At 52.3% G+C, this 142,253-nt stretch overlaps 1 protein-coding gene across 1 annotated transcript; it reads left to right on the plus strand.

Annotated features, from left to right (window-relative positions):
• Positions 1-4,388: 4,388 nt before the first annotated feature.
• ST3GAL1 (ST3 beta-galactoside alpha-2,3-sialyltransferase 1) lies at positions 4,389-91,948 on the plus strand. Its single transcript, XM_047723769.1, is given in 10 exon segments — positions 4,389-5,001; positions 20,404-20,557; positions 53,688-53,742; positions 73,609-74,520; positions 82,357-82,438; positions 82,441-82,552; positions 83,464-83,643; positions 84,874-84,919; positions 86,339-86,458; positions 87,665-91,948. Coding segments are annotated over 7 exon segments (1,026 nt in total). The 5' UTR covers positions 4,389-5,001; positions 20,404-20,557; positions 53,688-53,742; positions 73,609-74,208; the 3' UTR covers positions 87,839-91,948.
• The last annotated feature ends 50,305 nt before the right edge of the window (positions 91,949-142,253 follow it).

The following is a 142,253-nucleotide window of genomic DNA, read 5'->3' on the forward strand; positions in this document are numbered from 1 at the left end:
CCGGGAGCCACCAGAAGCTGGGAGAGAGGCACGGATTCTCTCTCAGAGATTTCTCTCTATCTGAGCTCCTAGAAAGAGCCAAGTCTGGAGGCACCTTGATTTCAGACATCTGGCCTCCTGAACTGTGAGCAAACCCATTTCTGCTGTTTTGGGTCCCCCAGTTTGTAGTAATTTGTTATCGCAGTGCTAGGAAATGATCACATCCAAGAAGACTGAACCCAGGGACAAACATGTTTAGGAGCCAGGATCCTCTATGGGTCCCATAGTCCAGAACAAAGAGGCTCAGCTGATATAGTGAGGACGGCTAGGAAGCAGAGACACCAGGCCTTGCATGAGACCCCTAGATCTTTATATACTGCAGGGGCTGGGGAGCCCCATGATGGCTGTTAGTGAAATCTTTAGGGGCCCAGCAAGATGGAGATCCATGTTGATTTCAAGGACATAACAAATGTCATTTAACCAGAACTCCTGGACTGAATCATGTCTGCTACACAGGACTCAAAAAGAGAAATACTGGGAGGAAACGAATGAGAAACCTACACTGGGACCACATCAAGGAGGACCTTCACTGCTAGGCTCAGAAGTTGGATTTGCATCCTCAGCCAATAAGGAGCCATTGAAGTTTTAAGGATTTTGAGCTTGGGAATGCCTTGTGGCTTCAGGAAAAATGAATCTGGCTGTATTCAGATCCTTTGTATCAGTTATCAAGCACCTGGCAGCAAGTAACAGGACCGTGACCCAAAGTGGCTTAAACAAAAGAACTGTACTGACTCATACAACAGAAAGTCTAGAAGTATGCTTCAGGTATGGTGTGATCAGGGCTCTGGATCTACTAAGCTTTGATTGGCTCCCCTCATCAGCACAAGATGTCTTCCAGAGGAACTGAGTTACTGAATTAAAAATACTTTCATGTTCATGTACAGTTGGAAGTAAAGAGAAGATTCCCAGGATTCAAGAGGACTCCTTTCCTAGAAGACACAGTATATTTCTCTCTTTATCTTGTTGATCCAAACAGGGATTAAATCTAGGTCTTCCTGAGCTGAATTCTGGCACAGAGGAGAGGGTGTTCATGATTGGACAAGATTAATCAGCTGCTTTAGCATGGATGCGGGGTATAATATACGTTAGTGTAGAGTGTGATTGTGTGTCTGTTCTGCTGGCTCAAATGCCTCCAAGATTCCCAGGGGTAGAAGGGCCCTGCGTCCTGCATTCCCTGTGATATAAAATGTACAGCTCTCCTTCCACATGCTTATTCTTGAGATGGGCACATGCTGCCTGCGCAGCTTGTTCATGGTTGGGATTGTTGATGACCCAGGACCCAGTGAGCCCTGCCAATCAGACCCCTCTCCTGGAAAAACTAAAACCCAAAATAAATGAACAGTGGGAAGTGAAACTGGAAGGAGTGTTCTGACAGTCATCAGGACTTAGAAGGGCTGCGGCTGCAACCACCAGAAAAATGGTAGGGCAGACCCCAGGGCTTAACATAGAATGACTGTGGGCAGGGAGAGAACAGAGCAGAGAGAGGGCGAGAGGAAGGGGAGAAAGATGAGGGAGAGAAGGTGAGCTACAGAGCCAGAGCTAGAGTGAGAAAGACTGGCTGTCTTTCTCCTTCCAGCTTCCCTCAGTACATCCCTCTGTTACCCCTTTTATCTAAGGAAAGAGGGGCCCCCAAAACCATGGTAAGGAAAACACTGCTCCAAACAAGCCACCAAGTACACAGCAGCTCTGAACTTAACCGCTGACGAACCAGGCGGCCCCTTTCTGCCTAATCACCCAGATGGCATCAGGGCCCATTAGGATCCTTCCATCTGATGCGTGAAGAAAGGGGGTGGGGGGAGGACGAGATCAATTTCTTTCGCCATTATTACTGAGAGATTTGCAGTTGCTCAGAGTATGTAGGGGAGGGTGTGTGTGTGTGTGTGAGCATTAAATCAATGTCGGGGCTCCCTGGGGGCACTCACTGTGCAGACACTCCCAGCAATGACTACGACGGCTGTTCTTGGGCAGGGCATGTCGGGAGACACACTCAGGGTGACAACGGGGAATGCTGTGACACACAGTCCCGGATGTGGGCTCCCGGAAAGGTCCAGAGGCCTTGGAGGTGCTGTCCCCGTGGCCTATCACAACCCTAGAGTAAACAGGAGGGTGGGGGAGCCTTCTCTCCTACTTCCCAAGAACTATATTACAACAGAAAGGATGTGGGCCAGAAAAAAAGCCTTGCCAGCTTACCCCATCAGAGCCTGGGATGCTCATCTTTACAGATACGGTGATGATTTATGCATGCTTCACCGCAGAGTCATTTAATTAGGAATTCCCATGTCACTGTGGAGTCACCTAGGGGAACTGCCAAGAACCTGGGGCTGAAATTAAGTGCTGATTTTGGTTCTTGGCTGCAAGTGGAAAAAACAGCTGGTTGATCGGGGCCACTTACTTGCCCAATCTGGTCTTTTCTCCAGACTCTGCTAGGATATGATGGTACAGTCCTAACTACTAAGTAGTTAATTTCCTAGTGGTGAATTTCTCCCTCTCTCCTTCCCCTCTTTTTCAATCTGCTCCTTTCTACTTCTTTCTGCTGTGAAGAGCTCCTGTTTCCTTCCCCAAGGCCAAGAGCTCTCCTGGACCAACCTTTACCCATTCCCTGGGGCAGGCCACCTCCCTGCCCAGGGGTGGAGGCCCAGGCAGGAGGCCCACCATCGAAACAGCTAACGTTCACTCGGTACTTATTATATGACTGGCATAGTTTTAAGGTTCAACATGTATAGATTCACTTGATTATTACAATAATCTTATGGGCTAGACAATTATTAGGCCCGTTTTCACAGAAGAGGAAACTGGGGCACAGGGCTACCTTATCTAGTCTATGATCACACATCCGACGAAGGCAAGGCAGGATCAGAGGCAGAAAGTCCCATCCAGCTGGCCCTAGCCTGAAGCACACACTACAGCGTCCCTCTGAAGAACGATGGGCTAGAGAGCTATCCCCCTTCCACCGCAAAAGACTGACCTCTCCAAGGTAAGCAATGGAAGCTGGAAGAATTAAGTGTCCCTGAGACCACACTGTGCCTCTTTCCTCTTAGCACTGCTCAAAAAAAGTTGTAAAAGAGGTACAATTCCTGTGAGGGGATAAAAGCTGTACAGCCGCATTTTTTTAATGCCTCTTAAACCTTGTGTCCAGCATTTAAACTCTAAGCCTGGCATTCTGCCATTGAGCAAGATGTCTCCAATGCCCCCACTTCCCTCTAAGGGAGAAAGGGCAAACCTGAGCCAGAAAAGGGGTCCAGTCTCAGGAACCCCAGCCCCAGGCCTCCCCGGGTCCGGCCCCTGCCTGCAGTCCCGCTACCAGGCGTTCGCCCTCCTCTGGACCGCGGCGGTGCAGCCTCCGCATCTAGGAGGAAAAACCCGCGGCGGGCAGGCGAGCCAGGGCGGGGGCCGCTCTGCGGCTCGGAACGGGGCCAGGGCTCTGCCCTTACCCGGGCCCCAGCCCCGCCGCGCTCCTCCCCTCCCCGAATCCCACCTCGAGTCCCGCGCCCTTAGAGGAAGTCGGCGGCTTTGCCCGGTCGCCAGCGGGGATCGGCCTCTTCTTGCTACGGTGCGCGCCCATCTCGGGCTCTTCGGGGGCACCGCCACGTCCTCTCGGTGGGCGCCCGTCGCCTCCTCCCCGGGGCTGACCCCACAGGTCCCCCGGCGGTTCTTCCCTCGTCTCGCCAGCCTGTGGGCGGCGGCCTCGCCGCGGAGAGTGGCAGAGCTGTCCCTGCAGAGCCCTCTCTGGGCGGCGATCCTGTCCCCGCGCCGCCTCCGGCGTCTCCCCAGCCTGGCCTCCGCTAGCCGGCTGCGGTCCACGTGGCTCCGGAGCTCGCTGGAAGCCCAGAGCGAGCGGAAAGCCAAGCCGAGAGCGGGCGGAGGGGGCGCGGGGGGAGCGGGGGCCCGAGGGGCGGGCGCTGGGCGGAGGAAGGGGAGGGCCGCGCGCCGCCGAGGCGCCCGCCCCCCTCCGGCGCGCCCGGCTCCCGGCCCCGGCGGGCCAGGGAAGCGGCCCCTCCCCGGCCGCCCGCCCGCCCCTCCCGTTACACCCGGGGGAAGGTGTTCCCGAGACCGCTCCCATCCTCACCCCGCCTCCCCGCTTCCCCGGCTCCAGCCTCTGCCGGCGGAGCTCCACTATGCCAGACAGTTTCGACACTTTGCAAAGACAAAGACCAGAGGGAGGAGGAAGAGGAGGACGAGGAGGGAGAGGAGGACCGAGCGCTGTGAGCTGGAAGTGGGGGCGGGTGTTCGGGCCACCCCCCCTTATTCTCCTCGGAGCCCCTCATCCCCAAAGCCGCGGAAACTCCAGCGTGTCTCCAGCTGCGGTGAGTGAGCGCGCCGAGCCCAACGCTGTCGGAGTGCGCGGGGGGCTGCGTCCGCCGGAGTTGGGGCTCGGGCAGTTTCGAGTGTGTTCTCCGAGTGGAGGGGTGATTGCCCGGAGCCGGGAACAGAAGTGGTCGGGAGGGGTCTAGGAGGGTATGACAGTGCAAGTGGGACTGAAGACCCCCGGCGCCTGGAGGGAGACAGACGTAGGGAGACCCCTTCCCCAGCCACGGCGTCACTGGGGTCTTTGGGAGAGGGAGGAGGTGCAGGAGGAGACTGGGGCTCTGGGATCTTCAGCCGTTATTAGAAGAGCTGCTGGGACCTCAGCGGGGAGCCTGCTCCGGGTCCGGGGCAGCGGTCCCCGGGGTGGCCCTAGTGACACTGCACCGGCGCCAGGCTGGAATCTCCCGGGTCGGGGCCGCCAGAGGGCGAAGCGGCCAGCGGGGCCGCGGCTGGGATAGGTCCCTTCTGGGCGGCTCGCTCCGGCGCCTCGGAGTGGGAGCGAGGGGCGCGGGGGCGCGAGGAGGCTGCGGGTGATCCCGTCCAGCGGCGGCGGGACGGTGTTGCGATCGAGCCTCCAAATCCGCTGCGAGCAGGAGCACATCCGGGAGGTGGCCATCGCCCCCGGGGACGCCGCCGGCCCACGTTGCTCCGGAGACGGTGAAGTTGGCGCGGTAGCTGGACGTGGCGCGCTGGGCAGGGAGGGGTTGGGTGGGCGCAGGGCAGCGGGGCGGGGGTGGTGCTGGTGGCACCTCGAAACTCTTGAGTCCGCCCCAACCCCGTTAGGCGCCGCAGCTGCAGCGAATAGTCTGACAAAAGTTAGCAACTTGTCTGCGTTTCTCGGGTGTGTGGCCCGCGTGGGGCAGGGGCCGCTCTTTGCCAAAGCGCGGGGGCGGGCGGCCGCTACTCTGGGGCAGAGCGCCCGGATGGGGCCACCGCTAGATTCGGAATTGGGACCGTGGCGCAACTTTGAGCTCCTCCTTTTGCCCAGCGTGAGTGTGTTTGAGCGTGACCTTGCGGGAGGAAGTGCGGCTGAACTTGAGATGGGGGTTGAGACTGCGCCCGGTCTGCCTTCTCCTTGCCCCGAGGCCCGGTCTCTGGGGAAGGGCGTCTGCAGAGTCTGGGTTCTGCGCGGCGGCGGGGGCCGGGAGTCGCTCCAGCCGGCCGCCCGAAGGTCCTGGCCAGCGCCGGCCACTCGCGGGGCTTGCTGGGGGCGCTTGGAGGGTGGACACGTGCGCGCCCAGAAGTGAGCGGGTGGTGGGGGCTGGGCGGGTCACTGCGTCTCGCGGGCTCTGCGTGTCCCGCAGCCGGAGACAGCCCCGTCTCTGAGGGCAGTGACCCCCTTGCCGCGGGGCCGCCTCAGGCATCCACTTGGCTTTCACGTGCCCACCTCTGGGGACTCCTCGCCGGGCCCGCAGATTTGGGCTGAGATGGTCCCCCAGGGAGACAGCGAGCGCCCACCCCTGCTCTGAGGCCGAGTGTGTGTGTTGGGGCGGGGAGGGGGGAGTGCGGGGAGAACGAGATTAGCAGGGAATTAGGCTGTCCAGGAGTCGTCGCCGCCGTGCCTGACACACAGTAGGGAAAGGCTGTTGGCAAAGGCCTGTGGATGAAATGCGCTGGCAGGGGCCGGACGGCCTCTTCTCTCCTTGTCCTCCCTATTTCCTCTACGGAATTCATGTTCATCCACCTAATCCAGCCCTTCAGGTTTTAGACGTGCCTTGAGCACCTACTACGTGCCAGGTTCAAAGCTGGGCTTTCTTAGAAGCTGAGGGCGGAGTCGCCTGGTGGTCTTGCCCCCGGGAGCGGCGTTAGGGCGCCCGGGACTTTCGCAAAAGACAAGGTGCACTGCCCCCTGCCGGCTGTTTTGGAAACTGCCGCTTGGCTCGGAGGTGGGGAGGGGGCCTCAGAGGCAGGGTGTCTGGGCTCCCTCAAGATCCCTTCCTGCACCTTCCCCTCCTGCCCCAGACACCACGGCGGGGCCATGTTCTGAAATCCCGTGGTGGGCTAAAAATACCCACCAGAGTTCACCATTCCAGCCTCCCCCGCCCTTACCCAGATCTCAGTCTCTCACCATCTCCCTCTCTGATGTTCCCGCAGCAGACTCCAACTCTCTGAATCTCAGTTTCTGTGTCTGTAAAACGGGGTCCTTATTGTTACCTTCCAGATGTGTGGCACACAGTGTTACATATAATTGTGTGAATGTGTGTGCACGTAAGGATATGCATGTTTACACATTCACACTCCACGTGCATGTCCGCGTGACCTTTGACTTCAAACCTGGGAAAGGGAATCTCATCTTACAAAGAATTTGTTTTTGCTGAATAAATAAATAACAGAATGAGTAGGGGGCTCCCTCCTCTGTCTTTGGACAACCCCACGAGCCTGGAAATGTGCCGCCTCTGCCTTCTCCTAGTCCCACATTTGCCATCCAGGCTTTACCCCTGGGACAGGGCGAGGGCTGGGACAGAAGCAGGCTCTTCCCCTCACCTTACTGGGTTGGCAGGCCGCAGGGTGCCTCTTGAATGCTGCGCTGAGAATGGAAACAGGAAGTGTTGCCAGCAGTGAGGGCCAAGGGCTCTCTCGGGGCGTGGATTCTGTTGCTCCAGGCTCTGCCTCAGCAGTGGAGGCTGACTTCTGACCAGCCTTCTTGCTGACCTCAGGGCTGGGTTCCCACTTGGAGGCACAGACTGGCCGTTCCCCCAGCTGGGTTTACCAGCACTCTGCTGAAGTTGGGGACCTCCACAGAATTGGTTATCTGGAGCCTTTGGTCCCCGAGGTATGGCGGGGTGGATCCATCTGTGGGTCTGGCCTTGAGGGATCCTTTTGAGTCCTGGAGCTGCAGGGGTCTGTGTGGCTTTGTGCCAGGTGGGTCTCTGTGGCCCTCTGCACCAAGCAGCCCCCCAGGCTCGGATATCTTCTGGAAACAAACTCTCAGCAGCCCTCCCTCCCCAACCCCCAAGAAAGGGCTTCTTTGAATGACCCAGTCAGTTCACCTTGCTTGAGTCCCTTACTTTGTGGTAGGCTGCTGACTCAGAGGAGCTATATTTGGACAGGGCTTTTTGTCTTACGGGAGCTAAACCCTAACCCTCTCCCCAGGCTCCCTCCCACACCATGTAAAGCAACCAAAGTAAAAAAAAAAAAAAAGAAGAAGAAGAAGAAGAAGAAAAGAAAAGAAAGAAAAGAAAAAAATCTACCAGTCATCTCCTTATCCTGCTTCCCAGTAAATCCTATATGCACCAAGGACGGACACCACTGGCCACTAAGAGTAGCTGCTTGGCCCAGTAACAGAAAATTCTGGAATAAGTTTCACAGGCACTTTGTTCAGTTGTGGCGCATGTGTGGAAACTTCATATCCCCCTTGCAGACCCAAGGATCTGAGAGCTCCCTCCTCTAATTTGGGCACACAAGGCCAGCCTTGGGCCCCAGAGGAAGCCCGCTCTAGTCCCCTAGGTCCAGCACTCAATTGCTTTGTAACTTGGCACCCACACTGTTCCAGGCTCTGGTCTCAGTTTCACTCTCTGCAAAATGAGAGGCTTGCAGTTCTGCTGACATGGCATTGGGGCCGTTAAAGCCTTTCTTCATGAAGACAGCCTGCACCCTGCTTTCTTTTGCTTCAGCTCCATCCTCAGAACCTTCCAGACATTCCTGGTGTCACAGAAACAGAGCCATCCGTACGGGGCCTCCTCCCTTCCCTTACAGAGAGTGCTCCAGACTCCAGAGCCCACGCCCAATCAGTGAAGTCATTCACCAGCAATTCTTAGCACTGGACATTGAGCTGACCCAGAAGTTTCAGACTCTGGGTTCTGAACATCGGCAGAGCTGAGGTGACATTTGTGGAGACTCCCAGTGATGCGTGTGGCCAAGAGGAGCTTTGGTGCCCTCACTAGGACCAATTTTGTTCCCACTCTAGGAGCTGAAAATTTTCATAGAAATCATTTCATTCAATCTTTCATATTAATGAAAACAATACTGAGACCCAGAGGGAAAATCATGGGACACTGGGTGACAGAGCTGACCTGGAACGCTCCCTGGTCTCCTAAGCTCCCAACTAGGTGAGCCCTCTCTGTTTCCCCTTCCCCACACCCATATTCTTTTCTGCAGGTTTACGTCTCAGTTTCCTCATTGGAAACCAGCATTCCTTGGGAGGCCTGGGGTTTTATTGTTTCTTGGGTCTTGTTATTGGTTTCTTTGTTTTGATTTCAGTTGAACCAATATTTATTAGGTATTTCTTATGTTCTGGTCATCGTGCAAGATGCTGAAAATACAGGGTTGAAAGAACATGTGATCCCTCCCTCTCCCCTTATGCCCGCCCTGCCTGCCCCCAGACGTCACTGTGTGGTGGGGAGACACCAGGGGCGTGAAGAGTACGTTGCAGTGGTTTGTACAGGGGGGACACGGGCGCGTGCGGTGAGCGGGCTGGGACAGAGAAGAGAACGGATTTCTCTGCCTCATGAGACCCACGGGAGGACTCGCTGAGAAGTTAGAGCCTGAATACCTAGGAGAACCAGACTTTCGAAAGCAAAGGTATTTTCTTCCATGCACTGAAAAGGTATCTAATTAAAGTGGCGTGCGCCCCACGTGCCCCAGAAAAATAAAGTAAAATAAAATAACAGACCAGGCATAGGTCTGTCCATTCTTCATGGTTCTCAGCCAGAGTGCAGGACCTTGAATTGGGATCTTCCCAGGGTCATGGGCATCGCAAGTGATAGCACGTACGATAGAGACTACCTGCTTTGCTTTAAGAAAAATAAGATTCGGTGATTTATCTCTAATCCTTGTCCTTATGCTTGATCTCAGATTTAAATGGCTGTCTCGGGAGATGGGGTTAAAGGCATGGCAGGCAGCATGTGCGGGGACAGTGCCCAAGTTTTCAGGCACAGGACCGCATCTAACTGTGTGAGCTCAGCAAGCCTTGCGCCTCCGGGGCTGGGGCTGAAGTGCTGGTGGGTTATTTTCTCTGGATGCTCAGTGAGGATCAAAGATCCTGCTCTGGAGCCTGCCCCTGGAGGGGCCTCCTCATAGCCCAGCTAAGAACCTGTGCAGGAGGGTTAGCATGGAAAGTGCTCAATGCTCAAGGCACGGTATCCAAACAGAGCATGTGAGAAATAGAGAAGTTGACAGAAGATGGAACGTTCTAGAAAGCTGGTGGAAGAGCACTCGACGTACGAGGCTGGTGTTAATGTTAAATGGTTGTTAATAACCCCCACTGGAAAGAGCCTAATGACGGGATTAGAGTACAGCTTGCTTTTCTCATTGCTGAGGATTGATAAACAAACTCAAAGTTTCTTTATCTCTAGGATATAACACAAGGAATTACTAGGAACAGAGATATCTGGGGTCCAAGGGGAATACACAGGTGAGGGTGCTGCATGCCCCGGGCCTGAGTAACAGGTGTGATCTGTGCCCAAGTTGGAGGCACTAGGAAGGAACTATCTATCATGGTTTACACTGGAAAGAGTGTTAGATAAGACGCTGGGGTCAGGATACTTCCTTCTGAGTCAAGTGGATCCAGGCAGGGCAACCACTGGCCTAGGACTCAGAACTCCTGGCTGCTGGTCCTGTCCCATTCCACCTGCTCCTGGCCGAGGACCTTGGGTGCGTCCCTGAAGTCCCTGAACTTCTCCAGAATCTCCCATTTCCTCAGTTGGTAGATGGCACTGTACAATTCCCACCCTGCCTGGGGGGGCTTGGGAGGGGCCCATAGGATGAGGCCATGAACCTGCCTCATTGGTAATAAATTCAGGAGCTTCTAATTTTTATTAAGCATTTAGGGTATGTCCAGAACAGGGGCAAGTATTTTAAACATCGACTCATTCCAGATTCCGGGAGGAAACAAATGGAGCAGAGATTTTAATAAAGGGAATGTCTCCAGAGCAGCAAGGATTGTAGCAGGACCTGAGCAGCTTCCCACCCCCAACCACCAAAGCCCCCATGAGGCAGATGGAGGGATGGGTGAGGGGAACCTAGAGTGTGGCAATCAGAGCTCATCAAAGTCTCGGAGGAAAGCCTCTGTCCTCAGCCTGGGGGGAACAGCCAGAAGGATAGACTGCCCCCTTGCTGTGTCCTGCCTGCTTTTCACAATCCTCCATCACCAAGAGCTGCGCCTACTCACCCAGCTGCCCGAAGCCAGGGACTTCCTTTGTTGGAGTCTCGCAGCAACTGGACAGGTCTGCACTCACCTTGCACTCACCTGTCATCTCCTTTGATCCTTCAGCAGCCAGGGGCCTGGGTGGTCCCAGGATCCTGGAAGAACAGAGCCGGAGGTGGGAAGGGAGCTCCCTTGCTGAGGGCCATACCACTGGTTGGAGCCTAAGTTTGAACCCTTGTGCTCTGTTCCCCTAGTACGATGCAAGAATGAAGAGGAAGATGTTATTGCTAAGACCTTTATGTTTTCAGCGCACTGGGGTGGCCCCGTCGGTTCCGCTTCTGCCTTTGGCTCAGGTCCTGCTCCTGGATCCTGGAATCATCAGGCTCCCTGCTCAGCGGGGAGTCTCTTTCTCCCTCTGCCTCTGCCCCTCCCCCTGTTAGTGCTTCCTCCACCCCAAATGAATAAAAAAATCTTAAAAAATAAGAAAAAAGACCTTTACGTTTTAGGAAACATCTTTGAGAAGCAGAATAGCTTTAGTATTAAGGTTTTGTGGTCTGAGTCTTATCACTTACTGCTCAGTGATCACATCACCTACCTTTCCTGTCTCTCAGTTTCCTCTTTTGTCATGGGGACGATACTCTGTACAGTTGATGTGAAAAATGAACGAGTCACTCGATAGACGTTAGCTTTTTTTCCCGAGAGGACCAAGGGTTTGACTTGGGGTGTGGAGGCTGGCTGTACTCCCTCTTGTCCTTCTGGCCTATTCTGTAATCAGATAGTACTGTTGGAATATTTTGATCTTAAAAGTTTTTTCCTTCCAAAGACACCTGGGGATGCTTGAACCATTTCTTCTGACTCTGTGTGTGTGTGTGTGTGTGTGTGTGTGTGTGTACATGTGTGTATGTGTGTACTTTTTCTTTGTCCTCTAAAATATGTAAAAGTTATCTAACCAGGTCTGATTCTGGAGCCCTTAAAAGAATATACAATACAAGTTAAAAATCTCAGTAATCCAGAGAAGTCGAGAAGGAAAGAACATACATTCCAAATTATTGGTGAAATTTAAAAAGGGGTTTGAGACCACTTTTGGTAGGTCCCCATGTGTGTCTGCAAAGAAAATCCTTTCTTTGAATTTCACCAGCTACCTTCAAAAGCTTCAAACCCAAATAGATATCATTGTGATAGATTATGCTACATTAAAAGAAAATCCATTTGAGTCCACATTGAACTAACAAACTAGAGTGGCTAAAAATTCCCTTCATGAATATTTACTTAGCAGAGGGCTCTTGAGAAAAACTCAACCAAAAAAAAAAAAAAAAAAGAGAGAGAGAGAGAGAGAGAGAGAAAGAACCACAACGAGAGCAAACCCAGCTTCCTCTCTAAATGAGAGGGTGGAATGACTCCAAAATATTGTTTCATGCTCAAAGAGCCTAAAACAACTCCACATGACAGATGAAAATCCATCTAATTGGGCATTTACCTTTTCAGAGATAAAAGGCTCAGTGGAAAGGAAAGAAAAGGAAAGAAGAAAAGAAAGCCTCTTTCCTTGGAAGGTTCAACTGGAGCCCAAAATAAAGCCCATGAGTTGCTTGGCCTGGTGACGAAGGTCTGTGTCCCCCCCTTCCCTTTCTTGAGTGTCATATCCTCAGAGAGCCGCCCACGGTCTGAGAACGGAAACCCCTGAGCTCGGCGTTCACAGCCATCGGCATCTGCAACCCTGGCTCTGCTTGGACTCCAGCTTGTCTAAGTGCTGGGCTAGGATGAGGGTCTTCCCCATGTTGCAGTGGAAGCGACTGGCCCAAGGTCACACGGTCCCTGCACGCAGATTTTCCTTGTGTGTGCCCAAAATTACGTCTCTGCCGAGTGGGAGGGCATAAGCCCACGCTTCCAACACGTCTTCTTCAGCTCACCCCTCCCAGCCCCCACCTTCTCACCTTGAACTGTCCTGACGGTTTACCGTTCCCCTCGAGTAGGTCCGCCTGAACCGGAAAGAAGCCGACTTGGCCGAGAACCAGCTTTGACATTAGGAAGTTGGAGCGCTCCATCCCCAGGGGAGGCCTGCGGGAGGGGCCCAGGGAAGGTTCTGCTGGTGAAGGGGTGCTGGCCCAGGGAGGCAGATCACCCCAGAACCCCCTGGAAGGAGCTGCCAACAAGTAACTCGGACATGGACATTTGGTTAGTCGACTTCCCAACCCTGTAGTTATTTTGTATGTAAATAATCTTGTTAAGGTGAGGAAGTCAGCAAGCAAGCACGCGTAGTCAAAGGCAAGGAATAAAGGCAGAAACAGAATTTAAAAGAGAAAGGGAGAGACACGACTGGCAGATCCTGGGAACCCGGAGTCTTGCTTCTAAGTCTTTTTGCAGGGTGAACTGGTGAACTGACAGGGAGCTGGGAGGTTGTGTGCATTCTGTCCTTGACATGGAGTTCAAAGAATATCCTTTCCGTTGGTGGATTTCCTAGAAAACCCCAAGAGTTGAACTGTGGAGGCTTCATGATGACTGTCGTGGGTTACCTGTGGCCGGGGTCTACTCTCAGCATCTCCACATGGGGCTGGGCCAGGATGCGTGATTTCCATCAGCAGACTTGACATTTCCTTTAATAGGACTTTCCTAGTCTCCATAACAGCCCTATAAAATTGCTGCTCGTACTTTTTCCCTAATCCCATTTTACAGATGCGGAAACTGAGGCTCAGAGAAGTGAAGCCACTTGCCCCAAGTCACATAGCTAGAAAGTTGGCAGAGCCCGAATTCCTAACGGCCAAATCTCCACCCGTGTAATTCCTGAGATCATCGCATACCTCTACATCAGGGAGACTGGGAAGGGTGAGGCAGCTTCCCTAAGGGGTGCGGATGGAGAACACATCACACCGGGTAGATCTGTCCCAGTGCACGGGTGGGGCTCCAAGCCTCTTCCCAGATTCCCCACTTGTGCTGGTCGGATGGGTTTCTTTAGCTAACCCGTGGCTGTCTGGCGGGAGTTTAAATCTGCACGGAGTCCCAGTGTTGCTGGTTACAAGCACTCATCCTCTGGGTTGTTGTCATACATGGAATTCAGAGAGCCTCACGGTGCCTGGGAGCCAGTCGCAGAGCACAGACAGGACTGTGGGCAGGAAGGCTTAGTCTGTTTGTCACCAGGCGTGTAAACCCACCCAGCTCCCAGGGCCTGCTGAGAGTAAAATGATTAGTAAAAGTTGCTCTGGCAACATTGAAAAATTCCCTTTTAATATAAACATCGTCACAATGGAGAGAAATGGAGCTTGTTGTTCTTCTTTGAAAACAGTTTTTTGGGTTTTGTGGGGCTTTTTTTATTTTAGTTTTTTAGTGTTCCAAGATTCATTGTTTATGCACCACACCCAGTGCTCCATGTGGTACGTGCCCTCCTGAATACCCACCTCCAAGCTCACCCCACCCCTCCCCTCCCTCCAAAACCCTCCGTTTGTTTGTTTTCTACCACCTGGTGGACAGTGATGAAAAAAGACGGTTGCTTGGGAAACACAGGCGCTACCACAAACAAGAATGTCCTTGTTGGGGGGGGGGGGGGGCAGTATTCCTGGTCGTTCTTAAAGCAAAAATCTGAAATTTCAAACCTCAGTCTTTTGGCGAAAAAGGAAATTAAACCAAAAGAGGAGTTGAGAAGCCTGTGAGATCATGCACCACTGCCTAAGAGAAATTGCAAATGAAAAACAAGCCTCTCGGAGTTGTTTGAAGAATTGGTGCCAACAGAAGGTCTGCTGTTAGTTTTCCTTCTCTACCTGTGGCCGGGAACAAACCGAGCCGGAGAAAACTGATCTGGGAACTCTAGGATTAGAAAAGTTAAGCCGATGTCTCTCCCAAGCCAAACAAGTTTTGGGTATCAGAGTATGTCTGCCTCCTTGCAGACCTGCCCCTGGGATGAAGTAAAGGAAGTTTCTCTTATTCTCTGAGTGGGGGGCCCTGGTGTCAAAAGCTGTGACCTTGACAGGCGTGGGTGGAGGGAAGGGGTGTGTGAGTAGATTGAATGATAACAAAGTGACAGAGGCGGCGTGTTTGCAGAGCATGAAACAGGAAAGAATCATAGAACCCCAGCGTTTGCAAAGAGGCTTAGCGGTGCCCTTGTTTCAACCTTCCCCTAGTCCAAGATTTCAATTATTCGTTCTCTGACTCACTCATTGATTGGCCCAATAAAAAACACTGGCTCTGCCACTACTTAGCTGTGTGACCTTGAGGCAGCTGCTTTACCTCTCTGTGCCCTGCAGAGCGCCCACCCTAAGGGCGTTCTAAGTCCGTGCTCCCATCACCTTCAACACCATCCAGGTTTAGGGGCCTCTTGCTCCATCTCCCACGAATCGGCTCCTCACTTTCGCTCTCCCATGTGGTGGTTTTTCTGTCCGCTTGATCACTAGATCTGTGCCCCACACAGTGACCCTTTGTCCTCTGGACACCTCTGTGGATGAGGCAGCTCTTCCTTACACAGAGCTTCCAACCCCGGAGGGCTTCCCGGAGAAGGTGGTAGGGTGCAACTTTCGGGATACCTGAATTTAAGGCTGAAAGCGTGGGCTGTGCTGTGATGGGCCCACTGGACCCTAGGGTCAGGTGAGCGCACCTAGGACAAGGCATTGTGGGTCATAGCTGAGCAGACGGCTCAGACAGAGGCCCGGCCTGTGCGGTTCCTCAGCCTGTGAACAGGCAGAGCCAGGGCTGGAAGCCAGCCCGCAGTTTTTCAATCTGCCAAGTCCTGCCTCCCCGCTGGGTTTCCTCCCAGCTTGGGAAGCTCAGGATGTCCTAGAGAGCGAGACGCCCGCGCCCTCCGCAGGCCGGCAGCCAGGGACCCCAGGGGCTGGGTCTCCCACAGACCCCCTGCACTGGGCTGCTGGTGGGCTCTTACAGCCCCATGTCCCAGACCACCCGTGCCCACGGGCTCCTGCAGACCTCCCTCCAAGCAAGTCTGTGCTGGGTTTTGTGAATTCTGGCTGCTGTCTGCCCTTTTCTCCTTCCTGAGTTTCTGCCCAGGAAATACCATGTACTGGACATTTTGGACTCCTTTAACCTAAACAGGGCTCTGTGGTCATTCCTCTTATTGGTGTTTTGACAGTTGGAAAAACCGAAGTTCATTGGCATTGGCCGTTTGACCTAAGGTCCGCCAGATTGGGTCGAGTTGGGGGCTGTGACGACCCCTCCCACCCCACCACGACTGTCTCCCCACGGGCACATGGGCCAGAAGTTTCCTGGGCCCAGTGTGTCTGCTCCCACTGCCCACACCAACAACTGGTCATGAGCCTCCCTCCTACACCTCCCTTCCCTTTGTTCTTGGGAATCAGATAAGAGGCCAAAAGAACAAAGTCCCCCCCTTCCCAAGCCATATTTCAAAGAACTATAAATAGGATGGTTCAGGGTGGTGTCCCAGGTCACATTCAGCATGGACAGATTTTGTGTGATGCCAGCCCTGTCCTCTGGCTCGAGGTTTCCCTCGTTCAGCACAAGCTTCCCTCCTCCCTCTCATCCACAGAATCTTGTTCGAAAGTCCGTAGTCAGGCCTCCCGGATTAGGCCTGTGCTTGCCTGGCAAACAAACCCGTACGTCGCGGTTCCCTGTTCCTCCCAGATCTGTGTGTGGTTCTGGCAGCACCGAGGAACCCGTGGGGCCCAGAGGAGGCGGAGGCAGCCCAGAGTCCTGCGTCTCCCTGCTCTGAAAGCACGTTCAGTGTCCCCAGCAGGGAAGGCCTGGGGGCACAGGAGGGAGGGCAGGGCCAGGAGAACATGGGCTCTGGGGCAGCTGTGGGACTGGGGCAGGTGACTTCCATGTCAGAGCCTCAGCGTCCCCACTTGTGCTCTGGGGTAAAACCATCCAGCATTCTGGTCCCACCAGGGCAGGGCACGGAGCCCACAGGGCACCCCAGAGGGGCTCAGTGAGTGCCCATGCAAAGTGCACTGCACTCGTCCTGGGAAGAATTGGTTTATCATCCAAGGCTCCGATCATGGCCGTGACCTTGAGCAAGTTGCTTACCCTCTTCAAGCCTCCACTTGCTCATCCGCAAAATGATACACATAACAGGTGGCGTCACATCACTGTGAAGAAGAGCAGAGATTTTGAGGACAAAGGGCTTAGTTTGGGAAGGTGCCAGCCAGCCCTTTAAAGTGGTAACTGCCCCAATTTCTACTACTAGTTTTACTTTGCTGTTTTTGTTTTTTAAGTGATCCCGTGTTGGTTTTATCCACTTGCTCCGTACGGCCTTGCAAAATAGTTGAAGCCAGAACGGTGCCTGTGTTAGCAAGGAGCCAGCTCAGACTCCAAGGAAGACTGCTTGCCGTCACACATCCTGGCTCGCACAGTGTCTCCTGGTCGGCACAGCAGCCGCGGGGCACCTTGTTTCGGGCCTCTGAGAAGAGACGTCCGTATATTGAAGGGGCAGCGCTATTATGCAGCAGGGCCCTGCGTTCACAATTATCCAGATGATTGCTTCTCAAGTGGAGGGAAAGGCTGGGATTTCTTAAGCAATCTAGACGTGGTGAGGAATTTCGGGTCCGGTTCTCTGCTCTGCTCCCCAAAGAACCAAAACCGGAGAGCAGCCTCTGTCGGGAGATTTATCACGTCCTTGTGCACGATGGTGCAGGGGCTGCCAATGGTGACGTTCTGTTAGGGGCGAAGGAGTGGCTTATGGGCCCTCACCTCCTGTGTGGTAGGTAGAGCTGGTGGACGTGTTTCCTGCTGCTGAGTCTCCTGGTTTAGCCCAGCAGTTGGCTGCTGGGGGCCCGGGCTGGTACCTGGTGGCTGCCAGTCCTCCGGATAGAAAGGAAGGGGTGAGTGCCCAGGGAGGGAGAAAGGGTAGGGAAGCAGGTGCGATCCAGGGAGACAGGGCAGGATGGCAGGGCACGGGAAGAGAGCCACGGTGTGACATTCCAGAAGAAATTTTCAGGGTGCAGGTTGAAAAGCAAAAGGCAGGGGCATCTGGGTGGCTCAGTCAGTTAAGCATTGGCCTTTGGCTCAGGTCATGATCTCAGGGTCCTGGGGGTCAGGCTCCCTGCTCAGAAGGTAGTCTGCTTCCTACTTGTGCTGTCTCTCTCTCTCTCTCTCTCTCTCTCTCGCAAATAAATAAACAAAATCTTAAAAAAAACAAAAATAAAAACAAAAACATAAAAGCCAAGGAGAGTCTCAGTAGATCGTTTAGCAGATACGGAATATGAGATAATTATGTTTTCTGTGTGTTTAGCACCCCAGCGTTGTGTCAGGAGCTGGGGCACCGGGGCCTGGAGGGTGGGTGACACCTGGGGAACAGTTCTAGCTCGTGGAAGTCCCCTAGTTGCCAGTGTGCCAGTCGGGGCTGGGAATCCCAGTGCAAAGGAATGGAGAGACACACAGGAAGCCTTGGGCAGCTGAAAGGAAGGTGGCTAACTCGGCTTGGTGTGTGGCAGGGAGCAGGTGGAAGGAAACATCTGGGACGAGTGATACGTGAACAGATTGTTTTGTTCATTCTCTCATTCAGGAGCTAGAAACTGACTTTCTCCCACGTGGCAAGCGGTGTGCGTGGCAAACGGTGTGGTGGCAGAGTGATGTGTGGGACAGGCACCCTTGTGCTCCCAGGTGGTTATCAGGCCGGTGACACCTGCTTTCTGGGAGTGCAAGGAATCCTGGGTAGTGACGCTGCCTGGCCTCGTCTGGGCAGTCAGTGAAGATGTCCCTGGGAAGGGCCATCACAAGTGAAATCTAATGCATGAGGAGGCATTCCACAGGGAAAGGGGACAGTGTGAGCTGGGGAGGGGAGGGAGGAAGGTCTGGGTTACAGCTTACAAGGGTCCCTCCGGGGGCTGCTGTGAGCAGGCGCTGGCCTCAGAGGAGGTGACGCTAGGTCTGAGGCTGGGGCAGTGAGCACTCCATCTTAATTCTTCTTTCAAATATCAGGGACTGAAAAGAAAGTTTCATTCCGGGAGCTTGCCTTTGCCGTGAGACTGAGCCCTGACTTCCCCAGCTCAGGCCACGTTGTGTGTCTCCCGTGGAAACATCCTGCGCCCCACACCCCGGCGAGCTCCAAATAGAATCTATTTATTGTCGACACCAGGCGCCTTAGACAAATCTTGGGTCAGTCTGTAACTAAATCCTGTTGATTTTATATCTAAAATAGCTCTTGAGGGGTGCCTGGGTGGCTCAGTCAGTGAAGCGTCTGCCGTCAGCTCAGGTCATGATCCCAGGGTCCTGGGAGCAAGTCCAGCAGTGGGCTCCCTGCTCAGTGGGGAGCCTGCTTCTCCCTCTGCCTGCTGCTCTCCCTGCTTCTGCTCTCTCTGTCTCTCTCAAATAAATAAGTAAAATCTTTAAATACAATAAAATAGCTCTTGAATCTTCCATCTGTCCTCCATCGCACAGCCACCCTGCCTTGGTCCTGGCCCCCCACATCTCAGGGCAATCATCAACTCCCGGCAGGTCTTTCTCTCTAAGTTGCAAGTTTATTGCGTCTTATCACCATTTTTGGCGATGGAAGGATTCCTTGGTGGTGATATCAGTGAGCTTTCACTGCATAACAAGCAGCTCCGGGCCTCAGGGCCTTCGGCAACAAGCGTCCATCATGTCTCCTGGTCTCTGGGTTGATCGGACACTTCTTGTGTCTGGGAAGCATGGCTGGGGCTCAGGGGCGTGGCCCGTGCCTCCTGGGGACCAGCTCAGCTGGGGTGATGCGGCTGCAGAAGATCCCAGGCAGCGAGGAAAGAGGATATTCTGTGCCTAAGCGTTGTTGAAGCTTTTATTTGTGTCTTTTGTTATTGACCCACTGGCCCAAGCAGGTTATGTGGCCAAGTTCAAATTCAGAGGGTGGAGAAGTGGACCTCAGTGCCTGTGGGGAGGCAGAGCAAAGCCATGTTGCTGAGGTGGCCCAAGCCGGTGGGGGCCGTTACTCTCTGCACCTGTCCCAGGGGCTAAGATGAGGACTGCGGAGCTGGACAGAATGGGGCCAGACCCCAGCGGCTCCTCCATAAAGCGGGACTAGTCATTGAGACCACCTCAGGGATTTCGTGAGAAAACGTGGGTCAGTATATCCCTCAGTGCGTGGGACGCAGTAAGAGCTCAACTGGGGGTCTCTGTTTTTGCTCTTCAGGTGGAGCCTTCCAGAGCCTTCTCCCACCCGGCCTCAGCCTGGTGGTGCTTCCTAGCCCTGATCTCACATGTTCACTAGTTACATTTTCCCCTATCCTCTTCCTCAGACACATTTTCTTTTTTTAAAAAATATTTTATTTATTTATTCATGAGATACAGAGAGAAAGAGGGAGGCAGAGGCAGAGGGAGAAGCAGGCTTCCCATGGGGCAGGGGCCATGATGCGGGACTCGATCTCAGGACCCCGGAATCATGACCTGAGCCGAAGGCAGACGCTTAACCGACAGAGCCACCCAGAAGCCCCTCAGAGACACTTTCTCCAAACCTTTTATTTTTGCCACACAGCATTTCCCTTGAGCGAAGAACAACTAAAAACCCATGTGCTCTTCTCCTACTGACTTGGTTATTCCTCCCTTAGCTCTCCCAAATATCACTCCCATCCTCGTATCACATTGCCCTGAGTTATTCGTTTATCTGTCTGTTTTCTCCACGAGGCTGAGCTTATTGAGGGTCTGAACTATGGTCTCCTCATCTTTCTGTCTCTGGTACTTGGCTGCATGCGTGGAACAGGATAGGTGTTTATTGAAAAAAAAAAAAAAACTTGACGTGTAAATCACTGGGTGAGTGAGTGGAGTGATGGGCAAATGCCTTTGAATTGTCTTCTGTCATCTTCAGAATGCAGTGGATGGGCCGCCTGGGTGGCTCAGTGGGTTAAGCGACTGCCTTCGGCTCAGGTCATGATCCTGGAGTCCTGGGATCAAGTCCCACATTGGGCTCTCTGCTCAGCAGGGAGTCTGCTTCCCCTTCTGAGCCTCCCCTTCTCGTGCTCTCTCTCTCTCAAATCAGTAAATAAAATCTTCAAAAGGCAGTGGATGAACTCAATGTCAAAACTGACTTGAACTTTTCTCCTCTTCCCTTCCAGCTGGGACCACTTTCAGGATCAACCTTTCTGACCTGGAAATGCCAATAGAAGTAATAATCATCGCCAAGAGCTGTGGTGAGCAAACGCTTTGAGCTTTGTGACCAGGACCGTTTCCTCTGAGTGCCAGAGATGGACAGTCCCTCAGAGTCCTGAGGTAAAAGACTCTGAGGGACTGTCCAGGACGAGTGAGAGGTGTTGTCTTTTCTGGTTTCTTCCATAGATTAACTTTGAGTAGGCAGGGAGAGCTGTTCCCCTGTATCTTGGTATCTTTGTAATTTGGCCTTCTTCCCCAGGGATATGCCATTAAGAGGGGACACTTTCTACCTCAGGAAAAATGCAGGGTCATTAGCATATTAAGCAGCCTCATTTTCTTAGAGGAAGGCCTTCTGTGTTCTCATTAAGCAAGTAAGTAAAACCTGGATCAGAAACAGCCTCTTGTGACCAGTGCCTGCCATCCCAGAGAAGGTCTGAAATGACACCGTACTGTAGTGACTGTCAGTAAACAACTCTGACCCATAGGACAAAAGTGGCTCGGTCATTTTTTTTTATAAATAAAGTTTTATTGGTACCCAGCCACACTCCTTCCTTCAGATATGTGTCACACCACAACGGCAGTGGTGACAGAGGGTTGTGTGGCCTGAAAGCCGAAAATACTCACAGTCCGGTCCTTCATGGGAAGAGTGTGCCTGCCCCTGATCTAGAGCTAAGCTGTCCACATGAGGCCACTCCATGTGTGGCTATTTAAATTTTAATTCATTGAAATTAGTCACAAGGAGAAATGCAGCCCTCAGTCACGCTCACCACATTTCAAGTGCTCAATAACTGTATGTGACTGGTGGCTCCCTTTTGAACAGTGTACATTGAGAACGTTTCCATCAGCGAGGAAAGCTGGCTTGGGAAAACTATGGTCATGCTGGGATGTCTCTCTTTGCTCTGAGTGTCTGACTCAGCTTCGATATCATTGGGGCCATTATAGAAGAAGGAGGGTTTGTCCATGTATGTGTGTGTATGGCTGTTCTATAGGATTATTGGTGAGTACATCTATTTATTTATCTACTTACCTATCTGTAAAAATGGAATTACTTCTAAAATTTCTTTGGCCAGCCAACCCATGGCTACTGTATGTGAGTCTGTGTAAGAACTAAGCCACTTAGACCTTGAGATTTATCAGTTTTACATATGCAGGTACCTTGATACAAATATGAGCCTTTCCATGGTCATAGGAAGATCAGACACAGTATTGGGTCTCCTGTAAAGGGAACGAAGCAGTGGCCATAGTGTTCCCCATTGGCTGAAGATGGGGTAAGAGAGATAAGAAATAGTGAGAGGAAGAAAGTGAGCTAAGGATACAGGGCCTGTGAGTCCTGGAAGAAGGAGGAATGCTGGAGACTAAAGATGACAGGGAAGGGACCATGGGTTTACTCTCAAAGAATGTGTTAAACAGAATCATGATGATTGGGAACTTATCCCATCTCAGAATCAGGCTGAGTACAGCCAGTTCTATACAACAGACCCCTGGGGAGAAGCTTGGACTTGGCAAAAGTCCCCCCATCTTGGATGGGTCAGGACTGGAAGCATAATCGAAGGTTTTACTTGTTGAACAAGGGAGTGTGCAGTGCTGAAGAAGAGGGCCAGTCACTGAGCTGCACGGTGTTTATGGACGGGTCAGAAAAGAAACTCTACGTGGCCAGGAGGACTATGGGCAAAGGTCCCATGTTGTGTCTTTAGGATCTGGGCTTTTTTTGGCCTTGGGTTTTCCCAGAACTAGCAAGAATGAAGCAGAGTTTCAGATGATGGAAAAGGATTGAACTGATGTGTATCTGTACCTCCAGATTGGAAATGGGCCCTGCCTCTCTCCTCTTGGTTGGTTTTTAAGTTTTTACCATTGCCGGTGAGTGTTGGAGTCACTCGAAACAGGTGTTTCCATAGCACACTTCCAAACAGTGGATTTTAAGCAGATATGAAGTAATTAGAAGTAACAATTAGAAAAGATTCTGGTTCTTAGTACATAGTATTGAGCACACCAGGGACAACAGAGGTGGTAGTGACGATGATGTTAACAGCGATGATATCGTCCATCCATTTCAAGCTCATTGTGTGCCATGTACACCATTCTGGTAATAATAATTGTTATTATAATAGCTTCAGATTATTGTGCTAAGCACTATAGTCACTTTTTCTCAGCACATAAATCCAGAGCATGTTTTTCAATTACATTTTTTCCAATTGCTCGAGTTTGATATAATTTCAGATTTACAGATAAGTTGCAAGAAGAACCAAAACATTCCTGGATACCCCTCACTTGGATTCCTTAAGTCCCAACATTTTATTGTATTTGTTCTATCCTGTCCTCTCCCCATTTTTTCCGGAACCCAGAGATTCTTGTAACTGCGATACAACCAAGTCAGGAACTTAGCATGGGTCTGCTGCTGTTATCTGAGCCTCGGAACTTCTTCTGATTTCACCAAAGGCCCCCAAGTGAGGTCCTTTCCAGCAAAAGAAAACCCACTTTCCAAGAAGGCAAGGCCTTCTTGGAAAGCTTCCTCACTCTTGTATTTTGTGACGTTCATGTTTTTGACACGTGTTAGCCAATCATTTTTCAGCGTGTCCCTTGGTTGGTGTTTGCCGGATGCTCCCTTGTGATTACATTTACATTCCTGCTTTTGCCCGGCATCCCGCAGAATTCAGGGGTTGTCCTCCATGCCTCATAAGTGGAGGGCCGGGGCTGGTCTGTCCCATTACTGTGATGTTGGCCTTATCCCTTGGTTAATGATGGCATCAGCCATTAGTCAAGGGGCCTGGCTCCTTTCAGTGGAGAATGGTGTCTAGAAATACCATCTGGTCATGGGATATGTCCGTGGCTGCTGAGATAGCCTCCCCCTGGGCCCTCTGAACAGACAGATCTGGGAAGTAGGGAGTGTGGGTGTGTGTGCATGCATCCGTGTGTGCATATATATTATGCGTATACACACATCTGTATTTATAGACCTGTGTACATGTATCAGCATATACGTGCGTACCCATCATTATAGATGTGTGAATATGCATATAGAGGCACGTCATCTAGATCGTTTCTAAAGAGCCCATATGCATATTAAAACCACGGTGAGCGCACACTGGCGAAGCTAGCCACAACATTCTTGAAATCCACGTCTGTCTCAATGATGCTGGCCCAGTCTCACGGCCAACACCACCGAGCACCGCGTTTATTAAACCACGGGTCAGGCCCTGTTCCAGACCCTTCCCTTGCTGCTACTGCTCCTCACAACCCAGCAGCCCAAGTACCAATGAGGAAACAAGACTCTGAAAAGATAATTAACTTCTGCAACGTGGTACAACGAGCCAGTGTGGCAAACGTACTGTGAGTGCCCGTTGGCCTGTTGGCATCTGATCCGATGGCCTGTGGGGATGCGGGTGCCCCAGAGGAAAACCTGAGCCAAGGGTGAGGGGAGCATTTGTCCCACAGACCCGAGATGGCTGAGGCTCCTAGCAGCAGGAAGGCGACAGCGTGTTGGTGACGCCCACGTCCTTCACTCCCAGCAGGTGTTTACCGTCTGCCTCTCGGGCATCCACGGGCGGCTGTGTGTGTGCTCGAGCCTTTTCCTGGGCCGGGGGTGGGGGGTGGGGTGGGGGGGTGGGCGGCGGCTGTGGTCCCCTCCTTGCAAGCCCTCAATCAGTTCAGGTTGCGGGCATGAAAGCAGAAGTGGGCCTCTCTCGGGGGAGGGCATTTCCTCTCTTGCTGTGGGGCATAACAGGCTGAGCTGCTACAGCCTGGAGCCTTTAACTGGAAACACATATGCGTCCCGGCTCCCAGCAGAGCACTTGTAGGAGGTGAACTTGATAAATGCTACTTCCGATCGTGCATCAACAGCTGTTTCTGAGCTCTTTCTGTGTGCCAGGCACTGTCCTGGGCAGACAGAGCCCCAGGGAGCTCACGGGTTAGCCAAAAGCCGGGGAAGGGCAAGGGGAAGAGATAGACAGTAAGCCAAGACGTAAATAAACATCAGCAGGGTGGGGCAGGGTGGGATGGAGAGCATGTGTGGCGTGCTGGTCCCGGAGGGGCACTTGGAGGAGCCCTGGGTGGAACCCCGTCACACTGCCCAGAGGAGAGGGCACAACAGCAAAGACAGGGAGCCTGGGCTGCTGATCAGAGCACGCACCGGGGACTCATTACCCTCCCCTCGGGACTTCACCCTGGAAAGCGAAGCCGGTCTGCACCTGTGCATCTTTTCAGGCCTGAGGAGTCACGCACATGGGCTCTCTCTCCCTCAGAACTCAAGCATTTCCTCCAAAAAATGCACATGTTATCAGCTGGCCCAGAGGCGAACTGGAGGCCAAGGCACTCAGTGGATAAGAGGCAGTCTTAGCGGTCACAGATACGGAAATGGGCAGCAGGGTGGGATTTCTGTTGCTGATAACCTTAAAGAAAGAGCCACAGTTGTGGGCAAAGGGGCCGTTGCCCTGGGAGAGAGACCGGGGAGCCAGCTTCGAGGAGCTGCCGGGCTGGCAGGTGCAGAAGGGCGAGCCTGCACCGGGCGATTTGAAGGAGGGAATCCATGGGAGTGAGTGGAATTCGCAGAGAGGTCTCAGTGGGGGCCGTGGGGTTCCTGCCTGCCTTCTCATCCACTCAAGCTTTCATTCGTTCGCTCAGGCAGCGGACATTCCTGGGTCCCTGGCACCGTGTCGAAGATGGGATAAAACCGAGTGAGACAAGAGCTCTGTCCTCGAGACGGTGGTAATTCAGTAGGAGAAACAGACAAATTAACAGATCGGTGCTAGGCACAGATGCACCTCTGAGCTACAGGGAGGTCTGTAGCTAATACAGTTGGGGCGTTCTCTTTAAGAAATAACGATACGAGTTACGGATTTAAAATGAAAGATGAACCCTAGGGGCACCTGGGTGGCTCAGTTGCTTGAGGATCTGCCGTTGGCTCAGGTCATGTTCCTGGGGTCCTGGGATCAAGCCCCACGTCGGGCTCCCTGCTCAGCGGGGAGCCTGCTTCTCCCTCTCCCTCTGCCTGCTGCTCCCCTTTCTTGTGCTCTCTCTCTCTGTCAAGTAAATAAATAAAATCAGAAAGAAAGAAAGAAAGAAAGAAAAGAAGGAAGAAAAGGAAAAGAAAAGAAGAAAGGAAAAAGGAAAAGGAAAGAAAAGATAAGACAAGACCAGCCCTAGGAAAGTGACGTGCAGCCCAGGGCTGGAGCTTAAGCCTCCCTGAGCTGGGCCAGGCTTCCTGCGGGGTCGGGAGGAACGCCTTCTCTCCTGGGGACCCTGGGGCCGCAGGGGTTCATTACAGCAGGAGGCTGAGGACAGAGACTTGGCAGGAAGGCTGGCAGCGGGGATCCTGGGGCTCTAGGAGGGTGGACTTGCCCTCCGGGTCCTCCGAGCCCTCTGAGCCCTTGTTCTTGGGCTAACCGATGAGAACTAAAGACTTTTGCTCTTCTTAGTGCTGCTGGGACTTTCAAAGGCACTTTCCTGGCCATTCCACAAGAGATCTACCTTATGATCCCACTTCCGGAAGTGTGTTCTGAGCAATCACACAAACTTTGGGAGTGCAGGTGCTGGCAGAGCATTTGCCAACAATTACAAAGGTCTGCCTGTGGGCCATGTGCTCTTCTTAGAGCCCCAAGCATCAACACATTTAACCCGTCCCCCGCTCTCCTCCAGCCCCAGCCACCCTGGGAGCCGTCTGCTGTCATGCTCCTTGTTTCGTCGCCGATGGAGGCACAGAGAGGTTAAGTAACTCAGCCACAGATTGCTCAGCCGTCAGTAAGCAGAGGAGCTGGGCTCTCGAGGCGCGTGGTCTGCCTCTGGCACCCAGGTCCCTGGCCATACTGCCTGTCTGTGATCCTTGCTGCCTGATTCTTTTAGAGCAGTGTGTCGGAGACAGCCCTAGTGGCCAAGGTCAGAAGGGCCAAAGGACGTTGCCAGCACGGGACAATCCGGGACTGCTCTGCATGAGCTTTACCTGGGCTTACTAGCAGGTGAAGGTGGACACAAAGAAAACCAGAGGGGATGGTAACTGCATGGTCACAGTGTTTGAGCCCTCCCCCCCCCTCAGTCCGAGATAGTCCCCCAGGCTCATCCGTCCACACATCATTTGCAAGCGGTGTCTGAGAGCCAGCACAGGAGAGCCAGCAGTGAGGAATGGAGACCTGGTGACCGCGCAGGTTTCTGCCTGCTCCCTCTGCTCGAACCTTCTCCCACCCGGCTGCAGACCCGTGTCTTCCAGCAGCAGCCCTCCTCGGTCCCTCACTGGTCCCAGTGCCCTCGGAGCCCTGGCCTCCCTGCACCTGTTGCCTCATCTGTAGAACAGAGTGGGGAACCCACGAACCCTCTGGACATCAAATCACATGCTCTTCACCGTGGTTGCAGGAGACTAGCATCTTCCAGAAAGGTCATGTGATTAGCATCTTCCAGAAATGTCCAGCACCCACCTGAGACTGGGGCAGTGGGCAACGGTGCATGCCCTCCCTAGGGGCTCAAAGGTCCAGCCCTGGCTGACAACCTGGCTGGAAGGGGGGGAAGTAGCAAGCATCAGTGTGGTCCCTAACCTGCTGAGCCTCGTTCCCCTGGGAAGATGGGGCCAGTCCCACCCAGCAGGGGTGGGGGACCCCATGGGGATCTACGGGCTCTGAGGGTTCATCATAATAGGTCTTGCATGAGGTGGGTCTGGAGGTTCCTCTGTCTGTGTCTCTCTAGCTCTGCCTCCCAGATTCCCAGCCGTAAGGGAGGCAGTCCCCCGTGAGGGCCTGTCAGGGTGAGACGCTGCGCACAAAGCCAGGCCCGGAGCCTGGCCCATAGTCAGTGTGATACATCACCGCATTGTTATTCCTAGCCAAGCCACACTGGCAGGCTGTGGGCGAGCTGTCACATAGGTCGCCTCCTTGCCAGCTTGGGGCAGGTGTCTGGCTGACGCTGAGACCTTTCCTCCACAGGAGGACACATGTTCCGAATAACCACTGTGGCCAGGCCCAGAGGCCTTGATGACACTCGTGCCACAAGAAGCGGGGAGGGTGGGCACCAGACCACCAGAAGCATGGAAATTTCCTTTGTGCTTCCGTAAGCCAAGCCCACAGATTGAGTCGGCCTCAAATGACTAATTTTTATTCCAGTCATGTCTGGATGATAAGCGTTTGGACATTTACCAATACACTTTGTTCCCGAAGGGCGTCCAGTCATGTCGTTCCTCTCTTCAGTGTCCATGCCTCTCCTGGCCCTGGGACAGAGTCCAAATGCCACAGCAGGACGGGACAGGGCTCACCGTGACTGGGGCCCACCCAGGATCCCAACCTTATCAGCGCTCTCCTGCGAACCACGGAGGAATTTTAAGAGTAGGGTGAAGAGTGTGAACAGAAGGCCTGAGTTCCGATCACACTTCTGTGGCCCACTGTGCCATGTCGGGCAAGGTGTTGGACCTGCCTTGATCCGCGTTTTCTCGTGGGCAAAACGCACCAGAGACAGCAGTAGTGACATCCTCATAAGGAATGTCATGCGGGTCAGATGTGCTGCTTTACATGAGGGTGCTTAGGACCCTGTGGACACACAGCAGTCCGGACTGTTCTGGGTCGAAGCCCTGAACTGCCAGGAGCACACCCCAGGAAGCCCCCCTCCAGGGCTTCTTATGCTGAGCCCTCAGGACCCCAATCCGAGCCAGTGAGGATACTGGGGTCCTGCCTTTCCTGGGGTTGAGGGGTGGGGTGCTGGGCTTTGGCAGGCTTACTCTTTATTGGTGAACTGAAAACTTAAAAGCAAGAATGAGGCCATGGGAAGGGAAGAGTGGGGTCACTTCGAGTTGTCCCCCCACCCCCCGGCTTTCTAAAAGGGGACCTCTGTGGGTGGGGCGGCATGCTGTTTATCTCTTGTCGCTGGTGATACGTGTCTTGGAGACAGAGGTCTTTGTTTTTATTTATTTATTTATTTATTTATTTATTTATAATGTAAATTTTACTTAGTTACCATACAGGGCAATATTGGTTTCTGGAGTAGAATTCAGGGGCTCATATCTTCCCTGCAATGTCCGATGCTCACCGCAGCAGGCCCTCCTGAATGCCCATCACCCGTCTAGCCAGAGAGAGAGAGATGTCTTCAAAGTGAATGTTTTGGCAATCAAAAGTTTGATGTCAGGGACTTCGTTATATCACAGTCGAAAAAGCTAATTGTCAGGCACCTGAGCTACAGTTCCTCCGTACGCATGTGGCTTCTGTGGGGGCTCTAGATAGGCCTGTGTAGATCTAGATCATCCTGTGCTTATCAGGAATAGCCATTCATTCTAAATGAAGTAAGTTTCACATCTCCAGGACTCGGAACGAGCTCGTCCCTCCACCCGGACACCCTCCTCTTTGTACCTTCCTGTTGAAATCATCCCTTTTCAAAACTCAAGTGTCACCTCTTCTGGGAATCCCTTCCCCCGATGTGCCCCCTTCCCCGGCTTCCCTGCTGGATCCTCTGGAGCACCCCTGTGTGTGGCTTGACCACACTTGACCCGTCAGGCAGGGACCGTGTGTGTTTTCCCCTGTTCGACTGGCAGCTCCTTGGGGAGCAAGAGTGGGGCTCACTCTTCACGGGGACTTACTGAAAACCCGCCTGTGCCGGGTCCCACTCTGCATCTGCAAGGACACGGATGCATGAAGGCAGGCACAGCTGACCGCCTGTCGCGATCACACAAGACCAGCCCCAGCCGCTGGGCTGATACACATGTTGTCCAGCCAGCTGATGGCTCTGCTGGGCTAGATGTAGTCTTGGGCCCCCTTGGGGACTATTTCTCTCATTTTCAGTTCCCCGGGGCATCAGGCAGCCTTCCACACCTCTTGTGACTTCTGCCTCCAGCTTCTGAAGAACTGGAAATGGGGGGATCCCATTTCTGGTAACTCGTGGTCCTTTCACTTTGGGACTACCTGCTGTCCCCTTGCTGCTCACTGCTCGGCCCAGACACTCGCTGTAAGAGCTGTTGACCACGTGCCTGCCTCAGGTTAAGTAAAGCAAGTGCACCTGCCGAGAAAGCAAGCCACCCCTCTGATCTGGATAATGGGGAGCAGGAAGAAAGGCGTGACCGGGAACCAAAGCCAGCCTGTCTGAAATCCATTTGGTAAGCACTGTCTTGCATCCGACAACGTCCCAGGGCCATGTTGCTGTGTTGCTCAACCGCCTCCACCAGGTGATAAAAATGCCCCCTGTGTTGGGGGATTGGCTAGCGGAAAACAAGAAGGGAGGGAAGGCTTTGGGGGCAGGAGCCACGGATTGGCCTTCTGTCAGTTGAATAGAATGGAGTTGGCTCTCAGCACTTCAGAGACAAACGGAGGGACAGTTAACCGGAAACCCCCGTGGGGGTGGGGCCGGGTCATTCCCCATTTGCGTCCCCAGTACCTGACTGGGGACTCTCTCAGGGAGCGCTTCTGGAAGGGACATGAAGGACTGGCGCATTACACAGCTGTGTGCTGTTCCGTCCGGTGGTACCGAATGACTTAACCATTTCCATTACTACGTATTTCTCTGTAATACAGGCACATGATATAGGTATCATTGTCATTATAAACAGCGCTCTGTTGAACATCTTTAGGCTTTAGGATTTTCCTTCATTTGAACTACCCTGAAAATGTTTTTGCTGCCTGTGACTTTGTTGTGGGACAAAGGCAGGAAGGCAGGCTGGAAAGCCATCCCTGCTGGGACTCAGGAAGAGACGGGGCCAGGGCGTGGAGGCAGCAGCAGGTGGGGTCTGACCTTAGCAAGGCAGTTGGTCTGCTGTCAGTGGGGCCCTGAGTCCAGGCCCGGGAGCGGCAGATGGGACAGGAAGTTGGGACAGAGACACGAGCCTCTGTTAGGAGAGGGAGCTGGTCCTCAGCCCTCCCATTCTAGGGAGCAGCGTGCGGCATGACAGGGGAAGCAAGGTGCCCTTAGCTGTGTGCAGGTGAGACTGGAGCTGGAGTCCCAGTGCATACCCAGTTCATGCTCATCTGTAAAACTGGGATATTGGTAATTCACGGGGAAGACTATATTCCTGCAGCACGACTGGGTTGCTGACATTCTGGGTGTTGGCAATATCTGCAAATCCTTCGCTCTGGTTCCTGGATCCTATAGGCTTCAGGAATTTCGCAGAACTCCAGGGTTTGCAAGTCCCATGGGTTTCCTTGGAACTCAGAGCACCATGGGACCCTGAGGGGCATAGGATGCCCACATCCCATGGAACCTAGGTGCCCCCAGCATTCCGGCATCCAGGGGGAAGCCAGAGAGCTGTGGCTTAGAAGTTATCCCTCCACAATAAAAATGGTCAGGAGCGGCAGATTAATTGACAGCAAGAGGCACCAGGTCCTACCCAGCTCTTAATTAGTTCCTCGGTGGTTTGAATGGATGGATATGAGAATGAGGGAAGGAGGGAAGAGAAGATGGCCTTCCAAAGCTGTGCTTCCCAGCTCCCCCCTAACGTTAGCACCGGTGAACACACACACACGTGAACAGGGTGAACGCACACACACACACACACACACAGTGGGGAGAGGCATATTGGCTGGCATGGCACCTGGGGAATCTCTGAGCATTTTGCAGGTTGGGACCTGGAGTGCTCTACCTCTTGTTCCAGGCAGAAGGAGTCCCGTCCAAAACCGCCTGACCCTCCCCAGGACCCTGCGGTCGGGCCGTGGAGCCGCGTTGCCTGGTGTCTTGCTGTGGTTCTCAAGCTGCTTGTGTTCCTCACTCCTTTGCAGTCTTAAACGTTACCCATGGCCCCAAACAGTTTTCCTGTATGTGGCTTCTCTCTCGTAATGTGTGTCATGTTAGTCATGAACACCGAGAAGTGCTTTTCAGATACGTGCCTTCCTTGAAAAATAACAATAATAGATGAATCACGTGGTCACATACGGACGATGAGGAATGACTACGTGCCAAAACAGAACACGAGAGAGAAGACTCCTGTTGTTTTTACAGATCTCTTTGGTGTCTGGCTTAAATGAAAACAGCCAGGGTCTCCCGTCTGCTTCTGCCTTCGATCTGTGCTGACATCCCTCGTCACTTGCCTCTGGGACACTCCCCCATGCCTTCGTAAGACAGGGAAAAGGAAATGGTGTCTTAGGAGTAGTATGAAACTGGTTTGCATCATGAGCTCCCTGGAAGGGCCTCAGTGACCCCCGGGGGTCCCGGGAACATAATTTCAGGAGTGTAGGTGCAGTGTTTGAGAAGATGGCTTTTCTAACAGGCTGCCCAAAGGAGAAGTGGGCTCACATCCCAGGTCCACCTGCCACCAGCTGAGTGGCCTTGGACTAGGTACTTGACTTTTCTCTGCCTCATTTCCATCCTCTATAGAATGGGATAATAGAACCCACTGCATAAGATTCCTACGGGCATTAAATGAGTGGATATGTGCAACGCGCAGAACAGTGCCAGGCATGTATTAAATGCTATTCGGGCTGTCTGTGCACACATACGCAGATGTATGCTCTTTGTGCGTATATATGCATATACCCTATGTGAATGTGCATATATTTGTGTGTATATATACTTCCTATCACATATACTATGCATATTCTAATGCCAGTAAGATATTTTTTAAAGTTACTGCCTCAGAAGTCACCCACTATACATCATTTCTATGAAATTGAATTTTCAATACGGCCATGACTTAAGCCGGCATTTCTGTCCCTTTGCCAGGCGGGAGAACCTTTGGACACAGCTAGGGTTGTGTGCAGGGAGTGCCTCATGGAGCTGGACCTTAAGCCCGAGACCCAGATGAGAGGTCACTGCTCCCCTCCCCTTCGCTTCCCTGGAAACCAGATCAAGGGCTGGGTGACAAGTTTGGAATATGCTCCTCATTTTTCCTTCCTCTGTTTGCTGGTGACGTAACCGTCTTCATTTAGCCACCAGCATGAGAACATCTGGCCCCTTAGTCAGGGCCGAAATCAAAGAAGGAGCCCGCAGCGCCTGGGCCCAGGGATTTCCTGAAGCCCAGGCTGCACGTGACGGGCTGCACTGTGTCTGTCAGGGGCGAAGCTCAGGCTGGGAGCCTTGTCCTGAAATACTTTTGTCTGGAAGCTCACGGTATGAACTCTACAAAGGCACATGCATCCTCTTAGCCTTTGAAAAGACACAGAAGTTCAAAAAATAAAAAGACAAAAGGTTGGCTTCGATTCTGTCCCTGTAGCATGGGACCCGCGTGAAGGAATCTGGGAGATGTCACGCTGAAATGCCGGCTTCCCTTCCTACTGCTCTGGTGGGGACTGTGGCTCCCCACTCTGGCTGATTCCTTAAATCAATTGACAAGTATTGAATGAATGCCTCTTTGCGCCAGGTGGACTTCAGAGAGCTGGCAATGCCTCGGTAACTCACAAGCAATCCCTTGTGAATTGTACCTCCGGGTGGGGGGACTTCTGGTTAACTCCAAAGTTAGCAAATGGAGTCTGGCATTCATTGGAGGGTGAGAATTGGTGAGAGTTAGAGCGGCCAGTGGAGGGTGGTTGGGGCTGGCCAACCTCAGGAGACTTGGAGGAGGTGACAGCCTTGTCCATGTGTTACCTGGGGGACAGCTGTCACCACACCATAAGCGGGCAGGAGCATGCCTGGGGAATCTGAGCAGCAGACACAGGGGGACCCCTACAGAGCAAGTGAGGGGCCAGCGGATGGTCAGGGAGCAAGGGGGAAGGCCTGTCGTGGTAGTCTTCTTGGCCTTGAGGTGACTCACATATCCCAAGTGTGACATTGTGCCTCTCAATGGACAGTAGTGACATCCTACGGCTGCAGCCACGCCTGCAACCCTCACTGGCCTTACCCCTCCTCTGGGTGCCCATGTCATCCTGCGTAGGCCTCTAGCCTCCTATCCTAAACTGCAAGGTTATCTGCCTGCCCACTTTTCTCCCTATTAGCTGGGTCTTTCACTTTTCTGCCTGCCAAGTGGGACCGCCCACCAGTCCTGAGTTTTGGGACCTCTTATCTTTGTTCAGGAGCACTCGCTCCCAACATCTGAGCTCCTAGGGCTCTCCAAAAATGCTGGCTTTCCCCTGGGACCCTTTTTAGCCTTTTCCCAGATGGACCCATCTCCTCCTTCCACAGAACCCTGCTCCCATTCTGTCTGTGCCCCTCCCGGGCACTCAGCTCATCCGACCTGGCGTGTGCCTGTCAGATTCCCCTGCTAGATGCTAAATTCTATGGAGCGAGGACTGGGCAACCTCTGAAAAGATGACCTGAACTCCAGGCGTGTCACCTGTACCAGGCTAGAGAACTAGGAAGTCCTTCACTGGCTGCTCTGTTCCATCCGGATTGGGACCGATGGCTACGGGTTTTCCCCAGAGGCCTTGGTGTCCCCCATGTGCCCCCCTCCACCTGCACTGCATGTACGACCAGCTCAGTGTTTCACTCTCCGTGTGTCGTCACGCGTGCCATCCCTCCGCCGAGAACACCCACCCCTATTTCTTCACCCAGCAGGGTGGTCTGCCAAGCCCTTATCACCTCAGCAGGAGGGCCACCGCCCTGGGCAACTGTCCCTGATGCCCCATCTGCTTTCATGCTGGCCTCTGCCCTTGTCCCTATCCCCGTGGGACATTCTCATCTCACCACTACTGAGTGTGCCAGAGGGATCCAGGTGGCCCCTGGGCTTGCAGGGGCAGCACCCTTGATCTCTAAAGGGCCAGATCGTAAATATGTTCAGTTTTGTGGGTCTTGGTTTGACTGTTGGACTCTGTCATCATGGAGCAAAAGCAGCCACGGGCCGTGCTTAAGTGACGGGCACAGGTGTGTTCCTGCAGAACTTTGTTTACAAAAACTGGAGGCAGGCCAGCTTTGACCCATGGGCTGTTGTTTACTGACCCTTGGTCTCGACTCCTTCTAGGCTGTAGAGGGAAAGAGCTGGATTAGCACATGTATGCACTGTCTACTGATTCCCACGGCCCCTCGCAGGACAGGGGCTCTTGGGGGTCCCGTTGTGCTACACTCTGCTCTGCGCCCTCGTGACTAGCCCGGAGCCCAGCACAGTGAGCCTGGCGATGGGTCAGTGAGTGCAGGGATGACCTTTGCACAGCTGCTGAGCCTGGTCTTCTGGACTTGACCCACGCCTTCCCTCTAAGCATCTAAGCTGAGTGCCACCCTCCTCCACCCTGGGGATATTAGACACCATTCCCTCCTCCAGTTGGACCTTTCTGGAATGAGTTTAATGAGCTCAGGGTGGGGGTGGGCACAGTCCCCTCTAGGGTCCTATGGGAGGATTCGGCGCAGCCCTCTAGACGCTGACATCCTGGGAATGCCTCCCTTCTGGAAGCCAGTGGGCAACCCCACAGATTTCTAAGCACCCAATCATGACCGGGGCCCATCGGGATTGACGTGTCTGTGAGCTGGGGTGGGGGTTGGGGCATGTGGAGCTTCCTGTCTACCGTTAGTCCCCCAGAAAGGAGGCACTGAGGTGCGAGACCACCCCGCCCCAAGCAGGAAAGCTGTTTCCTTCTCGCAGTGAGGTTGTCCTGAGCTCTGCGTGGCTATGGCTTGAGTCTTGATATCCACTGAGGCAGAGCACCCCCCCAACGTGCTCCACACACATTATTTGCACTTAATTGTCATAAGAGCCTATGCCCTGGGTATTATTATCCTCATTTTATGCAGGGCAGCATGAGTCACAGAAAAGCGACTTGCCTGAGCTCATGGAATGCAGGGCCGCACTGAGATTCGAACCTAGCAATCCTGCGCTGGGGCCTTTGCTCCTAACCCCCGTGCTGAGCTGGCACGTGGCGATAGGATCCAGAGCTGGAGGGAAGCACGTGGATCAAACAAGCTACCACCCCAGCGCCCTCTTTTCCCAGCTGAGGGTACCATTGCACAGAGAACTGAAGTCATCTCCCCAAGATCACACAGCATTCATAGTAGAGGCAAGATTTTTTTGTTTTGTTTTGTTTTGTTTTGTTTTTTGTTGTTTTTTTTTTAAGATTTTATCTATTTATTTGAGAGGGAGAGAGAGCATGAGCAGGGGGAGAGAGAGAAGCAGACCCTCTGCTGAGCAGGGAGCCCAACCTGGGACTCGATACCAGGACCCTGAGATCGTGACCTGAGCGGAAGGCAGACGCTTAAATGGCTGAGCCCCCCATGTGCCCCTCATCGTAGAGGCAAGATTTAAACCTGGGTGATTCAGTTCCCAATCCAGGGCTTTATCCTCACCCTCAAACCCCTTCTTGGGCTTTTGACCTATAAATAAATAGAGGCAAGGTCCCTCCCTCCACCTTGAGTAAAACAACACCTCACCTCATTCTTTGTTAGAAAGCAGCCCCTTCTCCCGGGGGTGATTGTGCAAACATGAGCCTTAGCGGCCATGGATGGGTGTCCCGGGATCAGCCAGATCTGAGTTCAAGAATCAATACTCAGGTGGGCTTGGGCAGGTCTGCTTGCCTCTCTGACCCTCTGTTTTCTCTTCCGGCTCCTGGGGCTGCCAGGCCCAGCTTGCCTGAAGGGTCCTGAGAATTCAGTCCAGCCATGTACCCCACACCCTGGGTTCTCAGTAGATGTGGTCCTTTGTCCCCACGTCCTAACTCCTTCCAGAAGCTCCCTCCCACCCATAGTGCTCCCGGGAACCACAGCATCTCAGCTGCAGAATTTCATGCATTGACTCCTTGGGAGAACCCCTCCGACCTCATGCTGGGTGGTGTTGCAAGTCTAGGAAAACACGTCGAGCTCCCTCCACCTCAGATGCCTGGCAGCTCCATTTTTTTGTTGAGCCCTCTAATTGGCAGGGTTTTACGGTGGTTTCACTATTGCCTGAAAGTCCCAGTCTTCTCTCATTTCTCTCCGACATGTAATCTATTTCAGGAACCCAACAGTAGCGAGGCTCCTGGCCCCTCCGTGGAAGCCTTTTTCTCTGGAGACAAATGGCTGGGTAAAAAGAAAGACATTCACTGGTTGAAGCAAACACTATGATTAGACAGACCCTTTTCGTGAGAACTCCACACAGGTTGGCCGGCTCTGGATGTGGGGGACCTTAAAGTTCTTCCTCGAGGCTGTCTTCCTTCTGATGTAGAACAATGTACGGGGGCACAGCCCCTGGGTGCTGGCTGGGAAGTGGTTGATGGCAGAGGGAACAGCAGGGGGTGAGGGTTTCCGGCATCTCTCCAGGACTGGGGCAAGTTGGCACGTGTGAAGCCAGGAGGGGGTCGTCAGCTCTGGAGCTCATCTGGCTGCGGGCCCCCCAGAGCCCAGGCTGGCCTTCCCACTCAGCGCTGCCTTTGGGAGAAGCTGCAGGATCCGCCCGCCTGCCGAATGGTGCTGTCTGCTGGAGGCAGCCGTGCTGCCTGGTGGTTAAGGGCTCTGTCCTGGGGGGAGCCTCCTGAGTCTATGTCCTGGCTGGGCCGCATCCAGGCCAGGTGACCTTGGACGAGTTCTTCACTTCTTTGTATTTCCAAGTCTCATCTGAAAAACTGGGATGATTATGACTTCTTTGGCCCTCGTTAAAGATAAGTATTTTGGGAGCGATCCACAGTTCGTGGGGAGAGTGCCTACCATGCTGCCCACCTTAGGGAGGTCCTGGGGATCCCAGGGGACTGGACTGTGCATATGACACAGAGCAGGAGAGGCGACAGCCGAGCCCATCTCCGCCCCCCATGGCATGCCTCTTTTAAGTCTTTTGCATGAACCCTCGGGCCCGTTAAAATGTGGCTTTGGTTCAGCCTGGCTTTGCCTGCTTTACAGGGGACACAGAGAGGGGAAGACCTTTGCCCAGTGGTCCCAGCCAAGATTTGACAGAGCCAGAATCAGACTCCGGTGGTTGTGACCTGACGTGTGCTGGGACAGAGGTGTCCCCAGGGGATGGGGTCTGTCCCTCCTCTGGCTAGTGTGGGTCTAGATGCCCAGTCTCTGCCTCTGTGGTGTTAGGAAGAGCCAGCAAGCCCTCAGCTCCTCCCTCCAGCCCTGTCAGAGGCAGGAGGCCCCTGGAGCAAGGGGAGGGGGGTGGGCAGGAGGCTGTGGAGGAAGAGTGGGGGGCAGGGCGCAGACCCATCTGTTTGGAATTAGACAGACATTGAGCACAGTTGGCCAGAAACCGGCTCTCTTGGGCCAGAAAGCAGTGTGGAAACGTTCTGCCAAATGTCTAAGCAGAGCCAGCTCTCCTCCTGGGAGCCCATGCTGATCTCTTTGCTCTAACGCCCATTTGCCCGGCACCTTGTCTGTGCTGGATGGGGCAGGGGCATTGCGGGGGACCTCCAGTTCACAGATGAAATCTGATCTCCTCGGGGCTGACTGGCGAGACCCGCAGCGGCCGAGTGACTCTCTGACGTGGATTGGAACCCAGAGTTTTGGATGCCAGCACATGGCTCCTGGGCCAGCTGTGCTCTGGGGTAGAGCGCTGCAGATCTGGAGGCCTGAGTCCCACTCCCTGCTACGTCCCTGATCAGCTGTGTGGCCTCAGGCAAGTGGATGACCTCTCTGAGCCGGACCTTCAGCCCTGATGTATCATACAAGACATTGTGTTACCTTCCCACCGGGAGGGGTATGAGGAGATAGAACCACAGTGAGCCTGGGCCACAGCTTTCCAAGTCCGGGAAGGACTTGTCTATGTTCCTGAGTGACATTGCCACCATCCCACAGACTTTCCAGCTGGGGAGTGTGGGCTTGGTGAGGCCTTTGGGAGCATGGGGGTCCAGGACAGTCTTTCCAGCCGTCATTCCTGGGAGCCATTTGTATTTTTTTTTTAATTTACATATTTTGCTGGATCTGCACGGTTACACAATCCTTACCTGCTGTCCCTGTTGGTCTTCTTTATTGCTCCCTATTTTCCTCCTTTCCAGAGGCCTAAGCCTCACTTTCATGAAATCCCCAATCCTGGGAGGCTCTCTCGTTACATACAGCCCTGGAGAGATCACTAGGTCAAGGTTCTGGGGAGATGCCAACCCAGCCAGCCCAGCACTGGGCCGCAAGAGAAAATTTTAAAGGTGCCATTACTGGTTTAGGGTTTGTTTTGTTTTTAATCGTCTTATTTGACTACCATGAAAGTGACCATGACCTCTGAAGAAAATCCTGAAAATAGAGAAAAAGTATAATGACCCAGAGGAAACAAAACAAAGGAAAAAAAAAAACAAAAAAACAAAAATTGTCCCGGAAAGTACTGATTTTAGCATTTTAGAGTATTTCCTTTCTCTGCATTTTTGGTTCCTGTATTGTTAAGACTGTAGTTTTGATTCTGGTATTGTTTCTTTTGTTTTTTTCCAATTTAACAGTACAGCAGATGTTTCCCCGTGTTATTTTAAATTCTTCAGGGGCTTTACTAACGATAGAGACTTCTTCGTCATAGAATGGCTGCTTGAACACACCTCGCTGTTCTTAATACCCTCCTTAAGGTGGGGCACACTGCAGCTCTCTTGCATTTTGCTATTAAAAATAACACGGTGACAAACCTCTTCGGTTTATCACAGACAGTAACTGTGCGGCAAGCCATTTCCTGGAGTAGGGATTTCTGGAGGGGAATTGCAGAGTGGAAGCAAGGTTACTGTTTGAGGCCTTCGATGCCCACATGAATGTCCCTTTCGTTCTAGACAGAAGGCTGTGGCCCCGCACAGCTGGCAGGAGCAAGGTCTCCTCTGCGGGGGGTGGGGAGGCCTCTTGTTGCCCCTGAAGTGGGATCAGAATCCAAGAGCTCCCAGGGAAGGTTCCAGGTGGGTCAGGAACCTCTTTTCTCAAAGCCGTGCTGGGCGTCTAGGGGCGTCATGGTAGTCTAGGTTAAGTTCCGCCTGAAGCTGGAACGACTGGCAGCCGCTGGAAGGCAGAAGCGGCAGGACATGGAAGGTTCTGTGATCCTGGCACTGGCTTGCCCTAGGGGCTCCCCGCAGGATGTGCAGGACATGGCATGCACACCTCTACCGCCGGCTCCTTCTCGGCCCTCCTCTTTACTCTTCATCACTGGCCTCTGCACCTCTGACCGAGAACGTGGTTCGTGCTTTGCTGATTCCCTGGAGCACCTCGGACCGCGGCGGCTTCATCCGCGTGGCTCCCTGCCTCGGCCTCCCGCGCGGCGGGTTACCGGGCGCACGGCAGGTGTTCAATGCAGACATGTTGAATGAATGAATGCGAGTGGAGGCGAATGGAAAGAGCTTCTTGCAGGTCCCAAAGCAAGTTGCTGGAAGTAATGATTCTTGCCTGCATTCCTTTCTCGAGTTCTTCATCTGTGCTGGCATCCAATCCCGGACTGCTCCCGGCCGTCCTGCTAATCAGCCCATTTCCTGACTCCTGTCACCCTGACATTATAACAGAAACAGTTCCCTCATTTTTAAAAAAAATTTCTATGAGCCAGGATTTTTCTTCCTCTCGCACATATAAGAACATTCTGGAAGGCGCTCCATACTTTCCTTGATAACTTTGGATGGCTCTGGTGTTTGCCTTGGAGTAGTGTTGGTGGGGCATGGAGCCTGCCTATATGTCACTTGCCCAGTACTCCCGGTGGTTCCTCGTATGGCTGACAAGTCTACTTTTCCATTAGCACAGCATGAGGTTCTGGGACTACACGTACCCCGGACACTTGGCATCATGGTGCCTGCAAATTTGTGCCAGGCTTATCGGGGTCAAGGGATGCCTCCTTCTGTTTCATGTGCATTTCTTGGATTGCTAAGGAGGCCCCGGACTTCTGTGCCTGTCCTGTCCTCCCCAACCCCAGGCTCGCTCCCTCTTCCTTATCCTTCAAGAGAAAGGTAGGCATTTGCCCCGTCAGCAGGATCTGATCCCAGGCCTCTCCTTTCTGCTCCCCATGCTGCCCTTCCAGAAGAGCAAGATAAAGTTGTGTGTACAAATCCAGTTCTAGGGTCTCACATCACCAGGATCAAAGTCTGCCCCCAGCATCCTACAGGCTGTGCAACTTCCTCCAAGGGCCTTAACCTCTCTGAGCCTTAGAGTCCTCCCTTGCAAACCAGGTATGAGAAACAGCACTTCCTGGGAGAGTTCTCTGGAGAATTAGGGGAGATTATTTACGCGCTGTGTTTGGCCCCTCTTACGGCTGAGTGCCGGGTCGCTGTGCGGTCCCGGAGCCCTTGTGATCCTGCGTTGTCATTACCCGCTTCTTCTCCTGGCCTCCGCAGCCTGGGAGGGCTCCCGGGTGGGGCTGCTTTGGCCACGTCTTGTATTTTTCAGTTCCCAGCAGTGCTGGGCCAATAGCAAGACAGTAATGATGGGTTGGTCTAGATGCCATTTTAAAGTCCCTTCCAACCCTGAAATTGTATGATCAGGAAATTGCCTGGGGAAAAAGCCCGCCTTCCTTAGGTTTCTCCATGGGGCTGGATTACACACTGCAGGTCCTTACGGAGGGCGGTGCGAGCTCAGTGTGGCCTGATGGCTGCTCAGTACCCTCCAGGAGCTATCATCTTTCCGCTGACCGGATCGGAACCCTGGCAAAGGCAGGGCCTCTCCCTTCACAGAGCCATGAGAGGCAGCCCTCCACTCCCTACCCCAGGGGATGGCAGGGCGGCCTCTAGCGGCGTGTGGATATCAGGAAAGTCACGGAAAGCCAGAGCCGAGGGGGCCCTTAGAATATCCAGTCCAGGGATCACCGTCTCCTGGGTCTACAGGGGCCTTGTGGGGAGTGCAGGTGTGATAAAGAGGCCTGGGTCAGCACTAGGGAATAGTGGGGTCTGCAGCAGACCGGCAGACTGATCAGGTCCTGACCAAAGGAGATGGCTCTTGCCTAGCCCCGGGGGAATGTGAGCCCCGGGTTCCTGGATCATCTGTTCCTCTAGCAAAGGAAGCCAGAGGTTCAGATTTTCATGTGTAGTTTTCTGATTTTAAAAGTGTTCGCTAATTCAGAGTTTTGGCGCAGACAAAACAGGCCCATGAGGCAGCAGTTTCAACCCCCTCTGATTTAACACCAGCTTTGACAGATCGGGAAACCAAGGCTAAGAATTCAGGAACTTGTCAAGGGTCCCCCAGGGACTGGTGACCCAAAGTTCTTTGTGGCTTAGTATAGGCATGTTGTCCACCACCCTGAGGGGCTCCTTGGTGCTGCCTTTCTCCAAAGTAGGAACTAAAGCCCAGAGAGGGTTAGGGCCTTTCTCTAAGTCACACATCTTTGTAATGAGAGTCAGGAGGAAGGCTGGGGCTTCTGCGCCCTCCTGCATGGGATTGCCCAGCTACTGTGCTGCCAGAAGTGACCCTGGAATGGTTTCAGCAGAAGCCTGGCTGGGAGCTTGGCACAGGGTACATTCTGAGTGGCGGCCAGTCCACAGGAAGTGGCTGGCCCACCCGTGGCCAGTAATGGCAAGGCCCGCTGCTGACGGGAGGGCAGCTTGTGAGCAGTCTGTAGGCTCGCTGAGCTCATAAATCTCAGCCCGGTGGTGCAGAGAACACCTTTGGCCTCTTGCCAGAGGGTCCCGCCCACTGAGTGCCTGGAGCCTGATTGAAGGACATGTCCTTACTCTTGAACCAGCGTTCTTAAAAGAGATTGCTTGTGACATCTCAGACCGAGTGGGGGATGTTTATTCTCCCTTGTGGTCAACCTCGTGGCCTAGGAAAATGAACCTGGGCTTGAAATTACGAGAGTCTGAGCTGTTCCAGTTCATGATGTCCTAGCCATGACACTGGCTGGCCATTTTAGTAATTGTGCTGCTAGCCTTCACAGAGCTATTTATTGTGAGAGTGTATTCCGGCAGATGGATCCAGATTGCCAAAGAAAATGTTAGAGAAATGGGAATTACTTTTGGCCTTAAATTCCTCTTGAACTAAAGCAGGAATGATAGGGAGGGGTCGGCATTCAGCAGGTGGAAAGGCCCTGAGGCAGGAACGAGCTTGGAGAATTCAAGACCATTTGTGGAGTTAGTAGGATGAGAACAGAGAGAACAAGAGAGAATGTGGGAGGCAAAGCAGAAAGAGGTGGCCCAGGGAGGCAAAGCAGGGTATGGTCTCTGGAGGGTGGGCCAGCTGGCTGGTGGAGTCTTGTGGGAAGGTTTTGTTCCCCAAGATGGTGGGGGAAGAACTCACCCCTCAGAGGCATATATTTCTACCAAAGCCTGCTGGGCAGGAGAACAGAGAGTTCCAGAAAATGGAGACGACAGTAGGGTGAGGGAGCGGATTACCCTGAAAAGCATGGGGTCTGCTCTGTATGCCATGCTGATGACACGACAGACAGCCAGGGTATGTGGCTCTGGGGTACTCTGAGCTTCCTGGTGACCCCAAAACCACAGCAAAGCACACCCATTCCCCATTGCCTGGGAGCATGCTACATCTGGTGGGAGAGAGGCAGAAGGACGAACTATGGGCCAGTCAGTCCTGTGGTTCCTTCTTCAACCCCTGAGATTCCAATAGGGAAGAAATGACATCTCTTTGTCCTGTGTGTCACTTCGATTATCAGTGACCTGGAGCCACTCTTTATAGCTAGTTGGTCACTTGCATTTCTTCTCAGTTGATTTGCCTTTTTTTTTGGTTTCCCATTTTTAGAAATTAAGTGTGTGTGTGTGTCCTTATTTTATAAGTGCTCTTTATATATTCTGGCTACTAGGTGCCTGGCATGCTGCAAATCTGCTTCTTGGTTCACCTTGATTTTTCACTGTCGCTCAGGATATTTGATCCCATCCAGCTGGCGCCAGACACCTATTTCCTTGAGGGTTGGTAGTGGATACTTAAGGCTTTGAGAGCCACAGCCTTTGTGTCACAGCTACTCACCTGTCATCGTAGCCCAAAAGCCACTGCGGGCAGTATGGAAATAAATGTGCACAACTCTGTTCCAGTAAAACTTTATTTACAAAAACTGGGGGCCGGACTCTAGTTTCCCAGCTCCTGTTTTAGGAAAGTTTGCACTTCTAATGTGTTCTGTCTTTTCCTTTATGCAAATACAGAATTTTATGCTCAAAAGAGGACTTTCCCACTCCAAGATTAAGTGGGAAAGGGGGGGGAAGCTAGAATAAGAAAAAAGTACTCAAAAGTAGCGTGAGCAAAATGCCCCCACGAGTGATTAATTCTGCCAGTTGGTACTAGACGGGGCATCCTGGACGTGCTGCCGCCGCCCTGCACCTTGGTAGGTCCCAAGTCCCCTGCAGGAGAAGTGAGGGAGGGCGCTGCTGTAGGGAGAGGCACAGGACTGGGTCAAGGCCAGAGGCATCGGGACGCCGAACATGGTGGCCTAGAGTGGAGGGTGGCATTCCAGAGGGGTTTCCTCTGCACCATGCCCTCCTCTCTGACCTGTGTTCTCACTGCTGACCTTGAAAGGTGTGTTCTTGGGAGACACTTGAAAGACCTGTGCAGTCAACCAGTTAGTCCCAGGCAGCCCCCATGGGACCCTAAACAAGGACCCCCAACTTCCATAGAAGCTACCTTTGCCCCACCCTTCCCCCTTCCCCCCGCAGCTCTGGACCCTTCCATGGACCGGGCTGTCAGCTTAATGTTAAAGAGTCGCATGTGAATTTTATACCAAGCCAGAGGAGACTGACTGACCCCTCAGGCCTCTTCTGATCCTTTCTCACAGGTGTGCTTATATCCAGTGCAGCGTGTAGGATGCAGCTTGTCTGTCAAAAATTTTAATTAAAAACTCATAAACCCCTGGTGTTGCAAAGGGCAAACGGGGAGATGGATTTCCTTCTCTGGGTCTGCGCGTCCAGTGGCTTTTCTCCTCCTTCCCTTCTGCTTCCCTCCCACCCCCTTGGCTTGCTTAGCCTCAGGGCTCCCTGCAAATGCAGGGCTTGGGCTGAGTCTCCAAGGACACACAGACAGACCCTTCACCTTTCTGAACCTCAGCGGGTGCTCACTAAGAGTTCAAGTGGTCCTGTGGAGCTCTCAGGGTCTGGAGACAAAGGGAAGAGAGATGAACGGATGGCGTGTGTCACTCCCAGCCTCAGCCCCAGAGCCTGACAATCTGGATTCAGGCACTGACTCTGCTACCTTCTGGCTGTGTGACCTTAGACCAGTGACTTCCCCTCTCTGTGCTTACCTAGGTGTGGGGTGCCACTAGGCCCCTAATGCTGGGTTGTTGGCAAGATGAGATGGCTTAGTCCACATCAGGGGTTTGTAACAGTGCACATGTGCCTGGTTAGTGAATGGTAGCTGTTGGATGCGACCTGCTGGGCACATAGTAGCTGTTCACTAAAGACAGCCGCCCTTCTGTATTATCAGATGTGCCGGGACGTTTCCATCATATTCATCTTTGCTACCTCCCCAAGGATTTCTGATCCCCTGCGCATCCACCTCCGCATACCCCCAGATAACCTTGCTTCTCTGTCCTTAGCAGGCTTTGGCTCGATGAGAATTTCCAGACTGTGTCTGCTGATCTTTTAAAACCCCCGAGATGAGTATTTACTGCCAGAATGGGCAAGTATATCACAAGGATTTAATTCGGGCATGGGATAATCATGCTGGAGACTGAAGGAGGGAGAATGGCAAGGTTTTCCTTCCTTGCCCTCTATCTTCTCTGGCCACAGCCCCTCTGTTGATCACTTAAAATCCTGTTTGAAAAAAAAAAAAAAATCCTGTTTGAAAATGTCACTGGTTATTATGGAAGAATTGCTTAGCGTAAGGACTTAGGGAGAAAGAGCCAAAGGCTGACCTCCTCAGAGTCCTCCTCCGTTCCCCATCTTCCTCGTGAGGGATTTCACCCTGTGTCCCCAAGCTGCTCCCAGCCACGGTGGCCACCCCGGGTGGAGGAGGACCCTCCATCCCCCTGCCCCGGGCCCAGGCAAGCGACGCTGTCAGTAGTGGTGAGACCAGACACCTGTGCCCTGTGTGCCAAGTCCCAGAGCCGCCTTCACTCCACTCTCTCATGGTTACTGGCGTGCCCATTTTCCAGAGGAGGAGACTGAGGCTCCTGACACTCTCGGCACTGGTTTCAGGTTGCTTGGTGACACGTGGCAGGAGGTACAGCTAGCTGCCTTCTGAGAGCCTTGGGCCCCTCCAAAAGTCCACCCTCTGCCTCAGCTCCTCTCTGACGACCTCCCGCCGATCTTCCCAATGCCTCCTGCAGCTGGGTCTCATTTGATGTGGGATGAAATGAAGGACGATGAAATATTTACTGGCCTCGTGTCTGATGGGCGCCTTCCCAGGAAAGCACAGAGAAGCAAGCAGTTTGGAACACGGAGCTGGTGCTCAAAAGGCCACTCTTCGGTTCATTCACGAAGCTTGATCTCTAGCATTGAAATCCCGATGTGAGATGTGGTCTTGACCTAGGAGCTTGGGTGGGAACAGGTGTGTCACCTGGCTCCCCAAGGATGGAGCCAAACCCGAGGAATTGACTGGGAAAGGGAATCCAGAAGAGTCACCTCTGCCCATTTGCTGGCTGACAGGTCCCCACGCTCCTGGGCTGACATGATCAGGTCCCGCTTCCCTGTCTGACCTCATCTTGTAAAATCACCCTTTCGATGGGCACGCTCGCGCTGCACGGGGTTCTGTGCTGAGGACGACCCACTTGTCTCTGCCCTTTGATCTCCCTCTGCCTCTCCCCTTGGCCTGAACTCTGCTTCCTCACCCCTGCCTTTGTATGGGTGACTCATTTGGTGGCTTGGCTGAGAGGTCACGCCAGGGCTGCCTCCAAACAGGGCTATCGTCCACATTCTCCCTGCCCACTTTTTTCTCTGCAGAAGTGTTCACCGTGCTCTGCTGTTTGATTTGATGTATGAGCTTCAAGAGGAGGGGACCTTGGCCGGTTAGTGAATGTTCACCATTGTATCACCAGGATCTAAACAGGGCCTGGCACATTCTGGGCCCCAAGGAGTCCTTGTTAAATGACTGGTGGCCCCTGGTTGCTCATTCATGTGGAGCCAAGGGATTGGACCAGGGGGTTGCTGAAGACATTCCTTGCTCTTGAAGGGTTCTCTGCACTTGAGAACATTTCATTCCTGAGGATTTCTCTAACTGGCAGTCACTGCTCAGACCAGCCTCATGCAGGGATCTCAGTTCCTGGCTAGCAGAGCCTGAGGCAGGCATTTGGTGTGTGTGGATTACTAAGGAGGTGCTCCTGGAGAATGAGGCGGGGGTGAGGGAGACAGGGTGGGCAGGGGGAGGAGAGAAGCTAAGCAGAGATGTGCCTCCAGCTATAGTCAACCCTCAGCTGACTCCATGGGAACCCAGAGCACAAAGCGTGCCCGTGACAGGGTTGGCTTCACAGGGAGGCAAAGGATGCCAGCATCATGTAATCCCAGGCACCTCAATTATTCCGGGGGTGATGGGGGCCAGGCTGTGGGCTCCTTCCCTGCAAGGTGGCTCCTGTCTAGCTAGGGCAGTCCTCTGGAGCCAAAAGCCACAGCAGCTAAGGGGGAACGGCCATTCAGGCTGGACGCCAACAGCATCTCTGTTCTACAGGGACCCGGAGCCTTCTAAGTAGCTTGACCCCAGCTAAGAAAATGAAAGCCTGAAACCCGTCTCTGCAGGTGAAGGTCCACAGGTCACTGGGAGTAATCTGCTACCTAAGCAAAGCCCAGCACTTCTTGGTTACCAGTGCCCGCCCCTCCATGCCACTCAGGTTTCCTGCTCATCCTCCGGGCCAGCCTTCCTTTCCAGAGAGGAGAAAAAGGAATGGAGCTGCTTTCCTTAGTTTCCCTACTGTGTGCCAGAAACTGTTCTGGGACCTCTGCATGTGTTACCTCACTGAACCCTCTCAATAACCCTGTGAGGTGGGTCTCATGAGGCCAGTGTCTGCAAGGTGTCAGCTCTGGCTCTCGAGGCCCAGCGCCTTGCCCAGGGCCTCACGACTCGAAGGTGGCAGGGGGAGAATCTCACCCATGTCTTCTGTCCCAAAGCCTGTGATCTTCCTTCTCGCCATTCTGCCTCTATGAGCTTGGGTAGTGGGAGATGAGGCATCCCTCTGCCTATGATCTTCAAAGGCTCCCACTTGCCTTTGGGGTAAGGCCGAACCTCTGGGCCCGGCTTCCTACTGCGCCCCTCTGTGTTTTGCTCCCTTCCTTCCTGTTCCATCGCATCCTTGGTATTGCCTGCCACCCTCCCTGCTGTGTGAAGGGGGAATTGGCATTTGCTCGGGGCCTAAAAATGTTAGCTCTTGTTTGGAGAGCCCTTCCCACAGGGCCAGACTAGATATACTTTGTATGGGTTATTGTGGAATCCTCACAAGAACCCACAAGGTCAGCCGTTTTTCTGTTCTCAGACATGAGGAAGAGGAACTTGAAGAGGAAGTAACTTGCTCACATTCTTGAAGCCAGTACGTGGCAGGAGGAAGGATGGAACCCCACACCCTGTGCTCATATCTCCTAGAACAGGTCTTGCCAAGAGAACCTCCCCAGTGATGGGAATGGTCCATATCTGTACTGTCCAAACCTGTAGCCACCAACCACCTAAAGCCTTTAAGTGCTAGAAATTTGGTTGATACAACTGAGGAGCTATATTTTACATTGTATTTAATTTTAATCAAAAGTTGTCACCTGTGGCCAGTGGCCCTGCAGGACTGAGGAAATCTTGAGGTGTTACTCTACTTGCTAGCTGGGAGAGTGGTCATGAGGCTAGCTAGCAATTAGCTTGACGGCAGATGCTGGCAGAAAACATGAGTTTCCTGGGTCAGAGACAAAGGACTTTATCTCTCCCAGCACAGCTGGGCAGCCCGCGCTTCATGTTTGCATCATTTCGACTTGTACCCCATGTCCCGTGGCTTTGCTTCACATCTGAGGGACTGTGGTCTTTTATAATGGACCACAAGCAGACCTCCCCAGCTTTTCCCTGGAGGGAGACATTATGATCTTGGATGGTAAGCAGATCTGAATTCTGCTCCAGGGGGACCCACTACCTCTACTTTCTGCTCTCTCTACATCTTGGAATTGGCCTCAGTTTTCCCCCATTTTTCAGATGAATAAACCAAAGCTTCCTTCAGTTACGCTCCCTGAAAGTTGAAATTGTGAACTGTTCTACCTGTCACTCAGTGTCAGTTCTGCCCCATACCCTGCAAAATAAAAATGAAATAAAAAACTTGAGACCTTTGTCCTCTTGGATCCTTTTCACAACTTTACCCTCCAAGACTCTGAAATTCTTCTTCTCTTCTGCCTTATCATCTTCTTCCCATATTTCTAGAGCCAGCGCAGGGTTGCCTCCTCCCTGAAGCCCTCCCTGTTCGACACGGTTTGTTTCTTCTCTAAAATAGAGCCTCCAGTCTCATTTTCCTGACTGGCAGCTCTGGAAGGCAGAGCCTTACTTTCCTGTGCTGAATTTCCTCACACAGTGCCTGTTGGAAGGTTTGGGGGAAAGTGGGCCAATAAACAGGGACCCCCCCCCAAAAAAATCTTGCAACCACTAACCCCTACTTTGTGCCCTGAACTGTATTCACAGCACATTACCCCACTGCCCACTCCAGGAGCCAGGGGTTGTGAATAAGACTGAGTTTCCCAGAAAGAGAAGGGGGTGTTTTGAAGTGACTCAAAGGAAAGATTGTTGAATTGTGGAGTTTTGGTAAATCTACCCACAAAGATAGAGAAACTTGACCTTTGCCTTCCTAGGTAGCCTGAAGAATGAGTCTCATTTCATCATCAATGAGCAAGAGGCAGTGGAATGTTGCCTGAGTTGGTCTCGGGAGATCAAGGTTCTAGCCCAAGTTCTGATGCTAACCAGCTGTGTGACTTTGGGGAAGACACTCCCCTTTCCGGGCCTCAGTTTCTCATCTGTGAAGTGGGACAGGAATGGGAGAAAGGGAACCAGCCCCTCAAGGTACCTTCTTCCCACCCTTCTTTGTAGACCGTGCTTCCACAGCTCTGGGCCTAGGGGACCCCATCTTCCCCTTCACAAAAATCAAGTGCCTCCCGTGTCCTCCCTCATCCTACTTCCTGCTGCCTCCCCGAGCAGGACCAGCCTCTGGACCTCCTTCTGTAAAATGTGGACCTCCACACTGACTGGCCGAGGGAGCACTAGCTATAAGATGAGCTGAAAAAGGAGCACTTGATTTGAACTCTTACAGCTTCAACACATCGCATCATCATCCTAGGTGGCAACCATGGGCATAGTAGGCCTTTACTATGTTAGGCACCATGCTCAGAACTTCCTATCACCTCTTGTGGAATCCTTGCAAGAACCCAGAATGCAGTGCTGTTATGATCCCTATTTTCACAGATGAAGAAGAAACCAAGGCCCAGAGAAATGAAAGCCATGGGGAGCTGGTGAAGGACAGAGCCGGTTCTGGAAGTCAGATCTCCTGAGCACCTACTCCGTTCTTATAGACAGAATGTGGGCTGGTTGGTTGGTTGGTTGGTTGGAGATAGGATCATTACAAAATGAGCCCTACTTGTGTCCACTCTGCTGCATTAACAAAGAACCCCCAAATCTCGGTGACTTACCACAAATGTGTAATTCTTTTTTGTATGACAAGTAAACTGTGGGCCAAGTGCAGTAAACTGTGGGCCAAGTGCAGGCCAATGATGTGCCTTGAGTCATCTCTAAGGCCCAGGCTAAGGGAATCATTATCTAAGACATCACACACTTACGCCAGAGCTGAAAAATCCCCATTAAAAAACCCCCACATAATCAAATTGAAATCTTCTGCTTAGAGATGGTACACATTGTACCTGTTCACATCCTACTGGGCAAAGAAAGAGACAGGAGGGCCAAAGCCAACATCAATGGAGAGGGAGGGATAGCTCTCTCACAGTGAAAGGGAGGAGTCAGGGAGGGGGAAACTACATAGTTTCATAATGCAGTCGTCCATAAAGTGCTGGGTTCTGCAGCCAGATGCATGGGTCTGACCCCCTGGGTCTACCACTTAGGAACTGCTTGGCCTTCAGGAAGGTACGTCTCCTCCTGGTGGCTCAGTCTCTTCATCTGTAAAATGGGGATGGTAATTACAGCACTGCATCAGTCTTCTGGGGCTTCCATCCCAAAGTTCTACAGCTGGGTGACTTAAAAAAACAGAAGCTTATTTACTCCCAGTCCTGGAAGCCGGAAGTCCAAGGTCAAGGTGCTGTCCTAGTTGTTGTCTCCTGAGACTTCTCTTCCTGGCTTGTCGACCGCTACCTTCCCGCTGTGTCCTCGCTGGCCTTTCTTTCATGGGTGCGCTCTGAGTGCTCTTCTGTATCTCTTCTTTTTCTTACAAGGCTGCCAGTCTGTGGGCTTAGGACCCCCCTTATGACTTCATCTGACCTCAGTTACCTCCCCATGGGCCCTGTCTCCCAATACAGTGATGTTGGGGAGTAGGGCTTCACAAGGATGCACTGAACAGAAGCTAGGCTTCTCTTAGTGCTTGGTTGTAGCTTGTCCCACATTAGACTTGAGTATTTCCCTGCAGTGGTGATTTCTCAAAACATTTATCTCTAAGTCCTTGGCACCTACCCCTTGGTGCAGACCAGGTGCTCAGAAAGTACATTTTTGGAATCCCAAAGCGAAGCAGGAGGCAGTTAAGGGGGGCCAACCAGGTTTGGGGAGCCCGGGGCATTGCTAACCTGTTGTGACTTTAGTCACATCACCAGGATCCATCAGTTCAGGAAAGTATTTTGCAATGGCAAGATTTCATTCTCTGTATGGCTGAAGAGTATTCCCTAGTGTGTATGCACCGCACCTTTCTCCAATCTTCTATTGAGGGACACGTGGGCTGCTCCCATAATTTGGCTAATGTAAATAACGCTGTATGGAGTAATGTATAGAATTGTTGAATCACTACATTGTACACCTGAAACTGATAAAACACTGGGTGGTAACTACACTGAAATTAAAAAAAAAAAAAAAAAAAAAACAATAAGAAAGAAAAGAAAAAAAGAAAAGAAAAGAAAAGAAAAAGGCCAAAAATTGCGCCAGCAAAATCTCAGGAGATTTCACTTCCTCAGGGCCTTACATGCTGATGCCAAGGTAATTGGGCAATGTTGAGAACCAAAACCGACTCCAAGAGATCTTTTTACAAAGATTCTGTATGGAAGTCCAAAGTGGCAGTGATTCTCCAAACCCCCTCCCACGCGTACTGTCTCCACCAGTAAAGCACCGTGATGACCCCGCCTGACACGGCTGGGTGTGGGTGGGCATCAGGAGAACTCACTCCTACTGCCTTGTGTCTGGGAAAGCTTCTGGGTCTTGCTCATGAGTCTGGGTGTTCAGCTCAAATGGCCACTCAGAAAGAACAACCAGGCTCGGAGCCAGTGGTGGGATTTGGTGGTGACCCTCCAAACTCCATGTTTGTTTCTTTTTCTCAATCACATCTGGCCTTGCTTAGGAAGGGCTGTGCCTGCGGGTGTTTGTTTAGCAAAGGGATCCATCAGCTAAGGAGAAAAAGATCAGGGACATAGGGACAGCCTGCCTTTCGAAGTCACCGCCTGATGTGGCTCAGCTCAGGTCAACAGTGTCCGGAGTGGTGGCACCATGTACACATCCTGGGCCTCCTCCCAGCTCACTGCTAGTTAATTATTGGCACGATGAATAATTTAGTGCATTTGGACTCTCACAGGCTCAAGTTCCTCATCTGGGCAATGGGAGCAAAATGACACTTTCCATAAGATGTGTCACATCTGGGCTGGAGTAGATGATGACGATGGCGATGATGGTGACGATATGATGATGTTGGTGATATGATGATAGTGATGGTGTTGTGATGATGGTGATGATACGGTGATAATGTTGGTAGAGACAGGATGATGGTGATGGTAATGATGGTGATGGCAGTGATGATGATGTTGATGGTGAGGATGATGAGGATGATGATGATGATGGTGATGGAGATGATGATGACAATGATGCTGATGGTGATGATATAATGATAGTGATGGTGGTGTGGTTCTTATGGTGACGATATGGTGATGATGTTGATAGAGACAGTGAGGATGATGGTGTTGGTGAGGATGGTGATGATGATGATGATGACAGTGTTGATGATGGATGATGGTGATGATGGTGATGGTGATGGAGATAATGGTGATGATGGTGATGGTGATGGAGATGATGATGATGACGGAGATGGTGGTGGTGGTAGTGATGGTGAGGATAGCCACTTATCCCTTAGAGAGCGCTTACTATCTGCCAGGCATTCCTTAAACACTTCACATATGTTGACTTTAATTGCCTCAGCAACCTGGGAACTAGGCACTATCATTCTCCCCACCTTACAGATGACGAGACTGAGGCACACAGAAGATGCACAGCCAGGAGTGACAGGCTGGTGGTCCCCCAGCCATGGCCGCGATGGCCTTGAGGCTCACCCCATGTTAGTTACACAGGACTCTGTCGCCCTCCATGCTCCCCTGCAGGCAGTGGGAGAGAGGGTGCCTGCAACCCATGCTGCTTATTCTGGAAAGTAATTACTTTAATTAATTAAACTATTTTATACTTCTCAAAAATTTCTCCTTTTATGTTGTTCCCATGGAGATTCGGAGGCAGGCCATCCCGTCCTGAGCCTTGAGTCCCTCCTGCTGGCTGGGATGGCCTCTATGTAATATTAGCACCCATGGGCCTCTGGGTCATCCATTATTGACGTGCAGAGGTCAGTGAGCTCAGGTCCTCGGGCGCAGGTACGCTCAGGTGAGAGGGAGGGAAAGAAGCTCAGGTGGTCGTGACTATTCAGAAAGTTCTTTTCTTTCCTGCCTTGGCAGCACACATACTAAAACTGGAATCCAACAGAAACTTCTCTGCATCCCCACTTCCGGGGGAAAGCATTTTGCATGCCTCACAGGTGACAAGAGCCAAGACAGCAAGTGACTGAAGCTGCTCCAAGCTGGGGGTTATTATTCATGCTACGGGTGGAGGGGGGGCATTTTCATCCATCCTTATTACTGTTTAGAAAGTCCCTCCCCCCAGCATCTAGGGGGAAAAAAGTTAAAACAATAATAACACCTCCCTAATTCTCAGATTCATGTAACCTCTCCCTTCGCAAAATACCCAGCCGTCTGATTCCTGCTGGTTAGAATGTTCTAGAATCAGACTCTTGCCTCACTTCTGTGTGATCTGGGACTCGCCACTAGCCCTGTTGCAAGTGCACCTGAAAAGCCCTCTGTCCTCTGCCGTTGGGGCAGAATGGCTTCCAGCCCCAGCGCTCTGCTGCTCGCTGCTCCTCAGGCCCAACCAGGGCACTCTGCGTGAGCCTCAGTTTCCTCCCTGGTCTGACAGGAAGCTGGAACTGCCTCGGCTGCCATGAAAGGCTGTGGGTGTAGAGTGGCTAATCCTGCCAGGCGCATGAGGGATCCCCGAATGAGTGCACCCCCACCCCCGGTCCTGGGTCTCGGGCAGGAAGTGGTCTCAGAGATCAGGTGGTACGAGGTTTTCACTTCGGGGTTTGGAGCACAGAACCTTGCCACTCGCTCCCCTGACTCTGACCCAGCGCTCTGAAGGTAACTATTGTTCTCTCCCCTCAGCAGGGTCAGACAGGGCTCTGCCCTCAAAAGAGCACTTCCTGTGTACATGGCTGGCACTCTCCAGGGAGATCTTCATGCCTTCTCACTGTCGTAAGTCTGAGTATTCTTTTTTTCCTATTTTTCAGATAAAGAAACGGGGTCTCAGAGAGGTTAAGGAATTCCCCCGAGGTGGCACAGCTGGTAAGTGGCAAAGCTGGGATTTGAACCCTGCTCTCTGTGAATTCAGAATCTGTGCTCTTAACTGCCTGCTCTTTCTGCCTTGAACTGTGTTGAAATTGTTGCCCCCCCATCACACAAGTGGGGGAGACCTGTGACCCGGGTTTTGTATCTCCTGCGGTACCCAGGACACAGTAGGCTCTCCAGACATCCAGGATGTTTCGAAGGCAGTCCTTTCTAATCCCAGGCAGTGGGGCAGTGTTCAGGGGATGGGACATTCCTCTCATCTTCAGAAAGTTCTGGTTAACCGAGTGCGTTCCCTTTTTGCCACATTCAAACACATCAACAGGTCGCCAACACATATGGCATGAGAAATGCATTCTGTGCCTGATTATAAAGGCTGTCTCGTGTCGTACAGGCAGACCATACGGATAGATTATTTTGACAGTGGACGTGTCTTTGTGATTCAGAAAGTAGGACACTCGACTTCTCAGTGGGAAGGGGGGCAGGCAGGTGGCGGAGGTGGAGTCCAACGTGGGCCTGACGCCAACTCGGGCCCCCAGCGCCCTCCTCCCACATGCCCTTGGTGGCCTGCGGGGGGGCTAACCCACTCTCTCAGCCTTTTCTGCAACCTCACCGTGGCTCGGACCATCCCTGTTTTCTCCTGGTCCCACTGCTTCTCCCGTCCCCTCCCGCCCGTCACTGAGGGTGCCAATCTCCACTTCCTCGTCCTTGAAACCCACTCTGTTGTTTTCACAAGTTTTCCTAGAACCTGTTTGTGAAAACTCTTTGAGAACAAACAAGCCCCATTTAGTAACGTGACCGCAGATTAACTGCCTGATTAGGCCTCTGGAGTCTCAGAGAGTACTCGGTGGGGGCGGAGAGGGTGTGACTTGGCTTTGCAAACTAGCTTCCGGGGTGGTGAGACCCAAGGGCCGGTCTGAGGGATCTCCCCCACCACCTCGCAGGGAAAAGCGGTTGAAGTAGCAAGTTTCTGCTTGGGGAAGACCCGAGTTTCAAGAAAATTTGAAAACCTCTCGCTAAAAAAATATCCTCGTCCTGAAGTCTGGAGAGCTGGTTCTAGGCATGGCTCTGCCACGTGACACTATGTGAATTTTTAAAAATATTTATTTTCTATTTTATTTTGTATTATTATTTAATTTTATTGCATGCATGCATATTTTTATTTCTTTAATTTTTTTTTTTTTTTTTTTTTTTTTTTTTGCTAAGTGTGTTCCCATTGCTGGGCCTCAGTTTGTCCATATGTACAGTAGGGATTCTTGGCTGTGGTTTCCCAGCCAGAATGGCAGTGAGGTTTTGATGATACTCACACAGATGCTCCTGTTCCTGAGTTGACAAAGGAAAGCCATCAGGGCAGGGAACTGAGAAAGGGGTGGTATTTGATAAAACAACCCCATCCTCCGTGGGTACCCTGGTCGGGACAGACCCAGAGCCACACACACACACACGTGGGGGACACTGAGCCCCTCCATCCCCATGGCTGACATTCCCCCCTTCCCTGGAAGTCACTGCGAGGCTCCAGACTCTCTGGGAACCAGGCCCGTGCACCCCACCCAGGAAAGCCAGGTGTCCCCGTCCACACTGTGTGCCCCACATCCTGCCTCGGCCACAGAGGACCAACCCCCCGGGGCAGGACCCACGCCTGCATGCCGCAGCTCTCGACAGCCGCACAGATGCACAGTGTGGTTTTATGGTATTTTTGGTTTTGTTGTTTTTTCAAAAGCCAACGGAAGTCTGTAGGCCGAGCTCGGCCTTCCCTTCCTAAGGGTGGCTGATCTGCCCAGTTGGAGACAAAGAGGCCCCCCAAACAAGGGCCCGGGTTGAGAGGGCACCTGCCCCGAGCTGCACGTTGCCCTGGGCCATCCGTGGGCGGGGCTGCCTTGAGGTTCTCAGTGTCGCCATCCCATTTCCCATATGAGGACCCCGAGACCCCACAATGATCAAGGACCACCCCCTTCCACCTCTCCCTATGCACAAACCCACAGGAACCTCTGCTTTCTGAGCTCTGAGCACTTTCACCCTACCTCTGGCTCGCACATATTGTGGGAGCCCACCGTTGTCCCCCACATGGGGGACACAGCAGGCAGGGTCATAGGTGACATTTCTGCCCTCCTGGTGCAGGGAGACAAAGCCAGAAAGAAGAAATTCTGTATACAATGAAGTGTCATCTTGCGATTAAGTCTGTGATGGGAAGTGCTGTTGAACCTGGGGACAGTGACAGATATGCTATTTTAGGGTGATCAGGGAAGGCCCCTCCAAGGATCGTTTTTGGGCAAAACCATAAATATAGCCAGGGAGCAAACGATATGTATTCTAGGGTAAGAACATTCTACGCAGGAGAGAACAGCGTGTGCAAAGGCCCTGGGACCAACATAGCTACCAGCCTCGATTGTCTTCTCCATCTGCCTCCCTCCACGTGTCTGCAGGGGTGAGGCAGGTGGTTGTGGCTGTATAGCGAGAAAAATCGAACCGAACTGAATAGGGCAGAAGGAAGGTGTGTATCTAATAGGAAACTACTTGTCTCGTTCCTTAATCTTTGCACTGTTCACTCTTGGGTGACATTTGAAATAGTTCCATACTTCCAATTGTTCCTTGCTTTGTCTTTTTTCTCAAACCACATGTTTGAGCCAGACTCTGTTCCACTACTTCAGGCTTGTTTTTCTAAGCTGGACAGGAGCCTGGATTTCAAAACAACAGACATAGAGCAAGACATTGTGCTGGGGCTGTACCACAGACCTCAATCTGATCTCAGGAGAGGAAGTCCCATCCGGCAGAGCCTGGGATGGGGGTGGGCTAGGGAAAGGGCCAAGGCAGGCACGCGGGTGTCCCGGCAGGGCCATTAGTGGGCTGTGATCTTGGGCAGACTCATCTTGCCTAGGGGTTACTTCTGCTGTGATCTGTGAGGATACTGACCCCTGTCTGGCACCTGTTGGAACAGCTCATGGACCAGGTGTGCTGGAAGGAACATATTTGGAGAGTTAGGGACTCCTGGTTCTAGTCTTAGAGCAAACACAATTTTGGGCAAGTCACGTCCCCTCCCTGAGCCTTGGTTTCCCCACCTGAAAAAGGAAGCAGAGAGACATGGTCCTCCCGATGTTCCTATGTGATCCTGAAACACCACAAGCCTTTGCCTCCGAGGCAGGTGGCAGCCAGGCATTGAGATAGAGCCTTCCAGCAGCTCCCCTTTGATAATGTAGGCCTGGGGCTCTCAGCAGAGGGATGCCCAATGCCGGGGGCATGACCTTGGCGGTCCTGCCTCAGGCATTCAGTTAAGAAATTCAGGCAGCCGTCACCTCTCCTGATCTGGGCTCTGTGGCTGTGGCACCAGAAATTCATTTCCAGGAGCAGAGGAATGTCTCTCTTTGCTTGGGGCCCAGAAGGACTTATTAAGTGTTCCATTAACTGAATCTCATTCAGCTGGAAAAAGAATAATCAGAAATCAGTTCTGCCTGGTTACTGGCCTGTGAACCCCTTGAAAGTTTGCCAGAAGGAATGCTCCAAAAAGCTCCCATACATAAGACAGCCCAGCCCTTCCTGCTATCTCCCCAAGGAGCAGGCAGCGTGGGGGTCGACCAGCAAGCCCATCGTGAGTCAGCATCATTGGTGCATCCCTCTGTCCATCTACCCATTAAGCAGGCCCCCATGTGGGTACAGTACCAGAGACCTTGAACTAAATGAGACACAGCCTGTGCTCTCGGTGGCAGGTCAGGCCCTGCCTGACCACCTTCCTGGTTTGGTCGAACTCCAGAGAGTTCATGGCTGAGCTGACTATTAAGGTCACAAAAATGTAAACATTCAGAAACGTTCTCCTCTCTGTGTTAATCTGTCTTCTACAGTGTCTGCCCCAAATTCATTGGCTTGGCTTTCTTCAATCACATCAAATTCTCTTTTGCTCCCTTCCTTCCAGTACATCCTCATCTCACAAGGATTTGGGGGGAAAGGAAGGGGAGGAATCCAGGGAAGCGTTCCTGGGCAGGTGGCACTCGAGACACACAGTTCACCTGCTGGGGGACCTGTGGGCCAGAAAAGTCACTCCATCAGCAAGGGCATTATCCTGATGATAAAATACAGCGTTTTGTAGCAGACAATAAGTGAGCCATCTTTTTGGTCCCAGAAAGATACTACCTCATGTTTTACAGTCATTTTCTGCAGGCGCAATGCTGAAGAATGGTACAGATAAAGGACCGGTGGGGCCTTGCATTCTTAGCCTGCCCAGTAAGACACCTGGGAGTGCCAGAGACCCGTAGAGTAGCGCTCTTGACAATAGGGAGGTATTGAAAATGCCAGGATTTGAATCCTAGGTCTGTCACCTATTAATCGCGAGATGAGGTAAATTTGTAATTGCTCAATGTCTTTTAGCCTCAGTTTTGTTACCTGTGAAATGGGATAGTACCTACCTTTCAGATGATTATTCAAGATTATGTAAGATCGCTGTTCTAGGAACACGGTGGGGAACAGAGTCTGCGTTCAAGGAACATAGTTGTATGGAGAATCTTCTCAGCAATTCATAAGTATATCATGTTGGAAAACAGCTGGGTGAAATACAGAGTGTGACAAACATCATGATTCAGGGGTGCAGACGGCGCAGGGATAGTCTCTCCGAGGAGTTGACTTGGGACCCAGCATCCTAAGTGATGGCTAGTCTCCGGCCTGCCCACATGTCCTGTGCTTGTCGTCTTGCGGAGGGCACGCGGCTGGAGAGTAGAGTGACCAAAGAAAAGGTGTGGAGAGTGGAGTCAAAGTAGGCAAGGACCAGGTCTAGAAGGATCTTGCAAGCTTGTGGCAAGAGCCTTGGATTTCATTTCTGGCATGAAGGGAACCGCTGGAGACTTTTGAGTAGTGGGAGGCATGCTTGGAGAGGACCATGGAGGGGCTGGAAAGCTACGGTCCTGACTGAGTTTATCCTGTTCCCCTCTTGCTGACTGAGAAGCTAGCCTGTTGGTGTGTCACGGATCCTGGCAGGTGCCGTGAGGCTCCGGGATGTGGGCAAGGGCCGTCGTGAAGAGCGGGGTGAGGCGGAGATCTCATGCCTCTTACCCGCGGAGCCAGGGCTCTGAGTGACCCCTTCTAAATCTGGGGGAAGATGACAACTCAGTCAACACTCGCAAATTCAGAGCTCTGGAAACAGGAAGGAGTGAAGGTTTTGTGGGCCGGCCCCAGGTCATGGCTTATCGGAAGGCCCTCATCTCTCTATGCCTACCTGTCAAACGGAGAAAATTTGCAGCCAGGCAGAGCGGTGAGCCTCGTAAATACCAGTTGAATCTGAAGACAGTGTGCTTATTATCTGCATTAGCCAGAATACTTCACTCGAGGCAAATTATGCTCAGAGACTGAACTGGTCTTTGGCAATAATTTAACACAGGTTCACTGCAGGAATGATAATTTATAATAGTAATATTTCACAAGGCAGCAGTCTATAGGATAATGTCTCTTAATAAGCCATTAAAGAGATAACATGCTCCAACAAATAGCATGGAGGACAAGGGGAGATGGAGAGGAGAAGGGAGTTGAGGGAAATTGGAAGGGGAGGTGAACCATGAGAGACTATGGACTCTGAAAAACGATCTGAGAATTTTGAAGGGGTGGGGGGTGGGAGGTTGGGGGCACCAGGTGGTGGGTATTATAGAGGGCATGGATTGCATGGAGCACTGGGTGTGGTGCAAAAATAATGAATATTGTTATGCTGAAAAAATAAAAAAATTTAAAAAAAATTAAAAAAAAAAAAAAAAAAAAACCAGAGATAACATGCTCCAAACCAATGATCGATTACACTGTTGTTCCAGGCAGAGTAAAGTCCAGATTTAGCTGAGGTGTACCGTTCTGTGAGCTGGGGGTCTATGGAGTCAGTCCTTCCAAGTAAAAGCTGCTGGCTCGGGTCCCTCGATGCTGGGGCACGTAGCTAGTGGGCGAAAGGACTGGCGTTGACAGGCAAGTGGGGCACCACTGAAGGTTAGTGCCCCTGGCGGGGGGGAAAGGCTCACCAGGGCAGGAACGTGGGCCCTTCTCCCGAGACCGCTGAGCAGTTTAACACCACTGTCAACAGGAAATGGCCTGGCCAAGGCAGGAGCAAGTGTCCCACGGTTTCCGGAGAGCAATTCAGGGCAGCAAAGAGAAACCTCACCCAGAGCAAACACTCAGTGAGTCCTCCCAATTCTTGGTATTTAAAGTTCAAATGTCCATTATGTCATAGCCGCTACTCTATGTGTCCTTATCGCCATGTCCCCCCTAACGTGGCCACCAGCCCCCGGGCTCCCAAGTGCTCGTGGAAACAGATGTTCGTGGTGATATCCTGACACATCCTGACGTAGCTTCCTCTGGAAGTAGCTCACCCTGAGATCAGAGCAACTTTGCTGAAGTCCTAAAGAAGTGCAGTTGAAGGGGCGCCTGGGTGGCTCGGTGGGTTGGGCCGCTGCCTTCGGCTCAGGTCATGATCTCAGGGTCCTGGGATCGAGCCCCGCATCGGGCTCTCTGCTCCGCGGGGAGCCTGCTTCCTCCTCTCTCTCTTTGTCTGCCTCTCTGCCTGCTTGTGATCTCTCTCTGTCAAATAAATGAATTAAAAAAAAAAATCTTAAAAAAAAAAGTTTAAAAAATAAAAAAATAAAAAAAATAAAAAAAAAGAAGTGCAGTTGAAATCCTAACAAACCAACACGCAGCAAAGAGGAAGTGAGCTCAGCCCGATGGTCATTGTTCTAGGTTTTTGATTATTCCTTTTCTTGGCAGAACGTAGCAATTGTTTAGCTCTGGTACACACACACACATAGACACAGACACACACAGACAGACAGACCAACACACACACACACACCCTGACCACCCACCAGTGTCTTTCCGGTGAAAGATGCTGTTGGTCACTCACTACGGCAGGGAAGGAGAAGGTGTGAAGGGGCAGGACCCCAGAAGTCCAAAGAAAGGAGCAGAAGGAAGCATGTGGGATGCCCTTTCTCAGGATCTGGCCCCTCATCCCACCCAGTGCTGTATATCTAGAGGGAGCAGTGGTTTATCTCGGTGTCCCTTACACAAGCCCATGTGCTCCCTGATCGGCCCAGGACACACAAAGACAAGGAAGTCTTCACGGGGTCCCTCAGCAGACAAAATAGTCTCTCCTTTGCCATGACTTCAGTACCACCCAAATCAGCGAAACCCCCCTTTTTTTCTGCGGGCAGAGGTTGGGTCAGTCTGTGCAGATGCTGTCCTGACCCCTGACCACATTACCTGCCTCGCATGTTGTGTGGATATCTTCAGACTCTGAATTTAGCACAGCTCAATCTACACACATAAGAAGATTTGTGGATTTAAATTCCTTTTGTGCGGCTCAAAATATGAAAATATATCAACTGCTTCTCATATGACCCTAATCCTGCTTAATCACGTTTCTCAGACGTGCTTCCCCAAAGCGCTCGCCCTGCACCTCGCTCACTCTTTGTGCTGCAGGGAATCTCTGTTTTCCCTTCCAGCAAGCAAGAGGTACCGGGTAAGGAGAGGAGGACTGTCAAGCCCAAGAAGGGGGTTCTCTCCAGCTGTCAGCACTGCCTGGGTGTGGAGGACCTGGGCAGACAGATGGTCAAGTCAGCACAGGAAGGAGTGGGGAAACTGATCCTGATGGAGATGGGCTTCCCAAGGCACGAAGATGGAGACAGGGCTGGTCTCAGACTTCAGGGGGCGTATGTGCACCCTGTCCAGTCTGACTTCTTGATGCCGGTTGCATCACTACTCTCTGCTGCTCAAAAACCATCAGTAGTGGCTCCCCGATGCCTTTAGCCCAAAGCCCACGTTCCTAAAGACTTCGAGAGCTGGCCCCACCCACTCAGGGCACCCTGATTTCCCTAACTGGGCCAGGCGTCCCCATCACCACGGCCACCACAACCCTGCATTTTACGAAGCTGCCTGCTCTACTCTACCCTCTCCACCCCACTTAGTCTCCACAAACACCTCCTCTACGGAGCCTTCCATCTTCCTTCCAAGTTGCTGGGGCTCTTAGCAAGTGTTCACGCCTTGGAGGTGCATGTGACTTGGGAGAAGACAGGTCCGTGTGTGAACTGCCATGTGCTGGATCCTGGAGCTGGTCCAGTCTGGCTTCCTTAGCTCGAGGCGAAGAGAGACATATCGCCTGGGATGTGCAGGGCAGTACAGGTGTCCTCACAGATGAGAGGTAAGGGCCAGGTAAGAGATGCCTAGGTGAGGGACCAGCCAGAGTAGCACTGAAGAGCAGACTCGGGAATCAGCCCAGCCCTTTCTAGCCATGTGACCCTGAGAAAGTACCCTGAGACCATGGGCCTCAGCTTTCCCATCTATAAAATGGGACTGATCGATACCACTTTCCCCATAAGACCTGCAACCGCCTCTCTCATGCCCTGGCTAGTCCCTAAGAAGTTGTGTAGCCTCTCAGAGCCCAAAGACCTCCCCCCCTGCACAGCAGAGGGACGGGTACCTGTCCCAAAGATCCTCTGGGCCCCTTTCAGGAACCCAGCACAAAAACGTGCCAGATACTGAACTGCCAGATGGGCAGACTGTGCACAGGGAAGATGGGGAGGTGGTTGAGGCTGCCAAGCCATTATCGAGATAAGGAGGAGACCCCGCCAGTGTTAGAGATGTTCTGTGGGCTTTTGTCCGCCGACAGAACCATGAGGATTCTCTGACAGCTCGATACTGAAGCTGAGCAGGAGTGAGAGGGCCGGTGAATGGGAGAGGCGGGTGAGTCCGTGACAGGGAGGGGCTGCACGGTGGCTGGGGGTCAGGCCGCAGCCAGCACTAGGGGCAGCCGTGGGCTGTAGGGGCCTGGCCCTGTGGCTTGCCCACATCAGCTGCTGCTTCCTGTGGGAGGCGGGGCTGGGAGGTGGCTCAGGTTATCACTGGGGAGCCTGGGACCCAGCCTGTTAGAGTGCCCCCTAGTGGGACCTGGAATGTGGGGAGCCTGGAGCCTGAAGGGAGCCCAGGGGGAGCCTCTGGCTCTGGGGCTGGCACAGGCCATTTCAGTGGGAGACCTCCTGATGGGTGAGTTCCTGGGCAGCAGGGCTGGGATTTTCCAGAAAGATCAGCTACCCAGGGCGGGAGGGGAGCCAGGGCTCTGGGCGTCCAGCTAGCCCAAACCAGCTCTTCGTGCGAACCCTCTGAGGCTGCCAGGGCCGTTCCTCGAGGTGCAGGGCAGGACCCTGGGCCACAGGTGCTGCCCAGCAGGATGCCGATGGTGCCCTCGGCAGGGGCCACTTGTGGCAGCTTGTGAAAGGGGTGTTTATAAGGATGTAGTTGGGCAGAGAAACCACGGGGACCGGACCATCCCTAGAGATGGAGACTGTGGAATGTTTTGAACCCTAGGGCGAAGGAGGCAAGAGGATGAGATCAGAGATGTTGCTAAGACCCCGAGACAGAGCCAGTGTAGGCGGCGAGTGGCCAGAGCCCCCAGCGTCTGCCCCCTTTCTCTCCAGTCTCCCACCCGCATTCCCACGGGCCAGCCCCCCAGGAAGCCTGGCAGAGTGGGAGCCTGTGCAGGCCCTAAGGCCAGCCCCTGGGCACGGAGCAAGGTGGGAAAGGCGGAGGGAATACCAGATGCCCAGCTCCCCGCCTAGCCCCCCAGAAGACTTGGGTGCACACATTCAGCACCCCTGACAGACAGGGCCAAGCAGGGTTGACACTGGGAGGTGCCATCTCCTCAGGCCTGACTTTGCATCCTACCAGTGTGACTTGGGCAAGTCTCGACCTCCCTGAGCCTAATCTGGAAACGTCACTGTGTCAAACCCCGCTGGGGCTGCCTGTGGCTCCCAGAATGTGGCCCCAGCTCGCCTGCCAGCTCCATCTTGCATCATTCTCTCCGGCGTTAGCTTGGCTTGGTCTTCTCTCTTTCAGTTCCTTCAGACTCACCTGCTGTTTCCTACAGACCTCTTGCCGCTGAAGCTTCCCCAGCCCAGAGGCTCTTATCTTCTCTGCCTAGTTACCCATCTGCCATGCAGGCCTCAGGCCATTACCACTTCCTAGGGATACCTGCTAGCTGCACCCAATGCCCACTTCTCTGTAATGCTGAAGATGGTTGTACCAGTCAGGATTCTCTGGGGAAAAAGTTCCCATAGAATACAGGGGTACGCATGTGTCAGGAACTGGCTTATGTTTTGTGGAACGGTCAACTTCAAAATCCATAGGGCAGGACAGTAGGCTGTAGACTCAGGCAGGATTTGATTACTCTGTTACAGTTTTGAGAGAAAATTCTTTCTCCGGGAAGCCTCAGTTTTTGCCCTTACACCTTCAACTGATTAGATGGGGCCCACCCACATTTTGGCAGATCATCTCCTTCACTTAAAGTCAGCTGATTATAGGTGGCCACCAGATCTATTAAATGCCTTCACAGCCACACCTAGACTAGTGTTGGACCAAACAATAGGGCATCATGGCCTTGCTGAGTCGACCCACAGAATTGATCCATCACAGCCTTTCTTAAGTCTTTGCGTGATTCCTTAATAATCTCAGCCTCGGCCCCATCTGTAAGGTTAGGTTTCAGGAGGTCCCAGCAGTGGACAGAGCGGCTGCTGCCTGGCTATGCCCTGCAACGGTTGGGTGAGAGAATCACGGGGAGAGAGAGGATCTGCGGGGGGGGAGTGGCGGGGCGCAGATTAGAGTGACGTGTCTGTCTGGGGCACGGTAGCCGTGTGTGATGAGCACTTCGCTTCGCACAGGCTGTGCCTTCATGCTGCACCCCACCTCCTCCCCCACAGTGGACACACCTGCATTTTAGTTCCTCAAATGTACGGTGACACCAGGGCAAGGTGAAATTCCCCCAACATCCGTGTTGATGTCAGCTATCTTTTACTGAAGGTCAGGATCACTCTAGACACTTTCCTAGATCCATAATCCCTTAGCATTGATCCCGAAACATGTTATATACTCAATATTCTAGGTAACACTTTTATAATGTGGGGGCTGCCTGTTGTAGTCCGTTTGGAAACTGACCATCAGCACTAACCACATTGTATGCATTAATTTTTTTCTCTGAACAGAGTCTGGGGTAAGCAGGGGTTGGCCTCGCTGTCCCATTGTATGGAGGACGAACTGAGGCCCAGAGATGTGGACTGGCCTAACGTCCTGAGGTGGCGCTGTGTCCCTGTAGGACCAGAGGGTTGCTACCCCAGGAAGGGGGCTGTCTCCTTCGTCCTCCATCACCTGGGAGGCACAGGGAGGAGAGAGGCCTCAGGGTCAGCACAGCTGCTGGCTGGGTTAATTAGAGACCTGGTTTTTACTCTGGAAGGAGATAAGCAGCCACTCCCCACTCTACAGTGTTGGGGAGCCTATCATCCCTATTCACCTCTGTGTGTCTGGGGCCCCCTCTCAGGCATCCCCTCAGTGTGGCCAGGCTCCTCTCAGGTGATGTTTGGTGCCAGCGACAGGGTCTGGTTGCAGCGCGGCTGATCCTTCCTGGCCCAAGGGAGGAGCAAGGCATTGAGGGCATCCAGGTCTGGGCCGGGCCGTGGGGATCCGGCTGCCAGCTTTGGGGCTAACTTGGAGCTGGTGGAGCTGAGCTGGAGTGAGCCCGGCGGGAGAGAACCAGACAAGCAGAGAGGGCTCGCGCTCGCCCCATTGGGACTGCCCTGTGGGGCCCTGCACCTCGCTTGACGTTCAGATGCCAGACTCAGGGCAGGGCAGACCCCTGGACACCCCCCACTGGGGTCAGCCTCACCTGCCACCCCTCTTCACCACTTACCAGTGGAGGGTCTTGACCGCTGGGACCTCTGTTCCCGCCTCCAAAAGATGGAGGTGATTCCCGGCTCCAGCACCATGATTGTTGTGGGCTCCGGGCTCCGATGCACTGTCCTGCTTAGAATAGGGTCCACCAGGGGCGCCTGGGTGGCTCAGTGGGTTAAGCCTCTGCCTTCATCTCAGGTCATGATCTCAGGGTCCTGGATCAAGCCCCGCATCGGGCTCTCTGCTCAGCGGGGAGCCTGCTTCCCTCTCTCTCTGCCTGCCTCTCTGCCTACTTGTGATGTCTCTCTCTCTCTCTGTGTCAAATAAATAAATAAATAAAATATTAAAAAAAAAAAATAGGGTCCACCAGAGAGAACCTCTCCTTGCTGCTACAAGATCACCTCCTGCCCTGCGGCCCCTTCAGAGGCAAGGGCGGTGTTTACCCCCCATTTATAGATGAGGGACTCGAAGCTTAGGCGGCCCAGGTTTCGACCCTGGGGTCCCACTGCCAGGGGCTCAGGGACTTCGGACTTTCCTGCAGGGCCGCACCCCTGGTAGCAGCAGCTGGACCAGCTCTCAGACCTCGCCACCTCGGCCTCTGCTGATTCTTGCTCCGTTTCAGCTTAGCTGGCGGCAGCTTCCGAGCTCCTTCCTGGGGAAGTGTAGAAACTGCCCAGCCAGGGGTAGCTGCGTGACCAGAGAGGTTCCATCTCTGAGAACAGGCATGCACTTGGACTTCGGGGCCTGGTTCCCCTCTCAAGTCTGGTGCCTTATCTCTGGGTCATCGGACAAGTCACTTCCCCTCTCTGAGCTCAGCTTCCACATCTGTTAGCAAATATGGGACAGAAACGTAGGGGTGGGCGTGTCGGTGTTCCTTGCAGGACACTGAACCCATGGCGCTAATAACACCCAAAATTCAGGGAGCACTCAGGGAGTGCCATGCACCTCTCTGTGCGACTGACCTACCTTGACTCATGTTTTTCTCGATCCAACCCTGGGAAGTAGGTATCATACTTATCCCCAGGCTATGGATGAAGAAACCGAAACAGAAACTTGTAGCAAAAGGATTAGATTCCGGGGATCCGGTGCTTGCAAATTTATTGGAAAGGTGACAGGAAGGGAGTCCTTGTCCCATGGCTCCAGGCCGAGGTCCGGAGGCCGGGAAACTACAGGAAGCCAGCCCGGAGGTGAGGGAGGCAGGTGGTTCTGGGTCCAGGGCTCAGACCACGAAGCAGCCTCCACTGCTGTGGGAGGGAGGACGGCCCTGCCTCCCTTTTGCCTGCCCAGCGATTACTGGCCAAATCGCAGTGGTATCCAGAGCCCTACAGGCAGGGGAAGCTGGGAAATGTGGTTTCCAGACTTTCAGGCCCTGCAGTAGGGGAGAGGGCACGGAGGAGGGAGGGAAGAGTCCTCACACCCCTAGACTGTATCCAGCCTAAGGGGCCTTGCAAGCTGTGAGAAATGGGATGTCCCAGTGGCCCCGATGGCAGACACGGTAGGCACTCGGAGCAATAACCTTTGCACAGAGAGCTTGGGCCACATGGACTGCAAGGACTCTGCTAGCTTCTAGCCCCTTCATTGCTTTGGGGCCCCTTCCCTGCAGGTTCTCAGAGGTCACGGCCAGTAGAACGGCAGGCGGTCCCTCAACGGACGTAAGCCACTCGTGCAGCAAGTTGGGATCGTCATTGTCTTAATGTCCCTTGGTGCTTTTGTGCCTGATTTCGTTTGTTCTTTTAAATAGCCCTGCCAGGAAGGCAAACCAGGGCTTCTGCTGGATTTTTTCCTTTCTTTCTCTCTCTCTCTCTTTTTAAAAAACAAATGAGGGCCTGGGCCTGGGGGAGGGCTGAGAATTGACATTTATAACCAACCCTGTGCCGAAGACTGGCTGGTCGCTTCTGTGCACGTCCTTTCAATCTACCGGGACCCTCGGGGGTGGGCGTTATTCATCCCACTTCTTGAATTCAGAAACTGATATCAGAGCAACGGAGTGCCTTTCCCATGAGCCCACAGCTGGGAATGGACGGAATCAGGATTTGAACCCTGGTCTGTCTGTGCGTTTTCTCTTCCAATAGCTGTTGACCGTGACCCGATAGCAGGTGCCTCACGGAACCGGACTAGGCAGATGCCGCATGTCCAGAGAAGAGGTCAGGGCTGGGTAGCCATGCAGGAAAGAATGGCTCTTCTTTGACGGAAGGCTTGAGGCCCTTCCAGTCAGTTCTATATCCCATGCCACCCTGGGCCACCATGTGAAGCAGTCCAGGCACCCAAAGCCAGGACAGAGGGGGATCCTGTTTTCAAGATCGGAAGACTCCTGGATGCCGGATCCTCATCACTGCTCATCCGTGTGCTCAGGATGGGTTGAGCTGGGAAGTCATCCTCGCTGCATGTCCTAAAGCTGGTGTGTGTGGACGATGAGTGAAAGCAGATGGAGCCGGGGCGGGGGAGGGGAAGTCGTGGCAGACGAGCGCGGCTGCAGCTGCCACCCTCTGCCTGTTGATTTGCCGCCCTCCCTCCCTCCATCTGCTCGCTCGGCCGCTATGAGGCCGTTTGTTTGGCACCTGTGGGGCTTCTCTGGGCCTGCCCTCTTCTCCAGATTTTCTGAGCTCCCCCAACACCCAGGACTCCAGGCCAGGCACCGGAAAGACCCTGTGGCCTCTATGTCCAGCGGTGGCAGAGGCCTGTAGACCATTCCTCCCTCCGAGGACCGAAAAAGTGGAATGAGCTAGAAACCCAGCTCATGAAGAGGACAGCCACAGCAGCCAGGAGGTGAGAGGCGAAGATCCATGAAAGGAAGGAGATGAATGGGGGGAGCCTGGTACTCCAGCTCCCTCCCTGCAGGAGGGCTGTGCTGGCTCATAAAAGTCTCCAGAAGCAAGCGGAAAGCAGCAGCAGCAGCAGCAGCTCAGTGTTGGGCCGTCTCACAAACTGGGAGTAAAACAAATTAAATTAAATTAAAAATAGAACCCAGGACCGCCGGGTCAGCCTAAACCTAAGCGACCAAGAACCTGGAGCAAAGGGAACCACGGAGAAAAGAAGAAATACTCTGCATCCCTTCTTCCTTCCAAGCATCTGTCAGTAGTTCAGCTGCCTGGGACCAGAGCCTGAGAGACCAAGCTGCAAAGAGCAGCTGAGAGACTAAAAGGCTAGACCCAGCTTTGGATAGCCTCACGGGACAGGGGAGATCGGAGGTGAGAGCACGCAAGGAAGACAGGCCTTGGTAGACATCCCAGATAGCCTTTGAGAAGGGCCGTATTCTGTAAGTGGGGGTAAACCAGAAACAAGTGGGGGTAAACCAGAAATAACCAGTTGCTGTGAAAACTGAAACATGGCCCCAAGGCACCCGCTCACCACCTGGAACAAAGTCACATGTCCCTGCTCCACCTGCTGACCAGGAGAAAGCACCTTCCTCTATGAATAAGGACAGCCTGCTCTGGAATCTCTGGACTTTTGGCACACAGTATGCACCATTGCCAGTCATGCCACGGGACAGAACCAAATGACCAAAGGGAGGTAAAGAGAGAAAACAGACAACAGAAATAGACCCACATGTTCCCCAGATGTCACAAGGTGCAGACAGAATCTTTGAAATCACTGCAGTGCATAATTGCAGGAAGAGGGACAAGGTGGGGAATTTTACCTGAAAAGAACAGAGCTTATAAAAATTTTGCTCAGATGGAAATTCTAGAACTGAGCAGTACAGTAACCAAAATTAACAATACCCTAATTCAAACAACAGAAGAGGATGTGAACAAGGTAGGGTCCATCTCAAGAAATTGGAAAGATTGCCCAAAGGAATGACAAGGAGACAATGAAGATGAGAGCAGGTATTAATGAATTAGAGGGTTGGCTGTGGCTACACAGAAAGATCCGGGAAGAGGTAGAAGGCTGGGTCAAAGTGCTGGCTCTGCCACCGTCTCGCTGTGTGACCTTAGACAAGTCACTTGCCTTCTCTGTGCTTCCATTTCCAATGTCAGGGAAGTAAACATGATTATCCATTTTGCCCAGTTGAGTGAAGATCATGTGGAGGACAGTTGAGGCCCCTCCGTGTTGGATGTGCTGATGTTACTAGCAGCCCTCCTGCAGGAGACTGTGCAGCGAGCTAGGAGGGCATCCCAGCCTGGGGAGAATTGTGCACGTCAGCAGGTGTGAACATTCAGAAACCTATACTGTTCATTCACCTCATTCCCCAAGCATTTGAAACAGTTCATCTGAGTGTGGCTGGTCATTGCCAGCATCTCCTTGTGGCCAGGTAGGCTTATCTTTGTTAGGGACCTTCTTTAGAGAAACCTTGACTTTCTGGACTCTTGAAAGGGTGCTGATGTGTATTCAACATTGTTCCGGCGACCCCTGTAGATGGTCACAGATGCATTCTCAGTGCCCACTCCAGGACAGGTGGACCTTGGAGATAATGCTGGGTTCAGTTCCAGACCAACGCAATAAAGTGGATATTGTAACGAAGTGAGTTAGAAGAATTTCCTGGTTTCCCAGTGCCTACAGAAGTTGTGTTTATATGGTAGGAATCTATTAAATGTGCAATAGCATTATATCTTTAAAAACAAAGATGGGTACCTTAATTTGAAAATACTTTATTGCTGAAAAGTGTTTACCATCCCCTGAGCTTAAAGCTTGTCACATCACCAGTCACAGATCATCTTAACAAATACAGTAATGAAAACATCAGAAATACTGCAAGAATTACCAAATATCACGTGGAGATGCCAAGTGGGCATATTGGGAAAATGCTGCCTGTAGATGTGCACCACACAGGTAGGGGTGCCACAAACCTGTCTGTAAAAAGCACCAATCTGCAGAGCAGGACAAACAGGATATGCCTGTCCTCCAGGATGTGGCTGCGAGACTTCAGCCTCTCTGCTGGCGGGACAGGGAGCCGTGTCCTTCCCCTGCTTTGTTTTGTGGAGGCATGGCTGTCCTCCCTCCCCAGGCACTTGGCATCGTGGTCTCAGTTCCATTTCAGGAAACCAGGGCTGGCATTCCCTCTGGTGCTACAGGCTGCCTCAGTTACTGGAGCGCAGGGAAGTCATGAATTCCTCGTTTCTTCCCAGAGGCCGGGAAAGAGGGTGGAAGGGTGTTCTTGCTTTTCCACTGTAGCTTATCTAAAGGCTTTGGAAAACATTAATGGATACCAGCTCAGGAGCCTCTGATGGCCAGTGGGATCCAAGTGCATGCTCTGGTCTTGGAGATGTGGCTCCCAGCATGTGCTGAGTGGACAGGAGGGGGGTGTCGTGGTTTCCTTGCCTCTGCAGCCCAGCCTTGCCCTCTCTCTCTACTCTCACCCCACCCCAGCATCAGCTGAGACCATGAATACCTCCCTCGAGGAGCCAGGACGTTATCAGGAACCTGGCCCCTCATTCAGAATTGTATTTGGTCCCTGTGGTTCAACAACAGTCATTTATTTGAGTGACCTTGTCTCTGAGTTTGGCTTCAGGATTCAGAGTCAGCGAGACGGTCTGGGGCCGTGCTCGTTACCGAGACAGATGCAGTAAGACTGTGTTGCTCTTCTGCTCAGACCCTTCCGCGGGTCCCTGGGTCACACAGAGCAAACTTGGTCTTGCGTAATGACTTCCACAGGCCCATGTTTTCTGCCTCACCCCACACCCACCTGTTCTTCTTCTTCCCATTAATGCAGGGGTACCGGCCTCCTTTCTCCCAAAGGCATCATTCCGAAGATGCCTAGGAGGCTCCCAACGTAGAATCTTTCATGATGTGTCTCAACCACCTGTCCCAGAGGCTGACCCATCACAGGCCCCTAGAAAATAGGTAGTGAGTGAATCGGATGACTGGACAGAGTTTACCTGGTTGAAAGCCCAGAAAAGTGGACAGAATTGGTATTTCCTCATTTCTCAATTGAAGAAATGGTTCAGGGAGGGCAGGCTTACATCTCTGTTCTGAATTGTTGGCCCTTGCCTTTCCCTTCATTCCTTTCTGGATTTCTTCATGCTCTCTGGATACCAGGTGACAGGGACCCAACAATGAATGAGAGTGAGCTCCTATCCTCACGGGTCTCCCAGCCCAGCGAGGAGGCAGATGAGTGAACAGTACTGGTGGAATGGAGCCACCACACTGTGGAGGCCAGGAGAGGACACTTCTCCTGCCAGGAGAGGGCAGGCCTTTCTCCAGGAGTCAGTACCAGCTGATCCGTGAGGAATGAGAAAGAGCAGGCTGGGTGGGTTGGACTTTCTGCACTGCGGGGTCAGCCAGGGCAGGAGCAGCTGTGACCTGTGGGTCAGTCATATTGCTTCGAGTTTTATATAAGTAGTCTGCTTTACGCAATAAAGGGGATTTATTATCTCACGTCATTAAACTGTTGAGGTGTAGGGTGGGCTGCAGGTATGGCTAGATCAGGGAGTCAGCACCACTTGACTTGGCCCTGTTCAGCAATCACCTCTTCCACATGAGCTATTAAAATGGCCAGCACATATTATATGTTGGCTAATTGAATTAAAATAAAAACAAATTACACAGTAAAAAATAATAATAATAATAAAAATAGAAAATGGCCAGCATGATCCTGACTTTTATATGCAAAATTCAAACAGCCAGAGCAAAATAAAGTTTATTCCCTCCCTACAAGTCAGGGGATTTAGTATGATCGGTTGACTTAGGACACGTACCCATCCCAGGACCCAGAGGGCTGGGAATCTTCTACCAGACACATTCAGTCAGAGCCCAGCCTGGAAGATAAGCAGGTTAATCTCACTCCAGTGATGGAGCTGCTTCTTGCTAGAGGAGCAGGGGGTGGCTGGAAGGGATGACTCTGGGCACCACTGGGTTATAAATATGAGGCAGGTTGTCTTGAACACTGAGGAATGGAGAAGTAGGAGAGTCGAAATGGCCTTGCCAACTGAACTGAAGAGTTGAGGGAGTTCTAGCACACGTAAGCCTTGGATGTTTCCAGGAAGGCCTTTTGGATTTAACCCGATTTTGGAGCACCCCCTCTTTTCTACCAAAAGGTAATCAATAACCCTTCAAAAGTCACTTTCCTGGAAAAAAAGACATCCTGCTCGTTGACATTTATACAACAAGGATGGGGATGAACGGACCAGACAGAGACTGGGTCGGGGGGGAGGAGGACACATTCCAAGCGAAGACCAAAGTCATCACGCTCAAGTGAAGAGATGTGACCAGCACAAGGGCAGTGCATTCTGGGGGCTCGTGTTAGGGACATCTGAGGAGTCCCTATTTGCTGTATTTGGTGGAAATGGACTCCCCCTTTATGTTTTCCAACTAAAGACCAGTAGAGAGAGAGGATGTTGCTCCCGGAGCAGACGATCCGCCCCCCGCCCCGTTCCTGGCACCCCGCCCCTCCATGCACATGGAATTAGAGGCCTGTGGAGCTGGATTTGGGTCCTGCTTCCTCCTTTCTCTGGGACCTTGGGCAAGTCATTTAATCTTGTTGAATCTCAGTTTATTCTGAGGACAAAACGGGGACCCCCCTCTCTGGCTGGCAGTATACTTTGAGGACTGCTGGAGGAAGGAGACACATGCGTGGCCCATCATGTCTGGCTTTGAGTGAATCATCCAGGAACACTCACTCATGTGTGCATCGAAAAAGAAGCAGCTTAGCAATTGCCCAGTACATCCCAGCAGCTCAGCCGTAGCATTTTACCTTATCTTTGTAACCACTGGTAAGTGGAGGTGTCGTTTTCCCATTTTACAGAAGAGGAGGCTGAGGGCCGGGCTGACTGACTAACTTTGCAACTTGAACCTGAGCCGGCTAAAGACCACTCTGTAGGCTAATAGGCAAAGCTTGAATGCCAAGGGGGGGCAGAAGCCTACAATTCTTACTGAAATTCAGAACCTGAAGGAGAGTGAAGGAGGGAGTAGCACATCCTTGGCAGGTACTCAGCAGTCTCTGTGTCCATTCCACTGTGCGTGCATCATTGACTCGTTGCACAGATTTTGATGGACTGCTTTAAATGGACCTGATTCTGGTTGCGGGAAAGATAGTGGGGCGGCCCCTGTGTCCCTTAGCAAACCTTGAAGAATGGGTGTTAACATCCCATCATACACATGCACACACCAAGGCTCAAGAAGGTAAAGAAATGGTCCAGAGCCACCTGCCCCGTTGGCTTGACTCCAGAGGAGAAGATCACGGAGTTCATCCTGGAGGAGGTGGGGAGACAGAAAGGCAATATAACAAGGTAATAGAATTTCATCCTGTTTTCTTCCTCCTTTTCTGTGCAGATGACAGACAAGCCTCAGTGCCTCCATCCGGCGTGCTGCTTGATGGCCACATCTCTGGTGACAGCATGGGAAAGACCCGGTTCTAATTAAGCATCATCACCCATCACCCTTTCTGGAGCACAGTGGCAAAGACAGCATCCCTCTGTCCCGCACCGTGACCCTTCCTCCGAGGTCCTCACCCCAAAGAGTCCTTGCACTGTCACCAAGATTAATTACCCCTCAACCCCTGTGGATGTGAAAGGAGGTCATTTTACTAAGTTTGATTAAAGCTTTAAGAGACATTGTTGGCTGTATCAGGACTGCTGACAAAGCCTCCTACTTTTTTTCCAGAAAGGACAAATTATATGCAAGAAGCCGCAACCCCCCAGAGGGGTCCACTTAGCCTCTGACTGTCACGGGGTGATGTCCCACACCCTGGGGTGGCCATCGCCGGGCAGGAGTGAAGTTGGCCCTCGCAGGCCTGGAGGCCCCCCTGGGAATCCCTGCTTTGCCTCGTGAGCGGGCCTCCATCTCTGGGACTTTCTTCCGAATTCCCCCTCGACCAGGCGTGATTTCCTCCAGCCCCGCCAGCCCCGGGAGGCGCCAGTCCGGACAGCAGAAATGGTGACCCTGAGAAAGAGGACGCTCAAAGTGCTCACCTTCCTCGTCCTCTTCATCTTCCTCACCTCCTTCTTCCTGAACTACTCCCACACCATGGTGACTGCCACCTGGTTTCCCAAGCAGATGGTCGTAGAGCTCTCGGAGAACTTCAAGAAGTTCATGAAGTACACGCACAGGCCTTGCACCTGCGCCCGCTGCGTGGGCCAGGAGAGGGTGTCGGCCTGGTTCGACGAGAGGTTCAACCGGTCGGTGCAGCCGCTGCTGACCGCGCAGAACGCGCTCCTGGAGGAGGACACCTACAGCTGGTGGCTGGTGAGACCCGGGCTGGGGGGTGCGTCTGGGGCCCAGTGGGGCGCGACCGTGGGCTGCACGGGGGGGAGGGGTGGCCGGGTGCGTGTCTGCCGGAGAGGATGGCCGGCCACCAACTGGGTGACTTAAAACAACAGACACAGCATGCCAGGCTCTGCCTCCCTCTCCCCCTGACCCCTCCTCTGGATCTCTCTCCGCCTGTCTCAGCAGGACCACCTGTTCCTCTGTTCAGGGCCCCCTAAATCCGGGATGATCCCATCTCATGATGTTTTAACGTAATGCGGTAAAGACCCGTTCCCACCAGGTCCCATTCACGGGGAGTTGGGGCTTGGACGTACCTTTGTGGAGTCCACTGGTTCCCCGCACTACAGATTCCGAGATGCAGAAAAGAGACCAGGTCCTCATTCTCAGGGAACTGTGTCCTGGCTGAGGGAGACAGATGAGAAACTACAAAGACGGGCTCAGCTGGAAATGCCCTGAGGGAGGTCACATGAGGTTTGTGATAGAGCCTGGGGGCCCGGGGCCTCTGTAAATGGGGTCATCGGGGAAGGGCTCTGAGGAGGCCGGACTTGAGCTAAGACCCCTGAGGTAGAAGGCACTGGGCATAGAAAGATCCAGAGAATGTGCTCCAGGTCATGGCAGCAGCCAGCATAGGAGCCCTAGGGAGGCCTCCGCGGGGGTCTCTGGGAGGAGCAGGGCCCCGGCAGTGGGCAACCCCCACAGTAGGGTTTCTGGTTTGTTTTTTGTGCAATAGGAAGCTGCTGTGGATCTGAGGGGAGTCCCGGGATCTGATTGAGAGGTTTGAAAATTTATTTAGGGGGTTGAACTCCAAAACAGAGTGAAGGGAGTTAAGAAAGAATTAATTCCTTGCGGATTTATTGGGCACTTACTATATGCCAAGCGTCGATATATTGAAATCGAAAAGACAGTCTTCCCTTTCTTGGGTTGCTAGGGTGGCTAGAGAGGAGGAGACAGCCAGCCAGAGGCTGGGGTCATAGGTGCTGCTTCGGAAGGGAAAAGGGGATCCAGAGCGCAGAGCAGGGGCTCCAAAACCTACCTTAGGGCCGGAGTGGGAGCTGTCAGAGAAGGCTTCCCAGAAGGGACAGTGGTGGAGTTCCTCCTAAAGGACTCAGAGAGGTTGTCCCGGTGGGGAGCACAGGAAGGGCTCTTCAGGCCGAGGGACCAGTGTGCATCAGCCTGGCGATGTGAACAAGGTCATGTTAAGAAGTTAGAATTGTGTGTCGGCTGAGAAAATCAGGGGGGCCTTCCTGCAAGAGGTTGGCTTTCCCAGTCAGCAACTCTAAGCAATTCTCACACTCTGGGGAGCTTACCGCCTCTTTGAGCAGATTGGAAGTGTCTGCAGTGACTCAGAAGATGGGAGTCAGAATGCCCAGGCTCAGTCTTGGTTCGCTGAGCTGTGTTGAGCCCCTCGGTGTGCAGGTCCTGGGGTGGGTCCTGGGGAGGTGGGAGAGAGAAGAGGCAGGGTCTTCACTCCCTCGAAGATTCCGGTGTCAGCTATGGGAGGCAGCGGACCAGGCTTGACGAAGATTAGGGCGGGATTTCCACCTCGCACTGGTGACATTCCGGGTGGCTACATCTTTGTTCCTGGGGCTGTCCCGCCCATCGTAAGATGTTTAGCAGCGTCCCCAGTTTCTACCCATGGGATGCTGGCGTCATCCACCCCCCGCTGTGAGCCCCAGAATCTCTCCAGATATTGCCAGCCGACCCTGGCAGGGGACAGGGGGGTGCAAAATTGCCCCCATAACCACAGTGGGTGGAGAAGGGAAGTGAAAACTCGGAAAAGAAAGGTGACTTGCTCCCAACAGCACGTCCCATCCAGCCTTCCGTACCTGGAGGTACCGATGAGAAACTTCTAGAGTGGGTAGCCAGGACGACTTCATCTACTCCCCTCCCAAAGGTCCTCGGGGAGAGCGGCTTCTAACACTCTCAGGCTGGCTTAGCCCAGGATGGATAAAAAAGTATATATATTAAAAAAAATCAATTTCCTGCTATAATCTGTGTATCTTTGCAGAAACTGCTCTGTGCCTTCTAGACTTAGGAAGTGGGATGTGCCCTCACCGGTCCCGGCTTCTGCTCCCAACTTTCTCGGTCTTATCAAGAGGGCTCTCGAGGAACCTCTTCATCTGAGTCCTCAGATGCAGGCTCTAACAGCTGTGTCACGAACATTAGTTTGTAACACTTGTATCTATTTTTGCTGGCTGAATGGGCAAGTGATAATGAATTTGCTTCCCCCCGCCCCAGCGCTTATCAAGGCTGAACATTTTTCCAAGTGACTGTTGGTATTTCATCAACTTGTCTCCCAGCCCTCATCGGTAGCCCCTCTCTCCTGGAGCTCAGCCCCGGTGGCCGCTTGGAAGGGGTGTGTGGTGGGGATATAGAGCCCTTGGGAACAGAAATCGATAGAAAGGAGTAGGGCTTTAAAGCTTCTGGGTTCTGGGGTGCCTGGGTGGCTCACTGGGTTAAGCCGCTGCCTTCGGCTCAGGTCATGATCTCAGGGTCCTGGGATCGAGTCCCGCATTGGGCTCTCTGCTCAGCAGGGAGCCTGCTTTCCCCTCTCTCTGCCTACCTCTCTGCCTACTTGTGATCTCTCTCTCTCTGTCAAATAAATAAAATCTTAAAAAAAAAAAAAAAGCTTCTGGGTTCCTAGATGACACAGAGACCACTTGTCCTGAGTAGAGAATCAGGATAGCACGTCAGACAAGATCTCCTGTTCTCCAGGTGGAGACACAGAATATTTGAAATCAAAACCACCCTGGGAATTCCAAGACGCATCACAGCTCTGCTTACAGGCCCCCCAGGGAACCGGGACAATCTTGTGGACAGATCCAGACCCAGGACCCCAACCATAGAGCCCCTGCCTTTCACACATTCGGAGCCTGGTGGGAGCCCACTGGGAGCCCCACTGTAGGGTACTCAGCTGGCTGAGAGCCAGCGGCCAGTGGCTGGTGCCACGGGGCCCAGGAGGCAAGCCCACACTCTCCCTAGACTCACTCTGTGCTAGGCCCCTGGGAGCCCTGGGGTAGAGCAGATGACCAGAGTCCGTGTTCTCCTACTTAGACCGTGCGAGGGAGCCCCAGCCCAGTGAAGGAGAGATGCTTTCTTTGGGAAACAGGTGGATGCAGTGTCAGGGAGACCCGCCAGCCAGCTGAGCCAGGAGGAGTCTGAGGCCAGAACTGCGGGGTCCCGAGCTCCCACCCCGCTTCTGAGCTTCAAGGTTGCCATCAATGGGCATCACAATCCCGGTAGGCAAAGGAGACAGGGCAGGTGTAAGCTCCAGCGGGATCAGGAGGACAGGAGCAATCACACGGGGCCACCCCTGGGCTGGCCGAAACCTGCCCAGTCACCAGGACAAGGGTCTCCTCTGCCCCGCCCACATCTTCCTGCCACAAGCATTGTAATACCCGCCCCTGACGCCAGGTACCGCTCTGTTCGGGCCCCAGGCCACACTTCCAGGCACTGCCCTCCCACCCCCAGCTTCACCACACCCTGTGAGGACCCCTTACCTCATTTTCCACTTGTCAGGCTTGCCTCACTGGTGAGGGGCACAGTCGGATCATGTTCCAGTTCAGAGACAAGCTCTGGAGTCAGGCCGGGGTATTCAGGCTATCTTGGGGCCTCTGGGCCATCCACTCCACCTCACTGAACCTCAGTTTGCTCAGCTGTAAAATGGGTACCTCATACCACCTTGCTCATAGGACAGTTATGGGGAGTGAATGAGGAAATGCCTGTGAAGTTCTTTGAGGGGGGCCTGGCATGGAAGGACCATGGGGGGCTCCTGGGTGGCTTCCACTCAGGTCATGATCCCAGGGTCCTGGGTTCAAGCCCCACGTCAGGCTCCCTGCTCAGCCAGGGTTTGCTTCTCCCTTCCTCTTTACACTCTCTTTCTCTCTCACTCTCCCTCACTCTTGATTAAAAACATAAAATCTTAAAAAAAATAAAAGAGGAAGAAGAAGAACCACGGAACACAGGCTTCCACCAATGACGAGGGCTCACAGGTGGGCACACGAGCCTGCTCTAACTTGCCCACCACACGCAGCATCTAGAGCATGGGGGGCTCTGCTCTGATGGGTCTGGTGGGTGTCAACCCCTGTGGAGATCATGTGCTTGCTCAGCACCCTGAGTGGGTGTCTGTCTGTGTTTGCTGCTTGAACGCCCAGGGGGCCGGACAGAGAAGCCCACGGCAGCCGGGGATTACACGATGCCTGTGGCGAGGGTCCTGTGTGCCAAGCACATGCATAAGGCAGTGACCAGTATTTTGGGGGACTGTGGGATGCCTCCCAGGTGCCGCAGGGCGAGGTGGACGTGGAAGGAGGAGCAAGGTTCACTGGCGGAGCAGAAAGGCAGGACAGGGGTGGAGAGAGGGTATGTCCTTCCAACACACTCAGAGGGTTGGGACAGGAGGTGCAGAAGGCCAGACATCATGCCTCGGGGCTCCCGTATAGTTCTTCCCCATCTGTGGCCTGAGTGTGAGTGTGCCAGGACGTGCGCCTCCCTGGTCCCTGCCTGCTGAAGTAGACCCTGTCATGGAGATCGTGTCCCCTGACCTCCCCGCTCCCTCGCTGTGGTCAGCGCCCGCCCCACGCAGCTGCAGCCCTGACTCCAGCCTCTGCTTCCCAGCACTGCCTGAAGTCACAGGGCGGCCTCCAGGAGCCCTGACCCCAGCGGGCAGGCTCCTGCGGGGCGCTGACCCCCAGCGGGCAGGCTCCTGTGGGGCGCTGACCAAAAGGATACTTGGAAGTTCCTGCGGAGGAGTGAGACAGGGAGGTTGTCTTTTAACTTCTCAGCATTCCCTCCTGCGGGTGAGTTAGCAGCCTAGTGGTCCCTTTGCTGTCCCTTACGAGAGGGAAATTGGAGTATCCCTTCCCAAGGAAGACGGGCACAGGGACACAGATGAGCACTGAGGGCCCTGCCCCATCCGACCCAGCGGGCGGGTGCCCAAGTTAGGATTCTCCTGCAGAAGTTTCCCACCCAAGCTCTGGCTGGTTCCCCTGCGGACGTGTGGGTGCATGTGCCCGATGGCCTCGCCCTTCTCCCCTCTGGGCCTCAGTCTGCACTCCTGATGGCAAAGCACTACAGCAGATTCAAAGTCGCCGACAGGATGTAGCCGGCCTCGAGATTCCAGGTGATGGCGGGGCCGGGCATTCAAGACCCTCACATCCCAGCACGAGGAAGGGAGTCCGCGGAGTCTGCAGTGATTCTCTTGCTGTGCAGTTGCAAGGACTTTAATTTGCCCCCGTGCTTGGTGACGCACCTGTCCAGTCCCGTGCCACCTTCCTTCTAGCAAAGCGTGGGCAGCGTGCCTGGGCCACTGACAGTCTAAATGGGAATCAAATAACATTGAATGGTGCGATTACTTTTTTTAACTTCTGCCAAGTAATCCTTGCTTTCCACTTGCAGTAGGGATGGGAGATTTCCTTTTATTTTTATTTATTTTTTTTTAAGATTTTATTTATTTATTTGACAGAGAGAGATCACAAGTAGACGGAGAGGCAGGCAGAGAGAGAGAGAGAGGGAAGCAGGCTTCCTGCTGAGCAGAGAGCCCGAGACCCTGAGATCATGACCTGAGCCGAAGGCAGCGGCTTAACCCACTGAGCCACCCAGGCGCCTGGAGATTTCCTTTTAAAATGAACTTTTTTTTTTTCTTTTTTTTCTGAAATGAGCCATTAAAAATGAGTAAGACAGCCATAGCCGGGTTAAGACACCACAGTGCTGTGCTCCCTAAGTCCCATCTCCCAGGGCCTCAAGACTTCAGACCACGGGGACGTGCCTGCAGGACAGTGTGGTCAGGGTCCTCCACTCGCACCAACAGCACCACCCAGGAGCCCGTTGGGAGTGTGGGATCCTGGGTTCAGCCCACTGACTCTCCTGACTCCCACTGAGTCAGGCCCTTTGAATTAGCAAGATCCTGGGTGGCCACCCATCTGGGAGCTTGGAGCTGCCCCAGGAGATCTTATCGCAAGCAGGTGTTTAATCTGGGAATTGTTCTGTTTTATTGTGTTGAAATGTACATAACATAATGTTTACCGTTGTGACCATTTGTACGTGTACAGCTCAGTGGCATTGAGGATGTTCCCACTGTTATACAACCAACCCCACCGTCCAGAGCCAACATTTTTTCTGTTGTGACCACAAACCCTGCCCCTGTTCAACGCAAACTCCCCTCCCCCCTCCCCCGAGCTAACTGCCTTTCCACCTTCCATCCTATGCATTTGGCTCCCCTAGGGGACCTCATATAGTGGAATCCTACCGTATTTGTCCTCCTGTGTCTGGCGTAGGTCAGTAAGCGTGTTTCCAAGTCCCAGCGCTTCCTTTTTTTTTTTTTTCTTTTTTGAGATTTTATTTATTTGTGAGAAAGAGGAGTCACAAGCAGAGGGAGGAGCAGAGGCAGAGGGAGAAGCACAGACTCCCCACTGAGTCAACTCATGAGCTGAATTCCCTTCTTGTTCATGGCTGCGCGACATGCCACACCTGTTTCATCCAGTCACCTGCCAGTGGACATGTGGGTCGCTTTCCAGCTTTTGGCTCTGGTGAATAACGCCGCTGTGAACATGGGTGTGCGGGGCTCTGTGCGGGACCCTGCTTTCAGTCCTTTCGGATGTAGACTTGGGAACGGAAACTGTGGCTTCCGTGGTGTTCTATGTGGGTTCTCCACGGTGGCCACACCACTTTCCATGCCTACCAGCAATGCCCGAGTGTGCCCCTTTCTCCGCTTCCTCTCCAACACTTGTTATTTCGCTTTCTCTCATTTATTATACCCTCCTGGGGGTGTGGCGAGTGGTCCAGACCTTGTTGCCTGCAGCTCTCCCGTAGCGTGTCTGAGGAGACGCTGAAGGTTTTCATTAGAGAAACCACACCCCTGGTGTGCCCCTCCTTTGGAGATCTGATTCCTTCCACCTCAGGGCAGGGGTTGCATGCCTGTATCCCCCCATGGACCCCGCCACGAATCCCATGGACAATGGCCACAGCAAGCTGTAACCTCTCTTTTCTCTCCCAGCCACTAACCTGGGGCTGGGGCTAGGGCTGGGAGAGGCTGGTGGGACTCACCCCACAGCCCCCTCTCCTGCCCAACACACCCCCACCCCAGCCCCTGCAGCCCCAGGGACTGGGCTTTCTGAAGGTCAAGGTTCCAATGGTCTGTTACAGGGGCAATATTGTGGGAGAGACTTTTAAGTGGGTTTCTGAAAGCCTGGGTTCAAATCCTGGTTTGGATGTGGGACACATGGTTCAACCAGTCTGGGCCCCACAGTGTCCTTCTCGTCTGCTGTTCAGATGGGATGCGGTGTGCCCTGAGGTTGGTCATAGGGTCAGAGGTGACACTGCTTAGGAAAGGTCTCCCGGTTTTACCATGAGTGAGGAAGTCGGAAACCTGGAGCTCAGTCTCAGAGGACGCAAACAATGTGCTAGACAGACGTCGAAAGCCTTGATGCATCCAGCAAAGGGCTGGTTTTTTGGTCTTGCTGGAGCCCAGTGGTCCCCAGGCGGTGGGCAGGAGGATGAAGGGAGCCAAGGCCAGGGAGGTGGCCTTGGAGGGTCACCTGACCCTTCTCCTCTCACCCAGTGTCATTGCCTAAGTGGCCAGTGGAGTTGCGGGCACATAGCCAGTGCTCAGAAAGCATTTGCAGAATGAGGAAGTGATCTCTTTCCCATCCCCTTGAGTGGCTCCCGGGCTTCCAGGTGCCCAACAGAAAGGAAGGTACCAGGGAGGGGCTCATTGAGCGCAAGTGGGGGGCTTGGGGCCCAGCATGGGGGCGGCTGAGTGGCCCCAGCCAGAGGCAGCACAGACGGGCTGACCTTTCTCCTTCTGTTCTCGGCCCGCAGAAGCTCCAGAGGGAGAAGCAGCCCAATAACTTGAACGATACCATCAGGGAGCTGTTCCAGGTGGTGCCCGGGAACGTGGACCCCTGCTGGAGAAGAGGTCTGTGGGTTGCCGGCGCTGTGCCGTGGTGGGCAACTCCGGCAACCTGAGGGAATCGTGGTATGGGCCTCAGATCGACAGCCATGACTTCGTGCTCAGGTGAGTGCCTGGACCCTCGGAGCCACTAGAGACACCTCGGCTCAGGACCAGGAGGTCAGGACCCCCGTGCTAGCATGCCCAGACTTCCCCATGGACCCAGCACCCCCACTGCCTCCCATGGTCCTCAGTTTCCCCAGTGGTGCATCGTAAGAAGGAGGTGGTCCGGCCATGCCTCTCTCAACCCAGCTGGGAATTCCTACAAGGGAGGAAGCCAGCAGGCCAGGAGGTCGGCCCATAGGGGCCTGGAGAGAGGGCAAGATTTCTATGAAGACTGGTTTAATCTCTGAAATTTGGCCCCCTTTTGGAATCTAGGCCATAATAAAACTATATACTTTTAACAAATATGTTTCCTTATCTCCAAATAAAATAGATCCTCTGGGAAGACGTGTATCCTGGGTTTCTTGTAATCTCCACCCCACTATTCACTCAACAGTGGGGCTGCCGTTCCCGAGGCACCTTCTAGAATAGTCTCCTGTTCCTGGGCTCTCTGCATTTATGTGCTCAGAGCATGAGCCTGGCTTCTCGGAGCCTCCGTGAACCTGGCGTGCACCCTTGGGTTCCGGGTCAGACAGACCCGCGATCAAGGCTGCCACCTGCTAGCTCTGTGTCCTGGGACAAATTCTTGGCATTCCGGTTTCTTCCATTACGGAATAGGAGCACAGGATACCTCCCGGGCGTGGCTGTCATTATGGTGAAACACGGCGCCTTCCTGAGTCGGAAGGGTGCCTTGTGCACGGTAGGTCTGCCACAGGCAACAACAGTCAGGCTCGCTGGAGATCCTGGAAGAGACAGAGATAGCAAAAGCTTTCTAGCTGCCTCTTAATCATCTCTGCTTCACAGCTGAGGGAGCTGGGGCCCCGGAGCAGCGCCCGTGTGATGCGATGCGTGTCCCTCTGTCCCTTCTCCCCCAGGATGAACAAGGCCCCCACGGTGGGCTTTGAGATGGACGTTGGGAGCAAGACCACTCACCATCTGGTGTACCCCGAGAGCTTCAGGGAGCTGGCGGAGAATGTCAGCATGGTCCTGGTCCCCTTCAAGACCACCGACCTGGAGTGGGTGGTCAGTGCCACCACCACGGGCACCATCTCTCAGTGAGTCCCGGGGCTGGGGGTCGGGGGTGGGGAGGGGTTTGGAGTGGAGGCCGTTGTCTACACCGCCTCCACGGACCCTCAGTTCCCCCCACCATGCTATTCCCACACCAGAACGCCCCTCCCCATCACCAGACTTGCTTCTGGAATGCACCAGCCTGCCGGTCCCTGGCCCCACCCGGCCTGCAGCAGCTCCTGGTCCCTTCCCTCTCTGAGCTCCAAACACCCATGGGTGCCCACGATCCCCCCTGGTCACGACTCGGGGACAGGCCTCCAAGGCTTACTGGAAACTCCTTGGGAGGATAGACCCCGCTGGAAAGCACTTGGAAAGAACTCTCCACACATGAGAGTCCTATTCTGCCCCCTTCCCGCCTCTGCCTTGCACCCTGAGGGGGACAGCGCCCCTGCCTTTGAAGCTATAAAAGTAGCCATGGATGGCAGTGGGGGCAGACTGGGAGGCAGCGTGCCAGCCCGTCCTGGGCTCATATCCGAGTGGCTTTCTCGTCCCAGGCAGTGCCGGCACCCTGGGCTTTGGTTGTCTCCTCGAATTCCCACACTACTCATTCCTTCGCCTCCCTTCTCCCAGGGGGACACAGAGGCCTGCCCCAGCACACAGCCCTACCTGGGAGCCAGGCTCGCATCTGGGTCATATTCCTAGTTCCCTACTCTTCCTGGAAAGAAAGGGCTTTGCTGTCCAAATGGCCAGAAGCCTCCCAGTCTGAGGCCCGGCCAGCAAGCCTGATGGATTGGGGTGCAGGAAGCTGGGGGCTGCCGTGAGGGGAGTGGGCTTGGGCAGGGGTGAGGGGGCCAGGCCTGCGCTCAGCTGCTCTCTCCTCCCCACCCCAGGATCAGGAGCGGGAATTGCCCCATTAGATCTAACTTAAGGCCAGGTGGCTGGGCATTTGCACCTTCATCTTGGGGCACATGGAACCTCGCAGATGGAAGGGGCATCTTTGTAGGGCTCATCACTCAGCGCCGCAGCCCTGAGCTGTGCTCCTTCAGGCTTGTTAGGAGCAAGTGCCCCAGTCTCAACCTCTGTTGGGGGGGGCCCCCCCGGGAGCAGCAGTTTGAAAATTTTCTTGAGTTAGCCAAGAGCGCCCTCTGGTGTCCATAATGGGCCATTGCTACAGGAGGAGGTGGCGTCCCTATTGCCCTGTCCAGGATCCATCCAGGGGCATGCAGGAAGCCTGGGCCCCAAGCCACATTGACCACCCGCTCTTTCTCCATCTGCAGCACCTACGTTCCTGTCCCCGCAAAGATCAAAGTGAAAAAGAATAAGGTAAGTCGAGGCTCAGGCCCTTGTCCTCTGAGCTGAGGCTCAGTTCCATGGTGGAGAGCCCCATCTCCCTTCTGCCGGCACCTGGCTGCCAAGAGCCCCCGGGGCCCATGGGCTGGTGGATGCCAGAGCCCCTAGGCAGCTTCCCTGCTCCACAGACAGATCCTGGGACAGTTTCTCCATGGGGGGCACCGGCCCAGGAGTCTCGCTAGGATACAGCCCTAGCCTCAGACCCTCGGGCCCAGCCCAGACCTTCTGTGTCAGAAACTCTGCGGGGAGGGGGTGGCCCAGCCACCTGGGCTTCTGCCGGCCCTCCAGGGATGCAGGTGCCCGCGGCCTTGCAGTACACACTGGTGCTGTACATACGGTGTGCGCTTCTCAAGGCCAGACCTCACCTCTCGGCCCCCAACTCCATCTTCCCTAGTGGTGCCCCTGGGATGGGGCTGGCCAGGACCTGGGCAAAAGGCAGAAGGAGGAAAGAAGTGAAGTGTCTACCACCCTGTTCTTGGCACACCCTGTGTGCTTTTCACCTGGTGAGATCAGGGTCAGAGAGGCCAAGTGACTTGCTCGGGAACACACAGCTCGTTCGTGGTGTGTCTGAAGTTGGAGCACTGCCCACGCCTCCAGCCCCTGCCCTTCACGCCGAGTGCACGGCCCTGGGGAGAAGCCATGTGGGAATCCCTGGAGGGCTGAGTGGGAAGAAGGGAGAGCCTCCCAGATGCCCGTGGCTGAAGGCCAGGCTGAGATGAACAGGTCGGCAGAGCCCTCACGGTCCTCTGCTCCAGTCTCTTCCTAGGGTCCGGCACTGGGCTTCCTGGACACACATGCGCACCATCTACTGCCTGAGAAGTCTCTTTCCCTGTCCTCCTGGCGGCGGCGGGGGTGGGGGGCGTGGTGTTAAGGGCTGGTCTGATACCAGACCCCTCCCGGCTCAGCCAGCCTGACTGTGTGGCGCTGGGTGCCTCGCTTAGCCTCTCTGAGTTGTTTCCTCGCACATGGGGTCATGTTACGATGGCGTGGAGACCGTTCAGTCCCGTCGCTGGCAGAACGGGGGTCCCCGTGCCTGTGTTTCCTGCTGGGTGCCAGGGCTGTCTCTGTCCCTACCTCGTGCTGTTCCCTGGAACCTTCCTGACCTGACTGGGATGTTACCCGGACGTCTCCTCCTCAGCGAGGCTTCTCCCTTCTGGGGCTTTACTGTGTCGCTGCTTAATTTGTCTCTGTCTTGCAGTTGTGGTTTAGCATCCCGGGCCCCGTGATTAGGTTACTGCCCGTCCTTCCCACTACACGTCAGGCCCAGAGTTCGGGGGCGCTCATCCTGGCCACTGCTCTGTCCCCCAAGGCCACAACAGTGTGGGGTGGGGGAGCTCGCAGGCGTGCAGGGGTCCTTCGCAGCAGCTCATGAAAGGCTGTGTCCTCCCACAGATCCTGATCTACCACCCGGCCTTCATCAAGTACGTCTTCGACAGCTGGCTGCAGGGCCACGGGCGGTACCCGTCCACAGGCATCCTCTCCGTCATCTTCTCGCTGCACATCTGCGATGAGGTACAGTCCCCCCCCCCCCTCGGCCCCATGCCCACCCAGCCACCCTTGAGGGCTTCTGCCACGTTTCCAAGAGCATCCGTGAGAGCCTCTGCCATCGGGCTGACCTCCATCCCCACCCCGGGGCCCCGACATAGCTCTTGTTCCAGAAGCTCTGATGCCGATCTCCACACTGGAGTGTGCCGTGACTCTCCAGCGCTGCTCTCAGAGTGGGCTGCATGGGGTAGCAGTGTTCGCTGGGCACATTCTTGGGAGCAAGGGTCCCGGCTCCCTCCGTGCGGGCTCCCAAGGCAGGGGCGGAACCAGTGGGTGGAATCTCAGATGTGGGGGCAGAATCATGGGGCAGATCGAGGGCCCTGGAATATTCCTTCCTGGACATCTTCATCTCATCTCCCGAGACCCAGTTCAAATGGCACCTGCTCTCACAGATGCCTGGAGTCCTTGGCCTCCGCCTTCCTGTTGGGTGGGAGCCCTGAGGTTCGCCCCGCCCCTCCCTGGTGCTCGTGGTCAGTCAGAGCTCCGAGGTCTGACACCGGACTCCTGCGTCCCTCGTTGTCCCAGCACCCCCAGGTGGCCGCAATGAAGGTCTGCCTGAGCTCTGATGTACTTTGCGCAGTGCTGGGCATGGAGGAAGTGCTCAGTAAATGCTTGTCACATACTGGAAAGCCCCCGCCCCTGCCCACTGGCCAGGGCCAGGGAGGGCCCCTGGACCACGTGGAAATTAGCCTCAGGGAAGAAGACGATCAGCACCTACCACCTGCCTCAATGGGGTCATTCCTCTTGGCTCCATCTTCCAGATGAGGGAAGTGAGGCTCTGAGCAGGGGTTTGGCAGCTTCAGGCTCTACCAGCAAGTAGGGCGGAGCTGGGAGCCTTGCTCTCACCGCCACCACCCTTCGGCCCCCCTTCCCGCTCTCCTCCCCCGTGCCCCCACCTCCAGGAGCCCTGGGGTGGAGGTCCCCCTGCCCCAGCTCCCTCAGGGCCTCCCATCGTGCCTTCTGGCATCACACTTGACTTTCACAGAACTTGCTTTTACTTCACAAAGCCCCTGGCAGGTCCAGTAAGGAACTGGAAGGGTGTATGGGGAGAGGGTTTTTGTGACTCTTCGGACGCTGTGTTTGCGGATTTGGGGGTTACCCGCAGGCACCCCTTCTTAGAGGTGCCACCTGTCTCGCTGCTGTCTGGTTCTGACCCGTGCTTTGCCCCCGCAGGTGGACTTGTACGGCTTCGGGGCAGACAGTAAGGGGAACTGGCATCACTACTGGGAGAACAACCCATCAGCGGGGGCTTTTCGCAAGACCGGGGTGCACGATGGAGACTTCGAGTCCAACGTGACAGCCACCTTGGCGTCCATCAATAAAATCCGGATATTTAAGGGGAGATGATGCTGCTGGGAAGCCCTGGAACCCGCCTCTCCGTGGCCAGCCCCAGCCTCGCGCTGGAACCTTTCTGCCCGGGGGCTTTGAGGGCCATTCTCGGAGCTGTGTCCCGGGGCCCCTCATGGCCTTTTGCACCCAGCATTTGACAGCATCTGCAGAGCGAGTCTCAGGACTGGTCCTTGATGGGGAGACCCCACCCCAGGGCTGTCCTTGAGCTGGCAGAAGGTGGGGAGACATGGGGGAGGTCCAGTCTCCGAATGCTCAAGTCATTTTGTTTTCTGGTGGGGGGGGCAGACACCAAAGACTCCGTGCTCCCAAGTGAAGGACAGTTTCCCAGGGGGGATGGGCAGAGACTTTCCTCTGCCCAGGGTCCGGGGCTGAGTCCCAGATTCTGATTCTCTCTGGGATCTTCCCGAGTGAGGAGGACCTCGGGACAGAGCCCCATCGGACCACATGGACCCTGGGGGTGAGACGGCGCCTTTCTTTGCACGCTGCTTGCCCCCTCCCTCACTTGGCACGACCACCCCACCTGTGCTGTCTTCCCCAAGCTCGTTTCTGGTGGCCGGGAGGGGCTCCCCAGCCCGAAGGTCTTCATGGCCAAGTGCTGCAGACTCCGCAGAGGACTTCTTCCCAAGCTGACATCTCCTGGAGTGATCGATCTTGGTTGCGATCATCATGGCTGACAGCAGATCTGACTACTTCCATGTGCCTTTGTGTTTGGGGGAGAAATGTGCGCATTGGCTGAAATGAGGCAAAAGCCTTGACTCGGGAACTGGAGGATCCCCGGCCTCATACTCCCCTGCTCCAGAGCTGGGGACATCTTTTCTAGTTTCCTGGGGTGGTGCCGGGTCTGGAACAAAGTTAGGATGACGCTCGACACTGTCCAGAGGGACATCCGCCATAGGAGGTCATTCTTATGTTCACCAATGGTTGGATTCAGTACCCGTGACCTTCTGAGGCCATGCCCAGAACCTCCACCAGCCGGCACTTTCCCCTGGAGCCCACACTCTGGGCCAAGTCCCTCCTGGCCACCTGCACAGTGTCCTGGGGGTGGCAGGGAGAAGACATACCTCACCCTCTCACCCCCGCGCTGCTCTGGTTCGTCCTCATCAGCCTACCTGATTATTTATTGATTTTTTTTTTAATTCACCTGAGATTGTGTGCACTTTGGGGCTCTGTGGCTGGTCCTGGTGTTTTAATTAAGCTTGCCCTTGCTTCAGCTGGCAGCCGGGGCGCAGGGAGCTTAAATCTGTTCTCATGGGAATCCTCAGCTTTGGGGTGGGAGGCGTCTAGGGCTTGGGGTTTGCCACTGGGCAGATCCCGGGGTTCCGGGTTGGTAGGTTCATGGAAGCTCTGTACCTCCTTCCCTTCAGCTCCACCTTCTTTCTCTGTCCTTGCGGACTGTGTTCAGTCTCAGGCGAAGAATCTCCAAGACGCAGTGGGACTCCCTTGGGGCCAGGTGGGGAGTGGGGTCGCACCTGCCTGAGGACGGTGATGGTCGGCTCCCGCTACTGACGTTGAATCGGAGAAAGCACTTTTCTTGTCAAGAGCTTTTCCTACCAGGCCTCTGCGACTTTGAGGACGAGTGACGGTGTCCCCGGGGAGAGGGAAGCGGGCAGGTCCCTGGAGCCATGGGGCCTGTCTCCTGAGCTTGCCATACTCTGGCGAGCTCTGTTCTCCCGGCTTCAGTCTGTCCTTCTGTAAACAGAGAGGGAGGCATCTGGGGAGCTCAGGGGCCACAGAGGGTGTCAGGCAGTTCACAAGTGCCCCCAGAAATAGCACGCCCCGTTTGTGTGTTTCCCCCAAGCCTGTGCGTAGGAGCATTTTCCTGGGGAGAGGTTCTGTAGGTTTCGCTAGATTCTCAAAGACGCAGAACCCAGGCAGTGGTTTACAAAAAACAAAGTAACAGCGAGCCGACAAACAAAAACCTGTTGAGCTTGAAAATCCTACAAAATGTAAGACTCTGTTGACCGATCAAGGCTCCTACGTCACGATGAGGTCATCGTTCTGATCATAAATCCCCAAAGACTAAAGCAGGTGTCTGCTGGTTGGCTGATTCATCCCTTGAGAAAAGTGTCCCCTGAGACAGGGAGCAGAAAGGACTCCTGAGCCCCTCCCCGAGTCCCGGGAGCTGAGTCCACTCAGAAGACACGTTCAGAGCATGCCATATGCCTCTGGGCTTGGCGGAGTCAGAACGGGTCCCCAGAGCGAGGAGGGGTCCAGCTCAGCTGCCTGGTCCTGGCTGTCTCTCCCTCCCTCACGCTGGGCCCTTCAAGCTGTTGAGAGGCCTTCCCAGCTTCCCATTTCAGAGGAGAAAAGCGAGCCCAGAGAAGGAATGTGACTTGTAAAAGTGAACCAGTTGTGACAGAAGGCACAAGTCAAACACTTGGAGCAGAAATAGAATATCCTTGCTCTCCACTTGAGGCATCCCGGGGTGGCCTTTCCCTGCTGAGTTCCACCCAGCATCTCTGAGAATGGTGACCTGGTGGAGGTTTCTGGTAGCTCAGCCTCTCACTGCTGGGCTCCTCCTGAGGCTGCTGGTGGTGGTGGCCCTGGCAAGCTCCGGTGTCTGCCCTTTCCCGCCATCCCTCCCGTGGGGGAGACAACCTTGCTCTCCACCCCACCCCCGCCCCAGCACACACCTCTTTGTGTTCCTTGGCTTAGCCAGGGGGCAGGGTCTTCACCGAAGAGCGCCCATCATCATGGCTGGGACTGAAGGCGAGGGTGGGCTTAAGACCGCTGGTGTCCTCCCCTGGGGTCTGAGAATCCAGCCAGAGTATTTCCCACGGAGCATTTGGTGTGAGGTTCCCAAGGGAGGCTCTCAAGGGTCCACTGCAGTGCTGGGCTCCCAACCCAGGGCTCTCCATCTGCTCCTCAGGTCCAGAGCTCCCTGGAGACCAGTCCTGGGCCCCAGGCAGAGAGCAGAGGCGTCCCTACCTGCAGTCAGTGTGAGCCTGAGGCCAGAAAGACTGGGGCCAAGGAGGAGGAGAGATCTCAGCACCCTCCCCAACCCCTGTGGGGCCAGGAGACTGATTTTTCTCGAGCTGGAGTCACCTTTGCAAAATCAGCACCTGGGTCCACATCCCCACTCCCATCCCCATCCCCCGCACCATCACCCCCCACCCCCACATCTACCTGCTAGGGCAGAGAGCAGGGAGGGTTTGGTTTGTAGCGTCTGGCTTCCAGAGCCATAGGGCAGACGAGGAAGTTCTTAAAGCGATGCTTTTCCGGGCATGCGCTTAGTGGGAGAAGCCAGATTGAAGAAAATAGGACTGACAATGGGGAAGCCAGACAAGAAGGTGGGGAGAACGATCCTTGCAAGTTAGAACTTGCCAGAAGGACGGGGCCTTTGGCTCCGGGGTGCAGTGGAATCCCAGAGAATATTAGAACCCTGATGTTTGGGTCTAACAATTCTCTTCGAGGCAGCCTGAACACAAAAATGGAAAACAGAAAAGAACTCACCGTCCGTCCACTTTCTCCAGGGAAGCGCAAGCCAAAGATGGCTGGCCGCGGGCCATCGGGGATGAGCCACTGCCCTTGCCCCTCTGGAGAGCTCAAGGTCATTGTGCTGTCCATCATGGACCTCTGGTTGGAAGCAAATATGCCCATGGGCCACCAGCTGGTCATCCTCTCCCGTGGTCTGGGCTGACGGGTTTCAAGAGAGAGTCTGCTTTCACCGGCCCTGGTGTTGAAATTGACCCCGCTGCTCGCTTCTCTCAAAGGACAGGACTGCTCTCTGTGCCCTGCTGCGGGCGGCCCTGAGCCAGACACCAGCTTCCCCCTGGGTCCATATCAGGAGGGGCCACCCTGGGGGACAGACACGGCTGCCCACCGGCGCCTGGTCCTCACCAGATTCACCTCAAAGCCAAAGTTTCTTGAGCACTTTCTGTTCTTTGCAATCATGTTTGGTTCATTGTTGGTGTTTTTAAGAAATTTACTTTCTTTTTCCTCTTGCCTCGCTCCCATGTCTGTGTGGTAGCTGAACGCCGATCGGGGTGCATTTTGAAGGAAGGTAGCAAGAGTCAGCCTGCCCCACCCTCTGCTCTGTTTTATTTATTGTGGAATATTTCCAGTGATCTAAATCAGAGTGAATTAAAACAAAGCTATTTTATCGTTCGGGGGTGATCGTCGTCTTTCTGCGAGGGCCGTGCCTTCCTCCTTCCCCTCACAGCTTCCAGTGGTCTTACTCTCAGTCCTAAGAAAGGCCCCCAGTGGTTCACCTGCTGGGGGCCGCCTCGGTTAGTGTCTGCCCCGACCATGGGCCCAGAGTTTCAGAGCATGAGCCTCTCAGATGCCGCAGTGCCTCTTGCTGCTGTGTGACTCCGGTAGGTCCCCAAACCTCTCTAGATCTCGGCTGCCTCCTCTGCCAAACGGGACACGATGGTACCAGCCGTCAGAGGGGGTGTGAGATCAAGAAGAAAAGCAGCTCAGGGGGCCTGGGTGGCTCAGTCGGTGGGGAATTGTCTGCTTTTGGCTCAGGCCATGATTCTGACTTCCTGGGATTGAGTCTCGCATCGGGCTCCCTGCTCAGCAGGAAGCCTGCTTCTCCCTCTCCCTCTGCCTCCCCGCCTTCCCCCAAGCTCATACTTACTGGATCTCAAATAAATAAGTAAAATCTTAAAAAAAAAAAAAAAAAAAAAGGCAACTCAGGAGACCCACCCTAGAAGATGTGCACCAGCCGCTCCACGCTTTTGCTGAGTGAAACAGCCTTGCCCAGGGCCCCATGTGGGCTGAGTTAGGGTTCAGCTTTTCCTCCAATAAATGGGTACATCCGTGGATGAATCCAAGTTTGATCCAAAGTGGGCACAAATCTCTTGTGAGAAGATCCAGAAATCCAGGATTGGGGTTCTGCAATGTAAATTTGGTGGATATAGTAACACCCCCCAATCTGTGTGGCCGGTCGCACTTTGCACGACACCTCCCTAGACACAATCTTGAATTCTCAAAGCAGCCCTACAGGGCCGCCTGGGTTTCCATGCGTGCAAAGGAGTGGAGAATTAAAGCCAGCTGAGGGCAGAGGTGGGGTTCAAAGCAAGCCTCCTCTCGGCAGATCCGGGGCTCCCTGTCACTCCGCTGCCTCCCAAGAGGACATCTCCCAGGCTCGTCTGGGAAGCTTGTCTGCGGTGACCCTATGAGGGCAGCCCTCAGAGCGGAGGGGAGCAGAGAGGAACATAGGTGTCCTGGAGTCACGTCGCCTGCGTTCCTTCTTATTAGCTCTGTGAGTTTAAGGAAGTTCCTTAACCTCTCTGTGCCTGAGCCCCTTTTGGACAGTCAGGGGGATGGGGTATGCCCCTTAGAAGGTGGAATGTGTTAACACACGCCACAGGCTAAGAAGACTCTGGTGACCAAGAAGCCCCCAGTGGACGTTAGCTGTTATTAAACCAAATTCGTGCATGAAGAAGGAGATGATAACAAAACCGTGAGGCCTGCTGGGGCACCCAGGCTGATTTCGTTCGCCCCCTCCCCTTTCCGGCACCTCTTCCCCGGCTCCTACCCCCTTTGCTGGGGGCTTTGGTGTGACTTCTGATTGCTTCCCAAGTGGTTTATTCAACTCTTTAGCTTTCCCTTTCCTCTTCGGCCCCATCACTTCACTATCATCCCGCTCTCAGCGCCTGCTCTCAGACAGTGTTAGCACACTTCTCTCCTGCCATCCCCCTCCATTAGAGACCCAGCTTCCCCCAAATTCCCTCCTGGCGGAGCGCTCATCACGGCTGCAAGGTGGGGAAGCGGCCACCAGGTGGCGACACATGCAAGCAGACCCCATTGGGAAGGCTCAGCCCGGTGGGCACCTGGCCACCCTGCCCCACGCAGGAAGGAGCCTGGGAAGGAAAAGGAACTAGCCAGGGCCCTCCACAGAGAGACCTGAGGACCTAAAGATATTTCTTTAGGACCCTCTGGCACCTGCCAAGAGCCAGCGTTCCCCGCCCCCGCCCCCACACCCCTCTCCTCCCCATGCATCCCCCATGCATCCCACAAACGCAGGTCCTCCAGGATCTGGTTGTGGGAACCCTAGGAAGGTCCTCCCAGGCGCACCCCTCAGGCTGCTTCAAACACACACCTGACTGTTCAGCAAAGAGCTCATGGAATCAAAAAGAAGTTTTGGGGAAGAAGTGTTCTAATTGCCTCTTGTTTTAAAACATGAGGGTTTAAACCATGAGGGGCTCAGGTTCTGAAACCACTACTTCACACTATCCATCTGTAGGACAATATTGATGTATTCGTGTGCCCCTGTCGCTCTGCTCCCCCTAAAGCCCACCCTGGACCCAGCCACGCCCTGGAGCCCCGCAGAACAAGGTGAAGCCCTCTTGGCCGTCTCCAGCGGAAACACTGGGTCCTTCCAGGATGGGTGAATCCCAGGTAACCTGCTTCTCAGAAATGCGGGCCACACCTGACATTCTGCGAGCCACGGAATGATCCAGAAACTGGCTGTACTCAACTCCAACCCGCTGCTACACCAAATTGTGTCCCCTAGATTCCTTTGTTGGAGCCCTAACCCAAATTCATATGTTAATGCTACTTGGAGGGGAGCCTTTGGGAGGTGATCAGGTTTAGAGCAGGTTGTGAAGGTAGGACCCTGGATGAGATTAGTGCTGTCCTAAGAAGACACAACAGAAACCGCCCCCCTCCACCACCTCCACCACCTCCTCCCTCCACCACCAGGTGAACACAGCCACCAGGAGCTCAGGAAGCCACCGCCATATTGGTTCTGGGAAGTGCAGTGTTCCCCAACGTCTGCCGCCTCTGGGTCTCCACGGCGCTCACTCCAGGCTGGCCTGCCACCTGCAGGGGGGAAGCCACAGTCAGGGAGAGAAAAGTCAGTTCAGCTGGATAAGATAAGCAAAAGCCAACGGGATATTTTGCTGCAATTCTCAGCCTCTTCCTCCAGTTCAGCTGGACCCAAAGTGCAAGTAGCAACAGGCTCCCAAATCAGTCTCTCTGTTAGCTCAGAGCTCATGGCAGGAAGGCAGGATTGTGGCCCGAGGACCCCCACCACTTGGACACAGAGCCTTGGACCTTGCCAGGTTATAGACCAAGGAGGCTGTGAGTCTGGATGAGAAACTGCAGGAGGTGAATGGGGACAGTCTCAGGAGGAGGAACAGGACAAGGAGGCATGAAGGAGTGAGCGAAGAAGCCACAGGTCCATGGGGCCGTGCCCCACCCCACCCCCCAAGGCCAGGACCAAGATGACTTCAGGGAGGAATGAGGCACGAGGTGTCTGAGTGGCCTTCAGGATGGAAGAGTTCCAGGTGATGGCGAGCCAGAAGGTGAAGGAAGGAAGTGGGCGGAGAGTAGACGTCCACGGCCCTGAAGGGCAGGTTCTATACATGAGCTCCACAGGGACACGGAAGTCACTGAGATACAAACAAAAATTGGGTAGAACCACGCTTAACGAATTTGCAAAGTCCACCAGGAATGAGGGCAAGTAGGCACCAAGATGGCAGATGCCAGGGCACAAAGGGACAGTGGTGTAACCAGATGACAGGTGCAGCAAGAGAAAGGTTTGGGGAGAAAGGGCAGGGGATGAAGTCCAGAAGCATGAGTGTGGGCCCCTAGAGATGTGGTCCTCACCCCAGCTGCTGCTGCTGGGAGCCAGAGAGAAGCAGCCAGAGGCTCGGATGGCAGAGGCTCGGATGGCAGAGGCTCGGATGGCTCAGGACCCTCAGGCAGGCCTCCAAGGTCGGGGCAGCGAGCCTGCCCTTGTCAAGGCCAGGGTGCTCCCTGCGTGTACCTGGTACACTTCCTGGAGCACAGAAGACTGAAGCCAGGGTCTGTGAGTGCTATCAACTGAGAATATCTTTTCTCAGCCTTCCAGAAGTTTACAGATTGTGTAAACCAGAAAGCTGAGTGCCTGAGGGTTTGCGGAGCCCCAGAGGTCCAGCTTTGCCTTCCCGTGGCTGCTCGTGACTTCTGAGAACTCCTCCCCTTCTATGTTCTATAGCCTCTGGACTGGCTTTCCTGAACCTTTACTCAAAACAGGGAGCTCCGGTTGGTGTAGGTCTGTAAATTGCTGGAAGCTTTCTTTCCCCGGGAGGCCTCCCATGAGGAGGGCTTGGTTGGATCACGGGCCCTGACATGCCCCGAGAGGCCAAGACCTACATCCAGGCATGGGGCTTCTCTGCAAAGTGGGAATGATTCCTGATCTGCCTGCCCCCTGGGATAGTAGGGAAAACGAATACACTTTATGTTTACATACATATCAGTTGATAAATACTCACCAAGGGCCCCTGGGGGCTGGGGCGGGGCAAGACAAGGTCTTTGCCATCAGAAGACGAAATTCCAAGGGGATTCAGGCAAGTAGCCAGACAGCAGCAACACCAGGAAGAGTGGGAGATTGGTAATAATGATCTTGGGTTCCTTCTGCACCAGGGTCCACACGGGCCAAGGGGTTTGGCTACCTTAATCTCATTTAATTCTTCAACAATCCTGCCAAGACACTACCCCACTGGAGGAGAATGTAATGAGGAGCCTGAACCTCTAGTGGTGGAGTAACGTCCCCACAAGGAAGGGGTGTGCCCAGGACTTAAAAGAAAGGTACTGAGTTCCTGAGTCCTGGCAGAGGATGAGAAACCTCCGTTTCCCACAAGAGTCTGGGGCCAGGACACTGCCAGCTTTGCTCCAGACTGAAGCAGTTTGGAGATGAGCTCCCGCAGGCTGCTTCCAGGTGGTAGAACAGGTCCTGCTCTGGGAAAGCCCAAGCCCCCAAAAAGGTTTGTATTCTGACCTCCACTAAGAGCGCAGACCAGCCGCCTAGCGGTGGCGGCCACCAGAGGGCGCAACGGACCCATCTGCCACCAGAGCTCGCTCTCTGCAGGGTTTGCTCAGGCCCCGGAAAGCAGATGAAAACCCGCAGGAGAAAACACACAAGCCCGTGTATAAGGTCAGAACTTTAAAAAAAAAAAAAAAATGGCATTCAGTATCAATTCCAGCGCTCTCCAGATAAGGAAACGGATATCTCTGTGCTCGGCCAAGAGAACTGGGTCAGGAGGAAGAGCCTTGGCGCAGCTGGAAAAGGTCAAAACCCCCAAGCGAGCATGGAGTGGCTGGAAGGGTTCTGCGCGGTCACTGCACAGGACATTGCTGGTCTGCTGCGCCAGACAGACCTCCAGATCTTGGAATTTTCCTAGCTTCCCGCAGCGGCCCTTCTCCGTGACTCATTAGCTTTGTGAGCTGGGTGAAAACCTGATTTCTGGGAACCTTCGTTTCTTAATCTGTAAAATGGGCATGTGTGTATATGAGTGACAGCGTGCCTAGAAGGCAAACAGGGCAGCGTTACCATTTTCTGAGTCCTTTCTGTTTGCCCGGCATTTATCAGGCATTTTCTCCTCAAAGTCTCCCCACAGCCACGTGAAAAAGATAGTAGTACCGTCTGCATGAGGCTCAGAGACTGATAGTTCCTTGGACAGAGGCATGACTTGAATTCCCTCTTTCTGGAGCCCACATGCGACGTGACCTGGAAAGCCGGGATCGTAGGACGGCCATTGGGATTAGCACACATTTAATACACAGAACAGAGCAGGCCGAGGAGATGGGCTGCATTCTTCCTTCGGGGCCTGGCCTGGCCAGAGGAGGGGCAGACAGTGTCCAGGGGATCCTGACCCTGGCCCCGTGTGACAGACTGAGCAGGCCAGGGCACACGGGCTTGAGCACAGAGGACAGGTGGGAGGGCTCCAGGGCAGTCAGATGAGAAGAGGGCCAGATTCTGCTCCTGCCAACTGGCCCCTTTTGCATTACACCTCAGTCTGGCCCCTGCCTGGGGGCACAGATGTTCCAGCAAGCCTGGGGGCAGGGACCATATTGATTCATCCATCCATGTTTGTGGAGTGTAGAGCACCGTGACAGACATAGGAGGACATTCCTTTACTTCCCTGATGTAACCGTCTTGTTTTTCTAGTGCACATGGTCAAACCAGCCATCGGAAAACAGTGTGACATGTGGCTATAGAGGCTCAGAGTTCCGTGGCATCCTGGGGCTGAGCTTGTCTAGGGAGATCAAGGGAGACGTCCTGGAGGAAGAGGCCACTTGGCTGAGATTGAGGAGTAAAGATAGTGACTCAAGCAAGGAAGGGGTGGGAGGGGTGTGCCAGACATGGGGACAAGCAGGTGCAAAGGCCCTGAGGTGAGGAGGGCGTGGCACAATCACAAAGGAGAAGGTGGTTGTGACACTGAGGCAGGGCAGCAGGATCCCATTCTTTTGGGAATCTGGGTGGCATTGGGCTTTCCCCTCAGGAAAATGTAGAGCACTGGAGGGTGTAGACCAGGGTGAGTAGGGAAATCTAAAGTGCCATCTCACCAAAACAATACGTGGTGTGGTGGTCGAACGTACATTTACACAAAATGCACATTTTGTACGTGGCTTCATGTCCTCGCTGTCCTTGAGCAGCTCTGCGCCAGGAACAAGTAATCCAACTAGAGCTGACTAGTGACAAATCTGGCTGAGACAGAGACAGATGGGGAGGGACTTGGGACTGCAGAGCCCAGCCTAAAAACGCCCCTCTGTGCTCCACAGCTCTGCACACAGTCCCACCACTATCTCCCTAGTTGGACAGTGAGCCCCTTGTGACTGGGACCACCCAACAGTCCCATGATGCATGTGTGAGGAACCACCTGGTTGAATGGAAAGTATCTATGACGGTAATGCCTGGCTTTCCACGGCCAGGACCCACTTCTGGCCAAGACCCTGTCAGGGCTTTTCTGAACTCCCAGGCGTGGGGTCCTCTGAGTGAGTGGGAGGCAAGGGTCACTCTAAGGATGACCAGCTCCGTTATTCTACCAAAGAACAGTTTGGGATGCTCCTCTGTGAACCCTCCATGCATCCCAAAGGAGTTGAAAAGTTCTGAAGGTTATGACTAGAATCTCTTACTGGAGTATAAAGTCATTTCTCTTTCTCTGGGGAGAGAGGTGGGGGAAGGGGAAGAGAGAGAGAGAGAGAAGAAGGAGGAGGAGGAGGAGGTGGAGGAGGAGAAGGAGAAGAAGGAGGAGGAGGAGGAGAAGGGGAAGAGGGAGAAGAAGGAGGAGAAGAAGAAGGAGGAGGAGGAGGGGGGAGGAGGAGAAAGTTGGGAGAGGAAGTGGAGGGAGAAGAATTAGGAGGGGAGGGGAAGCGGGGAGGAGGAGGAAGAAGAAACACAAGGAGGAAAAAAGGGGGAGGAAAGGAGAAAGGCAGATGAGGCAATGTTAAAGCTATAAGCACATAAAATTTTTCTTCTAAGTTATTTCTAACTAGAACTAATGGAAGAAATTATTTCCAAATCATCTACCTGATAATTTCCAGAATGTATAAAGAACTCCTACCACTCAACAACAAAAATGCAAACAACTTGATCATCCATTTAAAAACGGTCAAAGGATTTGAACAGATTATTTACCCAAAGAAGTTATATGAACGGACATCGTGCTCATGAAAAAGTGCTCAACATCTTTAGTGATGATTTTGATGAGATTTGACTGGACGCCCACTCGGACCGCTGTAATCAAAAAGACAGAAAATGGCAAATGTGGGCAAAGATGTGGAGGAAACAGAAGGCTTGTCCCCTACAGGTGGAAGCAGAGCTGCCATGTAGTAAAGCTTCGTGGTTTCTCAGAAAGTTCCACGAAATTACCGTACGGCCCAGGAATCCTACTCATAGGTATATACCCCAAATAACTGAAAGCGTATTCAGACCCGTGGACGTCACTGTTCCCAGCAGTACTAATCATAAGGGCCGAAAGGCCCAAGCCACCCAGGTGTCTCTCAATAGCAGAGTGGATAGACTATGGTACGTCCATACAACAGAATATTCTTCAGCCGTCAGAAGAAATGATGCACTGATAAATGTTCTGATATGGATACACCCCATAGTTAAACATCATCTGAAGTGAACACAGCCAGACACAAAAGGCCACATGCTGTAGGATTCTATTTATGTGAAATAGCCAGAATTTGTGAATCCACAGAGACAGAAAGCTGAGCAGTGGTGGCCAGGGCTGGCAGGCACTGTGGGGTCCACGGGTGGGCCATGGGAGTAACAGCTTCTTGGGCCCAGGGTTAGATTCTGGGCTGATGCAAAGGTTCTGGAACCATATAGAAGTGGTGGCTGCATGGGTAATACCTCTTAAAATGTTGATTATTTGTTACATGGATTTCATTTAAAATTTTTTTAAAAGCTAAAAAAATTAAAATACTAATACATAAATTTTTCCCCTGTATCTTCTCATTTGATCAGAGGAGCTCTAGGAGATGGCAAAATATGTATTAATAATAATCCCTTTTTATGGATGTGGAAACTAGGGCTCAAGGTGACTAGATGACTTGCTCAGTCTCTGGGGTCTTAGCATCAGCGGAAAGAGCAGATTGTCCTACTTCGGCAAAATTCTTGGGGCCAGTGTCTGTATCTCTTGGGGTCACAGCCAGAGGTCAGGGAGGCATGAGCAACCTCTGGGACAGGTCTCGGGGCCGTTGTCCAGCCCTGTGTCTGACGGATGGGGATTCCTCTGGAAGCCCCAAACTCAGGGGTGTGGGTTACATGTTCCCCACAGTCTAGCCTTTGGGATAAAGGGACCAAGAGCAACAAGTGAGAAAAGCTGAACCCTTGCATTGTCTGCTGGCCTGCGGGGTTTTGCTGGAGTTTTCTAAAGAAATTGGAACCCGTAGAATTGTTCCAGAAATAGGGCTGTGATTGCATTGCACATCCTGGAAATCAGGCTTCCTGTTACATAAACGTGGCTTCCCTTTACCGGCTGAACTTTCTTATTAAAGATGGCAAATGTGTGCATGACCTCCCCGGTTCGGTGCTACAAGGCAGTGGCCGTGTCCTGGTCCCCTGCATGGAGGCCCGGCTGAGCGGGAGTGTCAGAAGCAGCAGGGCTGAGCAGGTGATGCCTCTGGTCACACACTTCCCTAATCCTGGCTCCCTGGAAAACGGAGTCCCAGCTCCTGCCCCTACCTCCAACCTCCAGCCTGGGCCACACATGGATTGCCTTCTCCCTTGCTATTAGGCTCACTGGCTAGACTGGGACGGAGCAGCCCTCTGGACCACTGGAAAGCCATCTGCTGCTCTCTCAACCTTGGCTGGAGGAAGGATCACCCCTCCCCACCTGCCATCCCCTTCCTGTGGCTCATCGGGCTTCCAGAGCCCCCAGGAGCTGGCATGCCTATTCTATTAGCATCATTCCTCTGCCTTTCTGTCTACCTCGTTCCACGGGGATCTCTTAATCAGACATCGGTGAGTTCTTGTGTTCTCCGTGTTCAGCGTGGCGCCTGGCAGCGAGCAGGTGCTCTATCATGTGAGCTGAGGTAAAAAAAAAAAAAAAAAATACTGGATGGTTGCACAGCCGGGTGAAGGGAAGTGATGCTGCAGAGTGTGAAGGTGAAGGGCAGGGCCCTAGGTCGGGAGATCAGAGAGCCCTCCCTGTGTCATTCCCAACCCCCTGGCATGAGGAATGCCCTGTCCCTTCTCCGGCCCCCATTTTCTCATCTATAAAATAAGAAATCTAGGTGACCTGATGCCCAAACACTTTCCTGTTCGGCTCCTCTGTGGGACTTGGAGCATGTGGTCTTGGGTGGGACGGAGGAGACAGACCCTCCCAAGGCCAAAGACTCAGGTCAGCAGAGCTTTGGACCAGGGCCTCACATGGAGGGGGAAGGAGGTCAGCCTAGAACAGGGGGCACTCTGGGCTAGGATTCAGGCATGCCCAGAAATCATGAGCACCGTGCCCGATCTGCTTTTCCCCGTCCACATCTGTGCCCACAGTCATATCTGCTGCTTACAGCTCTCGCACAAGTCTCTGCCCAAATACAAGACTGACCTGGTGCAAGGGTCACCATTGTGGGGGTGCTCAAGAAGCCCTCGTTACCTGGCGTGCAGTCTGGGCCCACGGAAGTGACGGGTGGGTGCGGTGGTGGCGGGAGGGGGTGATGGTGGTGTCCCTGGGCTAAGACCGGCTTCTCCTTGTGGAGGGTGATTCTCTCCAGTGAGCTCCCTCCCGCTCTTCCCGGCCCCTGTGAGAGGCCTGCACATCAGCTCTGCACACCCAGCCCCTGACTTTAAAATCTTCTGTGCCGACCACGATAGCCAGAGTTGCTAGTGAGACCCATGGTATTGGCCTCTGGCCAACCTCTCCGGCCTTTTTTGTCTCAAATTACCCCTTCTCCCTTCTTTCCCTCTGCCACATGCCCTCCCGTCCCCAGTATCTCACCATGGCCTCCAAGTGTGGATCTGCTCTCCCCCATGCCTTTGTCCTGACTCATCCCACCTTTGATGCCCTTCCTGTGTTCTCTACAAGACCGACTCCTCCTCAAATGATGTGCTTCCCTGTCCCCCTCATCTCCCTATTGCTCAGTACGCAGAGACTTTTAACTTTGCACACTGTCCCATGCTTAGCTGATTCTGGAATGTATAAAATAACAGCCTACATTTATTGGGTACCGACTATAGGCCAGGCTTTGTACCAGTGCTCCCCATGGATGAATTCCCTCGACATTCACATCCACAGGCAGGGTTCCTGCTGGCCCAGTACATGTAGAAGCAGTCTAGAGCAACAAGCAGTCTGCGTGACTGTCCCGTAGACCTCCCCATCGCCATCAGGGAGATCATCATCTCCATCGTTGCCATCAGCCCCCTCACGTAAATGAAGACTAACAGGCAGAGAGAGCTTCAAGAACTTGCCCAAAGTTACAGAGCCAGGATTTGAATGTGCCACCTTACAGGGCTCAGGCGCTTAACAATTATATTCTGCTGTTTTCTCCCCTGTGTGGCTGCCAACATGTATGTTTTGGGTGTCGGACGGAAAGAGCAAATGGATCGAATGCCTTTGGGAAGAGCGAGAATGAGAAGACATTTCGGGCATTAGCAGAAGCATGTGGACACGGATCAAGATGGCGGCCCTCCCAGACCCAGCAGGCTGGGTGAATGGATGTTGGCCCCCAACCCCGCATTGTTCATTCTCTGACTTCTGCCCTTCTCCCCACCAGCCTGGAGGGCTGAAGCCCCTCCTGCTGCTGTAGGAAAGACGGGAGCCTGAAACATGCTTCCTGGGCAGCATGTGGGCACATTTCTTCATCTCTCTGAGGATCCACGTCCTCATCGGTAAAATGTAGCAAAGAATTGCGCCTTCCTCATAGTCTGGTTAAGGATCAAATGACAAAATGCCTTTGAATTGCTCAATATGGTGCCACAAGCATTGTGAGGGCTCAAGAAATGGTTGAAAAAGTCTGCTGTATTTTTTGTAAGCATGATGAAACGTGTAGTGCAGACACACGACCCTTGTCTACTCTGTCCCCGAGGGCTGACCCTTGCAAACTACGTTTCCCAGGCTCCCTGGACAATGTTTCTGGCTGGGTTCAGCCATAGGAGAGAGCAGGAGCAAGGAAGGAGCTAGGGTGTTTCTCCCTCTGCTCCAGGCAGCATCTCGTATCCCTACCCTGGTCCCAGCCCCAGCCTGGAGATCCCTGACAGGATGCCAGCTCCAGGGGGCAGCCTCAGCCCCTGGATCCCGGTGTCAGCCCCTCCTCCCTTCCCACCAACCCCAGGAGGAGATGCTTTCCTTGTTCCTAAGCTCCAAGATGCATCTAAGAGCCCCAGGATTAGTCAGTAAAAACGCAGGATGTCCAGTTCAATGTTCATTTCAGATAAACGACGTATCCTTAAGAATCAGTGTTCCCAAATATGCAGGGGACATACTTACAAGAAAAAAAAAAAAATCATTATTTATCTGAAATGCAAATTTAACTGGACTTCTTGTCTTTTATCTGGCAGCCCTCCTCGGAAATCTTCTCAACTCTTCAGACACCATTGTACCTGTTTCTCTGTATTAATTGTCTCTCTTAAACTTCCTGATAAGGGCTCTTTTGTTGCGGGATCCTGCTTCCTACAATGCCGGGGCCAAATGCACGAACCAAACGCCTATATCTGGAATCCAAAAGTTACTCCATTACCCCAGCCTTTTCTTCACCTTCCAGCTCCCCGGGAATTCAATAAAGAATACCGAATTTCAAACTAACATTAATTGAGCAAATGTATGCACCAAGCACTCGGATGCTTGGCAGAGATAAAACACTTTGCTATCTTAATTGCTGGCATCAGAACACCTCTCAGAGAGAAGTTTTGTTTAGAAAAATACCTTAACAAGCCACTTGGGGTGGAATCTGAGACTCTGAGGCCAGAGACAAGCAACAAAAAAAACCGGCTAACTTGCCAGACTTAAGAAAATCAGGGGAAACTTTTTTTTTTTTTTGCCTGTGAGACAGCAGGAAAGAGCCATTCCAGTTTCTACATTACTGGATGTCAAAACACCCCCAAACCTGGTAGTGGAAAACCCCAATTTTATTAAGCTCCATAATTCTGTGAGTCAGGAATTGGGACGGAGCCCAGCTAGGGTGGCTTGGGTCGGATCCTCGATGCCTGGGCCTCCGCTGGGAAGTCTCAGTGGAATGTCACACCATCAGGGAGCTGGAAACATCAAAAGGCATCTGCACTAGCCAGCTTGGTGGCTGACGCAGCTTCAGCTGGGGCTGAGACCAGAGCCTTGGGTGGGCTTCGTTAGGTGGTCTTGGCTTCTTCTCGGGATGCTGGCCTCGAGAGAGCCGGACTTGTCGCCCATCAGGCCAGGCTTCCACGAGCCAAGGGTCCCTGCAGGAGAGGGAGAAGCCACCTTGCTTTTGATGCCCCTGGCTCAGAAAAGATCACTACTCCCTCCTGGCTCTCCCTGGGGGATGCAGTCACGGGCTTGCCCGGAGTCAGGGAGCAGAGACCCCGTGCTCCTCTGGACAGGAGGGTGACAAGGTCACAGAGTAGAAGAGTGTGCACAATGGGAGATATTGTCGCAACCGTATTAAAAGGACAGTGTGCCGCAGGCAGAGAGAAGAAGAAGAAGAGGAAGCAGAAACCAGGAACTCACAGACAGTGGGGACACGAGGCTGAAATGGCAGTGGAAATGTCTGGATGGAGATGGGGGTGGCGGGAGGGTAGAAATTGAAACCGGGTGTTGACTTCCTTTGGGAGCTGGGTGCATGGCTGTGGGGTGAATGCCGACCTCTGCCTTCCACAGACCTCAGTGAAGGCCTCGGGCCGTGTGTACGTGCGTCACACAGGCACACAGAAGGGGATGGGGTTCCACGTGCGACCTGTCCTAATGTTGAGTAAGACACAATGAAGATGCCTAGACGTAAAGAACCTGGCAGAGAAGGCAGCAAAATGCCACTACTCTGAGCCCTGTATCCCAGGGGCCTGGGAATTTGCAAAAACTTGAGGTTGGCTTTGGATTTTTCTAGAGTGTAGAAAGGAGACTCGGGCCAATTTTATTTATTCACTCATCTATTCCTTTGTTCAGCAGGCTTCGGCCGTCCACCACCTTGTGCCAGAGATGGTGCCAGGAGCTGAGGTGTCAAGGGAGACCCAGACAGGCCCAGGCTCTGCCTCACGGAGTAGGCATTTCAGCGAGATGGACAGTAAACCCATAAATACAAATGCGTCAGCCCTGGCAGACAACTGCACAATCCCAGCACCTCACACAGTAGAAACGCACTCCCTACTTAGAGAGAAATCCAGCGTGGCTAATTTCTGAGGTCTTCCCAGATCTGCCAGCGCAGGCTTACAGTCACGCGATGGGCCTCCCCATCGGCTAAGATCTACCGGCCTTACAGGCAGGGATGGGGGAACACGGAGGGAGCTTCTTCTCAGCCAGCCCTGCAAACAGAGCACTTCACCCATGCCCGCGCCATTATCAAGGGCACAGTCACATGGCCACAGCCCAGGGCCGGGAAGTGGGCAGGTATGGTCAGCTGGGTGTCCAGGAGGAGGAGGAGCGTGACAAAGGGGACGAAGGAAAGAAGCGAGGTGTGGTGACGGTGACAGGGAGTAAGTGGGAAGCCAATCACACTGTCTGGGCGAGTCTGGCTTGTCTGAAGTGATGGGACCAGAGCTAAGATCTAAAGGGCAAGAAGGTCCACATGGCTGGGTCCACACTGCTGGGTCCACACCGCTGGGTCCCACTGCTGGGTCCACACCGCTGGGTCCACACCGCTGGGTCCCACTGCTGGGTCCACACTGCTGGGTCCACACCGCTGGGTCCCACTGCTGGGTCCACACTGCTGGGTCCACACCGCTGGGTCCCACTGCTGGGTCCACACTGCTGGGTCCACACTGCTGGGTCCATACCATTGGGTCCACACTGGTCCCACTGCTGGGTCCACACTGCTGGGTCCATACCATTGGGTCCACACTGGTCCCACTGCTGGGTCCACACTGCTGGGTCCATACCATTGGGTCCACACTGGTCCCACTGCTGGGTCCACACTGCTGGGTCCATACCATTGGGTCCACACTGGTCCCACTGCTGGGTCCACACTGCTGGGTCCATACCATTGGGTCCACACTGGTCCCACTGCTGGGTCCACACTGCTGGGTCTGCACTGGTCCCACTGCTGGGTCCACACTGCTGGGTCCGCACTGGTCCCACTGCTGGGTCCACACTACTGGGTCCACACCGCTGGGTCCATACCACTGGGTCCACACCAGTCCCATTGGTGGGTCCACACTGCTGGATCCACACCGCTGGGTCCACACTGCTGGGTCCACACCGCTGGGTCCACACTGCTGGGTCCACACTGCTGGGTCCACACCGCTGGTGACACGTGCTGTGCACAGGAAGGAAAGCAAGGACAGATCCCAAAAGGCGGGCCTGGCTGGTGTGTTCAAGGAACTGGAGCAGCCAGTGTGGACAAGCTGGGGTGAGGGTTGTGAGGTGCCAGGGGCGGGACAGTGCCGTGTCTGCGGGCATCGGGAGGGCAGCTGATCTCTGCCAGAAGTGCTGCCAAAGCCCCTGGTGGGCATAAGGCGGGAAGTGCCAAGACTTTGGGCTGCATTCTCAGGGAATCTTATCTTCGTTCCAAAGGGCAAGGAGGGCTCTGTGGGTGTTTGAGTTATCTGAGTTATAGTTTACCATTTCAGCCCATCCTCATGATTGCTTTGGGGAGGAGATGGCATTGACCCTTTGTGCCAGGAGAAACAGGGGTCAAAGGCAGCAGTAGATTTTTCCAAGGTCCCTCATGACCCTGGCATAGCCAAGTCTAGTTCCAAACCTGAGGCTGAGAGAGGAGTCATGGTGGACAGTAGAAGCGCAAGCTCAGTTAGGAGCCAAGGGTGAGGAAGCCCTCCCCCCACCCCAGAAGACTGGCAGGTGCATCTCAGTCACCCTCACAGACCGCCCTATGGGAGAAGAAGCTCAGAATGCCGGTGCCTGTGAGTCAGGGGGAAGGAAGCTTGGTGACCTTAGGGCATAGTGTCTGTCAGGGAACATTTCAAATAGCGTCCAAACTCACCAGGCTCAGTGGAAGAACAGACTCTTCCCAAGAGATGTCCGTGTCTTAACTCCCGGAAACTGGGACCGTGTTACCTTTCATGGAAAGGGGCTTTTGCAGCAATGGTAAAGCTCAGGATCTGAGCTTTTGATGGGGAAGATCATCCCGCCTGACCTGGATGGGCCCAGTGGAGTCACAAGGGCACATATAGGAGGGACATAGGCAAGTGCGAGTCCCAGACACAGATGTGACCCCACAGTGACGTCACCCTGAGCTCAGCAGTAGCAGACATCCTTTGGAAGCTGGAGACAGCAACCGAATGCGTTCTCCCCTACAGCCCCCCAGAAGGAAGGCCGTCCTGCTGACATCCTGATTTTAGCCCAGAAACCCATTTCAAACTCCTGACCCCCCAGCAACAAATTCACATTGTGTGAAGCTCCTAAGTGTGGCGGTTTGTTACGACAGCCGCAGGACATGGACGCACGCGTTAGCTAAGACAGAGCCGTGGACACCCTGAAAGTTTCCAGCACTGTTCAGTGGTTGTTCCCTTCTCCCGGTGGTCAGTTTCCTCCCCTTTTTCCTTTTCTCCACACACAGGATGCACAAAAACTTTGAAGCCGAGACTTGTGGGCTCCTGATGGGCACCCGAGAGGACATTGGCCGGTGTCCCTGACTCCAATCCAGCTTGAATGCTGGGGTGGATCTGGTGGCTGAGACCCCAGGTCCAGTGGGAAGGGAGACAGCCAAGCCCCCACCCGCTCAGGGAGGGAAGCCGGTTTCCCCACAGGGGCTCTCCTGGGGTCAGAGGAAGCAGGACTCCATGCCTTCCCTGGAAAACACCCTCAATGGGGACATTTAGAGGCTCCAGGAGTTGGCACTGAAGTCAAGGGGCCCGTGACATTGCTGGTTTTCAAGATTCCTGACAGCTGGGCCTAAAAGCAAGCCCAGCCTTTGAGCCTTGCCCCTCTAGGCCAAGGGGGCAGTTTTGGCCTCTCCCAGGGCAACTGAGCAGCTGGTAGGCCTGGAAAGCCGGGCTGGTTAATCAGTAAGATTTTTGTTTGTCTGGCCTGGACTTTTGGTGACTTAGCACCCCTTGGCCTATCTATGAGGGTTTGCGATATCAGCCTTTAATAAAAGGTAATGAGTAACCATGGTCCTGAGGCTTCCACACCTGCTTTTTCCAAACACAGTCGACTGGCTCCAGTCTCCCCAGCGACTTCGGGCTAGAGGTGAATTGGACATTGTTGAGAACAGGCAGCCTCCTGTGGAGACAGGCCTGAGCCCTGAGCCGGCTGGCCTCAGGGTCAGAGCCCAGCGCTCCCTACCCACTGTGGGTCACCCCACCTCTCAGAGCCTCCCGGTCTGTATCTGCAAGGGACGTGCCTTTGTCCTTTCAGCAAATGCTTCTTAACCATTAACTCTAGGGCCTGCGATGAGCAAGGGGTATGTGATACAATGGAAGGAGAGCAGTGGAGAGAACTTGGGGTGCCTAGGAAGTACCCAGTAAACTGGAGGTCCCTTCCCCTTAGTCTCAGGACAACAAAAGTGGCGTGAGTGTGCCCTCAGGTTTCCCAAAGACCCAGAGCCTCTAAGAGAGGTGTGCAGGGGGCGGGGAGAGTGGCCCATTCAAAGTAGATGTGGCCCAGGGAATGTTACCTCAGTGGTGACAGGTGCACCAAGCATCTGTCCTTAGACAAGTGTCTCGGGTCCCAGAGCATCAGTTTTCTTGTGTCTAAAGTGAGAATAATTATTATTATGTGATAATATTATATTATATGAGAATAATAATTAGCCATGCCCCCCCAAGCCAGGAGATGACCTTTCTAGAAATCTCTGTCCATGTGGCCAGCACAGAGGAAGTGTTCAGGACAGGTTGGCTCCCGGCTCTGCTGTCCAGCTCCACGGCCTCACCCCATGTGCTCAGAGCTCCCCAACAATGGGGGATACCCTGTAAGGTAGGGAGCTGCCCATGGGTCGGTGTCGTCCAGCAGAGACAGGACTTCTACACACATGGTAGTAAGAAAATATTGATGTCGGGGACGCCTGGATGGCTCAGTCCATGCAGCATCTGACATCAGCCCAGGTGATGATCTCAGGGTCCTGGGATCGAGCTCTGCCTCAGCTCCGCATTTAGCACAGAGTCTGCTTCAGATTCTCTCTCCCTCTCCCTCTGGCCCTCCAGCTTGTACACTTTCTCTAAAATAAACAAATAAATCTTAAAAAAAAAAAAAGATCAGCATATAGGGGCATGCTCCTTGGCTTGAGATGTGTTGGGAGCCACTTGGAGGGGGCAGTGTGTTCAAGGGAGGCTGACCATCAGGGAGATGGGGAGCACTGGGGAGAAAAGTAAGAGAGATGATAGGCTCGGGAGGACCTCCCCCTTCCTCAAACCTGTCTTCTACGAGGACATAGGGGTCTAGACTGTGTGTTCTGGCCAGAGGCTCTTTCTGTGGCCACAAGCAAAGCTCATACGATCCTGAAAGCCACTCATTAAATATGCAGGAGTCTTGCCAACCTGCTCAACTGTTCATAGCCTGAAATCGATGACGGTGGGAATATTCACACCATGGAAACTGGCAAGGGACATGGATTAGAGCTTTTTTTTTTTTTTTTTCTTTTTTCCTTTTACCAAGTGTCATTTATGAACACAGCCTCTTCTGTGTCTTGCTGGCCCCATACAGTAAGAAATCGGGAAATACTCAAATTGGTGAGCACTCACAAATTCCTTTCCTTGAAAGAAGCATGGATTATACCCATTTTTCAGACAAGGAAACTGAGCTTTAAAGGGGTGAGTAATTTGCTCAAAGATCGTAGAGCTTGCAGGTGGCAAGGCTGGATTCAGACTCAGGTTTCCGGATCCTACAGCCAGCTCTCAGCCTTCCACGGGCAGGGCTAGGCCTTCCAGGAAAAGAAAGCCATCACACTGAAGGAGCAGGGGACAGGAGAAGGGCCTGGTGCTGGGACGCTTGGGGCTGCTCAGGTAGGCGAGGGAGGGGTCTGTGACGGAGACTTATGAGATCAGAGCCAGGTTTCTGAAAGTCAGGACCAGGTCCCCTGAACAGCGGAGGCAGAAAATGCTTTTGCCTGTTGTTGATTGGTTTTATTTCCAAAAATATAAAGGCCCACCCTAGGGGCCTGGATTCCTTCCCAAGAAGCCATGTCTGAGGCCCATTCCAAGGTGAGGTCAGCTGGCCCACCCCAGGGCCAGTCGCTTAATGGGCTGCTGTTGGCAGAGCTCATGGGCAGACCTGTTCCTTTTTATCAGAAAAAACATTCATTACAGCTTCCAGGTCACCAGGTCCTCTGTAACTGCTGTCTCCTCCAAAAACCCAAGAGCTTCTGGAAGGGGTTCACACTAGGGCTTCGCCTCTGACTGGCTCCTGACTTGACGTGTTCATCACACTGGACGCATGTGGTGGATGTTGTGAACGAACAAGACTGTGCATCTTTAAAACGGTTTAAGTTAATAATACCTGTTTGCTCTGGTTATAAGTAGCATAAACTTTGGGGCACCTGGGTGGCTTAGTCAGTCAAGGATCCAACTTTTGGTCTCAGCTCAGGTCTTAATCTCAGGGTCATGAGTTCAAGCCCTGTGTTGGGCTCCACATTGGGCATGGTGTCTACTTAAAAAAAAAATTTTTTTTTTTTAAATATTGATTTTGACTCAGGTCATGATCTCAGGGTCAAGATCTCAGGTCGGGATCCCAGCTAGGGGGTGGAGACTGGTTGAGATTCTCTCTCTCTCTCTCTCTCCTTCTTTTGCCTGTCCCACAAGGGAGGAATCTTTCTCTTAAAAAAAAAAGAAATAAACAATAAAGTAAAAAATAATAAAGTCCTATAAAAATCTGCACTATAACATACTGAGATTACCCAGATTTATGTAACTGATCGCTTAATTTTTGATATTTCTTTTGTTCCATTTTTTATTCTTATAAATCATACTGTGATGATGATTCTTCTACATAAATCATTATCCAGATGCCTATTTTGGTTTTGCTTCCCTTTTTATTACGATTCCCTGGAGGTGGAATTAGTGGGTCAGAGAGTAAGAAGCTTTCAAAATAATATGTTAGTGTTATATAATAAATACATTTTTAAAATAATATAGAATAAATCAATACTAACTTGAGCTCTAGAAAATGTGTTCTAGGACATTCAATGGCTGTGAGTACTAGCATTTCGAACTTAGCGAATCCAGTGGGTAACCGATGTGTGTTTCTTTGATTTCTGGAGCAGGGAGACCACATTTTCCATGTGTTCGTGAGCCTGTCACACTCCCTCCCGGTCCACCATGCTCCCACGTGCTGCGGATACAGGTCTCCATCACTGGCTCTGGGGCAGGTATGGGCAGGTGCTCCCCGGCGGCCCCGTCCTACCCCGAGGCCCCAGGGGCTGCCTGCTCTCACAGAGGCTGATCAGAGCAGCAGAATTACCACGTTGTCTGGCACAGTGGGCAGCCCAGATTCCCGGAGAAGATTGGCACAGTGTGAAAATTTCTGGGAAAAGCCACACAGCCCACCTGGCCAGTGCCCAGGGCCAACTTGGCACCCTAACACTTCCTCTCCTCTGTGGGGGGGGCAGGGGGGCCCAACGCAGGGGTGAGGGTTCAGCCTGATGGGCTCTGTGACCTGTCTCTAGGCTCACTTGGCTCCCAGCAAGGACAGGCGGTCACAGCTCCTGGCTGCCGGCTTCCTCCGCGCGGGAAGAAGATACGAAGTGGTAGAGGCGAGGAGAGGTTCCTGCCTCTAGGGTCTGCATTAGGAAGGAACCTGAACCATTTTAGATTCTCCCTGAGAACTGACACTGAACCAGTCAGCCAGAGCAACTCTGGAGCACAGTGACGAAGGTGCCTTGCACCCTGTTCTCCAAGGGGAGCAGCTACACAGCAGGCCCTGGAGGCGGACTGCCTGGGTTGCAATCCCCGCCTGCCACTTGCTGCCCGCGACAGTCACTTCTCACTTCTCGCAGCCCGCAGGCACTCCATGAGACAGCGGCTGTGGCAGGCTGAGCACAGTGGAGACAGATGGGCAAAGGGCCCCAGAAGTGTTAGCTGCTACTCTTACACCAGAGTCCTATTGCGGCTGTGACAAATGACAGACAAGTTAGTGCCTTCAAACTTAGGATCTCCTAGGGGCTGGGTGGCTCAGTCAGTTGGGCGTCTGTCTTCAGCTCAGGTCATGATCTCAGGGTCCTGGGATTGAGCCCCACGTCAGGGAGTCTGCTTCTCCCTCTCACTCTTTCTCCGTGCTTTCTCTCTCTCTATCTCTCTCCAATAAAAAAATAAAATCTCTAAAAAAACAAAAACTTAGGATCTTATAGTCCCTGGGGTACAAAGTCCTAAATGGGGCTCGATGAGCTAAAGGCAGGGCTGGGTTCCTTCTGGCCCTTCCTCCATCTTCAGAGCCCACAGCCACAGCCCTCTAATCCCTGGTCGCATCATCACAGGTCTGGCTGGGGTGCCTCCCTCTTCCAGCAGTTAAGGACCCTTGTGACTGATTGCCTAGGTCCAGCCCAGATCACCCAGGATAATCTCTTTATCTTAAAACCCTTAACTTAATTGCATCTGCAAGTCTCTTTTTGCCAGGTGAAGTCAGAAGGTCAGAGGCTGGGGGGATTAGGATATGGACATCTTTAAGGGGCATTGTTGAGTACCTAGTACCTATTCTTTGTCGGGCGTAGCATCTTGCTCTGCTCTAAGATTTAGGACAATTTTCTCCAGGAACCCGCAGGCTGGGGCCGGGGACCTATAGGTAACACAAAACCAAACTAAAGAGTTTGAGGTGTAAAGATGTACCATTATACAGGGAAGGGAGGGCCAAGGGAGGAGAAGAAGATCTCTGGGAGAGATAAATCCCACACGGAGGGAGCAAGATACGCAAACACATAAAGTCGAGAAAAGGCCACATCAAGGGGTTTGCTGTAATTCTAGTTTCGAGCCTGTAGACAGTGTTGAGTCAGAGGCTGAAATGGCTCTGAGACTTGAGCCTAGAGAGGAATAAGACACTAGATCACAGAGTGCATGCATGTCACGGTGAAGCGCTTGGACTTTATTGAGTGGGCGGGCCATGGAGAGAAGAAAGATCTAGCTCACGTGACATGGCTAGGCTTCTAGTTTACAGTAATGAGATGGAGTGTGAACTGCAGAGGGTGGTAAGTGCACAAGGGGGATGAGCTTACCTGCCACCATCCTTCCTTCCATCCAGCCAGCCCACCGTTTATCCACCCATCCATTAAATGTATTTAACGCCTATTTTTCTGCCCAGCACTATGCTCAGAATGCTGGAATAGAAGCCAATGACGATAAATGTGATAAATATCAAGATTGCAAAAGTTCTCAGGGTGGGGAGGAGAGGTGGCTGAAGAGGGCACATTAGAAGAATACCTAATCCTGCCAGAGTGTGAGATCAGGGAGGACTTCCTGGAAGAGGTAGTGTTTAAACTGAGTATTTAAAGTTGAGTGGACATTAACACAGCAAAATAGAAGGCTGGGACAAGCATTCCAGGCAGAGAGGACACTTAAAAGCACGAACAAGCTTGGTGGGTTCTGAAGCTCCCTGAACGAACCAGAACAAGGTCCTGAACTCAGCGGGTTATGGGAATTATTGTCCCAATGTCCAGCAGGATGTGAGGTGCCCAAGGGCCGCAGTCTTGCCTTGTCCCATGCTCTATCCCCCGAAACTAGAAAAGGGTCTGACACATAGTAAGGGCTTGACTAATATTTATTGATTAAAGGAATGATGAGTGAGCTAATGACGAAAAGGATGTGTGTGCCCTTAGGTATGTTTCCAACCTTCCTCCATCGTCACCAGCTGGTGATCACTCTTACCAGTTTTCAATAGTAAGTTTCCTACAACTTGCTTTCTATTTTAGAACCATAACTCCCACCTTTGTTTTGAACTACTTTGACATTGAAATGGACTCAATTTCACCATCAGTCTGTTCTTACCAGCTTGTCCATCTCCTGATGTATCTCTCTCAGAAGACAGGAATTCCTATCACTGGGTTTTCTCTGTTCTCATTTTCTTTCCCTACGGAGAGCTCATGGACACTCTGGTTCCTAATTTCTTGCTTGGCTGCAAAGGTCTGTCTGTTGCCTTCCTATCTGAAAGTCAACTTGGCTGGAATTTATGTGTTTGGGCCTCCCTTCCTTCCTTCAAAATTTCACTGCCATTGTTTCTAGCAATTAAAAGTGCTGGAGAAAAATAGAGAGTCAGCCTGGCTTTGTCTCTCTTTTACTTAACTGCTTTTTCTACCTGAATGTCTCCAAGGTCCTTTGCTTATCAGGAAAGTTCAGGAACTGTATCTTGGCATGGATTATTTTGCAGGCTTTATGTGTGTTGGTGGGGCAGAGCAGGAAGTGGGAGCTGGGGGGACTTTGCCCATAGAATCTGCATATTTATTTTAGGAAAGTTTCTCTAATACATATGTGAGTAATTTTTCTCCTGTTTTTCTGTTTTTCTTCTCAGAAACCCTAATTACAGTATGCTGGCTGTCTTCTGTTTGTCTTCCTCCTTTCTCTCTCCCCTGCGTGACCTTATGTTTCTCTGCCGAAGCCAGGAAAGAGGGGAGAAGATAGGATCAGAAAGAAAAGAACGCCAGTGCACATCACTTTGTAGCCACTGGTTTTTGGCTTTCCCTTTGAGCGAGATGGAAAGCCATTAGAAGGTCAAGAAACAACTATTATGATTACTGCTGTCTTTGTTGTTGTCAGCAAAATGGTGCTGTATCGTGGACCACTCCAAGTTGACTGTTGGCTGTCTGGTTGAGTTAAACATGACCCTATCTGGGGGCCATGGGGAATCCATCCAATGGTATGACATCTGTGAATGGATCTTGGTTCATAACCCTTCACTCATAAAAGCCAAGCTGTGATGCCTCCACAATCCCCCTCCCAGTCCCCCGTCCTGAGTAAGCAGCTGGACTCAATCCAACTAGTGGGCACCTGGTGGGCACTGGCCCTGTGCTTGGCTGGCCCATCCATTATCTTCTAGAATGTTCCAGCAAACTCTTTGCAAGCATCCAATCTCATGACCGGGCTTAAAGGAAGAGGGGGTGCAGGGAGGCAGAGGAGGGGTGGAGGGCAGCATCTGAGGGCCTCTGGTGCAAAGTGAGGATGTCTGGCCTCAGGGAAGTGGCTGGAGCAGAGAAGCTGGGTACGATGGCCGCCAATTTTGCAAAACCGGACAAGACAATGCAGGCAGGTCTTTGCACAAAGATTAGGGCCATGGGCGAAATGGGCGCTCGTGCAGGTAGCTGGAGACCTGAGGGCAGGCCAGGCCAGAGATGTGGGACAAGAGTGAGTGGGACAAGATGGCTGCCTGTGCTGGGCCCCTGGCGTAAAATGTAGGAGGAGCAGAGGATGTTCAAAATGCCAGAGCAGAGCCATTGAGGTTCCCAGAATCAGACCTTAACACAAGGATTTATGTGCGGGTACTTTACTGGAGAAATGATCTCAGGAAGCCCCAGGGACTGGGAAGTTGAGGCAGGGAAGGGGACGGATGGTACGGACGGTACATCCATGAGCAGTCTACCACAATGGACACCCAGGGCTAGCTCTGGCTGGGGTTCCCCCGAGAGACTGTAAAGAGCGACCAGCACCATCTCACGGAGGGGCGAGATGGCAGGACATCACCCACCAGTCGTCATGGTTGTGGGGTGGCTCCTGGACCTCCCCGGCTCCTGCATAGGCTGAGCCTGTTCTCACTCGGGAGGCTCAGCAGGTCCGGGGAAAAGAACCCATCTTGGGGGAACCACGTGGTCTCTGTGGGATGCATACAGCCCTGCTCCAAACCCTGGCCCCCTTTTTTACTCCTGATCATCATGGGAAGCTGAGGGAGATCAACTCTGGTCTAAGGGGCCCAGAGTACCACTCCCTCCACTGTATACAGTTTTCTGAAAAGGATATTCCTTTTAATTTTTTTTTTTTTAAGATTTATTTGGCAGAAAGAGAGATCACAAGTAGGCAGAACAGCAGGCAGAGAGAGAGGGGGAAGCAGGCTCCCTGCTTTGCAGAGAGTCCGATGTGGGGCTTGATCCCAGGACCCTGAGGTCATGACCTGAGCAGAAGGCAGAAGCTTAACCCACTGAGCCACCCAAGCACCACAAGGCGCTAAGGATGTCTCTTCTCAGCTTGAGCCGGGAACCTAAACCCCGCCCCCAACCACGCCCCATCCAGGCAATTCCGGCCTGGCAAAGCCCTGTCTCCTGCCGATGTGGCAGATACATACACTTCTCTCACCTTTTTCTGACTCTCGAAGCAGCACTTTCACATTTACTAACATCTGGGAAATACAGAAATGTGGTAGAAGGAAATGAATGACACCTGAAATCCCATCAGCTGGGGACAAATATCTTTAACATTTTTGTCATTTACCTTTCAGATTGTTTCTATGACACAATTTTTAGAGGATGGAAGTCATCATTGTATGTATATAATTATCCATCCTGCTTCTTCAAAACCTAACATATCCTGAGCTTTTTATTTTCTAGTTAACTGAACATTTACAAAAATAACTTTTATGACTGCCTATCAGCCTGCCATGTGGTTTATCGTTATCTTGTCCTTTCGACAAGTAATAGATGGTCATCAGGGTTGTATCAAATATTTGCGTTCTAGTGAACACGTTGGTGCCTCTCCTTGTGCCGGGAGCTACTGCTGCATCTCACATTATTTCCTGCTTCCCTCTGCCCCTCCCCCCAACCCGTGCTTGCACTCTCGCTCTCTCTCTCAAATAAATGAACAAAATCTTAAAATAAAATATTAAATTAATATTATTAGGTACAAATCATGCTGAGGGAAAGGAGAAAATGAGCTATCGACAATTTTTTTCACATGTTCTCTTATGAGTAATAGAAGGAGAGGCTGGAAATGACTTCCAGCTGCTAATATCCATCCATTTGAGGATATGTCCCCAGTCTTTATGTGGACACATTGCTGAGCAGTTAGGAAACTACATTCCCAAGGTTCCTTTGCACTATGGTGACTATGGGACCAGGTTTTAGCCTGTGGGAGGCTAGTACAAGTGTTATAGGCGATGTGGTCGACAGACTGTCATGTCATGGTGGCGAACACTTGCAATCCTGGGGTTCCCACCTGTGGTGATCCCTTCCCCTGGAGAAGGGCAGAACTCTGACTTGCTTCTAGACATGGAGAATGCAGCAAAGGTCATAGAATGTCCTTGATCACGTGTGGGATCACGTGTACACATGCACATATTTACGTACATAAGATGGTAATATCTGTTTTATGAGGAGTCTCTTCCTCGCTCATTTGATGAAGTAAATAGGCCAGTTAAGGAAGCCCACGTGACAAGAAACTAAGGGTGGTTTCTAGGAGTTGAGGGAAGGCAGAAAGAAAAGGAGGCCCTCGATCCTACAGCCACAGGATTGGAATTCTATCAACAAAGCCCCCTTAGCTTGGAAGTGGGTTGTTCCCTAGTTGAGCCTACAATGAAAAGGTAGCCCTTAGCAGCACCTAGTTAGAGGGGTCATGAGATCCTGAAGTAGAGGATGCAGCTAAGCCATGCCTAGCCTCCTGACCCACAGAAATTCTGGTGTGACAGATGCATGGTGTTTCAAGGAGGTAACTTTTTGGTAATACATTACAAAACAATGAAAGACAAGCATGACACTTGCAGGAAATGTCTTAAAGAGAGAATTGTCTTCTTCTGACCCACGTCTTCCTGCTGGTGACTTAGAATTTGAGTGGTGCTGTGGCTGGAGCTGAAGCAACCCTCTTGGGCCATGAGATCTTGAGATTGAAGCTGTGTGCTGAAGATGGAGCAGAGAAATCAGAACCCTGAGTTTCTGGGGAGACTGCTTCAGTGCCTTGCTGGACCAGGCTGCCTGCCTCTGGGCTTCTTTTATGAGAGAGAGATAACTGCCCTCCTATTTAGGCCACTGTCACTTGGGGCTTTCTGGCCCATGTAGCCCGACCCAAGTCTAACTGATGCAGAAGTACAGTGGGTAATAACCCAGACTTGGAGCTGGCCAACTAGGGCTTGAAGCCTGGTCTGCTATTTCCATGCAGGGGAGTCTGAAATTTTCTTTACTCCTCTGGGTTCTCCCATCTGCAAAATGCAGATAAGCATAGTCCCTACTTCATGGTTTATTTAAAAGGACACGAGTAAAGAGCTTAACACAGCACCTGGTTCCATGTAAGTGTTCAATAAATGTTAGCTATTACTATTCTCAGCCATATTATTCACTCAACAAGATGCATATAATGCTCGCTAAAGGCATCGTGCAGGTGGCAGAGAAGAGCAAAATCCCTGTTCTCTACCGGCCTGCAGGCATTAGTGATATATTAAGATACAAGTGAATGTGAGCAGTTGAGTGCCACGCTAGGGAGATATAGGCTCCCTGGGACCAAGGAGGAGGCACCAACCCTCCTTGTAGAAAGGACTACTCAAAGCAGTCCCATGATGGATTAAACTCCTGCATTAAAAGATGTAGATTGCTGAATACATAAACAAACCAACAGTTTTCCAAGGATGTGCTGCCTACAAAGACTCACTTTATTTTTTTTTAAAGATCTTATTACTTATTTGACAGGGCGAGAGAGCCAGAGAGCATTAGTGGAGGTGGGGGAAGGCAGCCAGAGAGGGAGAAGAGGGCTCCCGGTTCAGCCCAGATTGAATCCATGACCCTGAGATCATGACCTGAGCCCAAGGCAGATGCTGAGCCAACTAACCACCCAGGCTCCCCCAGAGACTCATTCTTGATGTGGGACACAGGTAGCCTGATAATGAAAGGAAGGAAAAAGGTATTCTGTGCAGATGGGAGCTGAAGGAGACCTGGATCAGCCGCACTAATATCAGACAAGAGAGACTTTAAGTCCAAACTGACGACATCTGGATTAATTCACCAGGGAGAGATAACGGTTGTAAATGTTGATGCACCCAACACCAGAGTTCCTAAATATCTGAAGCAAATACTGACAGAATTGAAGAAGAAACAGCCACACCCAAGGAGTAGGAGATTTCAAAGAAGGCTCCATGGGAGGATGAACATTGGAGCTGAGGTGTGAAATACCAGAAAAGTTTCTCTCAGCTAAAGAAATGAGATAGGGCTTATTTTTTTAAGGCTACCAGTTGATTTTTGGGGGGGTGAATTTTTAAAATTTTTATTTTATGATTGGTTTTTAAAATTAGATTCAGAGGTGCAGTTTAGTGAGTCATCATTGTATATGATACCCAATGCTCATTCCATCACGTGCCTTCCTTCATGCCCATCCCCCATCTAGCCCATTTCCTACCCACCCCTCCCCCAGCAACCCTCAGTGTGTTTCCTAGAGTTAAGAGTCTCCTATGGTTTGCCTCCCAATCTCTCTTTCTCTTTTTTTTTTTTTTTTTTGCTTATTTTATTTTTCTTTCCTTTCCCCTCTGTTCAGCTGTTTTGCTTCTTAAATTCCACTTATGAGTGGAATTCACTTTTCTCTGACTGACTTACTTCACTTCACACAATACCCTCTTGTTCCAGCCACATCATTGTAAATGGCAAGAGCTAATTGTTTTTGATGGCTGAGTAATATTCCATTGTATATATGGACCATATTTTCTTTATCCATTCATCTGTTGTTGAGCATCTGGGCTCTTTCCATAGTTTGGCAATTGTGGATATTGCTGCTATGAACACTGGGGGGCAGGTGCTCCTTCTTTTCACTACATCTGTATCTTTGGGACAAATACCCAGTAGTGCAATTGCTGGGTCGTAGGGTAGCTCTGTTTTTAACTTTCTGAGGAACCTCCATACTGTTTTCCAGAGTGACTGCACCAGCTTGCATTCCCACCAACAGTGTAGGAGGGTTCCCCTTTCTCCGCATCCTCTCCAACATCTGTCGTTTCCTGACTGGTTAATTTTAGCCGTTCCGACAAGTGTGAGATGGTAGCTCATTGTGGTTTTGATTTTATTTCCCTGATGCCCACTGCTGTTGAGTATTTATTCATGTGTTTTTTAGTAAGCCCTATGTCCAGCAAGGAGCTTAGACTCCTGACCCTGAAATCAAGAGCCCTATGCTCTGTTGACTGAGCCAGCCAGGCGCCCCATCATGTCACACCTATACCAAGCACTTTTCCCTAAACTCTACCTGTAAAAATTCATTAAATCATCCCAGTGCCCTTCAGAAGGAGGTATCTGATTTTCCCACCAGACCAATGAGGAAAACAGAAGCGCAGAGAGGCTGGGCCATGTGCCCATGGCCACACGATTAGGAGGTAGAAGAACTGGGATTATGACCCCGTCGGAACTCACCCCATAAGCACTGCCCTCCACACCTACACAGGCTGGCGTGGCAGGCAGAGTGAAGGGGGGGGGGGTGGAAGGAAAGGCACAGACACCTGAATGTGGCAAGGTGGTATTCCAGGTGGCCCGAGCAAGGGGTACATAGGGGCCTATTCTCTTGCTCTGTTCATTTCTGGCAAGTCCAAACAGACCATCATCTGCACATGTATTACCAGCTCTTATGAGTCAGAGCTGCCAACCAAGGTGGGGAATAAACGGCCAGAGGAGCATCCGCCCGTGGAGTAAACAGCCCAACACGTGGCAGAGAGCACGTCCCACTGGGAGCCTAGGGGAGCCCGGGCTGGTCACCGAGAGCGTGGGAAGCGCAGACTGTCAGGAAGCTCTCAGAAGAGACAAGAAGCCTGGAGGCGCGGAGTCAGGAAGCCAGGGAGCTCCTGGGGCTCATCGTGGGCGTCTCCTCAGGGCTCATGCCAGGGTCCTGGGGCTGCCATCACAACTTGCCTCAAACTCAGTATATTGAGGCAATTCATGTTCATTGTCCTAGGGCTCTACAGGTCAGAAGTCTAAAATCAAGGTGTCGGCAGACTGTTTCTTCTGGAGTTTCCAGGGGAAAAATCTAATTTCTGCCTCTTTCACTTTCCAGGGGCCGCCCACATTCCTTGGCTCATTGCCCCGTGTCTCGCTGCCTTATCTCCCTTTTCATCCCTGATAACATCATCTCCTTCCACCCAACGGACCCCTGCCTCCTTCTCTAAAGGAATCCTGTGATTATATCCTTCCATTCTGAGATCCTTAACCTAATCCCACCAGCAAAGTTCCTTTTGCCATTGAAAAGCACACAGAGCCAGGTTCCTGGATGAGGAATACGGACATCTTTGCTGGGGTGTGAAGCTGAGGGTGGGGAAGGGTCACCCAGGGAAACACTGGCCATCCCTGTCACGCTATGGTCCCGTGCCAAGGACCATTCTCCAGGACTGACCTCCCTTTCCCCAACGTACTACAGAGCCTTCATTACAATACCCTTTTTATACACAAGAAGCAATGAAACTGGGGCTCAGAGAGATTAAAATATCTTGCCCCCGAGCACCCACGGAGTAGGTGGTCAAGTGCAGAAACCCAACCTTAGGAGACTTGACATTCCCTGCAATAATTGAATAAGTGGTAGCTGACTTTGTTTTTTGTTTTTTGTTTTTTGTTGTTTTTCCCCTCTGTTTTGTTTTCCATGAAATTCAAGGCTGGGTGGGTAAAGAAAGGAATCTGATAAACTTGCTCAGGCCTGGAACTTTTCCCAGAGCCTTGAGGGCAGGGAACCAAATTGAACAGACACACCCTCTAGGCCGAGAGTTCTTTTCAACAGCGGCTCTGGAGGCTCAGTTCCTGTTTGTAGCTCTGGCAGAGGACTCCCTTGTGGTCAGCGGAGAGGGAGCAACTAGCTCTCGCGGAAGGCAGGATGGGACCTCACTCCTACGCATCCCCGGGCTGAACATGCCTGAGATACAGAGCAGAGAGAGGTCAAGCAACCTGCCCGAGGTCACACAGCAGGGAGGAGGCTGCTCGGGTACAGATTCTGCCAGACCACACAGCACCCATGACCTGCCCCTCTGAAGTGACTCTGGGAATAGAAGTAGCTTTGGAATAGAGGCTCACGGGCCGAGGACACCTCCCCAGGGGCTGGAGGAACACACCCTCATTCTAACCTGGACCCAGAGAAGAAACGTGTTTCTCCTCTTCTCCGGCTTTCGGAGACCTCAAGTTCCAAACAGGAACTTCATGCCCAGAATCAGCAACTCGGACAGACCCAGCAGACCCTGTCCCGGGAGAAATCAGCTTGGGAGCAAAACCAGAGTCTACATTACATGTTGTTTTTATTGTTTTGTTCCCAGCCCAACAAAGAAACACTCTGTGGGCAGCGCCAGCTTGCTCATCTGTAAAAGGAGAATTTCGGGGCTGGGAGGATTCCAGGGAAAGGCTGAACCTTTGTTCAAGGAGCCCAGGGCACCAGGAGGCCACTCTGGGCAGTGTGACTTCAGGCAAGTGGGGTCCCTTCTCTGGCTCCAGATGCTTTGTGAGCGTCACATATCCCTATCCCTGTTGGAGGAAAGGGATAGGAGGAGGGTCAGGGGTTTCCTACAGGTGACACCGATGGTCTCAGAGTCCTCACCTAAAGAAAAATGTTTCTGTGAAGAGGTCAACCGTGACTTTCCTCATCACCCTTTGTGCCTTGGTGTGAGGATGTTCCTGGCATCTCCAGCAGAAGCAGCCTCTGATCCAGGAAGGTGGGCAGGGTCAGCCCCATGGCAGATCACAGGGCAGGAAGCCTGTCCTGGAGCAGGGGCTCCTCCTCTCCCCCTGGGTACATACACATTTCCCTGTTGCAGCCTTTCCCCAGCCTGCCTGCAGACTCCCTCAGGGCCCATGGACCCCCGGGCCACACTGGCTTCCTTGGAGTTTCTCAAACCAGGCAACTCCTTTCTCACTTCTGGGCCCTCTCCTCCATGATGCAAAGGTCTAGAACCCAAGCCCCTGACCAGGCTCTCAGCTTGGTCAGTGACTCCCTACATGCCTTGAGCTAACTGCACTGGAGCCTCAGTTTCCTCTTCTGCTCCCAGGGGGCTGCTGCAACTAAGACCCTTCTATCCTCCAGTTGGAGGACCCCATCACCCAAGGGGAGGAGGCACAAGAGAGCGTTGTCTTCACTGTGGAGTTGGCTGAGGGCCGTCTGTTCCTTCTGCTTGGCATCTCCTAGGGCTCTGGGAAGGGGAGACTGACTGTTCTGCTCCTGTCAGAGGAGAGGGCGGGCCATCAGAGATATGAGCCAAAGTCACACTGCCCATGTTCAAAGACTCCCTTGAGGAGCTGGGGAAGCCCAGGGACCCTGTGGTGGGTTGAATGGTGTTGCCCACACCCAAGCGATCCATCCACCAGGAACCTGGCAATGGGACCTTCTTTGGAGGAAGGTCTTCCTAGGTATAATTAAGGATTTCTAGATGAGAGACGTGGCACTGAATCTTATGTCGGATGTTATTAGAAGAAGAGGGAGGTTTGAAACTCAGAGAGATACGGGAAGAGGCACATGAAGACCGGGGCATACGCTGGAGTGGTGTGTCTAAAAACCATACAGTGCCTGGGTGCGGGTGGGGGGGGTTGTGCGGCAGCCCAGGAGGCGAGTGAGAGGCGTGGCACGAATTCTCCAGAGGAGCCTCCAGGAAGGACCAACCCTGCCCATACTCTGTGTCACCATGCGGCCTCCAGAACTAGGCAAGAACACGCTTGCTTTAAGCCACCGGGTTTGCGGCACATGTTATGGTAGCCCTGGGAAACTAAGGCAGACCCCTCATCTGAAGTCATTCAAAACAGGCCATCAGATGCCTTGGAGGACAAAGGAAGCCAGATGTAAGAAATTTCCGTGTGCCTCCCTTGCAGGTGCCCTGGTAATCCCCATATCCCCTCTGCAACCCCAAGGCTAAAGAGGAGGTGTGTGTGTGTGTGTGTGTGAGGAAGACAGAGATGTGTGATATGTGGTGTATGTGTGATGTGTGTGTATATATACTGTTTGTAGTATGGGTGGTGTGTATGTGTGTGTGCATGGTGTGAGTGTGGTATGCACCTCTACGGTGTATATGGGTGTGTGCCATGTGTGGTATGTGTGTGTGATGTGTGTGGTATATATATGCATGGTGTGGTGTGTGTGTGTGTGACGTGAGTGTGGTGTGTACAGATGCTCTAGGTGTGGGTATGTGCATAGAACTGAGAAGAAAGGCCTGTGAAGGTGAGCCCAGCTTTTGCTCCCTCTGTGCTTCTCCCACCTCTCCCTGCCCCCATCCACCCAGCATCTGGGAGTCAAAGCAGTCTCCCTAAACCCAGGGCCAGGCCATTGTCACCAATCAGTAGTTGTCACAGGGGCAGAAATAGAGGCTGGGGCCTGTGGAAAAAATGATGAGTCCCCACAGCCCCATCATAGGCACTGAGCCCTGATGCCCTGTGTCTCCATGGGCACCATACCACCTCGCTCACAGCCCTTTGGGGAAGACGACATCATGGTTCCCAGAGGTCTGGCCTGTCCTGGCCTGGGGTCTCTCCCAAGGACATCTGTGTCCTTCCAGCTGACCTGGCAGCAGGTGAGAGGAGCAGGTCCTTGGTGTCCTGGCCACTCCTTGCCCCCAGGTCCCCCCTGCCCAGGGCTGGGCCAGGGGGTCAGGGAGGGGCCTGATGACTGCCCCGAGTTGCCCCAGGGCCTTGCCCTGTAGAAGGAAAGGGCTGTTGGTTATGTTGTTAAAAATATTGCAGGGAATCACACTTCCCTTTTGTGGTCGCAGCTGAGAGGCCTGACCTGAGGTTCTGAGTCTCAGGGCTTACGCCCAGGAGATAAGGGCTGTGACCGGCCCTGCCCCTCTCCAGCTTAGGGTTCAGTCCCACAGTCCCACCCACACTGGGGGCTTGCAGATGCCCCAAATCAAAGCTCTGTTCCTCCCTGCCAGCCCTGAGGCCCCAGCAGGCTGGCCTCCTTGCCCTCTTCATCCTCAGCACCCCCACACTCCCCTGGCCACTCCTCTCCTGCCAGCTGGGGCCTCCTTCCAAACCCTCCAGCCAAGCTCCTTTCCTCCTCCACCCTCTCACCTGTGACCTCCCCTGAAATGCCTTGCTTTCACTCCCATGCTGCCTTTGCTTCATGCTCCGTGTCTCCATACTCGTTTTGTGATCCGTACTGGTTTGTGAGTTCACTTACATATTGTGTTTAGCCCTCACAAGACTGCAAGCTCACCCAGGGCGCTGATCCTTCTTTCCTGTTCACAAATCTAGACCCAGTGGGTAGTTTCTGATATGTAGCAGAGGTTTGTGTCAGTCAGGAAAAATTAGGTTACACTGCAGTGACAAACATCCCCAGAGCACCAGGACTTAAAGCAATGACACTCAGTGGTTCAGGCTGGTAGGAGTGCTGACCTTGACTTTCTGCTTTCCATAGCAGAAAGAGGGGAATGTGGGGAATCAGACACTGGAGTTTCAAATTTTCACCCAGAAATGACATCCCTCACTTCCTATCACTGACCCAAGCAGCTCATACAGCCCTAGAGAACTAGGAGGAAATGGAAGCAGAATATTTCAGAAGAGCCCCAAGGAAAACGGCAGAAATGGCCCAAGTTGTCCAGACGTTCTGCATCCATGACCCTCCCACCGGGATTTTGCAGCTTTGCCATTAGGACATGGAGTCCGTGTCTCCCTCCTGGCCTCTGGGGACACCTATGACGTGTTATGGGGAACAGAATGTGGCAGAAGTCATACTGTAGAGGCTCAGATGCCTCGACTCCTTACACCTGTTCTCTCAGAACTTTGGCCACCCTGCTGGGAAAAGACACATGGCCCAGTCACAGCAGCAAGCCAAAGCCTGGATATATGAGGGGGTCCTTGCAATACCAGCCAGCCTCCAGCAAATCTGCCAGAGTTCCCAGCCACATTCAGCTGACGCCTGACCTGATGATCACCCCTACCTCCTGACCCATCAGCTTGCAAGCAGTAATACATGCTTTGTTGTTTCAAGCTACTGATTTGTGGGTGCTTTGTTACACAGCAGCAGCAAACTGTTAGAAACCCTAATGACAATATGGTGTTTGGTAAATATTTGTTGAATGAAAGAGGGACAGCAAAGCAGGCTCTTTCCCTCCCTTACTTGCTCTGCCAAGTCCAGGCTGGGCTTCTAGGAACCGGGAATCTTGACCTAAAATGGCAAGCCCTTTGTGCATTGGTGGTGAGATTTACTGGAAGGTCTGGATTACATTCTAACTCTGCCATTCTCTTAGGTGGGTCATTGGCTGAGTTCTTCTTCCTTGTGTCTTAATTTTCCTGAAGGAAAATGAGGGGCTCGACTTGTTTTCCAATGGCTCCACCAACCCTGTGGGCTTGAACTCCTGGAAGACAGAGACCACTGAGGGAAAACGAGATTCAGCTGCTTCCCAGTGGTGTCTCAGGGCAGCTGGATTGAACTGGAAACCATGGCACCATCCAAGGGAGATGGGTCTGTGCTGCTCTTTAGTATGGGGAAGACAGGGGAGAGAAGGGGAAGATTTCTAATTCCTTGAGGGTTTCCTCTGCCCCTCAAAGGCTCACAGCCCAAATCAGAGCCCACTGCCACGTAAGCAAGTCCCTCTACTGAGCCCACAGGGTACAGAGATGGTCTTCCTAGCCTCCCAGACTTCCATGAGCCCTTGGTGTATGCAAGGGGCAGGGAGGACTGCACCTGGAATTAGGATTATATTTCAATTCTTCTGTGGAGCCCACCCACTGGGCTTTTTATTCCATTTATTGTATTTTTGGTTCTAAACATTCCATTGGCTTCTTTTCTATCTCCTTTCCCTCCTTTTTTAATTTTTCTGAGATTTTCTGTTCTTTGATGAGGCTTTCTATTTTTTTCTTTTTTTCATTTGTTTCAAGTGTGTTCATAGTTACTTGCTGAAGTATGCTTAAGATATCAGCCCTAAGATCTTTCAGATGATTCTAAAACCTCTGTGGTTCATGGTATTGGAATCGATGGATAATCTTCTCTCATTCAGTTTGAGAGCTTCTTGGTTCATCCTGATTCTTGACATGAGGGACTTCCGGTTAAACACTGGACACTTTGTGTATTATGTTATGGAGCCTCTGGATCTCGTGTATACCATCCCTTTCGCTTGGCTTTTTCTGATAGCACTGCAGTGAAGAACGGTGGGAGTCCTGCCTGATGGAGGGCCAAGTTTAGGTTCACTCTTTGGTCTCCAGGCAGGGACAACTGGGAGCTCCTTATTAATTATTTCTGAGTTAGTCCTGCTAAGACCCTACAGGAGAGGGCAGGTGGATGCAGTTCTTGCTCCAGCTATGGACTTGAAACGGAGCAACAGGGTGGTTCATTGTTTGCTCAATCACATACAGCCTCAACGCACCCATGTGACTCCAAAGCATGAACTCTGTCCCATTCTTCTCCATGGTCTCTCTATAGAGTCTGTGATCATGCCTTACTCATCTCTGTGTCCCAAGGGATTGGGACAGGGCCTGGCTCAGTACCTATGACTCACTGAACCACCTTCACCAGAAATACTGAAGGAAGTTGATACTCAGGGAGCAAGGAGAAGCCCTAATGCAGGGCCAACCCACAGAGTCAGTGTGTGCTCTGTCCGGCATTGAACAGCCCTGAACAGCTCACTCCAGCTCTCCTAGCCTCAGTTTCCCTCTCTGAACATTGGGGTTAAGGAGCCTTCAAGTTTCAATAACACTATTTGTGTAAGAGCATAGCAGTTCCTGGGGTTGCAGTTGGTCATCAGTGTCTCTTCCCGTCTCATGGCGTGAAGTCCCATGGTGTCTAGAGGGAAAACTGTGGGCTCAATTGACAATCACCCACCAGGGAGATGGGGCTCTGAGAGCCTGGGAGGAGATTCAGGGTTAGATCAGGGAAGCTGTGGGTGGAGGTCATGGGGCAGAGAAGCAGGACATCAAAGCAGGAGTGGAGAAAGATCCTCTCTGGGAACAGACTCTGGATTCTGACCTCACTCTGAGAAGAGCGCAGGACAGGACACCTGGGCAGCTCAGTCAGTAGGCATCTGCCTTTGGTTCGGGTCATGATCTCAGGGTCCTAGAATCCAGCCCCATATCTGACTCCCCATTCACCAGAGGCCTGCTTCTCCCTCTGCCTGCCACTCCCCCTGCTTCTGCAAGTGCTCTCTCTGTCTGTCAAATGAACAGATTAAAAGAAGAAGAAGAGGAGGAGGAGGCGGAGCTTAGGACAAGGCAGCCTGGGAGGTGGACCCTGTAGGAAGGAAAGGCTTTTATGCAGAGAAAGAAGAGACAGGAAGGTTTGCCAGTCCCTGACTCCCCGTGCCCTTGGGGTTGTTATATCAGAGTGAGGTGAGTGCTGGGGGGCCTGGTGTCACCACAGTAGGGAGCCTCAGGCCAGTTTCCTACAGGGACCTGCATTCCTCCTTGGAATTCCTGGGAAGATTTACAAGAGCCTAGAGCAGGTTTTGAAGGAGATCTGGGCTCAGATCAGGAGAAATGACAGTAGTTAGCTGCTTCTATGGAAGCCAAGGAATGAGGAAGATCATACACACAATGGCACGTGCCTATTTAAGAGCATTTAGAAAAGTTTGATTTCCAGTAGCGTCCCAGAATCGTTGACAGTCCTGCAGCCTCCAGGCATCACTGTCTCTGCTGGTCCTCTTCTGATTCTCGCAGATTCCTGGGCCCCACCTCAAGGGCCTTCTCTTACTTCCTCTGAGCAGGTCAGCTCCTTCCAGCCTGAAGACCTTTGGTTATCATCCTCCTCCTGCCTGAAATGCTGCCCCTGACTTTCCAGGGATGAGTCCTTGTCCCCCTAAGATTTCAGCCACCGTGCAGGCCTAGCAGGCTTCAATCACATCCTCACCACTGCCCTCTGCAGACTCCTGCTTAGCCTTAGGGTCACTGTGAATTCTGTGACTGCTTTTCTTTTCTTGTTGTTCTTACTAGATGTATTCGAGCTCCAAGTTCCTTGAAATCAGAGACCTTGCATATTTTGGTTCACCAGTGTATCCCCATTACCCAGCGTGGTGTCAGGCCCCTAGCAGATGCCCATAGACATTTCTTTTTTTTTTTTTAGATTTATTTATTTATTTATTTGAGGGGGGAGGGGATGAGGAAGAGTGAGAGAGAGAATTTTAAGCAGACTCCCTGCCAAGTGTGGAGCCTGGCATAGGGCTCGATCCCACGACCCCGAGATCATGACCTGAGCTGAAATAGTCGGATGCTCAACTGACTGAGCCACGCAGGTATCCCTGCCCATAGACGTTTGTTGAACAAATGAAGGAATTTTGTGGACGATCTGCTTTTCCTAGAAGGAAGGGAACTGAAAAGAACTTGCTAGAAGGGGAAATAAAGTAGGCTAAATAGATAAATACATTCAAAGTCAGGAATTTAATCCAATTCATAAACTCTCTTTTTCCTCCTAACTTTGTACCTTTTGACCACCTCCACCCATTTCATCCACCCCCCAACCCCCACCTTACCTCTGGCAACCATCAATCTGTTCTCTGTATCTATGAGTTTTGGGGTCTCTTTTCAGATTGTACATCTACATGAGATCACATAGTATTTGTCTTTCTCTGTCTTATTTCACTTAGAGTAATGCCCTCAAGTTCCACCCGTGTCGTCACAGGGCAGTGTTTCTTTCTTGTGATGGCTGAATGATATCCCGCTGTATACACAGACCACATTCTCTTCCTCCGTTCATTCACCGAAGGATGTTTAGGTGGTGTCCAAGTCTTGGCTACAGTAAATAACCTGCAACGAACATGGGAGTGTAGATATCTTTTCAATGCTGTGGTTTTTGTTTCCTTACAATAAATACCCAGAAGTGGAATTGCTGGACCAGACAATGGTTGTATTTTACATTTCTGAGGAACCTCCATCCTGTTTTTCATCATGGCTGCACCAATTTACATTCCTGACCCTGCTTCGCAGGGGTCCCTTTTCTCCACATCCTTGCCAACACGTGTTATTTCCTGCCTTTTTGATAATTCTAACATCCCCATCCTAACATCCCCATTCTGACAGGTGTAAAGCAATATCTCATTGTGGTTTTGATTTGCATTTCTCTGATTATGACTGATGTGGAGCATCTTTCCATGTACCTGTCAGCCATCCGTATGTCTGCAGAAATCTCTATTCAGATTCTCCGCCCATTTTTTAAGGGGATTGTTTGGATTTTTTGCTATTGAGTTGTACATAAATCATTTCTTAAAATTAATTAAAGGCCTATTGTATTTCTGCTATGTGACAGGGAAGAATGATTAGTTCAGTGGCCAAGGCTTCTCTCTAGCTGGGACATTCCTAAGGATGGCTACATATTTTGACTGTCAGCCCTGACACCTCTCCTGTGTATGTAATAAAAGAAGCCAGAGTCCTTGATCTCTAGTCAAGAGGAAAGAAATCGATACATGAATAACCATTTATCAGGAGAGTAGTGATAAGGTATATGAGAGAGGTTCAAAGGGCTACCAAGACCTAGGAAGGGAGGGTGAATTTGGAGTGTGGGCTTTTGGAAGGTTACTGGGGAGAAGATTAATCCCAGCTGGACTTTAGCAGGACATGGAGCTGAGTGGGGGTGTAGGAGGGGAATCCCTAGAAGTTGGCCTATAGAGTGCAAAATGATAAAAGTCTAGGTACAGATCAATCTATGACGTGGAATATAAATTGAGAACTGCTTTTCCTCCCTGTTTGTCATGTCTTTTTGGCTCTGTGCCAGAGGAAGCCATAGAAGACTCTAGAGCAGGGGAATGGGTGTGTTCCAAGCTGCCTTTAGGAGAAATCTTTGGGGGGTTGAGCTGGAGCATGAGGTGTCAGAGCCAGAAAGACTGCCAGAGAGGGGAAACAGGGCCAATTCAGGAGACAAGCCACAAAGAGTTGGGATAGGATGTGACATCTGGTTGGATGAGGGGTAAAAAGGCAGGGAGAGGGGTCTCAGCAGCTGATCACGAAAATATCACAGGACAAAGCCAATCCTGTGGGCAGTTTTGTGCAGAAGTGAGACTGAGGAGGCCCATTTGGGGCATGCTGGGTTTGCAGCAGCACCTGCAGAACGTTCCATAAGGAGATGTCCAAACCTGAGCCAACACCTGTACCCAAAGCTCAAGAAAGCATAGGCAGCTACTTCCAAAGGAGGTTTTATGGTTGCTACTTGCCTCTGGCTTCTTGGCCATGACAGGCGAAGCTCTGTGTCTTGCCAGTAGCTGGAAGATGGGTAACCTCCAGCTCAAGCCAAGCAGGGTCTCCATTTCCAGCCCCTGTCTCTAGGGGGTCCTTTTGCCTCCTGGTCTTGCTCACACCCATTACTAGCTGGAACACTGAGGTCTTGCAGGACCCCAGTTTCTGATTCCCTATCTGAAGGGTTTCTCCTTTCTTTCTGCCCTTCAGTTTTTTTTTTTTTTTTAAAGATTTTATTTATTTATTTGTCATAGAGAGAGAAGCGAGAGTAAGCACAGGCAGACAGAGTGGCAGGCAGAGGCAGAGGGAGAAGCAGGCTCCCTGCCAAGCAAGGAGCCCGATGTGGGACTCGATCCCAGGACGCTGGGATCATGACCCGAGCCGAAGGCAGCTGCTTAACCAACTGAGCCACCCAGGCGTCCCATGCCCTTCAGTTCTGTCCTTTGCCCTTGATTTCTCATATGTTGGGCCACCTGGGTTTTGTGTCCACTGAGCCCTGGATGAGCTTCAGGACAGACTTTCTGTGAGTGGGTGGTAGCACCCACATTTTGCAGATGAAGAAAACTGAGGATTCCATAACTGAACTGCCTTACTGAGGCTCCCAATCTCTGTCCTCAAGGAACTCATCTAGTAGATAGAAATAAATCCATAAACACCTACAACATTGTCACATTCTAAGTAAACATGAACTCTGTGATTTTGAAGATGGGCAATGTAAAAACACAAAACATTCCCTGTCAATGTGCCACATGTGAAATAATTCAAATTCCTCACCCCCATTCAAACACATATCAATCACATAATTTCCCAGTTGGCAGGTGGAGTGAGCTACAAATTGTGTTTAGGCTCTTGCTATGTACCTGAGCTACTTTAGCTGGAGAAAAGAAATGTTCTTCACCACCCTTGGTGGAATTGGTCTTGCATTAATTACACACGTTCACAATCATGGGCAATCTTCAGCAGCACATTCCTCTGATGCTCTTGACAGTAGGTGCTACAGAAGTATCTGTGTCACACAGGCCACCGGTGGTCCCAAGAGAGAACAAGGTTACATCTGCCTGGAAGAGGAGGGAAGGTCAGGGAATGACAATACTAGTTAATGCTTACTAAGTTTCCAGAGTTTCCATGCATTGTCTCTTTTAAATCCCCTTGCAGCTCTATGAGTTGAATGTTACTCTTATTTTATAAAAGGGGAAATTGCATTTTGGCTAGCAGGGATGATTAACTTGCTGTTGTAATTTAAAAATATGTCCATAAATTATTTTTTCTGCCTTCCTTCAAAGGTGGGGCATCATTTTCCAATGTTTGAGTGTGGGCTGTGCTTAGTGAATCTAATGAATAGAATCTGGCAGAAGTGATGGTGTTAGATTTCCAAGAGTAGATCCTAAAAGGCACCATGACCTCCTCTTTGTTTACTCTGTTGGGTCACTCTTTCTGGGGAAGGCCAACTGGCATGTCATGAGGACAGTAAGCACATGACAAGGACCTGAGGGCTCCCACCTCCCACTTGCAGTCATGGGAGCAAGCCATTTTAGAAGCCCTGGTTAAACCTCCTCATGATTACAGCTCCAGCCAATGTCTTGACCACACCTCATCAGGGACATTGAGCCAGAATCACCCAGCTAAGCTGCCCTCCCCACTACCCACCCCTGCCCCATCAAATTCTTGATTCATAGGAATCCTGAAATAACAAACATCAGTTGTTTTTCAGCAGATACGTTTTTTGATAATTTATTACATGGTGATAGATGACTAATTCTCTTTCTTTAGCCCACACAGCTGGGAAGGGATGGAGCTGGGGTTTAAGGTCAAGTTGATAGGGCTTCAAGTCCATATTCTTAACCTCTGTGACAGATACAAGTTGTCCTCCTGTATCCACTCTTCTCTCCTTTTGGAGTGATAGACTTTTTAATCCGCCACAAGAACACTCAGCTAAAATGTGCATTTCCTGGAGTCCTTTGCTGTTAGGTCATGTGACTAAATGCTGGTTAATAAGATATGTAAGGAGAGGTGCCTGGGTGGTCATAATCCCAGGGACCTGGGATTCGAACTTCGCTTTGGGCTCCCCACTCTGTGGAAGCCTGCTTCTCCCTTTCCCACTCCCCCTGCTTGTGTTCCCTCTCTGCTGTGTCTCCCTCTTTAAAAATAAACAAGATATGAGAGGAAATATTAGTTGTAACTTCTTTCCCCACAAGGAGATGGAATGAGAATGTGATGGGTGGAACCGAAGCAGCCTTCTTGGAACATGAGATATAAGTTTTATGGAGAATGGCAGGGCAATGAGGTAGAAGAATCCCAAGATCTGATTACTGTAGTGTTGCTGTACAAGCCCTGGACCACCTAACCAGGTGATATTTATATAGGAATGATCATTTAATTTAAATTTTTGTTTTAAGTCATTATTATTTAAGGGCTATCACTTACAACAGCCAGACTGGTACACTGTGCAATCACTAGTTCTGCTGTCTTGCAGCTTCTTAGGCTCAGTTGGATTGTTTCCCAATCAATGATCGGTACTGTGCAGGAATTCACAAAATGTCTTGGTAGTAACAGGGCTTCTTAGTCAAAGGTCAGGGGCTGCTGTCCTGGTTGGGGACCTGCTATGACAGACATCAGCTGATTACCTGAGGAGGTCCTTGGTCACCCACACTCACTGCAGTGAGCAGAGATAATAACAACCCTGACCAAAGCAGGGGTCAGGCTGTTTGTGACTGACCACTGACATGGGATAAACCTGGTCCATGACCTCGGGATTTTGGTCCAATATAAGACCAAGACCTTGGAAGGCAAAGGCACAGCCTGATGTGAGCTGGAGTCCAGCTGCAGTCCAGCCCCAACCCGGTGCCATCTACATGGCTGCCTGCATCGCCACCCCATCTGAAGCAATGATGTAAACCTCAAGTCCCCAGTGGCCCCCTGACTGGGTATTCTCACTGCCTGCAGAATTGTCCCCCAAGAAACCCTTGCCTCCATGTTATGAAGCATTTCACAGCCAGGTTGGATAGCACAAGAATTCTTCCCAGAGGTACAGAGAGCTTTAGAACTCCCAGAGAGACTCTAAATGCTCAGAGAGTTTAACGGAGTCAGCCCAGGCCACAGGTGGTTAGAGGCAGAGCTAGGAAAAGTTTAGACTCCTCTCCTCTTCATTGATTACACTTGTCCCACCATCTCCTGGCTTATAGCAAGGCAGCCATTCAAAGGTTGGGTTGGAGTCCCCAACCTACGACCATGCTCATTGGCTTGGTAACTTCATAGTGCATCTAGGCATCACTGAATTTGAACAAAGCCTCAAGGGAAGTGTTGGGCCCCTGAGGCTGTGTGTAGACTTGTGCCTTTTCTGATACACTTTCTTTACATGTTACCTTCTGAAGAGTATTGCACGTTCTCAGTCACCTGGCAAGAACAAGGGCAAGGCTCAGGGCACATGCACATGCTGTGCCAAGTGAAAATACAAACAGAGAGAGGGATTTGCAGTCACTGATCACTGCCAGTGGACCAAGCACTTCATGGAGGTTATTTTACTGATTTTATTGTATTTACTTTCTTGGAGACTTATGTAGTTTCCATCCTATCCTCCTTCCACACGAGGAAATGAGACTAAGAAAAGTGATATGGGAGTTCCTCCAGCCATGAGAACAAGATTCCAATACAAAACCTATTGGCTTTATGCTCTTTCTACTCCAAAGGACTGCCTGACCTCTTTGTTGCCTGAACTTTCATTCCTATAGATTTCAACCACTAATTTTAACTTTTGTTTGGTGACTGAAATACCTGGTGTTTGTTAGAGTGAGATTTACTTGCTATAATCCCACTTAGTGATGATCAAGTCAAGCAGTATTCATTGGACCATCAGGAGAGACAAAGCTTCTGGAGATTATGTTCTTTTGGACTGTTTTTCTACATATGGTCTCTATATGAGAGACAGAAAGAGCAAAAGAAGAGGTGGGGAAGATTCTCATGGGAATGTATGTGCTTATGAGTAAGGAGTCTTTCCAGAAAAAATAAATCAACAATTATAGAGGAAGTGATTTCTTCCGTTGGTTGAAAACAGGCTGCCCACTTACTTAGCTGACTATTCCCAGTTACTTCTCCCAAATGAGTCCTCAACCCCATTTGCCTGTGTTCCTCTTCTAACTCCAGACATTCCCGACTATGGCCGCTTGGTCATCACTGGGGGTTTTGTGTCCCTCAAAGCTGAATTTATGAGGGGAGGAGCCAGACTGCTGTGAAATGTCCCTCTTTGGGTCAGGAACAATAGCTACTCTTCTTTGTATGCTCAAAGCCATGCCCCTTGCCTGATAGATGGTATATTCTCCAAAGCTGAGTGTCAAGAGCCCCAGATAGATAACACTGAAAGCCTTTCTTGTGCCTGCCTTGGTGAGCCCCATCTGTCCTTTGAGGAACTAGACCAGCTCTCCAGGACACCAAGAGTCAGACCTGAGGCCAGCAGGTAGAAGTTTCATAGTCGTGATTACCAGAGGTCATGATTAAAAGTGTCATTTTCAGGGGCGCCTGGATGATTCAATGAGTTAAAGCCTCTGCCTTCAGCTCAGGTCATGATCTCAAGGTGCTGGCATTGGACCCCGCATCGGGTTCTCTGCTCAGCAGGGATCCTGCTTCCCCCTCTCTCTCTGTCCACCTCTCTGCCTACTTGTGATCTCTCTCTCTCTCAAATAAATAAATAAAATCTTTAAAAAATTTTTTTAAAGTGTCATCTTCAAAAAAGAAAACTTTTTTTTCATGGAATCAGATTGCAACACAAGGTAAGAAAGAATATTCTAGTTGCTGGTGCTCTCCAAAGATGAAAAGAAAGGTAGTGAGTTCCCTGCCACCAGAGACTTTCAAACAGAAACTGGTGAGAACTATTTCTACAAAGATTATTTGGATATTCCTTCAACAAATATTTGTTGCCACCAAACACTGGATAAATAGGAATGCAAGGTTTGGGTTAGTTTTGGGAGGATTCTAGAAGTATTGCCATCCTTCTTATCTCTGGAACATCAAGTTTCAGAGTCTCTCTTGCTTCATCTATAAAAGGAGGAAGCATGGGAGGCTTAGAAAGGACAGGACCTTTGCCATCCCACTGTGGCAATCTTTGCTAAAAAGCACAAGTGTAATGTAAAGATATTTATACCCTATGCCCTTTGCACCAGAATTTATATTACTTGAAAAACAACAACTAGAATCCTCCTCAGTACATCAGTGGGAGAATTGTTAAATAAATTACAGTATGTCCATACTACAGTTTAAGAGCCTTGTATTAGAAAGATTATGTGAGAGATCTGTTTGCCCTGGCCTGGGAATTTGACCTTGATATATAGTGATAAGCAATTCCTAAGTGTGGCATAAGCATGATACTGATTATATGCATGCACAAAGACAGGTAAATCTATCTTTGCTGCAAGCGTAAAGAAACTTGTGGGAAGGTGCGATTCTTAATACCAGTGATGTCAAGAGGTGAGACAGGAAGGGGAGGAGGCATTATCCATTGTAATGAGACCAAGGACCATACAACAGAAAACACAACTAACCACCACCACCACAGCAAAGAGGGGCATAAGTAAATCAGAGGTTTAGTTTTCTCTCACGAAAGAAAGTCCAGAAATAGATGATGCATAATTAATGTGGCAGTAACTAGATGGTCATCAATGTAGATTCTATCTTTCTGCTTTACCATCCTTGACTAGAGGTCTATCCTCAACGCCACTTGTGATCAAAGATGGCGGCTGATGCTGGAGCGGTCATGTCTAGGAAGGAACATGGAGGAAGCTGGTTTTGCCTCTTTCAGGATGCTATCTTGGAAGTCCTGGATACTATACCTAATTGCAAAGGAGGCTGGGAAATGTAGTCTTCCAGCTAGTCACAATAGTTGCTTTATATTATATTGCATCATATTATATTTTATTATATTGGGCAGCTCCAATAACGTAAGAAAATACCAAGAAGGATATGGAGAATGGATATTGGGTAGCCAAGCAGTAGTCATTGCCACAAGATGATTAACTTAAAAAAAAATAGACTTCTGTATTATCTGGTGAAACGTAATGAGAATTCATTGCTTTACGATTTAAAAAATCCAATTGAGAAATGTTTTTAAAAGAGAGGGAAGGAACTAACTTTTCTTAGCACACACCATGAGCCAATCTGGCATTTCACATGTAAGCTCATTTCATCCTCACGGTGACCCTGAGGTGGAGGGTGGCTACCCTTCCCCTTTGCAAAGGGAGAAGTCCCAGATGCAGAAGGAGGGCACAAATTGCCAAAGGTCTCATTGTTACCAAGGAGCAGAGTCAGGATTAGAATAAATTCTGTACTACAATCTCTAAGGCCATTTTCAGGAAAGAAGATTAAGCAAACAAACTAAAAAAAAAAAAAAAAAAAAAAAACAATAACAACAACAGGAAAAACAACTCATGTATAATTCTAGAATGCTTGATTTGAAAGGGGCAGCATTCCCCAGCCAAATCATTAGGACAAGGAGAAGACAGTGAACACTGACATTTCCTGAACTGTCTGATCACTGACGAACATTATCCTACAGACAGGCTTACAGCACAAACCTGTTTTTCCTTCTAGGAAGCATTCATTTCCCAGCACCATGAATCTTTCTTGTCTTCTCTTTCCTTTTTGTTGCTCTTGTTAATTTTCACACAAACATTCAGACAAAGAAAAAGAGGTGAAAACTGAAGAAGGTATTTTCATTTTTCCCTCTGTTTCTTAACAAGTCTACTTTCGTAAGAGTGAGGAGGACGAGATCAGAGTCTTACACAAACACTGGGCTCCTCCCAGATTTTCATCGATGTGAATTTATGAGGGAATCATGGAGGGGAACCTACAGAATAACACCATTGCAGCCAAGATGCTGTCCGCTGCCTGCTGTGTGGGAAAACATGAGCACCATGGGTATTTTCCTGGAAGCACTTTGAACTGTAGACAGGACAGAAACAAACATAAAAAGGAGATACTGCATTCCTCTGTTCTGCACCACCTTGAAGCTCAACCGTTGGTCTCATCCTATGATATAGTTTCATCCCTGAAATGTAAGTATTCCTCAGGGAAATAAGAACACCCTCCATGGAGAGCTTTCTCTGTACTGGGTTTTGATTTGTCCCCTACAGATTCCAGTAAGGGACTAGTCCTGCCCTCTGGCTGGAAGCTGTGAGGACAAGTTGGAGCTTTCTCACCTACAAACCCTGTGAACTCTTGGCACCTTGCTGGGATTTCTGCTCAAGTGCATTCTGCACTTGCTTGGGAAGGTGGGAGGGAGTCAGCTGGACCTGAAGCCCAGCTTCATACCTCACCTGCCTTGGGAACTCGGGCCAGTTACTGCCCTTGCCCCATGTCATCATCTGGGACATGGTGATGGTTGTATTCATTTTTCCTCCTCCTTTAGCCTGCAAGTCCTTCATGGGTGGGAGAAGGTGTCTTATCCATCCCTCCAGGCAACAGCCACATCCTTCCAGAAAACATGGCTGCTTCTGGGGCCAGTGCTCAGAGGGGGCAGGGTGACCTCTCCAGCTGCCCCCAAAGGGTTTCCAGACCCATGCTCAGCCCCACACCCTTAGAGGAGCCCCCAAGATGGAATGTGGGCGAACCAATGTTTAATTGGTAAACAACTCACTGGAAACTAGTGAGCAGGGCCAGGATTCAACCTTGACCTCCCAGCTGCACAGATGGTGTGACCTCAGGTTCAGACAAAACACCAGTTAGTGAGGCAAACAACCATTTTCTCAGCAGGGAAGATGTTGTTGGAGCGGATCCACTGTGCCTCCGGGGCCAACTCAGGACACTTGAACTTGATGCATTTATGGAGTATCTTGGACTGGTGGGCTATACATGACTTTATCTCAAGCACATTGGACTTTATTGAGCTCCTGCTGTATACCAGCCTTTCATTAGCTTGTTTGTATATTGCCTCAACAGCCTAGGCGAGCATTCTGGTCAGTTCTCTGAGCAATTACTCGGCATCCATGGCCCAGTGGTGCTAGAGCTGGTCTGCCTGGCTGTGAGTTATGGTGACCACTTGCTAACCCAGTGACTAGAGCAAGCTGACTCCCCTTTGTCAACCCCAAATTTCTCATGGGTAAAGTGGACATAACCATGCCAGTGAGTATAAAATGGGAGACCTTCTTGGCATACACTGTGTTCTCTACAATGCCACTAAATGCCCCTCCAAGGGGCCACACCTCGATGGGCCAGGCCCTGAGGGTGGATAGGTGCTAGAGGCCCAGTCCCAGCTCTGAGACGTTTGTGCTCTAGGGGGAAATATGGTGAAATGAGCCTGTAGTCCCAGGGCCCTCCTTTCCCAAAGGACAACACCGAGCCTCACCAAGTTTCAGCCACTCACCCAGAACCGCCACCCCCCACCACCCCAACACAAGGGGAGAGCCAAGGACTGTGCTTGGGCTGCTTTACGCTGACCTGTCTAGTCTAGGCCCCATGATTCTCCACCCTCTCTGGTGGCTGCTACCCCAGAAGGAGGTTCTTGTACTTGCAGAATCCCCTCGGGCAACCCGGCCGGTTGGAAGAAGATAACCTTCTCTGCCACCAGCTTTCTGAGTCTGGGGGAGCACTCAGGCTGTGGGTACAGGCAAAGGAAGGAGTGGCCTTGGCTTTGGTGGGTCTGCCTTAATCTGGAGGCCTTTTGTTTTGCATAGCCCAGTAGGAGAGGGAAGGGGACTGGGGAGGCCCCTTGGGAAAGAAGCGGCTTGGAGTCGATGAGGCTGGCCCTTTATGGAAACCTGGGAAGGAGACTCAAGAGAAATGGAGAGGAAGTTTCTAGCATTGGGTGCGGCCCAGGCCTTATCAACACACTCACCTTCAGAATGACCTGTGGCATCGTGGGATGCTTGGGGGGGGGGTGGGATTTGGCAGGGATATCCAGAAAGAGGGGGACAGGTGCGGACATTGGGGTTCCGGCAAACTTCTTCAAGGTCCACAAACCAAGCATGTACATCAGTTCTTCCTTCGAAAGGCTCTCACACACAGCCTTCCTTTGCCTTCTGGGGCTCTGCAAACCCGACGCTAGGTCCTGGCCTCCATCTCCTTATACTACCTCCTTCCAGGCGGGACCCTAGTGGGGAGCAGCTGCCAGAAAGAGCTAATTCCTACACGGGCTGCAGTGTCTAGTGGTATGGTACCCTCGGGCTGGACACCAAGTCTCTCCCCTTGTGGCCCTGCTTGCAAAACGGACAAAACAGGAGCGAGCCCCTGAGGACAAGGAACTGTGGACAGCTGGACTCTATTGCCCACACGCGGCCTGAGTGCTTCGTCAGAGGGCAATCATTTCAGCCCAACCACACAGGCTGGGGTACGTAGACTTGTTGTTCCCCCCACCCCCGCCCCGGTGTTCATAGAGGCGGGAAGCAAGGCCCAGGGAACTTGGGAGAGTTTAAGTGTCTGGGAAGTGGGAGTGAATAAAAGAATGGGGGAGCTGGGGGCTGAACAGGATGGGGCAGAAGCTGAGTCAGGGTCCTAACCCAAGGTTGGGGGGGCAGAAGGGCAGATGGGTGTTGAGTTTGAATTCAGCTGCCATCGCTGGAAAGGCACTGAGCCCTCTGAGCCTCGATCTCCTCCTTCCGGCAGATGAAGCAGAGCCCAGAAGGGTTTTAAGCAGGGCGGTGACATATTCTACTCTGTCTTGTGGCTAAGTGTGCTAGCAAGGCTGGCCTGAGAATTCATGCCATGCCCCAGGCTGGCACCCGGACCCTGGTAAGAGATTCCCAAAGTCCCATCCTTGCTCTTTGGACAAGTTTTGTCTTTCCAAATCAATTTGCAAAGGGTAAAGACCTCTCTTCCTTTTGGACCCCCGAGCCTGGGAGGAGATGAGCAATGCTCTAGAAATTCTGGAAGCTGGGGCTCTTGGAGGTGCCTGCCTGAGGCTGAGCCTAGTGGGAGGAGAAGGAGAACAGAAACAGCCTGGGGAAACAAACACAGGAACCTACAAACAACGCATGTGTTTGTTACAGAAAGAGAAAGGGCCCATTCAGCTCTGGGCCCTGGGTGCCCAGCGCTTCCTCCAGGCCTGGAGCTCCGGGAAGCTCCACATTTATCCGGGGACATGGCTTCTCCAAGCCACCTGTGACTTGGAGCTGGCTGCAGCCTGGGAGCTCTGGGGGTTGCTGAGGCCTGAAGCATCCCTGAGCCACTAAGGGTGAAGGCAGTTGCCCTTTTCTCCAAGCACTCATCAGAGAGCCTGAGACACTAGACACCTTGGGCCCTGCTGCACAGCCTGGGTGGGGTTTACTTTTCACTTCCCCTTCCTCAGTTCTGCTCTTGGTCTCCTCCTCTCTCTTTCTTCACCTCAGAAGCCCAGGGGCAAACAGTAGTGCCAGGGCTGGAATGGAGAGAATTATTCCAACCCTCTTGGGGTGGGGAGGGGAGAATCATGGTATTTATTGAGTGCCTACTATGTGCCAGACACACTAGTGAGCCTTTAATCTACTACACCCAGCATAGCACTGCAGTGGTTGGATCTGACTGAGAGCGCGTTCTCTTTCCAGCACAAAATCCACCCACAGGGCTGTGATGGTGAGAACTAGGGTAGGGAAGAGAAAAAGCTGGAATAAACAAGGAAGCACCCAGCACCCATTAGGTGAGTTCAGTAAATCCAGCTGTTTCCCTGCTCTGAGCATCGACAGTATGTGCTGAAGACTTGTAAAACTCGAGGAGAGAAAGAAAGGCTGCATAACCGGTTCGTTTAGGGTACATAACTGGTTCATTTGTTTCATTCCACAAATATTTAACAAATATTTACTGAGCACCTACTGTGTGCTGGAAACTGTGTAGGGAACAGGAACACAACAGTGACAGAGGCAGAAAAATGCACTTGCCCTCCTATGGTCCACATTCTAGCATAACATCAGGGAGCAGTATTCATTCCGCACATTTATCTGACACCAACATCTTGAACGCCTACTGTGTGCCAGGTTCTGTTCTCTGCCCTGTGTTCTTGGACCGAATTCTGTTGGCTCAGAGAGTATTGCCTGAGGCTGCACTGCACCTTGCTAGGGACTTGAGAAAAGGGACCTTTTCCTCTGACGCCTGCCAAAAAAACCATCCTCATCAATATACAGATAGTAACAACAGTGTGATGGGGCGCCTGGAGTCAGGTAGCAAACAAGCTTCCCAAGGTGGGTGCTGTACACAGTGGGCACAGTTGGAAGCTGCTGAAGAGATTCTCCAACTCTGAAGCAGTCCCTGCAGT

The sequence above is a fragment of the Lutra lutra genome, chromosome 4, assembly GCF_902655055.1.
Source record: "Lutra lutra chromosome 4, mLutLut1.2, whole genome shotgun sequence".
NCBI lineage: Eukaryota > Metazoa > Chordata > Mammalia > Carnivora > Mustelidae > Lutra > Lutra lutra.